At 42.8% G+C, this 121,896-nt stretch overlaps 3 protein-coding genes, 1 non-coding gene and 1 pseudogene across 5 annotated transcripts in view; 4 read left to right on the top strand and 1 right to left on the bottom strand.

Annotated features, from left to right (window-relative positions):
* Positions 1–1,584: 1,584 nt before the first annotated feature.
* On the bottom strand, positions 1,585–42,229 carry Morc2 (MORC family CW-type zinc finger 2). 2 transcript variants are annotated; one of them, XM_052736329.1, is made up of 26 exons: positions 41,213–42,229; positions 33,040–33,093; positions 31,177–31,211; positions 24,278–24,346; positions 23,728–23,818; positions 20,757–20,865; positions 16,710–16,869; positions 16,487–16,598; positions 15,881–16,006; positions 15,312–15,391; positions 14,424–14,506; positions 14,102–14,187; positions 12,461–12,601; positions 12,220–12,374; positions 11,944–12,072; positions 11,303–11,408; positions 10,523–10,655; positions 8,844–8,918; positions 8,376–8,756; positions 7,766–7,897; positions 7,340–7,394; positions 6,708–6,849; positions 6,353–6,577; positions 6,162–6,255; positions 4,029–4,217; positions 1,585–3,197 (listed from the first exon to the last, which is right to left on the bottom strand). In XM_052736329.1, the coding sequence occupies exons 1-26, from the start codon at positions 41,278–41,280 to the stop codon at positions 3,129–3,131; spliced, it is 3,099 nt and encodes a 1,032-aa protein (XP_052592289.1). In that variant the 5' UTR covers positions 41,281–42,229; the 3' UTR covers positions 1,585–3,128. The 2 variants fall into 2 exon arrangements, with proteins under 2 accessions (XP_052592289.1, XP_052592290.1); XM_052736330.1 differs by lacking the exon at positions 41,213–42,229 and adding an exon at positions 40,302–41,198.
* On the top strand, positions 35,416–35,556 carry LOC128109218 (U4 spliceosomal RNA). Its single transcript, XR_008217753.1, has one exon. It is a non-coding gene; the product is annotated as a U4 spliceosomal RNA (small nuclear RNA).
* Positions 41,473–52,039, top strand: Tug1 (taurine up-regulated 1). Its single transcript, XM_052736015.1, has 7 exons — positions 41,473–41,526; positions 42,000–42,072; positions 42,434–42,579; positions 42,671–42,710; positions 42,779–45,166; positions 46,356–47,115; positions 48,769–52,039. Exons 1-5 carry the CDS (start codon positions 41,473–41,475, stop codon positions 43,213–43,215), a joined length of 750 nt encoding a protein of 249 aa, XP_052591975.1. The 3' UTR covers positions 43,216–45,166; positions 46,356–47,115; positions 48,769–52,039.
* Positions 52,040–92,800: 40,761 nt separating this feature from the next.
* On the top strand, positions 92,801–92,978 carry LOC128108834 (metallothionein-2-like; annotated as a pseudogene).
* Positions 92,979–121,628: 28,650 nt separating this feature from the next.
* Positions 121,629–121,896, top strand: part of LOC128109002 (PRAME family member 12-like) — a 4,841-nt gene continuing 4,573 nt past the window's right edge. The window contains exon 1 of the mRNA XM_052736014.1: positions 121,629–121,634. Within this exon, the coding sequence (XP_052591974.1) occupies positions 121,629–121,634 (6 nt within the window). The remainder of the gene's footprint in view (positions 121,635–121,896) is intronic.

Below are 121,896 nucleotides of genomic sequence, written 5' to 3'. Positions count from 1 at the left end.
CAAGAGATTCCCAGCCCCCAATCCAGCTTTAACCCATAGCTCCGGACTTTTGAGAAGCACTGGCTAAATTTCAAGTGGGAACCTGTCCTTGTAGCTTATTAGACTGGAAGATCTGCCATCCAACCCCTTAAGGAAGGAACAAGGAGTCAGGGTAGAGTGACCTGCTTACCTTGCAAGAAGGAAGTTTCTGCTGAAGCCAGCAGTGGCCCGAGTACCTGATAGGTACTGAAAATGGCAAGACTGAAGAATAGGTCTGGCAGCACCATGCCTCTCCATCTGTTGTCATGGAGCAGTGCAGGGGAACTGGCAGTCTGAAGACAGAACCTGTTGGGGCCCTGCCTTCTGGGTCAAGCTGGCCCTGCAGTTGCTCTGAGAAGCCAGTACAGTGTGGCTGTTGCACATGGAGCCTCCTAGGTTCCATCTCCAGGATGCTTCAGGCTCACCCAGCACTGCTAAATGATCTTCCAAATAGGGGTCAAGTAGCCAGTGGAGGCACGAAACACTCAGGCAAAACTTGAGTTCTGTATAAATGGCAAATTTGGAGTCTTCTCAACCTTTACTACTGATCCCTAAAGGTGCTAACTATCAGCCAGCTGCTAACATGGGAAGCATGAGCCTTGTAAAGATAAAAAACAGTATCTCTTAGACAGATGAAAAGAAGAAACCAGAAGTTTCCTCAGCCTGTACTAATTCTTAGAAAGCAGTGTCATGTCCTTGTCTTGATTAGGTAGTAGAGAGCATTTTATTACCAAATGGGGTTGGAAATCCTAAATCTTGCTAAGACATTCTCCTGAGGATTTTGCAAACTCTTGATTTAAAAAAAGATCCTTAGTCCTAGATGCAGAACTACATATACCTACAAGCCAATGAAAATGTTCAATCACATGAAAACAAAATCCCTTTTGGAGATACCCACAATTAATGAGTTGAAACTGAAGCTGCTGGAAGCAGAACGGAAATGTATCTGAACTTACCCTCTATACAAATGTAATGGATAAAGGTACACACATACCACAGCTTTCTTCACAGATGTTAGGAACACAGTGTTTAAGTTTGTTACATGACAACACATTCAAGACAATGAGATGTCCTATGATGGCTCGAACAAAGCAGACTCATACTAGCCTCATTCTGAAACAATGTATGATGTATTACTTGGTGAAAAACCTAAGGAAATCCAAGAGGGCAGATGTGTTGCCATGTGTCCAAGATGAATCCTCTGATCTCCAGAGAGAACTGGGAGACCAGGCAAAAGAAAGCCTTGCTTTTCACGTTCAGCCTTTTGTAGTATTCGGATTCTTATATGTCCACTTGTCATTGAGCATCTTCAACCCCACCATTCTCCTTTAGAGCCCGTGGACGCCTTATCAACCAGTTCCAAGGTCAGCTATTTCATGACATTCCCAGGAAGACCCTCTATTTTATCTTGCCATCACAACAGTAGGACCTCTGCCTGAGGAACAGGCAGCATTCAGAAGAGCTGAGGTTGGATTAGTACATCCAGAAAGTTCAAGCTAAACCATCTAAGAAATGAAGTATTAAGGAAGTGAAGCTAAAAACAAAGACAGTGGAGAAGCAGCAGAATGAAGAGAAAGGTCTTGTATTTCACATAAGAATGCACTCAACTCAGGAATCTCACCAGTAGAAATTTATGGTAACACATTTTGATTACATGTGTAGGTTAAAAAAAAAAAAGTATTTCCTGCCAATAAAAATGCAGGACCAATTTTCTTTTAAACAGTGGGTTTACAGACAAAAATGGATCACACACTGCCTGGATAGGGTCAACAGAAAGTTGGACTGGTGGGCTATGTGCACCAACTCAGGAACCCCATCTATTGGAGAACGTTTCAGAGGACTACTTCTGAATGATACTCCCCCGCAAACAGAGAAGAAAGAGGACTACTTCTGAATGATACTCCCCCACAAACAACCCTGCATCAGGGATTGCCTGACAGGATAGTCTGGGGTAGCCTAGAACCCAAGCAGGCACTTCTAGCCACATGTGCACAGTTCCCTCACCACCACTTCCCCAAATTCTGCAAACACCATGGGACTCGGGTGATAGAGGAAACAAATTCCAGGATGGTTCAGATCGAGAGTACAAAGTCACAGTTCTGTCTTCAGTGGTCTTCAACAGGAGTGAAGAGTTGGTGGGACTGGAACCAGAATTCTCCCAATGGCCATCAGATGAAGCTCTTGCCTTTCTGGCTCTGAGTAACTGTCTGAAGAACATGGTCCCTCCTCCTCCTCCTCCTCACTGTTCCAGAGTACGGGAGGTGCTGGGCTCTCTGGAAGCCCACGGAGAACATAGTAGAAAAGCAGCAGCAGCAAAGGCTCTCCAGGAACTAGCACCACTGAGGAAGCCTCCTCCTCCAGAGAGCTCTTCCACACCTGCACACCCTGAGAATCTTTGGAGTTCAACATTCAGAGTGCTATCCAGCCCAGCAATCTGACCAGTCAGGGCTGTCCACGCTTGAGCTTGGACAGTGTGGTTGACTTGGGAAATGGCTCCTTCAGCAACAAAGTAGGTGGTGCAGGGAAATTTGAGCATCAAGAATTATCTCCAAGCTGTCTGGATACTGCCACAGCCAGGATGACTCTGACAGCTGCTCAGGTAGCCTACAGACCTTCATAGCCCTGACTGGACACCAGGAGATCTGTTACAGGGAGAGTCCTTCTGATACTGGGCCTGCTTTGATCACCCCTTGTGGGTCTTGTAGATCTGAGTCCCTGGGGACATATATTTTTTATATTCCACTGTTGATCCTCTAGGAGAAAAAAAAAAAATCACCCTGCCCCCACAGTCTCTCCAACTTTTCAGGCTGATGCTTGCTTTGTCCTATCTTGAGGTGCCAGGAGCTCAATGGCTCAGACTCTGCCCTTTCCTCAAGAGTCACACAAAAGAAGAATGGTCTCACAGCAGGCATTAACATCTTTTCTTTTAAAAAATAAATATTTATGTAAACTTAGGGAAGAAGATTCAAGGAATCTCCTTCCCAAAGCACAAATGTCCCATATGAGTCAAACCAAGATTAAGTCCACCAACTCACTAATGAAATCCCCCTCCCCAGAAGCTGCTCTGCTGAGGGGCAGGTATGCAGAGGAATCATCTGCCTCCCAGCTCCTCAGTCCCCTTTGGTGATGAGGTCCTCAATGTAGGCATCCAGCTCGTCATCTGTGTTGATGTCTATGTCCTGGAACAAAGTGGGGTGGGGGTCAGCTGGGGCAGGAAAACAGGTTGGGGGGTGGGACTGGGCCCAAACTCCATCCTGTTATCTCTTGCCCAGCTGTCTGTCTCTCCCTCCTGCCCTGCTTCTAAATCTCAGTTATCCTTTGTCATCAGTCATTGTGCATGCCCAGGAAAGTATGAGAACTTTCTTATCAGGTTCTCTGGTTCTAACCTGCATCCCTCCAACTAACTGGAGTGTCTGATATTGAAAATTGGACTATGCTGCAACCCTCCAGTGACTTTCTGCTCTTGTGTTCAAACCGCATACTTGGAGGTCCTGCCTCTCCTACCATCTACCTACCCTACTACAGCTGAGTCAGATCCTAGTCTCAGTGCAAGTATCTCTTCAGAGTCCACTCTGAGCAACCTAGACAAGTGACTTCCCCAAGGATTCGGTCTCTCATTTGTTACTTCACAGTACCACCCCATTTGTAGCTCTAGCTTCTCCACAAGCCTTCCCTCAGAGATCAGGCTCCCAGTCTCTACTGTGTAGAAGAAGGTCACACCAGACCCCCAAGGGACAACGTCTCACTTCTCCACTACTCAACCCCACCTGGGAAACCATTTAGGTAAGTAAGAATTTTGCTTATGCCTTAAAGCGTTCTCAAAGCAAACTGTCTGGTCTGTGGGGTCTGGCTGGCATGCGGCCCAGTCAGCTCTATTACTTCAAGTGCTCTTGTCAGGACTCTGAGCAGCCAGTGTTGGAAACAAAGACTCCTGTGAGTGGCTGGAGTCCTGTGAGAAGTCCAGCCCCACTCCCAGCTGGTCTAGCTTCTACAAGAGCGGCTTGGCTTACCTCCTGTACTTTTTGCAGGAGTGCTACAATGTTGGTCCTCAACTTTTGTAACTTCTCCTCTGTCTCACGAAGCTTTTTCTCGGAGGTGCGCAAGCTCTCCTCTGAGGCTTTTGCCCGCGAGTCAGCACGGCTTTGGTAGGAATGGCACAGATTCTGGAGCCCCACCTCATACTGCTTGAAGTATTCTTTCTGTGGAAGGAAACATGGTAGGGGCCATGAGTTCACAAGTACACTTGGTTTTATTTCAGTACTAGGGGAAAGCAGTCTTCTAGAACCAGGGCAAAGAGGTCTTAGAGGCAGTCCGTTGGGGATACCACAAGAATGAGGACACAATGCACTCAGCCAAGTGCTTAGTAAACTGGAAGGCTGTCTTACCTTTCTACATAGCAAAAAAAGACTGTGGGATCATTCTCCTAACTCAATCACACCTTTCTAACTCCAGAATAGGACTTCTATATCCAACACAGTGTTAGGATCAAAGATCTATCAAGCACCCACCAACAGCAATTATCCCCAGATTTGTATAGTAAATAGTTGTACAGCAACAGAGCCTTTTATTATGAAGTGGCTATAGTAGTTAAAAACAATTTTAAGTCATATCCCAGTATGATCTGCTCAGAAACAGCCACTGAGAAAGAGGAAGTCATTTTCATGGGCAAAACCACCACCACAGGTCCTGGCTGTCCAGGGCAATCTGAACAACTTTAGCACTAATTTGTTTCTGTGAAGGTTGCATGAGCTGCTACATTGAGGGGCTTCTGACTGCTGTTTTGCCTTACAATCTACACTATGATCTCACATCGTGATAGCAAGAGAAACTTCACATTCTACATAAAAAATATCTTGGCCGCAAAAAATAAATTAAGTCAAATGCAAATATCTTGAAGGCAATTATATTAAACTTTTAATTGTGAAATTACTCGAGAACACCATTTACACAGTGATAAGGACAAAAATGAACAAAATTGTAAGTTTGGTTTTAGAAACTACAACCAGAATATCAAAGCTGTGCACTAGTACTGGTAACTACTTTTACAAAAACAAGCTAGATAATATTTTTAGAATCAGACAGTCATACTGATTCTGTTCTGGGCTGAGCGGCAGTGCCTACTGCTAAGGTCCTGCTTTACCCTGGCTTTTGCTTTGAATTTCACAAGTTGATGCCAAAAGTAACAAGTCGAAGATGTTTGTTCTCCTAGGACCTCTGGAGAGCCCAGTCTAAACAAGGGCAAAAGCCAAAGCCTGGGCTGGGCTTACTTCGAGACAATAATGTCACAGGACTCATGCTACTAAAGATGCCCCTATAAAGGCCAGGGCAGCAGACAAATCAACTTGTATGTTTCTGTAAATAAAGCCATATTCCCTGATGGACTGCCTCTAGATACTTCCAGGCTATAATTGCAGAGGTGAGTAGTTATCAAACACCATATAGCCTACAAATCCATTATTATTTGCTAACTGGCCCTGGGCATGGTTCAGGTCAATTCCTTCAGCTCCAATAATTTTCTACATAAAAATGAGGCTAAGACTGATATCCAAAGATGTACCATATCCCCAACCCTTTCAGCCTGTTGCTGCTCACAAAAGCCTCCTGCTCCCCTTTCAGACAGTCCCCTGCTCTTACTGAAGCAGGCATTTATTGAAGCCCTAGTTGTTTTTTATTTGGTTAGGGATTTTTGGTACTTTCCCTCTCTACCAAGCTGCCAAGGCTCTCTGGCCACTGCCACATCATTCATTTCTCTCAGGCTTATGGCCAGCTACCTAGTAGCAGTAACTCCACCTCTAGCAAATCTTAAGATGGCGGAAGCAGAAAGCCAGCAGAGTCCACTGGGCTACATGAGTCCTCATGCTCATCTCCAGACACTACCAGCTTTCCTCTTCCTCTCTCAAGTCTCAAGTTCTAGGTATATTGAGTCTAATCTCATTAATGTTACCTAGGACAGGTTTGAGAAAAAGAAAAGAGATATGTTTGTCCTAAATCTGTCCAGGAGCCTCAAGGGTGAAGCTCACTTCTTTTGGTGCTCCAGGGCTTTCTGCTCCAATCTCCTCTCAGTAAGAAGGGAAGATGATGATACAGTAATAACAAGCATGAGGGGGCAACTGGGTGTAAAAACCAAGGCAGGCCAGACTCACCAGAGGAAAAGATATTAGTTCTTCTGAATTCATAGCACTTAGCTCCTTCTTGGAGATGGGGAAACTTGGAGGCAAGAAATACCGCAAGCAATTCCTAAGTAGGAAAAAAAGGAGGGATGAGAACTCAGAACAGCATGGTAAAAGTGAAGAACTATTGTCAGCCCTAAGGAAAAGGCTTAAGAAACACAAACCGAAGAATCTGGACCAGGAGGTCAATAGTCTCATGGTTGGTACTTGAGGCAGTAGTGTCTGGCTCAATGTTGAAACCGTCAGAGGTAGAGGGCTCTGGCAAGGCCACAGCCTGCTGGGCCACCACAGTCTCCTCCTCCTCACCACCTTCTTGCTGCGTGTCAGGACTCTGATGCTCTGGAGAAGGTGGCTTCATCAGTCGTACATCTTCACTGCCTTTCTCTACCCTGTGGGGGACACAGAACTTACCATGTCTGTCCTAAGCTCCTAATAGGCTGCTAGGAAGGACATGAGGGTACCTCCTCCCTTTACTCTAGCTGACTTCTGCTATTCTGATCTCCCAGAAGAGGGCATTACCAGCGGTCTCTTGGTGTTGTGTCTGTGGGCACGTAATCAAACTTCACTTTCCACCGAACCACATTCTTGCCCATCTCTACAGCTGTGACACGACCTGTATACCATTCTCGGTTCACACGTACCTCTACATGCAGTCCTTTATCTGAGAATTCAAACACAAGTGAGAATCAGAACTACATCAGAGCTCCCAACTCAGCCAGTGCTGTATTGTAAAAGGTAGTCCCCAGGTGGGTCCCTAGGTATGCATCCTGATTTAGCAATGCAGATTCTTCCATCTGTCATAGAACCACGACACAGATGAGTGACTTGCCGAGGGCAAACACCAAAAAATTAGTGTCAAAACAAAACAAACAAAAACCACAAGCCAAGCATGATGGCATATGCCTTTAATCCCAGCACTGGGAGACTGAGCCAGAGGATTACAAGTTCAAGGCCAAACTGGACTATCTAATGAATGTCTGCTCAAAAATCTCAAGCATCACAAATGAAACAAAACATCATGAAGGGATAGCTGGACCAACTGTAGATAGAGACCAAGCCCAGAAAGCTGCTAGCTTAAGGAGGAGGCTGCTGACAGTGAAGGCTCTATTTCCATTTCCACCACAGGCTGACAGGGACCTCCCCAAACTTGCCTTTCTGAGCCTTCTTGAGTTCAGCTGGGTCATCTTCCCCAGCACTGTCTGAAAGCTGCAAGGAGAACAGTCTATTAGAAGCTTCTTCAATGGCCTCTAAAAAGTAGTTTTTTGGCCACCCATGGTCATCGGCTGTTAACACGTCTTCTTATGCTGTCCCAGGTATCTACCCTTTTGCCATCTTTATGAACAGAAGAGCAGGCAAGGGACACATTCAAGTGATTCTAGGCCCCTAGGTGTACACCAGTATATATTGACCTGTAATTAGAACAAGTCTCAAGATCTACCTGGCCCCATGTTTCTAATCATCTGGGTAACAAGAGTCCTTGAGAGGTCAACTAGGCACAAAGTCTCAAGTCATGAAGACCATGGGGACCGGCACAGGCCCAGGGAGACAATCCCTGTGAAGCTCATGTGACCACCCACCTCATTTGCCTCCTTTTTCTCCTCCTTCACAGCAAACTTGCCCCGCTTGCATCTCTCTTTCCTCTTCTCAGCTTCTTCTTCAGCCTCTTCCTCATCAGAGACTACAAGACTCCGCTTCCGACCTGAGGTTGCCTACAGCAGAAGAGTAGGAGTGTGAAGGGACCCTCCCTGTTTAGCCTCTAAAATGTAGGAAGATTTTGTGTAGCCTAAAGAAACTATTCGAAGGAGTTTATGCCAATTCCTACTTGGAATTACTCAATACACACATAAGCAACCTTCTGGCCCTTACACTATGTGGACTTTTGACAGTAGCAGCCACAAGAGAAGCCTCTCAGAGACCTCCTTGACACACAGTGACCACTGCCACAATCTACCAAAACCACCTGTCACCAAGTTAACAAACTATACCTACACTGTAAGAAGCTAGTGGAGGTGACTCAAGTTTGCAGCAGACCAAGGTTGGGTCTGCTGGGTAAAAAACTCACTGTCTAAGTTCTGAGCAAGTCTCTTGTTATGTAGGCTCCTCCTCTTCAAAGGCATCAGAAGAGTTTTAAGATTCAGTGATTCTGGATTTCTCTACTATAACTTTCTTTCAGGCAAAACGTCTCACCACAGAATGTTTAACAGGTGGCTCCGGCTTCTTGACCACTGGAGTCTTGATGGCTTTTTGAGCGGGGACATCCCGAAGGTTCTTAGAGTTAGGGAGTAGAGATGGTGATGGGGGCTGCACAGGAAGGGTGAGTCGGGGTACAGTCTTGATGGGAGGGTTTGTAGGCTTTCGGGGTGCCTCAGCTGGCTGGAGGAGCCTGGAAGTACTAGTTTCTCCTCGGGCTGCTGTAGTAGGCGGCTTTGGGGGACTGCTGGTAACCGAAGCCTTTCGGAGTTGGCTAGTTGGTCTGGGAGTATGAATAGAAGGGGGTCTGCTAGGAGCATTCTTGATCACTGCAGGTAAAGGGGGTGACCGAGGACGCTGAGGTCTCCGCACAGGTTCCTAAAAAAAAGCCCACAGACAGTAGGAACACTGATCCTAGCTTAAGACACCAGAAGAGCCCACCTCCCTTATGCCCCTGGGCTTTACTTCAGTGGAAGGTCTGGTAGTCACTTCTAAGGGCAATTTCTTCAGGTCAGCTTGTGAGCGGATGGGTGTAGTTTTCTGCAAAACAAATGCAATGACAAATTTGTTTGCAATCTTTCTGGACCCTCACTATGTGCCTGGGGCAGTAATCAGTTCTATTTCTGAAAGCTTTCTATTATCACCTGAAAGGCACTAAGTGTGTGTATGCATGTATATATGTATACACTATGTACATATATACATATACATACACATATATATTTATGTATATAAAGGGTATGTAACGGATTCAGCAACTGAGAAACTGGGGAAGTCTTTATAACTTCTAAAAAAGAAACCAAAAAGGTGGGAAAGACTGGTGAGGGAAAGTTGGCATGAGGCCAGAGAAGTAGGTGGGATTCAACATGCTTAAGACATTTCCAGTTAGTGAGTATAGTGTACTGAACAGACACAAGAAGAAAGGAAATTAGTTTTGCAACCAATATGAAGTTGGGGGCTATAGAGATGGCTCATTGGTTAAAAGTGCAGATTGGTCTTGTAGGGCACCAGAGTTCAGGTCCCATCACCCACAACAAGGATCTGATGCTCCCTTCTGAATCCATAGGCACCTGCACACATTCCATGCATATACTTATGCACAGACACAATTTTAAAATAATAAAAATAAATAATTTTTTTAAAAAATGAAATGACATATTGGAAACATTAAGTACACATAAAAATTTGATCAACCTTAAAAATTAATCTTTGTTTATCAAATTTGCAATATAAAGATAATACTTTTCTACATACTGGTAAAAATTGGGGGGGGGGTAACTGGGAGGAAGGAAGGTGGGGAAACTGCAGTTGGGATGTAATATATGAGAGAAGAAATAAATCAATAAAATGAAAAACAATACATCTTCTCTAAGGTTACTTGAGAAAAAATTTTTTTTTTTTTTTTTTTTGTTTTTTCGAGACAGGGTTTCTCTGTGTAGCTTTGCGCCTTTCCTGGATCTCGCTCTGTAGACCAGGCTGGCCTCGAACTCACAGAGATCCGCCTGCCTCTGCCTCCCGAGTGCTGGGATTAAAGGCGTGCGCCACCACCGCCCGGCGAGAAAAATTTTTTTAAAAGCCTTAACATTTTGTAAACTCTTTTCCAATTTCACAAATTATCAAGAAATGATTATGCACTAAAAATAATATATGCATATATTAAATATACACGGGATGGTTCCCTGTGACTACTAAAAATTTTTATGTGTAGGCATTCATGCAAAATTGGAAAGAGCAACTCCAAAGAATCTTAAGTCCAAGACCAGCCTGAACTTAAGCTGAACTCAGTGAGACTTAAAAAAATAAAATAAAAAGCAAGAAAAGGGTTAGAGATATAGCTCAGTAGTTTAGCTTGCCTAACACATACAAAGCCCTAGTTTAATTTCTGATAGGAGGAAGAGGGAAAAAAGTTATAGAACTATTGAGTTAATGGTGATTTCTTCTAAATACATTGGACTGATTTGGATAAAGAAACAAAATAGTTTGTTGTCCAAATAATCAACCGGAAAAGTATTTGGAACTCAGGCTTGGAAAACCTTGGTGGGAACACATGGTGAGTGGAAGGGACAAGAAAGCCACTGAAGGCCTTAGTACTGGACAGACTGCTGACATGGGCTGGTTTTGCCCACTTGCCCATGACCGCATACCTGAAGAGCTTCTAGCTTTTCCTGCTGCTGGCGAATTTTCTCTGTCAGCTGCTTTTGCTTTTCTTCCTGTGTCTTTAGGTCCTTTTTTAATGTCCCCAAGGGAACCTTCTGCTTCTGTTCAGAAGCTTCACAGCTGCAAAGAGAAAAAACTGGTGGCAAAACAAGGTTCCAATAGGACAGAGACTTGCTGTCTTGCAACTACCACTGAGCTTCCAATGCATAAGAATGGTATGTGTTACAGGACACATTTACTCTTCCTTCTTGGGTACATACCATGTGCAGCAGCCAGAGATGTGATGCTATGAAAACACCGACCTCAAGAGATACCCCAAGAGTGGAGGGAACAGTGGGAGGCTTGGTGAATGTTGGTTAGCTTTAACTGTCAACTTGACACAGCCTAGGGTCATCTGAGAAGAAAGCCTGGATTGAATAATTGCCTAGATCAGACTGGCCTGTGGGCATGCCATGTTTGTCAGGGACTACCTTGTTAATTGATGAAGGGGGCCCCAGCCCACTATGGATGGGTAATATCCCAAGGCCTCAGGCTGTGTAAGAAAGCTGGCTAAGCATGAGCCTGAGTCACTGAGTCAGTACACAGTGTTTCTTCTTGGTTCTACTTCAAGTTCCTGCTTGAATTCCTGCCTGACTTCTAAAAATGATGGACTGTACTTGGAAGTATAAGCCAAATTACTTCTGGTCCTGATGTCTACCACAGCAACAGAAAGAAAACTACAACAGGGAGAGAAGAGTAATCACAATCCTTGTTAAAGAAAGGCTCACCGGTCCTGCTCAGGATCAGGGTTCATGGAGCAAACCCAAGTATCAGGATAATCTTTTTCTACTGAACTCAGCTGGAAGGGGAGGGTTCTCCATTTCAGACACAAATCTGCAAAAGAAAAAACACCCCTCCCTACAGGTCAGCCACACCTATCAACAATTACTGGAATCCAGATTCCTCACAGCTAGGCCCCCACCAAAGATGTCCTGGACTTTCAACATTCTTTATCTATTACTACAAAACCAATTCATTTACCTTATGGACAGAGATTGCAGCAAGGACTAAAAATACCATGGAATCTTAAGGCCACCAGCCCTTCCTTCCTCCAGGCTCAGTCATTTATTCATACTAGATACAACATGGTATCAAACCTACTGAGCCTGGCCCATCTGTGGTATGAAATGCCCCCAAGGTAGGATGACTGTCCACCTCATGAAGAGAAACTAGAAGAACTAGTGCAGCCTCAAGACTGTGCTCACAGAGCAACTGCCAAACAGATCCTGTTCCTGGTGGAACTCAAGTTTATGAATATTAGTCAAGTCAGAAGGCCAGCATGAGGCTAAAGAGAAGAAGGCCAGCATGAGGCTAAAGAGAAGAGTATCATGACAGGAGTCTGGAGAAGAGTTCCCACCACTCAACTCACCACACTGGATAGTGGTTGGGATTTCCATAGCCCTCCGGCGTTTGAAACGCAGCTCACTGGACGGAGGTTGGTTCCAGTTGGCAGAAAGGTAGCCAAACTCATCCCAAAACTTGATGATTCCACGCTGGGCTAGAAGGTAAATGCCCATACATTACAATTAGAAGCAAACCTCACCGCACTGTCTTCCTAACTAATAAATTCACACTCACACACCATTAAAGCATCTTAAGGCTCAAGGTAAAAGAGAGGCTGAGACCTGGTGGCCAGCCCCATTACCAATGGCGATGTCCTTCCAATACTGCGCCAAGTGCTCCCCCATTGCTCGAAGTAGATGTCGGTACTCCTTAGCATCAGCGAAGTCTTGCTTGTTATGTGTAGGCTCCAGAACCAAGTAGGGCACATCAACAACCCCAACAACCCCACCACATGCCCTGCAAGGACAAAGAGGTCACAGCTGTCACCAAAACTCTTCTGCCATTCATCCTGGGCTGGAAAACTCTCCTAGAGCAGTACTCACATGCCCCCTTCAAGCTGTGGGCCCACTTTCTCATACATCTTGATCAGGCGGCTACAATTGTAGATAAACATGCCATCTAGGTCCCGGTGTTCAATATTGACCCCAAAAACAAAATTCAGTTCCTTGGGTTCTTTGAGTGCTCTAATAGAGGAGAAAAGGAAAAAAAGAAAAAGAGAAAAAGATCAAGCCTATTAACTCATTAACACAAAAACAATATGGTGATAAAAGTGTGTAAAGCTTTTTGAGACATGTTAAAATTTGCCATCTCCATTCAATGTGTGATGTTAGACTTGATAAGGTTCTGTACTGTTCAGTGGCTGTCTGTATAAACATTGAATTCTGGGTTTTGTCTTTTTTTTAAATGTAGCAAAACAGGAATGGATTTAAATATGTATGTGTTACTGTGATACTGCTACAAATCTCCTCTGCAGAGAGAATTAAATAGTGGAATAAATATAACATTATAATCATATCTTCCTCAAAATTCCAATTATGTAACAGCAATAGTTCAGTTTACTTTGTTTTTCAAGAGAGTCTTGAAACTCACTCTGCAGACCAGGCTGGCCTCGAACTCAGAGAGAGCACCATCTGTCTCTGCCTCCTAAGCACTGGGATTAAAGATGTTCATCAATACACCTGGTTTATTTAACAGTAATAGTTTTAAAGGCAAAAAATTAACAAGAATACGTGAGAGAAGACACTCATAGGACACGACCAGAAAATCTTGGGACAAGTTAGAGTGAAGTGACCTGAAACTTAATGCCTGTGGCAAGGAAGCAACCTGGAGTCTAGCTGGGAATTCATGCCCTAGAGCTTGAGATGCTCTACAGAGAGAGCGCTAAGGTCAGAGACCTGATGATGTAGACCCAAAACAACATATTCTAAATGAAAAGGCACAAAACTCAATCTATAGCTGAATCATTCTACATTTATAACCAGCAGAGAGAATGAATTATGAACTATAAAAAATAAGAACATAGCCAGGTGGTGGTGGCGCATGCCTTTAATCCCAGCGCTAGGGAGGCAGAGCCAGGCAGATCTCTGTGAGTTCGAGGCCAGCCTGGTCTACAGAGCGAGATCCAGGATAGGTACCAAAACTACACGGAGAAACCCTGTCTCGAAAAAACAAAACAAAACAACAACAACAACAACAACAAAAAATAAGAACACATATTTTCAGAAGAATAAGGGAGTTTCATGTTTTTTATTTTAATGTTTTATATTTTTCAAGTTTTACACAATAGGCATTTTGTACAACTTTAACAGAAAAGAATAAGAAATGGACAGCTGTGAGAGTTAAGTGTCAGTTCTGCCTGCCTTCTGCAGGGTCAGAAGTATCTGACCAGCACTGGCTATCGCAGCAGTGATGGTTTTCTCAGAGTAAACTTGGTACCAAATGGCAACCTGTTGGTGCAAATGTCACATCATTTTAAAAGACCAAAGGGTAGCCGGGCGGTGGTGGCGCACGCCTTTAATCCCAGCACTCGGGAGGCAGAGCCAGGCGGATCTCTGTGAGTTCGAGGCCAGCCTGGGCTACCAAGTGAGTTCCAGGAAAAAGGCGCAAAGCTACACAGAGAAACCCTGTCTCGAAAAACCAAAAAAAAAAAAAAAAAAAGACCAAAGGGCTGTGCAAGTACTCACCGCTGCTTGGCATCCTTGATTCTTTTCTTGACATCAGCTTCTCTACGCAGGGTGATGGCTGTATTCTGGACCTGCCGCAACATCACCTGCAAATACACGCCCATCAGGAGAGGGGAGGAGGTGCTCCAGGCTACACTAAGTAATAGGAGATTTGTACACAGATAGCACTGATGCTAAAACACATCTGAAGATTATTTCTTTCTACAGAAAAGTGACCTGACTGGGGACAAACTTAAAAGCTGCATTTCATTTTACTAAGGTCAGGATACTGGATCCCAATGCCACATATGCCAGGAGAGAGAGCCTGAGTCTGAGGACTTACCCTAGAGTCCCGTGTCAGGTCTCCACCCATTCGTACTTCTAATGTCCGAGCTTTGCTCTCTGCCTCCCGGGCCTTCTCTTCAGCTAAACCCAGAAGAAATAAAAAGTACAGAACTCTATCATCCTTCATTGATCTACAGAGCAGTTCCTGCTGTATAAGAAGTGTATGCTAACAAGGAAAAGGCCACCTAGAGGAGCAATGGTCACATGGGGCAGCCTGTGGGCCTGAACTACAGAACTGCTTCAGGGAAAACAAAAAAAAAAGACAACTGACATTCAAAACTGTCATGGACAAGATGGTACATACTTATATATAATTCTAGTACTCTGCAGGCTAAGGCAGGAGGATCACTGAGTTTGAGGCCAACATGGGATAAGTAAGTCTATCTCAAAATCATAAACCCAAGTAAGCATTATTTATACCCCATATTCTTAAGCTTCACAAATAAATTACAATAGTTAAAAAAAAAATTATCCAATGGGAATTCAACCTTCAGCATGAACTGGAGCCTGAAGAATGCTTCAGACAATCACCCCCACCAAACAGCTGAGAAAACTGTGATCATTTCTAGGGAGAAACCTAGAGATTTCTGTCCAACTTAAAGCTATATGCAGGATGAGATTATTTCAACTGGTTTTGAATCTATATCTGGCTTGATATCTGACTTAAATAAGAATCTATAGATTTGTTTTATGCCACTTCAGCCCTGCATAAAGTTCTATAAATAGTGGGAGGAGAGAGTTAAGTCTAGAGAGACAATGCTGATAGGATTAGATATGGGGAGAGTTGGAGAGGAACTGGCTCCAGTAGAACAGCTCTGTCCTAGGCTTTGGATACAAGCAGTGCCCCAAACTCCATCCCTCCTTCTAACACAGGGAGTAGCATTACCAATCCGTGCTACATGCTCTGCCTTCTTCACTTCCTGTTCTGCTCGAGTCTTGAAACGGCTTGATGTATACTTGTACATTCTGAAGAGCAGAAAAAGCAACCTGAGGGCCAAGCAGCAGTGGGCCAGGCAGCCAACTTGAGCAGCTCAAGCAGTACCCTGCCTCCTCCCATGTGGTACTACCCTGGCTTCTTGTGATGAAACAAATCCATGCTCATTTTAACAAAATGATTCAATTCCTTACTCAATTTGTCCCTGGTCTCTTGATGTGTCTTTGGTGTTTAGTAGGGATCACTAATTGCATATCAGGAACAAAACCCAATAATAAGCCATGGCTTTCCCTCTCCTGTAAAGGGTCTATAGGCCCTCTGTGCTACTCTCCACATCTCAGAAGGCACTTCCCTCAACTGGCCTGGCCAAGCAACCCAGCAGCCTGTCTGTCACTTCCATCCTTACCAGGGAAAAGACTCTCTGGTAAACAGGTATACTCAGCAGTGTTAAGAGTCTTCACAGTACACCATCCTAAGATCACCCCATTTCCCAGCCCAGATCATGGTAGCTAGGCTCTTACCTGGGTTTATACAAGCAGCAGGAGAGTCTCTTGGTCTGCACCTTGTGCCCATGAATGAAGATCCTCATCCGCGGATCAATATAGAGCACAGCAGCATAGGCTCGGAAGGAGCGTCGTTCTGGCTTCCTGAAGATAGCAGGAACTGAGGAGTACTGCCTCCACACTACAGTAAGCCCAAAGCTATGGACTGACTTCCTCTCTGCAGTTCCTCACCTTTCATTTCACATCCTGGTTTCTCTTCACACTTTGACCAGAATGGCCCTTTATCATAGGTACTATATACTGCCCTGTCATGTCCCTAGCACAGGTGCCCCACAGACACTTCACCTGGCCCTTAGAGGGAACCCAGTGCAATTTTACCACCACTAGACCCAGGCCTCAGTTTCTTCTGTCAAATGAAAGAGTTGGAACAGGGAATCATTAATCTTTACTTTAGTTTTGCTGAGGAGCCACCGTCCTGCTATTAAGCAGGTAGGAGCTCTCAGCTCTATCAATACTACCACCAAGAGAAAGCCAGGAAAGGGACTCTTCCATTTTTCCCTGAAGTCATCTCCTAAGGGAGTAAAGACCAGTTCCAGGGCCTGCCACCCTGCCAGCCATACTCACGTGCCCTCTGGGGAGGTCTCTGCCATCTGGATATCTTTTGGATTTGAGATTATGTCTAGTTCCGGCTCTCCATTGTCCATGAGCTTGAGATTAAAGATGATCACCAGTGTTCCTAGGGAACAGAAATCCTTTCTCTCTGCCAGCCAACCCAGGTTCACTCCTACACTACCAGAGGCTCTAGGGCTCCCAGATTCTCTGGGCTACATATCCGAAGCCTACTCACCACTATTCCCGGGAATCTTCATGAACTGGGTCATCACTTGCTCCTCATTGTGGAAGGGAGAGTACTTATAGACGAGCTCTGTCTCAATGGCAAACTTCTCCACATTGTCTGTGACAGGTTCCCGTGTTCGAGCATTCCAGGTAGGCAATGGGACTATCACCTTTGTTTTGAGTGAGGACAGATGGACACTGTGATCGGGGCTCCAGAGCCACCTTCCTCCAAACATGCAGCTTTCTTGTCTCTTCAGCTGTGGAGTCTGGCATCAGGTCTTCAGCTTCTGGTCCTTCCTCAAACTCCTATCCCTATGCTAGTCTGTGCCTCAGAGCTCTCTGTGTCTCTCTGGAATGTCTTTGGCCATTTCATTAATCTGGTAAGAATTCTACTTTTACCACTAAGGGAAAACATATTTGCAATTATCTAGTGACTCTAGACGTACACAATACAACCTACAACTCAGTAATTCTATTTCTGGGTAAACACTCCTACAGGAACTTCTGCACATATTTACCAGTATACACATATAGGAATAACCCAAATATTCACTACAGAGTGACTCAACTGAAATATGCTATGGTAATAAAAATGAACAAAGGCACAGCTACAAACATCAACATGGATGGATCTCACAAACACAGTAATATCTGAAAGAGATACAGTGAACTTCTATGTTGTCAGTCCATGTGCACATGTATAAATACATATACACTAGTGACAAACAATGCCTCCCACCTCCCAAAAGGGAAATGATCATCCTAAAAAATTACCAGAAGGTGATTTCCCCCAGGGGCACACTGAGGACTACTAGGTCAGATATTAATAGGGGACTTCTAACTTTGGTTTATAATTATGGTTACATGGGTGTGTGCTTTATTGTAATAATTCCTCAACATATATGGAATTTGATTTTATGTCTAATTAAAAAAAATCCCTTTTCTTTAAAAATCTAGTGGCTTCAGCATCTCCTCATCCCTTGCTCAAAGCCAAAGCCCTTGCAGAGCCCAGCAGGGGGTTGGCTGAAGGAACTCTCTCTGCACAACAAACCAAATGAAGCACCTCATGGGTTCAAGCCAATGGCCCACACGTAAGACAAAGAAATCCAGTGTCTTAGCGCGTGTCTGGGTGATAACTTGTTAGGAGCTTTAACACTGCTGGTTTTCTAAGAAGTCATTCAGCCACAGGGACTGGTTTGGACAGATTCCTTCTGGGCTGAAAATGATCTTATTTTGAAATCTTGGCAGAGTCTGCAGTAGAGTACAATCCAAAACAGTGACCTTCTAGCACCAAGTAAGGAAAAAATTTCATCTAGCTTTTCTACCAAGGGAATCAAGTTCCATTTGCATTCTGTGAACTTGTATCTATACCAGGTGAGGTATTTTTAAGCAGTCCCAGGTGAGGACAGCACCACATTAAATTGTAGGCACTAACTTTCACTACTGCTCTTACTTGGCATTTCTCCTTCAGCTTTTATGTCACCAATCTTCCATTTTCTTCCGAGACTTTCTCCTCACATACACACCTTTTAATGTTGGCCTGTTTAGGTCTCAAATCCTTTTCTTGCTACACTTTCTTTCTTTTTTTTTTTTTTTTTGGTTTTTCGAGACAGGGTTTCTCTGTGTAGCTTTGCGCCTTTCCTGGAACTCACTTGGTAGTCCAGGCTGGCCTCGAACTCACAGAGATCCGCCTGGCTCTGCCTCCCGAGTGCTGGGATTAAAGGCGTGCGCCACCACCGCCCGGCCTACACTTTCTTTCTTAAGTGATCTTACCTGTTACCAACAATCCCAGAGCCTAGGACTGGGGATGCAGCAAAAAGAAAAGAAAAGGAAAGGAAAGGGAAGGAAAGAAGAAAGGAAGGAAGGAAGGAAGGAAGGAAGGAAGGAAGGAAGGAAGGAAGGAAGGAAAAGAGAAAAGAAAAAAAAGAAGAAGAAAAAAAGAAAGAAAAAGGCCTAGATATTGTCCCCAAACTCCAGACAGACTTTACTTTGCATGCCCCAACTAACTTACATTGTCCTCCCTCCATATTCCCTCTCTTCCATTCATTCCCCAGGTAATGGCCCATTATCTCCAACTGCCACAACTGAACCTGCAAGTCTCTTTAACCCTTTCCTTTCCCCCTCCAATAGTCATCAAATACTGTACCAGTGAGTCTCACACTCTAAAAACTGTTTCTTTCATCCCCAGCTTGCTAACCATAGTCTGGACCTCTCAGCTGGTCCACTCTATTATGAACACTGTAAAATAACCACATAGACTTTTCTACAGAGATTCTGATAGTAGGAACTGCTTGATTAAAATCCCATTCACTCAGCCGGGCGGTGGTGGCGCACGCCTTTAATCCCAGCACTCGAGAGGCAGAGCCAGGCGGATCTCTGTGAGTTCGAGGCCAGCCTGGGCTACAGCGCGAGATCCAGGAAAGGCGCAAAGCTACACAGAGAAACCCTGTCTCGAAAAACCAAAAAAAAAAAAAAATCCCATTCACTCAAACAAGTCCTGAGCATTAGCCTAACCTGGCCATGCCCTGTTCTCCAAAGACCACCTCTCTCCCCAGCACCAACCTCAAGAGCTTAAGAAGAATGTCTTCATCTGACTCCAAGACTCCATTACCAGACAATATTTCTGAATAACTCAGCCCAGGTTGTCTTCCTGTCCTATCTTCTAGAAGTTGGCTCTTTATAGCCTCAGTGTATTTTTTTCCAAATATGCTGAATAGGGTAACAAACCACATCTAGCAGGTGAACAAATCAACTGACTGGATAAATAAAAATGGTAGGAAAAGGTACCCGGTTTAACATCAATTAGTTTACCACAAATTTATGCTCAGAACTCAAAAGGACCGGTACAAATTCAATCACTGCTAACCAATAGAGAGGAACAGACTGAAATTTTCAATTGGGCCATCTACTTGAGTGACAGCTATGAATTAATTTCTTTCTATACATCCCAGATACCTCTCAAGCTCTAAGCTCCATTACTCATACCTGAAAAGAAGTTGGCCACCCCGTCCCTACTCCCCTACCAAGAAATAGCTCTTTGACAAGCACAGTGATAAATGCCTTTAATCCCTACAATCAGGAGGCAGAGGCAGGTGGATCTTTGTGAGTTTGAGGCCAGCCTGATCTACATAACAGGTTCCAGCCAATTAGAACTACACAGACTCTGTCTCAAAAAAGAAAAGTTGTTGTTCTTCAGTATTTGAGCCATCAAATCACAAAGAGAATCAGCTAGGCATTTGTAATTAGGTAACTGCCTGCACAAATGATTACAAAAAAATTTTTTTTTAAATATATATGGATGTTTTGCTTGCATGTATGTCTGTGCACTACATGTGTGCCTGGTACCCGCAGAGGCCAGAAGAGGGTATCAGATCCTGTTGAACTGGAGTGGGTGCTGGGAATTGAACCCTGGTCCTCTGGAAGAGCAGCCAGTGCTCTTAACTGCTGAACCATCTTGCCAGCCCCAATATATTCTAAAAGTAAGATTTATTACCTAGGCTGTCTTTCAGGACAGCAATAATCACTGGGGCAAGGAAGCAGCTGCTAGTGAGACCAGGTGGAAGGCCCTATTAACAATGAGGCTCATACTGATACTTACCTGCTTTCACCACCTGCCTGGTTAGGGATCTGATTCATGGTTTCTGATATAAGGTAGAGCAATACATTTCCTCAAAAAGAAAATGTGTTCACAACACACTCCACAAAATAATCATCAGAGGGAAAGACACTGATATCAGGCCCAAAATGCCCGACCTGGTAACACGGAGACACCCTCCACAGAAATGGGGTATCCTGCAGATAAGGAAAAGCTTCAAATCCAACTCTCACTGCTTGTCACTTCACAGTCTCATTCTCTAAAACAGAACAGCTGTTGTCTGAAGTATCTTGAGATTTCACTTCTTCTCACATAAGGTATTATCAGCCTTACCACCCTCCAAACAATGCATCCACTCATCTCATCCCATAAGAGCAGACAAGTGCTCCAATTCTATAACTCCAAGGAGCTCAGAACCACAGATAAACCCACTAAGTGTTAGGCCACAAGGATGAAACCTACTTCATCAATGCCTTCTTCCTCATGAAAGGTACGAGACAGGAAGAGGCAGGTCATGGTGTCTTCCTTCTTAGTGAAGAGGATAAAATCCTTCCCGATGCGCATTGAGCCCCTGAAAGGGAAACAGAAAAGAGATCACTCTCCCAAGGACTCAAAGCTCATCTGAAAAGGGAGAACATCTTCTGGGCATAAGTGAGCATGACCAGAAGGATCTCCTCAAGACAACCAATGGCCCCAGTCCCAGGTGAGTCCCACAGCCCGTGTCCCCTCCCACTCAGCTAGCACTCCTTGATGTGCCTTCCTAAGGGTCTCTGTTCCTTAGACTATAACCTTTAACCTCCTTGAGCAAACTTCTCTTCCATCCAAGGGTTTCTCACTTTCCTTCTAGAATATATCCACTCAGACCACAAGCCCCATGTGAGTTTCCCTTTCTCTCTACTGCCACAACACTAGCAAGTGAACCTGCTTGAGCTCCAGGCTCACGGGGTCCTCTGTGACACCATCAAGTTCAACTCCAGCAGTGGACACCCTGAACACGTCATCTTTTTGGGCAACACCCTGTTCCTATCCTTTCCTCCTTTCACTAACACAGAATCCCCTCCTGTCCACTCATCAAGGGGAACACTGTCAAGAGAACAGTAAAAAGATGAGTCTCACAAGTCTTTGAAAAACCAGCATGAATGCAACATTTATCAAAACACAAAGGCTAACTTTTTTTTAAATCATGCCATCAGGTCCAGATCAAAATTTGATCTTTGGAAATAGTTCAAGGAGGCCTCCATCCATATCCAGTAACTCCAGCCATTCTCAGTCTCAGAAGTGCTTTGGCTACTTTGAGCTCACTCTGATGCAGCCTGGAGTTCGTCTTCTACAAGGCACACAGCAGAGTGGTAGAGCACTTGCCTAACATGTGCAAGGGCCTCGGTTCAATCCCCAGAATCAATGGAGAACAAAACTCATAGTGGAATCAACGGTTTCCTTTCTGTTTGGCCATGTTAATCCTCATGGAACAGGTAGAGACAGGCTTTTCAGGCAGCACAGGGCAGGGCAGCAGTATACAGCAGCAGCAGAACTGTCCACTCAACACTGAGCTGTTTAGCTCCTTTGTTCTAAGCAGCTCCTGGGCTGTATGGCTATTATCTCATTAGTCCTTACAATCTCCCAGGAGAAGACAATGGTAGGAAGCCTCATTAATTTCTATCTACAGTCCAGACTGGCATGCCAGACACACAAATGAACCTCATGTCCCATTTCCCAAGCACTCATGAAAACTCCCAAGATACTGATAGATAGATACCCTGAGTGCTATCAATTCTCCTTTCCCTTAAATCTCATGACTAGTTTTCCTGCAGCTTGTGGACAGCATTGCCCTTACTCAAATTTGGCAAGACTTTCTTAACCCTATTTTTTTCGCTTCTGTTTTTGGTCCTGACTATAGGGTCTGATCATCAGAAACCCCAAAACACCACCTTCTTTGCTAAACCCTATTCTCACCACAAATCACCTCGTATAACTTCTGAACTTTGAACACTAGATGGCTCCAGTTCAATGGGACCTTCATAAAAGCCTCCTAAACATGTTGATAAACCGCATTCTAACTCTGTACACATTTCTTCTCAGTCTTCTAAGTACTTTCTCAGTCATATTTTACTGGCTCCTGAGGAGAGTATCAGAAGTTAGAACCTCATTTTCTCAGTTAGGAAACCATCAGAGGTGAAGCTGCGTTTGCAGAACTGGTAGGACTAGACAGAAGTTGACTATTGGAGACCTCATTTACAGCTCTTAAATTACCTTTTCAGAACCCTCTGGGGAAGGCTCCCACTGTGATCATAGACTAGAGACTCTCAAAGCAATAACAATACGTGATCCTAACTATTTGGTAAGTATGATCAATTTTCAAGAAGCTACAACTTTAGTGACTAACTGGCTGGATTGAGATCTGAACCTCTGACCAAAGTGAAATGGACAGTCTTTCTAATCAGAAAGACCTGGTTCACATATTAACTCTTCACATAAACACTTTATACTCTCAGGCAAGTCACTTCACTCCTATACATCTCAATTTCTTCATTAGGCAATGTTAACAAAACCCACTAAAGTATGGTTTAAATTATATCATCCATACAAAGTTTTTAGCACAGTACCTCCTGGCACATGGGAAATGCTTATTATTAACATTCAGTTCCTTCCCTGAGAAAAAAAATCAAAGAAAGCCCAGGAACCAGGCCCCTGGTTTCTTTGGAAGCACTCCCTTCTCCACACCCAAAGCACAATGCACATGAAGGCCAATCAAGGCTGTTAACAGATCAAACCACCACCCTTTCTCAAATAAAACAACACGTTTCCACAGCAAGACTGGAACATGACTCATAATTTCATTTGCACAAACTCCAATTCCACTAAATCTTATTCCATCCAAAGGTATGTACAGCTGGAAGTGAGCATTTCAGAAATAGAAACCTTTTTCTCAGGGCTTCACTCAAAACCAGAGCAACACATTCTAAGCACTAAACAAGTGGGAACCAAGGCCTGAGGGATCAGTCCCAACAGATGAAAGGTAGAAGATGGGTCTCCTGCTATATGGCCTTACAGGATGCCCACATAGGGTACTCTAGGAGAAATGTGTTTCTTTTGTTCACTCTGGATCCGCAGTGTCTGGCACAAGCATACTGATACATTGTGAACTGACTCCCTTGCCATCTCAGATATGCCCTGGCCCCAGAAGAGAACCACGCACATTCTCAAACACAGGATAAAAATATTACTCAATAAGAGGAGAGAGAGTTCTAGAGAACAATGTTTTAGATTCATACTACTCAATCTACTGAGAAAATTCTGCTAGACAGCTGGTAAACTACCTCCAATCATCAATCCTTTCTGACTCTCCTACCACTCCAAAATTATAGTCTGGGAGAGAAAAAGGGATAGACAGCAAGAGCACATTAGCCCTATGACAGGCTTCCAACATACGTACGATTTTAATCCATTGCCATACTGCCCAATTTGGGTGGACTCAGGAGTTCGTTTGGCTGACTTTCCAAACTGGATCACACTGGCAGCATCACCTCAAGTGGTAGACAAGAGAAAGTAAAAAGTTAGCATTTCTTTCATGGCTCTGTGCCAGCAAAACTTCTCTCCAAGGAAATTCAGTCATGAGACATAAGATCCTTGCCTAGTCCATCAATACCATCACAGTGCTCTCTGTGTTGTTACTAGAACGTGGTAAACAGTCTCAAGGGAAGAAGCCTCAGTAGTTAGGGCTCCAGGATGTTGTGCAAGCTGATAAATACATTGTCAAGAGACAGGTAATCTAACTGATTTCAGGTTGACATTCGTGTTGTCCAAACATTTCCTATGTTAGGACAAGATCCAGCAAACACACAGTGTAATTAAGCCTGAGATGTTGCAACAGGTTTCTCATTCCCCAGGTGGATCTTCTAGCCACAACAGTGAGGTCACAGAAAAGCAACTTTAATAGTAAATTGTTATGCTCCGCAAAAGAAACAGTCATCATAACAACTTACTCGGATCCATTCCTGCTCCATCATCTAAAAAGCAAAGCATAAATCCTCCTCGAAGATCTTCCCGCCTCTCTGTAACAGAAGCAGTTGCCATTACTGGGCTGTTAGCACTTACAGGGTGACAATCTGAGTACAGAAGGTGAACCAAAGTGAAGCCTGGTACAAAAGGTTAGGTCAAATCTAGTTTCTTCTAAGAGTATTATGCTAGGGTGAGTCAAACTTCAGGGCCCTTGAGGATGTGAAGCTTCTCTAGTGCTTTCTAATTCACAAGGCTTCAGAGAATCTATTCGAAGAGACTAGTACTTAACATTTAAGACCGTTGAATATGCATATCTTAGCTTTCTTATATATCATATCTTCCTATTTATCTTTTTATATATCTACATGATTTACATAGGGCCGAACATTTACCAAACACCATGGATCCCAAGTCATTTAAGTAGTCTATTAAGTACTTTATCAACTGTTCAAACTCAACAGGGTACCTTCCTTTGTGATTTAAGGCTGAGGTAACATTCAAATAATGATGTCAGATGTAGTATAAGCACAATCGTGGCAGCTGCCACCTGAAAAAATTACTATGTTTATATATGATCACTTCTAGACTAACTGCAGATTGTGAGCTATCTGTAATCACTCTTATATCCCCTCCTAGATATGGGCCCTTGAAAAGAATCAAAATGACACAAGATGCAGCAAGAGGTTCTTAGTTCTGGGATAGACCTGCCTGGTTAGAATTACAGTCCTCCAGCAGTAAGATCCAGTGCAGCTCTGGTAAAGGCTTCCTAGCCAACAGGAAGGGGACATGACACAGACTGTGACTGCCATTCCAGCAGGTAGATGAATTATCTTAGTAGCTGTCTTATGCAGCACCATATGGCAATTCTTAGCAGGTAGTAACAATAGAGAAAACAGTCTCAAATGAGGAAAAAGGCTATGCGAATTTTCAAGGTGCCTTTTAATTCAATAAAGACTACATAAACAATGGGAAAGCAGAAAATGAATCAGGGACATAAACAAAACATGTAAAGAACCACTAACATCAAACTTCTCAGTATAGACACTGTTCATGGTCCACTGCTCAGCACAAGAATAAAAGTAACATGTCTATTAAAAAGGAGGAAGTCTGTGTAAAATAGTCTAGGGTCAAGTCCAAGGCTACTTTGGAGCCTAGTCTCCAAAGGAGAGTCCAAACTTCAGTTCACTTTGTACAATTATCTATCCTAACAAATCTGTTTTAAATGCTTTTTGTTTTCCTTCAGGGCAAAACTAAGTGAGTCATGACTGCCCTCTGCTAAATAGACAAACTAATATAAATTAAAATACTATTTGAGATGGACCATAAACCACAGAGATTTTTAAGCATCTCTCAATGTTCAGGAGGCTGAACTCTCATTACAAATACCTCTTCAAAGTTATAGAGTGAGGCTCTTCCTGGAAAATCCTAGTAGATGAAAACATTTCTCCCTAAGGCAGTACCTCTTATCAAAATCTAGGTAATCCAAGAGAAATGTGGCAAGCAGGAACAAGGGTTTTCTGTTGTTATTGTTTTTAAAGTATTAAAAGCTTTCCAAGTTTCTGTCTATAAGAAACAGTCCCATGGAAACTCAAACTGGGTGAGGTACATTGCATGATGGCAGCAGTGTCCTAGAACCTGCCCAGAGACATTTGCTGTATACTACGGCATAAAATTATGTGAAGACTGATTTGGGAACTAAAATCTGTTTTGAGCCAAATGCGTTTGAGAAGTCCCCAAAGACCACTGGAATTCCTTGAATAATACTCAAGAAGTCACTTTTCTAATACCCTTTGTGTTAGGGTAATGTTGTCAGGCTATTTCAGCACAGTTATGACTTCAACAGTGGGTTCAAGTTCTCCTAGTTCAAGGATTTACCTCAAAGCATTTTGTTGTTGTTGTTTCTTTTTTAATGGGGCTAGAGAGATGATTCAGTGGTTAAGAGCATATAATGTTCTTGCAAAACCCAGGAACCATAGTGGGTGGCACACAACCATCTGTAACTTCAACTCTAGAGGATCTAATGCTCTCTTCTTGCCTCCATGTGTACCCCCACATGTGGCATATGCATGAGCACGCGGGAGGGGGGGAGGACGGGGGACGACAGAGACAGAGGGAGAAATAATTTTTTAAAAGTTTCTTCGTTCAGTTTACAATATGTAAAACTATAGAGCCCAGGTTGGCCTTGAACTCAAACAGCCGAGATAATTGAACTGATCCTCCTGTCTCTACCTCCCGAGTGTTAGGATTAACAGCATGTACTACAATGTCCAGCTTCTCACTGGATTTTGTAACCATTTGTAGTGTGCCATTTTCTCAATTAGATATTAGGTTCCTAGAGCAAACGCCTCTCTCACCCTCTAGACTTTTCCCAAAGCAAATAAAAAGCACACTGAGCACTCTATTTGTAATCGAACTTTCCTAAATTTCCTTGCTAAAATTTACCCAATGAAGGTGGCAGAAGGGAACAAAGATAATCTTTTCTTTATAACTTCTTTTTTCTAATTTTATTAATTTTTTTTTTTTTTATTTTACATACTAATCATGCTTTCCCCTCCCTTCTCTCCTCCTGTACCCTTCTCTTTGTAACTTCTTACAAAGACTCAACTATGAGGATGTGCTCCTTCAACATCCCTTGAAGGAGGCTCATTTTTCTTTATCCTCTAGGCAATGGTTTGAATAATCATGGTTTCTTTGAAAGGTAACTGTCAGCACTCCTGCATGCACACTCAGCTATGGCATGGAAAGGTGGCACCATCTAGGAGATTTAGTAACCATCACCTTGAAGTCTCTTACAATACTACTTTTTTCTGTTACTTTCCTCTAAGACTACAAAGTTACATAATGTGACCCTGTTTAAAATCCCCCAAAACAACAACAACAACAACAAATTCAAAGTATTTCTACCACTTTGGTAGCCTTTTCAATTGAAGACTTTCAGAATTTTGGCAGGATAGCTGTTTGTAGATGTTATGAATACTTTCTTTTCTTTTCTCCAAAATAATTTACTCTACATACTTTGTCTTATCTAGGGAGTCTTCCAAATACTGTAACACTAAATGTTCTGTGTTTATTCCCATTTATCAAATGATTCCATGAAGAGGATTATCTAGTAACTGTATATTCCACATAAACAAAGACTTTTAAAAGCTAGGCATGGTGCTCAAAATATGACCAAAAATCTTTCAGATTTCAGAAAAGAATATCAATAAAATATATCACATTAGCCAAACTGGGTTTAAGAATGGTCTTCTATTCCATTGTTAAAGTTTTTAGTATAAAAATGACCAAAAAAGGTGTTGCTATAAATATTGAACAGGCAGAAAACAAACCATTTCAAAAGTAAACCAAAGTCAATGACAATAACTAAAAACTCTTTCATTGTTACCACAACTCTAGGACAAAGATGATCTTACAATATTAACAGTAGAGCCAACTAAGCAAAATGTAGAGGCTGCCAGGCTGCCACAGCAGTCAGTCTTAAGGCTAACATTTCAAAGAAATGTTCTGTGATAGCTATTCTTGGTTGTCAACTCGACTACATCAGGAATTAATTGGAATCCAGAAATAGAGGGCAGACCTGTGAGGGATTTTCTGCTTGGTTTGAAGTGGGTGGACTCACTTCTTATCTGGGACTTTGAGGAAAGAAGACAAATGCCTTGATCTGGGTCTTGAGGCAGGAAGACACACCTTTAAAATCTGGGCCACACCTTCTACTGGAAGCCTAAGGACATGGAAGATTGAAGCTTTTGCTCTTTGCTTGCTTGTCCCCGCCTTGCTAGCACATCCATTCCTTCACTACCATTAGAGCCTACCTCTTCGGGATTCCAGCATATACAGAAGACCAGCTGAGACATCCAGCCTTGTGGACTGAACAATTACTGGATTCTTGGACATTCCATTCATAGTCAGCCATTGTTGGATTAACTGGACTGAAGCCTGTAAGTCATTCTAATAAATTCCCTTTCTATGTATAGAGATTCATTCTGTAAGTTCTGTTACTCTAGAGAACTCTGACTAATACAAATTTTAGTACCAAAATTGACTCTAGAACAGCAGGAGTGTAAGATGAATCTTTTAAGCATTCATCTGTAACAGGCTTTTCAATTTGCCAACACCTACAGTTACTGAAGCTTCTCCAGTTATTCCCTCTCCTGGAAGTTCAGAGAATACCGAAAGCCCATGGTGTGAACCATATAGTGAGATAAATACACTGGATTATCCTAATTGAGCAACTGTGAGTGGGAACAGATTTGGTGACCCTGTACGTGAAATAAGGAAAATGATCATGCTGGTTGGTTGCTCAATTTATCTCTAGATAAGTTGACAAAGGATAGGGATGAACTCTGTGATAAAAAACCAACCAACTTCTAGCATCTCAAAATATGGGAAAGGACAACGAAGAACTTAGTGATAAAACTAACTGGCTCCAGACTCCCACAAACAGTCTAAAAGTTTCTAAATGTGTCCTAGAAGAAAATCTTCTCTCCAGCAGCCACAGAGCTCAAGTTGCAGAAAAATCAAACTGAAGCCCTCATATAAGGCTGGCTGAATTACAGAGAAATTTCAAGTCCCAGCCTCAGATGGTATCCAGTTAAAGTAAAGGCATTAGTTGGTAAAGAATGGGATCCTGTAACTTGGTGTAGGAATGTGTGGGAGGAACCTATTGAAGCTGAGAACTTTGAATTCTCAGGTTCTCATGGGTTTTTCTCACCTGAGGAAGTAGTACCCTCAATGTCACCCCTTGAAATATTGCCTTTTGACTGAGGAAATTAACCCTTCATTGTCTGCTAAACAAGCAGTGACTTTCTCTGAAGGAGAAATGGCCAGATGTACAATTGTTCACTGATGCATGGGCTTGAAGCCAATAGACTGCCTAGATGGTTAGGGACTTGGAAAGAACATGATTGGAAAATTGGTGAGAAAGACATCTGGGGAAGAATTATGTGGATAGATGTCTCCAAATGGGAAGAATGTGAAGATACTTGCATCCTACATACATACTCATCAAAAATGACCTGCTGAGAAGCTCAATAATCAAATAGATAGGATGGCCCATCCTGTGGATGGTCAGCCTCCTTCCCCAGCCATTTCTGCCATTGACCAATGGGGAAATAATAAAGTGGCCATGGTGGCAGAGATGGGGGTTATGTATGGGCTCAACATGGATTGCAACTCACCAAGTGACTTGGCTATAGCTACTGCTGAGTGCCAGATCTGCCAGCAGCAGAGACAAACACTGAGCCCCAGATATGGAACCATTCCCCAGGGTGACCAGACAGTAACCTGATGGCAGGTTGACTATACTGGACAATTTCCTCCATAGAAAGAACAACACTTTGTCCTTACTGGAGCAGGTACTTCTTGTTATGGATTTGCCTTTCCTGTGTTTCCTCCTCCAGGAAAAGAACCAAGACCTGCTGAGGTGCTTGCCAAGGATAAAGGAAATACAGGATGGGTAGTAGAGGAGGGGAGTTATAAATACCAGCTAAGGCCATGTGACCAGTAACAGAAACAAGGATTATAGTTGACATGAGTATTGTATTTTGTTAAGAATGTGTTTGTGCAGGCGGTGGTGGTGCACACCTTTAATCCCAGCACTTGGGAGGCAGAGGCAGGCGGATCTCTGTGAGTTCAAGGCCAGCCTAGGCTACAGAGTGAGTGAGTTCCAGGAAAGGCGCAAAGCTACACAGAGAAACCCTGTCTTGAAAAACCAAAAAGAAAAAAAAAAAAAAATGTGTTTGTATAGATATCTGCATTTTCTTTCAATTTCCTTATTATGTGATGTAACATCAATTAAGAGAATACCAATGGTTATCATATTTAAGTTTGAGATACTAAAAGAATGTCCCCCAAGGGACATTGCCACCTATTCTAAATTTATAATGTGTTTCCAGTTATACAAGGGATAGTTATATTATGGTAGGCATAATTATGATCTGATTAAATATATGTGTTTCTAATTATATGTGGGATTATATTATATTTAGGCATTATTATGACCTGGTTATTGTTCTCATTTAGACTAATGACAACATAAAGAGATATGATGTGTGTCAAGTTGACAAAGGGTGGACTGTGATGGCTATTCTTGGTTGTCAACTTGACTACATCTGGAAGTAACCAGAATCCAGAAATGGAGGGTACACCTATGAAGAGATTTTCTGCATGGTTTGAAGTGGGTGGATTCACTTCTTGTCTGGACCTTTAAGGAAGAAGACACATGCCTTGATCTGGATCTCAAGGCAGGAAGATACACCCATAATCTGCGCCACACTTTCTACTGGAAGCCTATATAAGAACATGGAAGATGGAAGCTTTTGCTCTTTGTCTGACTTGCCCCCGCCTTGCTAGCACACTCATTCCTTAACTGGCATTGGAGCCTACCTCTTTGGGATTCCAGCATGTACTGAAGACTAGATGAGATGTTCAGCCTTGTGGACTGAGCAACTACTGGATTCTTGGACATTCCATTCACAGCTAACATTGTTGGATTAGCTGGACTAAGCCTGTAAGTCACTCTAATAAACTGAGAGATTCATTCCAAAAGTTCTGTTATTCTAGACAACCCTGACTAACACATGGTCTCAGCATCTCTTTAAATTACCAGCTATTTTCTACAACTGATATCAACAACTTTCCAGGGTAGAACCTCTGCTACCAGGAGTAGTGAAGGACTAATTCCAAGAAGATCTTGCCTTCCAGAAAGATGACTAATACTGGGTCATTTACCACCCTCTTAAAGCTCCTGAGTTCTAAGACATATGTGATCAGAGCTGCCCCATTTCTACCAATAACATGAAGAAATTCTGCCATCTCCAGGCTCTAGAAACCAGTTATTTCCCCCTCACTTCTTAAGCAATAGAAGGTCTAAAGTCTGGCTTACCAGCATAAATGTCTATTCTGGTGGCATCAGCATCTCTGCAAAATTAAAGGGAAAAAAATCTGAGATACAAATTAGAATATGAAGTATTAATCAGCAAAATGCATAGTATTTTAAGTGCAATGAATATTATTTTGAATTGTTCAAGCTATGAAAAAGAATCAGGAGTTTAAGGTCAACCTTAACTACCCAAGAAGTTTGAAACCAGTCTAGGCTACATGAGACTCTATCTCAAAAAAATTATGTGCCATTGTAGCACACTGTGGTGGCACTAAATTAATAAGCAGTGATTTTAAAAATAATTTTATGCTGGGCAGTGGTGGCGCAAGCCTTTAATCCCAGCACTTGGGAAGCAGAGGCAGGCGGATCTCTGTGAGTTCGAGGCCAGCCTGGGCACAGAATGAGTTCCAAGAATGGCGCAAAGCTACACAGAGAAACCCTGTCTTGAAAAAAAACAAAAAAAAACAAAAAAATTTTTTTTCATTAACTTACATTTTTTTATTTGAATGGGAAAATTATAAACTGATCGAGATTAAAACAAAATGGGAATTTTGTAGTTAAAAAATGTGTTATCTAGTACATTTCAATGAGCAGGTAACAAGCATATATTAACAAAAGCAACAATAAAAGTCAAGTATGATATCACACATCTGTATTGCCAACACTCAAGAGACTGAGGCAGGAGAATCTTGGGCTGTACAGTAAGGTCTGTCTCAAAAACATAAATAAAAAGTACTAACAGTATAAGTCAGCTGTACAGACATTAGAAATTATAAGTAAATTAACTGCGGAAGTTTCAAATTGTACTACCAACTCACCCTCTTCTTCCTCCATTAGTTATCAACACTAGTCAATAAATATCTGAATTTTAGAGTTTACATTCAATAAAACCAAGATAATCCTTAATGTAAGTATAAACAGAATCTTTGTGAACAAACCCAAACTTTTACTTGATCTTACACAGGAATATGTATCTTCCAATGCTAAGAACACAACATGAGAGTGTTGAAACATGATTCCTTCTAAACATTGCTGCTAACAATGGAAGACACTAGACCAAGCATAGTGGCACACGGCACACAGCACACAGCACATGAGAGGCAGAGGTCAGCAGAGCTCTGTAAATTTAACATCAGCCTGGTCTACACAGTGAGTACCAGGCCAGTCAGAGTTATATAGTGAGGTTCTGTCTCAAAATAACAAACAAGGGCCTGGAGAGATGGCTCAGCGGGTAAGAGCACTGGCTGCTCTTCCAGAGGATCTGGGTTCAATTCCCAGCACCCACACAGCAGCTCACAACTGTAACTCTCTGGTTCCAGGGGATCCAACACTCTCATGGGAGACTAATAAAATAAACAAATAATCTTGAAAGATAGTTTAAAATATATTTTAAAAAAATAACAAACAAAAACCCACACTGGAAGATACTGATTAAAGAGTATTCACTTGCAATAAAACATGTATTTGGGAGAAGGTGCAAAAGTCTGACCTAGTTTTAAAGATATTCAGTGGTACAGTGCCTTGGCAGCACCAATTAATATTATAAGCTATGTACCCCATTAGTTTGACTCTTAAGTTCCTATCTTAATTCCCTACTTTTCACAATTATCACACTCTGATACACAAGGGAAGGTGGTGTGGAAGTGGTAAGTTTCCTATTTTTAGGCTGGAATACAAAGAGCAATGAAAGAATTTAAGGTAATCAAGCAAAGTGCCAATTACTGTGATAATAAAAATACTTCTTGCTAACAAGTCTCTTAGGAGTTGCAACAAATACAACAAAAACATCTTTCTCTCCAGATCATCAGGTCATGATGATCCATAAAGTTCCCACTCCAAGCAATTATAGGCTGGAAGACTACGTACCTTGCATTATCAACCAGTTCAGCAAGAGCACCAAACAAGAATTCATGAGTGGTTCTGAAATAATAAATTTTAAGAGTCAACAAAAGAAGTATGAACTGAACTATGAGTCTTAAGGTTATAAATATTTAAAAGGCTTAGAAAACATCTAAAATCCTCATATACATTACTGATTAACTACTAAATGTAAACTTCTCCATAACACAAGTCTTTCTAGAGCTAATTCCCCTCAACTCAAGTCCTGCCATTTACTCAGAAACATTTTTTCTTCCTATTTTTAATTGAAAAACTCACCTTAAAGAATCTTTAAATTTCTACATGTAATATTAAAAGTAGTGATAAGTCTGCCTAGAAAAGAAATGCCTATATTTTATCTTTTCATTAATTTAACCAGCTGTCAGTTTCTATACAAGAGGAATTGTAAACATACATTTTAACAAGTAAATGTCTTGCATTCTCAATAATGACAGGTATGTTCACAAAACCGAAACTTTCAGTAGCTTCCAGGAGATAACCACTGAAGCTCCTACTTAAAAAGTTAATTTTCTCTGGAAACCCAGAAGACCATACCAATTTTTATCCTTCCAAGAGAATTCGATTTAATAATAGACAAAGACCTGGTTTTAGCCAACATCTAAGAAAGTTAAAATTATCTATAATATCTCCCTTTTTGAAAATAAGTAATTTTGTTTATAAGGTGCACAAAAGCCTGAGCTTTTCACTGGTACAGATCACACAGAGGTTTTTATATCTCAAGATGCTAAAAGTATGCTCAATTTATACTTTCTTAATTTATACAATTTCCTTTAACAGTCTTCATTAAATATAAAGTAGGATAGGTCCACATAGAACCATCCAGAAAATCAGCTTGACTTTTAAAGGAAATACTAAGTTACAGACATAAACTATACTCAATTTTCATAAATTATTCTTGCTTTATCAGTTTTAGTCAATAATCAAAATGACATTTCCTAAACATTTAGATTGAAATATAACACCAATACCTAGCATTTAAGATCTCCGACCCCTTATCATATTGTTTTAAACAAAGTGTAAACCATTTGTTTATAAAAACTCCTAACTGAATTCTCCAAGAAAACCAATTGTCCTCAAAGTTACTGTTCAATTTTTTTTTAACTATAAACTTTTAATACGTAAAACTATCTTTTCCTAGAATTTTAGGAAGAAATTTTTTCCCATGAGATCAGTGAATATATCTGTTGCTAATCCAAAGACAGTAGGACCAAGAAATATGCTGCAGCAAGATGTAAACATTTTTTTTTTTAAATCAGCAATTCACTTACGGAATAGAGCTCAAATTCTTCTGGCTAAAATCCAAATGTTAAGAACTTGACATGGAAGACTCAAACTTCTAAAAGAAACCTTGCCTTAAAAAGTCATCTCTTTATTATAAATATTTAAGTGTTCACAGTTATTGTAGCAATGCCTGTAATTCCAGGAGCCTATAATGACATCATTTAAGAGGTAGTAAGATGAACTCAAGGCCTGCCTGGACTATGTAGCAAGATACTGTGAAAAAAATTTTAAGTAAATTTCAAAACTATTACCTTAAATTTGCCAAACTATCAGTTGGATAAAGAATGCCCTGTGTATTCCACTCCATTTTTGTATAGGGAAGTAGTTCTCAACCTGAGGGTTACGACTCCTTTGGTAAGCCTCTATCTCCAAAAATATTTACATTATGATTCATAACAGTAGCAGTTATGAAGTAGCAACAAAAATAATTTTACAGTTCCACAACATGAGGAACTGTATTAAAGAGTTGCAGCATTAGGAAGGTTGAGAACCACTGGTATAGGGAGAGGGCTGAGGACATAGGTCTGTGGCACAGTGTTTGTCTAGCATACACAGGCCTTAGATTTAATTCTCACAGGAGACAGACAGACACAGACAGAGACGTAGACAGAGAGACAGGTTGGAAAATTAAGGTGAATTGTTAAAGACAATGTAAATTAAAAGTCCCAATCTAGGCAGTGGTGGTACACGCCTTTAATCCTAGCACTTGGGAGGCAGAGGCAGGCAGATCTCTGAGTTTGAGGCCAGCCTGGTCTACAAAGTGAGTTTCAAGACAGCCAGAGCTGTAACACAGAGAAACCCTGTCTCAAAAAACAAAAAACAAACAGAACAGTCAATCTAGAGACAGAAGCTGTAGCTCGGTGTCTGAGCACTTGCCTAGCATGCACAAGGCCTAGGTTAGATCCCTAGTACATAAGAAGACAAAAAAGTCAATCTATAGCTAGGCATGATGGCACACAACTGTAATTCCATAAGGCCAAGGGAGGACAATAACAAGTCTTAGGCAAGTCTAGGCTATATAACTAGATCGTCTTCAAGACAAAATTATTAAGAGGGGAATCTAGCTTTGAGTAGTATCATAATCAATCAGGTTTATCTGAGGTGCAATTACTGCTAGTTGAAAACTACCCCAATACCTCACCATGACTTGAAATACAGACAAAATTGGAAAAGTGGAAATTTTTGATAGTCTTTTTGACAGGGTTTCTCTGTGTAGCTTTGCGCCTTTCCTGGATCTCTCTCTGTAGACCAGGCTGGTCTCGAACTCACAGAGATCCGCCTGGCTCTGCCTCCCGAGTGCTGGGATTAAAGGCCTGCACCACCACCGCCCAGCTCTTCCTTTGACTTTTCAAGACAGGGTTTCTCTGTGTAGCCCTGGCTGTCCTGGCTGTCTAGACTGGCCTTGAACTCAGAGATCTACCTGCCTCTGCCCCCCAAGTGCTGGGATTAAAGACATGCACCACCACCACTGCGGGGCTTATGAATATAATTTTTTTTTTTTTTTTGGTTTTTCAAGACAAGGTTTCTCTGTGTAGTTTTTGATGCCTGTCCTGGATCTCGCTCTGTAAATCACAGAGATCCACCTGGCTCTGCCTCCTGAGTGCTGAGATTAAAGGTATGCGCCACAGCCACCCAGCCATGAACATGTTTTTAAAATAAGTTAATGAATCGAAGAAAAAAAATCAGCTCCCAGTTTATGGTAATAAAAGCATACTATATTAAGAACATAAGTATAACTTGTATCAGAATGGTGTATCAATTCACTTATAAAACAGAGCTCAAATTCTTCTGGCTTAAAAAAAAATGTTTCTAGGCTGGGGATGTAACTCAGTTGGTAAGGCTGACTAACATGTATGACATAAAACTAGGTATGGTGGTATAAGCCTATAGTCCCAGAACTCAGGTGAAGGCAAGAGGATCAGAAGTTCAAGGTTATCCTTGGCTACTTAGCAAGTTTAAGGTTAGCCTGGGCTCAAAGACAAGAAAAGGTTTCTGGCCTTCAGTTATGAAAACTATAAATAACAATTATGGGGACAATAACACTCTTTGCCACAAGAACAAAAAAATTATCAAAAGCACTATGCACTTCCAATTGTTTCATATAAAAAAATGAGACACTTAGAATCTATTAAGGGGCTATTAAAAGGGGAAGCACAGCCAGGCGGTGGTGGCGCACGCCTTTAATCCCAGCACTTGGGAGGCAGAGGCAGGTGGATCTCTGTGAGTTTGAAGCAGCCTGGTCTATATAGTGAGTTCCAGGACAGCCAGGCCTACATAGAGAGACCCTGTCTCAAATTTAAAAAAAACAAAAACCTTCTTCACAGACCTAAATATCATTTGCACATCATTCGAAGTCAACTAATCAGTAAAACACAAAGGCTTTTATAAACTCTGATGCTTTCAATTGTGATTTTACCACATGTGACCTAGAAGTTTTAAGCTCAGCATTTCCAGCAACAAAATCACATGTAAATTTGCTCGTTATGTAAAGAAAATGGTTTCTCTATTTAGCCAACTTGAATTTAAACCAAAAAATTGTCCACAAGCTCAGAGCAATGAAAGCTTTGCTGAGTTTTTGAGTATGTTGGCAATAGTTAATTGCCATTATTAGTAGAAAATAAAGCTAGAGGTACATGCCTTTAATCCTAGCACTGGGGAGGCAGAGGCAGGCAGGGATCTCTGTGAGCTCAAGAAAGCTAAGAAATTGTGGAGTCATTTTATATTCAAATAGTGTGTGCACATACAAGCATACATACATACCTACATGAATATACACACACAAATACATGGTCACCCTACATTTCAGCAGGCTTGTAAATCATATGAAACACAAGTCTCTGACTTGATAGGTCCCTGTATATTCCTTTCACATATGAAAAAAAAAAAACACCCAGAAATATCATATGCCAAAGGTAAGTCACGGAATGTTCTGAGAGTAATAGACAAAAAGTCACCTTATACTTAAGCATCACCTGATTACATAAAAGTATAACAAATCAAATGACTTAAGATACACTTCATAATTAAAAAAAGATCTTATGCCAAAGGAACCACCACTATAACAAAAATAGCAGCCACAAAACCAATCACCAAAGAGCTAAAAACTCCTTTAATGTGAAAACCCTAACCTGTATAATCCCATAAAAAGCAACATATACTATTAAAAGAGACTAGATTTTTTTTTTTCAGGCTATCATGAGAATTTGCAAGCCTGCTCCCAGCCTTGATGCAGCTATAACCAAGAATAACCATCATTACTAAGTATCATAGGATCTAATTTTCACAAAAATTAAGACCTGTTTATTCTCTCCAACATACACTTCTGAATGTATCTGCTTAGAGACTGGAGATGGCTCAGTGGTTTAGAGCACATGTTGCTTTTGCAGAGGACTCAGGTTCAGGTCCCAGTTCCTACACGGTAGCTCACAACCATCCCTAACTCCAGTTTCAGGGAATCTGATGTCCTCTTCTGACCTCAGTGGGTATCAGGCATGCACATGGTACATATGCATACATACACTCATACACATAAAAATATTTCTAAAATATGTGTCTAGTGTCTACCACCGATGAGCAGGCTGCATTAGGTTTTAGTCTAGATCAAACAGTATAAAGAAAATAGTAGACACTTGACTGTTATTTGGTATAATCCTCAAACACTATCATATTAGCTCCATCATACAAATGAAGAAACTGAGGCTTGAAAAAGCTGCCCTGTGCACAGGCACAGAAAAGAAGCATTCAAATTTAGGGTTTGTGAATTTCTAAGTACAGGCTTTTCACAAAACCACAAAAATTTCTACCCCTCTAGCCTGGGCTCTGCTTGCAAGTCTACATACTAAGGAAAATAAATAAAATGTTTATTTCACAATTCAAAATATGGTTAATATTGTTGGTGTAACATCTGAAATCTGGCATTTTTAAAATTTAAAAGAACAAAGAAGGTACCATAAGACCAATCAATCTTTCCTTCTCTGAAGTTATTTATTGAACCACTCAATATTCTACTATTACATGTAAAAATTTTTTAGTTTTTTCTTAGAATGAACTTCCAATCAAGTCATAATGACCAAAACAAAACAAAACCTCTTAAAATTAGTTACAAACAAAAAACTTAAGTTGAGGGCCCAGTGTGGTGGCTCACACCAGAAATCCCAGCACTCAAGATGTTTAGGCATGAGGATCAAGGCCACCCTGGGCTACACAATAAAAGCCTAAGTAAAAAAACAACATCCTCATTGTTCGTGGTATTATGCAGTTAATATTTTCTTCTGGTAAGACTAGACACAAAGTAGAATCATTTCAAAGATCAAATTTGTGATCCAAATAAGAAATTCCAGTTTCCTAATGATATGCCAATCCTATGTTCAAACAAGCACAAAATTCCAATTCAACACGGTAAAAGTCACAGAAAATTCTCCAACATCAGCCTTAGTCAAGTAACTCAGTTTACTTCTTTGCTTTGGCATTGTCTACATGCTGTTAATAAAGCATATAATAACAAAAGGAGAAATAATCCATAATCCTCAGAAGCTTAATAAAATAAACCAAAATGGAAGACATAAGCCGGGCGGGTGGCGGCGTCGCACGCCTTTAATCCCAACACTCGGGAGGCAGAGGCAGGCGGATCTTTGTGAGTTCGAGGCCAACCTGGTCTAGAGATCGAGATCCAGGAAAGGCGCAAAGCTACACAGAGAAACCCTGTCTCGAAAAACCAAAAAAAAAAAAAAAAAAAAAAAAAAAATGGAAGACATAAATCGGGAAGTTAGGTCCTCTGCTTTACAGACAAGAAAACAAAACCTTCAAGGTAAGAGTTAGAATTGCATAATGGTTAAAAATACTAAGCACTGTAGTCAAATCTGGGTACCTTTAATCTGTCTCTGCAGCCTTTCTGAAAGCATTTAAACAATTTAATTTCCTAGGGCCTCAGTTTTCTCAAATGTAAAACAAGAGTAACTGTCAACCTATATTTTAAGCAATGAATTGCTGGTACTACTGTTATTGCATAGTGTGGTGATGCTGGAACAAAAAAGACAGAATTTGAAGGCCAGTCTTCAAAGGTCTTCCAAGTTTCTGAAAATTTGTAATTCCAAATTTGCCCATCAGTCCAAAATTCAAATCTGACACACGTACTGACATTTACAGTACTCAGTCAGTCATGCCCTTCACCTGCTTGTTCTTAATATGTAGCTCAAACATAAAGAACACTGAAAGTGTAGCCAAAGGTTGTGCTAGCATTTTTGACTAGTGACCTAGGTTCCAGTTTCACAATCTGTGTCCAAGGTAATCTCTATGGTACCATCTCTAAACTGATCTACTTCAATAAAAAACAAACAAAAAGCACTTCCTAAATAATGCAAAATAAAACCTCTTAGAAGCCGGGCGGTGGTGGCGCACGCCTTTAATCCCAGCACTTGGGAGGCAGAGCCAGGCGGATCTCTGTGAGTTCGAGGCCAGCCTGGGCTACCGAGTGAGTTCCAGGAAAGGCGCAAAGCTACACAGAGAAACCCTGTCTCGAAAAACCAAAAAAAAAAAAAAAAAAAAAAAAAACCTCTTAGAATTAGACAAATCACTGCTCAGAAAAAAAAAACTACTTCCTTTTCAAGTTTTTTTGTTTGTTTGGTTGAGGGTTTGGGAATTTTTTGGTTTTGTTTTGTTTGTTTTGAGACAATTTTCTCTGTGTAGCCCTGGCTAGCCTGAAACTCACAGAGATCTGCCTGTCTCTGCCTCCCAAGAGCTGGGACTAAAGGCATGCACAACCACTACATGGCTCAGAAAACATTTTTTTAAAGTATTATGGAATCACAAAAGGCTAAAAAAATAACTGCACTATTATGGGATAACTGAAGTCTATGCTCTCTAATCTGCAGAGGGTTCTTCCACTAACTGGACCATTTATTCATTTAGGTCTCCATTAACTCCTCATCCAGTACTCTAAGAATACTTACCTTGAGCTCAAAAGTAACAGGTGAATGTTTTTGACTAGTTTTTAGCCCCAAAAGGTAACTTAATGAAGGTGTTTTAAGAACTGACACTAGCTGGGTGTGGTAGAGCACACCTTTAATCCCAGCACTTGAGGGGCAGAGGCAGGTAGATCTCTGAGTTCCAGGCCAACCTCATCTATATAGTCAGTTTCAGGACAGCCAGGGCTATGTAAAGACTCTGTCTTCAAAATAGATAATAAACCCTAAAATATTCCATACTGAATTGTAATGATGTTAATCTCTTCACTTTCTCAAGAACCATGAACACAGCATGCTTCTGTGATTTCACATATTTTGAGGGAAGACTACCTAAATCAAGGGCTTTAAAGAAATCTCCACTCCTGCTTAGCATATACAAACGATATCAGATATACTACTAATTTGCCAAAAAAAATAAAGCCAATTGTTTGCTGAAAAAATAACAGCTTTCTTCTTCCAAGTTGGTCATTCACATGTCATCATCATCATCATCATCATCTTGTTGTTGTTGTTGTTGTTGTTAGAAACACTTGTTATAAACCCAATTGTCTAGGCTGTCATTAAAGATGTGCAACAGTTGATACTGGATGGTCCACATTCTGGTGATCCTTTGTTGGATTCCTATTAAACACTTGGATGAAACAACTCAATACACTGACTCCATATAGTTTGCATTTAGAAAATTGTGATCCAGTAAGTGAAAATCATTTTCTTCTAGATTAGCAACATATATTTCACTGATCTCAGTTCTTCAATAGCGCTCAAGACATCCAGTGATATATCTCACGCCAATGACACATGCCAAGGAATAAAATAGCAAAATTTTCTGAAGTATTTCCATATTAACATCAAGGAGGAGTTACTGGTTACCTCAGTGGCACCTACAGGATACTTACGAATTTGTGTGCAGATATTCAAAGGTTAGTTGAGCTCGGTTGAGACTGCTGTAATTGGTGAAGGCCATGACTGCAATGAGTCTCCAGTCTTTACCCGTTAACAGGGGAAGTACATATGACTGAATAGATTTTCCTAGGGTTCTGTCCAGTAAGGGGTAAATGTGGGCTTCTTAGTGACACATAAAACAAAATTTCCCTAGTATCTATCCAAAATATAGTCAGACATTTGAAACTGCAAGTGATTTAAGTATGTGACGACTATGATGTACTATTTTGGAAAGAACTACATCCTAAACCTACAGTCCTTAAGAGTGGTGAGGGTCAAGCTTCCTCCATGCAATTGCGTTGTGTCAAAAAACGAATGCTTCAGAATGGTCTTCAAAGTTGGCGGTTTATTACTGCTTCATCTTCATGTTCTTCTAGTCCTTTTCTGTTTCCTGAAAAGAATCAGGAAATTGACCGACTTCTGTCAGAAAGTTGACGGTCCACCTACGTCATTACCACCGGAGACTTCGCCACCACCGACGACACCAGGCTCCTCCAACAAGTGTTCTACTGGCCAGTGCGGTGGAGTGGATGCTATTTCCCGCTTCACCGCTTCCCAACTGAAAGGTCCTTGGTGCTGACTGCCGATTTCTTTCCCCAGGCCCCGTCCCAACACAGCTGGCTGGTATGCCCCAATCACCACAGGTGATGGGTGAAACTACTCACAGTGGCCCACAGAAAACACCTCACAGGCCACCCTCCCCGAATCACCTCAGGCGCGCCCTTCCCCCACTCCCCTCAGAAGACAGCCTCGGGCCCTCAGGCCTTCCCGGGCCTGGGTCCTGTGGCCACCTCCTCGCTCCTGACAGAAAGGAGTTAGTCCCAAGATCCAGGGAGGAGAACAGGGGGCAGTGGCGAGCGCACCCCCAGATCCGTTCGGGCGTTGCCTGCAGCTCGCAGATGCCTTTGTCCCTCCCCGCGGAATTGGAACTCAACCACCGCAGCGCGCTCTTGGAACCATGTGCTGCCGCTGCTGCCGCCGCCGCCGCCGCCGCCGCCGCCGCCCGCGCGCGACACGCCGTGCCTGCACAGATGACGACAAGACCAGCGTCACGACATTCAGCGTTCAGGGCTTCTCTGCTGCCGCCGCCGCCGCCGCGGCCGCCGCTGTGGCCGCCGTCGCCGCCGCCGCCGCCGCCCGCACCGCTACCTCCGACACCGCTTTGTCTCCGTCAGCGCACGCAGCGCGAGCCACCTCGCTCTCTCCCGACGGCCTGTGCCTCCAAGGCCTCCGCCGCGCCTTCGACCAATCACGGAGCCGCCAGTCTTCCCGCCCCCGCCCTGAGACCCCGCCTCCGGATTGGCGGGCCGCGCCGGCCCACGTGACCGGATCTGGCCGGGGCCGGCCCGCCCCCATCACGTGAGGGCGCGCGCCGCTCTTCCTGCTTTCCTGACCCTCTCCGCCATTTAAAGAAACAGTACCGGGGGCGGGCCGAGCGACGCAGCCGGGACGGTAGCTGCAGCGCAGAGCGGAGGAGCCATCTTGTCTTGTCGCCGGGGAGTCAGGCCCCTAACTCGAAGGAGCCCTGGCGCGCCCTCCCCCCCTCCCCGGTCTGGTAGGGCGAAGGAGCGGGCGTGCGGTCGATCGAGCGATCGGTTGGCGGCTCTTCCTCCTGCTCTGGCATCCAGCTCTTGGGGCGCAGGCCCGGCCGCCGCGGCGCGCGCCCGGTGGCCGCTGGCGCTCGCGCCGCGTCTTTCTTCTCGTACGCAGAACTCGGGCGGCGGCCTATGCGTTTGCGATTCGACGAGGAGTCGTCCGGGTGGTTGGCGGCGGGGGGCAGCTGCTCCGCCCCGCTCCCGGGGAGGCGGCGGGGGTGGCTGGGGTGGCCGGGGCCGGCCTGGAGGCCTGGCGCCACCCTTCCGGGCCTGCTAGGACCCAGTTGGAGGGACAGGAGGGAGCTGGAGGATGGTTGGTGGTGGGCTTTCTCCTTTGCCTTTTCCTGCTTATGCCACCTTAGTGGGGGGCCGGGAGCTCTGGCGGCAGCTCCGGGGTGGGGATTCGAGCTCCGGAGTCGGAAGATCTGGGTTTGCTTCCGGGCCTAGCCACCCGCTGGCCGAGTGACCTTAGGCAAGTCACTCTGTAATTTGTCCGCGCCTCAGTTTCCTCCTCTGCCTATCAGTGTGTGTATGGGATTGAAAGCGCTTCACACAAGCGTCAGTTTACATAAAGGATGATTATTGTTTGTATTTTTTCTTTGAGTTGCAAGAAGACTTAGCAATTGCTCATTCCCTGAAATTAGGTCCGGGAACCTTTTATTGGAGTTGGAGATCGGCAGGCTCCTTGAATTTGTGTGCAGAAACATGTGGGAGAGTGCATTCTAGGGGAATGAGCGCATCCATCGATAGCAAGTTTTCAAAGGGGGCTAGGACCCAGCAGAGTTTAGAACAATTCATGCCACCAAGGGGAAACTGAGGCCTCCATGTCATTTGGGACCCTTCACAACCAATTTGAAGCCCCCGTTTTAGTCCCTGGTATATGTGAGCTGCTTCTTAATGCATAATGGCTATTTCGGGTAACATCATTTCACTGCTTGGCTTCTATTCTAAGCCCTTTCCTCTCACCGTAGGGTGCCTGAAGGGTGGCTGATACATATGGTACAATGGCACCCAATATAAAGCAGCTACAATTAGGAGTGAATGTGTTCTGTAGTATCAAGAAATGTAATCTTTGGCCCAGCAATTGTTTTTCTGCTGCTTGTACTGGTGCCTGACTACTTTTCTTTCATTGACCATTTTCTACGACCATAATAGACATCCATCGTTTGCTCCTATTTTGTATCCCTGGTTTGCGTGGTTGATAGTGAACAGGCTTATTTTTAAATGGTGCTGCCAAACCCAGCTAATGGTGCAGGTGGATTTTTAGCAAGCGGGCTCCCTGGAAAAGACTGAACCAGGCATTGGATTCCTGAAGATGTTTGGGGTTATTTTTTGGTTTGGTTTGTTTGGTTTGGTTCTTATTATTAATTGAAGGTTAACAGTCTCTGAAAAGTTTTGTTGGACTCTGGCTGAACCACAAAATCAGTATATTTGGAAGTAATCTGAAGCTTAACTTTTTCCTGGCCAGCCTTGTATTCTAATTGCTTGCAAGTGTGAGACTGAAATGGCCAAAATGCCGTGTTTTGTTTTGTTTTTTTTTATTTCTCTGTTAATTGTCAGCTGCTTTTCTTAAATTCCAGGCCATTATCCAGCAAACACTATAAAGATGTTTGAACAGTTGCATTTCAAACATTTTCGTTTTGTGGAGTGGTGCTTATCAAGTGGTACAGCTCTCGAAGCAAGTGAACACAAACATATTTAAGTGTATTTTGTATGATTAGAGGTTACCAATTCTGATATTTTATTCAAATGTCTAAAAAAGTAAGTTGACTATTCCCTTTACCAAAGGGCCAGAGACAAATGATTTCCCTTCAAGAGAAATGACTGTTTTGGAGAAAAATGTGTTGGTCTTAGTTCTTTTGTAATTAAATCTGGATGTACCTCAAAAGACTCTTTAAGACTGTGGTGTTAAAAGGCTTTCCTCTGGAGAAAGGAGAAAAGAAAAAAGAAAAATCAACTGGAACTTAAAAGCTTGAAATTCCGTGACAAAACACAGATGTCCAGGATTGGAGGTTCATGAAGTGTTTGCAGTAGTTGGAGTGGATACACTTTTCAGTGTAGCTGCCACTGTGGACTCCAGGTTTCCAGATTTTCAATCACCTGTGACCCTGAAGAGCTTGTCAAGATGTGGCAGGAACTCTGGAGGTCGATGGTTCGTGTTTTTCAAGTTTGGAACTGTGGATCTTGCTGTGAATAAAGAGGCAACAAGTCACCAAGCACTGCCACCAGCACTGTTACTGGGAATTTGAAGACCCCGGTTTCTGTCCAGACCCTCAGTGCAAACTGACACCACTGCATCCAAAGTGAACTACGGTACTTACCATTTTCCAAACGCCCTTACTTTCGATTTCTGCACTTTCTTCTTACTCCCTTTACTCTGGAAATGCACTTCTGTGGTTCATCACTTGGCACAGCTCTGCCATTTCCTCATTTGCAACTAAAATGCTCTCTTCCTGTGACCCTCTTAACATTAGAAAAAACATCTCTAGCATAACTTTAATCTTTTATGTGCAAAATCTGGTAAAAGTGACTTGTATGCATTTGTTCTTTTTCCATATAGCAGATGCTGAAAGTAAAAACCTTGGTTTTATGTCCCTTTGCCCAAACATGCCACCACGTCTAATGAAGCCTTTTTTAAAGCAGGGAACATAACTAACATTATTCTTGATAAAAAGAATTCGTTAGATAAAAACCACGTTCTTTCATGTTTTATTTCTTAATTCTAGATTCAAAAGAAAACTAGGGAACCATAGACAAAGGAATTGAGAGTCGAATGGGAGTGTTAAAGATAAGCATGTTGGGGGCTAGAGAGATGGCTCAGAGGTTAAGAGCACTGGCTGTTCTTCCAAAGGTCCTGAGTTCAATTCCCAGCAACCACATGGTGGCTGAAAACCATCTGTAATGAGATCTGGTTCCCTCTTTGGGCCTGCAGGGATACATGCAGGCAGAATACTGTATACATAATAAATAAATAAATCTTTAAAAAAAAAAAAAAAAAAAAGCATGTTGACCGACCAAGGCCTTGGTCGAGATAGAGCTTGTTAAAGTGAAGGTTAGGACAGTTTTAAAGGACAGGGGTATAAGGTGGCATTGGGACAGTACTGAGAAAGTAAGGATAAAATTGGTGTGTTACCTAAAATCTCACTTCTTTTTGTACCAGTTGTGAAACCACTTTTATGTCCTATCACCTAATGCCCAGGAGCCTGAAAACAATTAAATTACTGCCCCAAAGTAGGAGTTTTAAGGCATTCCCTTTTTGTTGATCCCTGAGACAGTCAGAAAAATACCTTTGCCAGAGAACTATCAGCATTTGTTCATCCAACCTTTTTTTTTTGCTGACTTTGCCTCTAGCAATTAATATTTCTATCATCATGTAAGCCAGGCTTGTGGATACCCATCAGACAGTTGATATGCTGACAGCAGCTCCCACCCCAGTGTTAGACTCCTGTGTTTATAATTCCATGCGCTTGTTACCTTAACTATTTTTCCCTGCCCCTTCTAGTCCTGTGCCTCCTGATTGCTGAGTGTTCACCTGGAACCTCTGATGACCTTCTGCTAGTCCATCAGCCTGCAGACCTGGTACCTGGATTTTTGTCCACAGTGATTCCTACCACCTTACTACTGAAGAAGACACCATTCCAGTGGACCACTGTGACCCAAGAAGCATTCAACCATCATGATGTGACCTTTACCTCCACTCCTGTTCTACTCTGCCCAGATTCAGCACAGCCCTTTATAGTGCAGTCAAGAGTCTTCAAGCCAAATAACTGAAGCTATTTTATCACAACAAAGGCCAAGTTTATTCCATAAATGTACAGTTCATTTCTGCAGTTAAAAGTCTTCAGAGACACATAGTAAACTTGGACCGGGGGATTTTGTGTTTTGTTTTGTTTTTAAATTGTCAACACTGTCTGAAAATGGCATCATCTCTGAGAACAGCATTGGAACCTACTCCACAATCTCAAATGACTGACATTTGAACGAACTGCCTAGGATCCTGTCAAGGTCACTGGACTCTTGTTTTTTTCCATACTTCAAATCTGTAGCTGTCTACTGAAATGAGAAAGCAGATATTCTGACCCACTGGGATCAAAACCAAGGCATATTGAATTCCTCATAGTATCATCTTTGGGTTACTCAGGAACCAAAATTTTTCACCGATTTAAGAAATTCTACTAAGGAATCCCTTTACCTAACCATCTCACAAGGCTTCAACCCAGATTCCAGAAAAGACCTTGATACATCAAGATAGAACTTATATGGTAATCTCCTTTGTTTATATAGCACTTTACAGGTTCAGAGCACTTTCATATACATTTATGTCAGTTATCAATACAGTCACACCCCTTTTTGAAATGAGGAAACAGAATTTTAAGAATTTAAGCAATTTCCAATGTGACACAGTAAGTGTCCTTCTGACTCCTGGTCCAGTATTAACCTTGGCATTATCTTAGCCTTCACTTTATTCACAGTATTAAAATGCCTGGAGACTGAAAATGTACAAGTTTCCACTTTATATGGTGCCCTTATTAGCATGATGTTTGAAGTTTAATCATGATAACTATATTTAGACCAGAATCCTTAATGATGTCCCTGAGGTATAAGAACAAGCAGTCTCCATGGTGGTTGGTGATTTGGCTTTTTAAAAAAAAAAAATTGTTAGAAAACAAGGCTATTATGCAATATGAAACAAACATTTTTAGATTTCCTTATTCATTTTTATGGTCTTCCCAGGTATAGACCAATGAACTACAGATCTGCACTTATTTTTGTTATTGCTTTAAGTTTTATTAATGTTCCTGGACACAGAAAGCTTACCTATGGTCTGTCCCCAAATTAATAGGTAGAATGGGCCATTTGCTTTTATATATGTATATAATTTATAGTTTTTGTTGTTCAATGAGGTGGTAAAATATGTAATATGTGTCCCCACACAGTGTAGTGTAGCGTATTAGGGTTTTGAGACCTGCAGTAAAGCTTCATATAGCTGTTTAACACATTGTTCAGATTGCTGCAGGGGTTTTTGTTTTTTTCCAATATTCTTTTTAACAGAATGGGAAACCGTTAGAACTGTGTTACCAATGCTTAATTATTGGCAGATTGGCCTGGAGACCCAGTAATAAGTTCACTGTTTGAAACTGCCCTTTCATGTTTTGTCATTAACTACTTGAATTATTATGTTACATCTGAGTGTTACACGTTTGGGTTATTACTTTTTTGTCAAGGGGACCTCTAAAATATGGGAGAATGGAGGGGGAATTGACTTTGGTGTCAGTTGAGTTAGCAATAACTTCACAATAGAGTCATGTAACTTTTAAAGGAATTGCTTCTCAAGTAAGGAGGGAAAAGGAAGAGATAGAATTAGAGTTGTGGCCCAGTCAGATCTTACTGCTTAAGTGAAGTCATCCAACCTTGGACTTCTCAAAAGTAATATTTGCAAATTCCCAGTGCTATTACAACCTAAAACCAATAGTCTTGTTCCCCCGTAGTCATTTTTTTTTTTTTTTTGTTTTTTGTTTTTTGTTTTTTTCTGGAGCTGAGGACCGAACCCAGGGCCTTGAGCTTGCTAGGCAAGCGCTCTACCATTGAGCTAAATCCCCAACCCCATTTTTTAATCAATTATTTTTATCAATTCTTAGGGAATTTTATATAGTGTCCTCCCCTCCACCCACCCACCCCCAGTTTGTGTTGTCCAGGTACTCATGGGGCCACCCACTAGAGCATGATCAACCTTTTTAGTCATTTTAGTCACCAAAAGCTCAACTTTCAAGTAATCAAAATTTACAGTAAACTCAAGCTTTAATTCCATCAGTCAATAACATGGTCCACATTAGGTAATTAGGTCTATTTGTAGTCTTAGCATTGAGTTTGCTTACCCATATTCTGGTTCCCATGACCTTTTTTTTGTATTTCAGCATTTTGTGAACAGCTTATCCTTATCACTGATTTTCCAAAGGCTTTGTGCTCATGAAGTCCTTTGAAGGAAAGCTACATGGAAGTCCAGAGTAAAGTGAAGCCGCTCTGGATGAAGTTATGAAGCAGGAGTAGGGGTCTGCAGCCTGCCACAACTGTCTGTCCTCCTTTACCACCATGGTGACACCTAAAGGGACCTCCTTAAGTAAAATTCTTCAGAAAATACTGCTTGAAACCACTACCCAAGACAACATGTTTGACCTGAATGACATTCTGACCTTTTAGGTACTTTCAACTCTATATAGTTCATATTCAGTTGATGCTGAGCATGTTTGGAGATGGATATGCCTTTGTCCAGAGAACGATCATACAGCGTTGTCAAGTGAAATTTTATTAATAGCATTCCATCCAAGGTGGACTTCCTGGAGTTGGATATAGCCAGAGAGCAATTCATGTGTATCCTACACCGAAGAACCGCATTAACTTTCACAAACCTGTAACTAGTGGTACTGGACGTACGTGACTTGGAAGTCTTGGAACTTGGATATACGAATTTGCCTGAAAGCTGGTTTTGAAGCTGATGCCTCATTGAGGCCATCTTAGACCAAGTTGTTCATTTGATCTCTCCTCATTAACTATGGTATTCCATGTACAAAGGATAACCATTGACTGTGAAGCAAAATCCAAATACAGTTTTTCCTAAAGGGCCTTGCAACCTGGTTATCATTCACTGTCTCAAATTTCAAGTCATGTGACTCAACTACTAGTAATTAAACTGCTCCATGGTTTTCTGTTATTTAATAGCTACTGTTTACAGGGCTTAAAAAAACAAATTCCTCCAACGTGTATTTCTGCCTATTCAAAATTAATTTAACTACTCACCTCTACATGGAACAGATGATCCTGAAGACATACTCTGAACGTCCTTTATCATATATGTGACTTAAAATATAGCTGGAAAATTTTCCTCTACCCAGTGAGATATTCCTTAATGATTATACTCCATGCCTGGTACCATCAGCTGTATGTGATAGGCATAGTTGGACACAGATTCTTTGACTCTAGGCCATGATAACTTGCTAGGCATTTCAAGTAGCATATTGTCAACCTATTTGCTGGAAAAGTAGACTAACTTGGAAAAAAAAAATCTATAAATGGCAGCTAAGGATTTTTTCAGTATTCTTGAGTTTCTGTCCTTGTGGATATTATAATGGAATTTCATCTATATCATACTATCACTTTACACTAGTTCAGAGTGGCTGACTTTATTCCTTACTATGAAGTATTCTTAAGACATTAAGATTGTTTCTCTGTAGAAAGGATAAAATTCCTATAACAAGACTTTAATTTGTGACCTGAGAAAATCTCATTCCTCAACTTCATAGTCAATTTATGGGCCAACTACCAGAGCTACTCTTGAGTGCATTGAGTAAACATTGGAACTGCCTCCTTTATATCCTTGTTTCTATCCCTTAACCATGGTTATGTGATTCTTACACAAATCAGCAAATCAGACTTAGATCTGTTTATTCTAAACTGCTCACAGTCAGCAAATCAAAATCTGGATGACTTCTGCTTGTATATGCAACTATTACTTGTAAAGAAGAAATTACAGATTCACTTTTCTATTACCTCTACATTATTAGTTCTTTTTCTTTTAAATGTATTTGCAGAAGAAAAAAATGAAAAGTCTACACTGCCAGTCATATCCTCTAATCCTGCCATACTCAGTTAAAATGAAGAATCAAGAATCTAATCAGTGATTGGATAAGTAGAAAAAACTAAAACTTAAGGCAAAAGCCTTAATCTTGGGCCTTGTCTACTGTCTTCATGCCTCGGAGCTCATCTAAATCTTAAAACAGTGCCACCCAACCAGTCTGAGGCCTTGACTTGCCTTTAAGATGATTCTTGGAGATGGGCTGTATTACAGAAGGTGAAGACTTGATTACCAAAGAAAGTAGAGCCAACTACGACAAACCTGGCTCTACGGTCCTGTTGCTCCCAGATGTAGCATAGACTTCTAACTAGAACCTCGAGTCTGCATTGAGGATATAGCCTTCTAAGCTGACAGTTCTTGCACAGATGAGCAGGAAAATGAAAGCTGCTATACCCAACTGGCCCTTTAAGATCCAAAAAATTATGTCTGGAGTAAACCCTATGGAGTACCCAGGACAAAAACTAATTTACAGAGCTTCGTTGTTAAACTGCCTGTTCCTTCAGATTATAGCTTAACTGTTGGTATGGCTGGCCCTGCTGAAGTTATTCTTGTCTTTACTTGTCTTCAGCTCCTTAACCTGCCTGTTTTGACATGCTACTGCAATCAGACTAACTGGCCTTGAGAAGACTACAGTCAGTTTCAGCCTCTCTTGTGCCCAGTTCCATCAAGGAATTTTGAACAGAAGGAACCTGTACCTCACCCATCCAGAACTAAGTTCACCTTAACGAGACATAGAGCAACACCAGAACTTTACCACTGAACTTAATTTGCAACTAACTCAAATAGCCTCACAGATCTGTTTGCCAAGTAGAATGGTTTTCCTGCTTCACATCACCAATGTAGTGGGGCACTGATAAATCTGACTTGAATGGAAACCCTATGGTGAATCCTTGAGTATGATGCTAATGAAAATTACTGTTCATTCGAGCGAATTGTAGGCTTCCTGGTGACAGGATAGACATCACTCCTGGTGATTTTTAGAATTCGATTACCAAGGAAGAAATGCCAGCTACTATAAGTCAACTTTATAGGCAAAGATTAAGCTCACTGTACCTGGTCCTTTCCTGGATGTCGTTTTTTTATTTGCCCAGTGTCCATTCCATCTAACTATAACAACTTCTGATGTTTTTTGGAACCATCTCTTCCAATTTTCAGTCCACGTGGTGTAGACAGTTGTTGAATCTTGTGCTGGACAAGTTATTCCAACCTCATCAATCAGCAAAGTCCATCTTGACTCTAGTGATTGGTTCAGGAATGGATGCATGATTCAAGTTTGTCCAATGATAATCAACCCTAGGCGTTTTACTCAGTTGTGGAAATGTTCTCTTTACTTAGATGCTTTAGCTTTGTAGAAGAAAAACTCAAAACCAACAGGGCCTACTATGTTGAATGAGCCAGGCAGAAAATGAAGCCAGTTCAGAGGGAAACAGCCAAAAGAGGGAAAGACTTGAGTTCTGATGACGTTTATGCCCCTGGATCCAACCGTGCCTGAAGCTAGTGATATATCCCCTGGACTTTGCAGTTATGTGAACCAATAAATACCCTTTTTTGTTGAAGTTACTTTGAGTTTGGTTTCTGTTACTTGAAATTTGAGTCCTGACTAATAACAGTATTTACCAGTAATGAAAGAAACTTGACATGTTCAGGTTATTTATTAAGCTAGAGGTTAAGGCCACAACAAAATTATTTTCTTAAAGAAAAACAAACTGAGAATAATATACTACAGAAACATAAAAATTACTGGTAGGAACTTCAAAGATTGGTTGGAATAATCTGATTCAGCCATAAAAGTCTATATAGTTGTTAACATAAATAAGGTACATTTATTGTGAGTAGACATCGAAAAGTGGCCATAAGTTGAAACAAGTTATTGTTAGAAATGTATGGTGTGAACTCATTTCAAAGTGTATGCTTATCTTTGTAAATGCATAGAAAAGTCTTAATACTGACTTTCTTTGAGCAGTGTTGATTACATGAGATTCAACTTTACTATTTTACACTACCACATTACTTTTAAACAGGCGGTGGTGGCGCACGCCTTTAATTCCCGCACTTGGGAGGCAGAGCCAGGAGGATCTCTGTGAGTTCGAGGCCAGCCTGGGCTACCAAGTGAGTTCCAGGAAAGGCACAAAGCTACACAGGGAAACCCTGTCTCAGAAAAAAAAATAAAAAAGAATTTTAAAAGTAAATGCCAGCCGGGCGGTGGTGGCACACGCCTTTAATCCCAGCACTCGGGAGGCAGAGCCAGGCAGATCTCTGAGTTAGAGGCAAGCCTGGTCTACAGAGTGAGATCCAGGAAAGGCGCAAAGCTACACAGAGAGACCCTGTCTCAAAACACACACAAAGTAAATCCCTGCTGTTTGACCTTGGCAAATTACTTAACCCTGAGCCTATATGTCAAATGATTAAAAATACCCCCTGTATATCGAATCTAGCACTTAAATTCTTGCATTATGCAAGCTGGCAGACTGCTATACTTTAGGAAGCTTTGAGTTTGTTAATTGTTCCTTAGTTTTTAAAGCATCCTTTAAAACATCTTGAGTCATCAAAATTACCAGTAGCTTGATAGCTTCACTTTACATGAAAGATTTTTCCAAATTTAAAAGTGATGACTAAACTACTAAATCCTGATTGCATTGCTTACATTAGGCAAAGAGAAGAAAATGAGTCACTTTTTGAAATCCTGTGTCACTGCAATAAAAGTCAGATTGCTGAATCTACTACAGTGTACCTTGATGAAGCACTGATGATAGTGTGACCTTTGCATCCTGGCTACTGGTCCACTGAAGATTCTCTTCTTTGCTAACTATTAGTATAATGGACATCCATTGCTTTGGCCTGCCTCAAATCACTTCTTTCACTGACAGCTCAACTCTTTGAAAAGCTACTCCTTCCCTTTCTGTGTTGTTTTAGTGGAATAGTACATGGCAAGACACTGACCTCGTACTCCTGGCCAAAGTTTGAGCAGTCTAAGTATATCCTATTAAAATTGCTCTCCCACCAGGACTTTGGGTTTTAAAGAGAAACAACAAAGACAAATTGGCAGGAATTTAGTCATTCTGGTGAAAACATCCCAAAGAAACAATATAGGCAATGATACAAAATCCCATAAAGAACCCTCATACCAGTTTTCCAGGTCTGTTACTCAAATTTTCCTTTAATTGCAGACTCCTACATCCTCTTTACAAGTTTACCTTTTGTAAGGAAATAAAAAATGAAATTCCCGGATTGGCAAGATGGCTCAGCAGATAAATGTACTTGCTGTCAAGGCTGACAACCTGTTTTGGGTCCCCAGCACCAACATAGGAGAGAACCAACTCCAGCAAATTATCCTCCGACCATCTACATTTGGCATACATAGAAATAAACGTAATTTCAGAATGAGTTTTATTAGTGGTAGCCAAATGAAGGAACCAGAGAATAAGACAGTAAACTTCAGACCCTCATGAAAACGATTGATTGTTCCATTCAAACTGAATTAGAGGTAGTGGTAACCCACCAAGAAGTCCTGGAAGGCAAGCTCCACCCCGGCCCCTGTTTCCCAGGAGGGAGACTAGTAACAGTATCTTCCCTTGATATTTGGAATCATGTGTAATAAGAGCAAATGTTGGGGATCCAAGACCAAAATGATTAGGCATAGATAGTTAACTTGTTCATTGGTTAACTTAAGTTGAAAAAAACAGTGTCAGTCCAGAGACTTACCTTTTGTCAGGACACTGGTCCTTAGTACTTGAGTCCAAACTAGCACTTGAAGATGAGTTCTCGAATTGCTAAGTTAAAGAGTGAGATAAATTTATAGTATTACTAAAATCTTCTAAAAGTAACATGATTAGCCGAAAGGGAAAGTAATAGATTTCCATAAAACAAGGACCCTAGAAGCCATAAAGAGAACAATAGATGTATTTCTCTATATAAAACAAATCTATAAAAGATATGTTAGACTAAGGAAGGATCTCCAACATGAGTAACACACACAGGATTACTATCCCTGATACATAGGATTCCTGTATGTGACACTAACTGTTGTGTATGTATCGTGACTACAGGCATATCCTGAGAAATGTGTTGTTAGGCAGTTTTGTTATGTGAATGTCAGAGTATACTTAACACAAACCAAAACACCTAGTGCCACTAGGCAGAATCTGTTAAGGCACCACTGTGGTTCATTGTTGATCAAAATGTGGCACATGCACGTAATTGTTAGTCCTTTAGTGCTGTTTTATGTTAGGTATTGTTTCAGGCCTTCAGTCTGCTTTAGAGAGAGGAAATACTCCTGCAAAAGAGACAGCCTTAAAGGAATAAAGTAATTTGCCCATGTCACACAGTGAGTAAGAGAGCTATGACTCCCTCAAGGGGCCTAATTCAGTCTGCTCTAGCCAGCGTGCTCTTCTGCATCTCTGTAAGCAGGAAAGTATCCAAAGCAGTCAGTGAAACATAAACCAGCCACAAAAAGGACTGTTCAAATCAATCAGACGGCAAAATTTTAAAACAGCAGTCACCTACAGTGCTAACAAAAATTAGGACACAATTATTTTTTAACATTCTTGGTGGGAGTGTAGATTGTACCAGTCTTTTGAAAAGGTAACTTGACAAAATTAAAGTTTTTAAATGTATGTTTTTTTAGCCAGTCTTCTTTGAAGACTGACTCAAAAAGCTAAAAATAATAAGACGAAAATATTGGTATAAGAAGTTTACTAACGCTGGGCAGTGGTGGCACACACCTTTAATCCCAACACTTGGGAGGCAGAGGCAGGAGGATCTCTGTGAGTCTGAGGCTAGCCTGTTCTAAAGAGTGAGTTCCAGGGCAGCCAGGACTACATGGAGAAACCCTGTCTGGAAAGTTCAAAAAAAGAAAAGTTAAACATGGAAGTCAGATCTCCTACTCAACTGTGGGGTGTTCATAATGTATTTTTTTAAGCAAAAAAAAAAAAAAAAAAGTACAGAAGAAAGTCGTAACAGCCCACTTTTATGAACACAAGAAAAAATATAATGTGTAAACAAAAATGAAAGAAAAGGAGGCTAGAGAGACGTCGTAGAGGCTAAGAGCGATTACTGGTCTTATAAAGGACCCAGGTTCAGTTCCCAGCACCTCCATGACAATTTACAACCATCCCTGACTCCAGTGGATCTGATGTCTTATTCTGACCTCAAATACCATGTACATACATACAAAATCTAAAATATCAGTTGTCTATAGTGGTAGCAAAAATTAGGATCAATGAGAACTTTTTTACATTATGGTGGGAATGTACATTGTCGCAGTCTTTCTAGAAGGTGATTTGATATCAATTAAAATTAGAAAACACTTGAATGAAACAGTTACTGAAAATTGAGTTTGGTGAAACTCGGTATCTAAAACATTTGTTAGAATGGCTTTGTGGTTATGCAAAGCAGATGCCCTTTATAGCCAAGAAAATTCTGGTTCTAAATGAAATACTTTAAATATAAGTTTAAGAATTGTTACATTGGGGCTGGAGAGATGGCTCAGAGGTTAAGAGCACTGACTGTTCTTCCAGAGGTCCTGAGGTCAATTCCCAGCAACCACATGGTGGCTCACAACTATCTGTAATGAGATCTGGTGCCCTCTTCTGGCCTGTAGACATATATGCAGGCAGAACATTGTATACATAATAAATAAATCTTTAAAAAAAAAATTCTTTAAAAAAAAAAAAGAATTGTTACATTGAACCTGGACTATTTCAAATCAGAATGTACCAATCAAATGGGCACAGCACTGAGGAGGCAGAGGCAGGAAGACAGCCATGTGTTTGAAACAAGCCTGGTACATGGCTAGTTTAGGAGTTTTTAAGAGGGAAAAAAAAAAAAGCAACAAGCTGGGGTTAGTGGTAGAGCACCTGCCTCATAGTAAAGGCTTGGACTGGATCCCCAGCTCTAAAAGAAGAAGGAACAGGAGAAAGATGAAGTCTTTCACAGCTGCCTTTTGAAGATGCTCAACCTTTGGATAGGCCTCTTCCCACAACAAAAAAAGGGCTAACTTTTAGAGTGCCACATTCTGACAGAAGACTGGTTCTCGGCTGGTCATGACCCCCAGAGGGGTCTCCTATCAGATAGTCTGCATATCAGACATTTACAGTTCATAACAGAAGCAAAATTACAGTCATGAACTAGCAATGAAATAATTTCATGGTTCGGGGTCACCACAACATGAGGAACTGTATTAAAGGGTCACAGCATTAGGAAGGTTGAGAACCACTGCATCTGTTCATCAATTAAACACATTTCTCACCCTGTTTGGCAAGTATAACCTCAGTAAATTCAGGTTCTCCAAAAAGGTAAACCCAACAGGATGTATGTATGTATAAGATCCTGGTGTAGATATATGATGGGCACTTATTAGGGAAATTGATTCCACTGTGGAGGCTGATGAATGTCACAATAGGCCAGCCACAAGCTGGGGTGCTGGGAGAACAGTTCAGTCCAGATACAAAGGTCTGACAACTTCCGAGTTTGTGCTATCTGGACTCCACCCACATTGGAAGTAGACTTTCCTCTACTTGGTCCTTACACACAAATCTTGACACTAAAACATATTGCTTTGCTTGGTTTCTTTGTGCTCCCTAACCCAGTACAGATGACACAAAATTAACCATTACTAGGTTAATTACTAGGTTTTTGTAGCCAGAGATGAGCAACTTTTGCAACTTGTCCTTAAAAGCGTGTCCATTCCCTCTTCTTCCACTTGCTAGTTAGAAGATAGAGCCAATGCCTGAGTCTTGAGCCATGCTGCTGCTGGACTATGAGCGAGAAAGACCTCGTGTGAATGCTGGTAGAGCAACAGGGCTGAATTGTTTACCTTCGGGCTTCATTTCTAGAATAAATGTCAGTCCTTTTCACATCATATTTGAGATTTTTCTCTCCCTCAGAGTGAACCTTAATCTGCCCACAAATAGTTTGATGCAAATATTTCTTAGGAACATCTCATTCCATTTCTTCTAATTTTGTACTTACAGAGTCAGCCTGCCCTTAGCTGGACTCACAGGCAAGACAGGGCTGCACCCTAAGTAGATGACCAGCTGAGTCATGAATCAAGCATTTATCTCCCATTGAAAATTCACAAATTGGCCCCTTTGTTTATTGTCTAGATGGCCCTCTTCTATTCCAAGAGATCCCTGCAATGGATATCTGCTGCTTCCATCTGCCCACCATCTTCCCTTCCTTCTTTTAATGAAGACGCATCAGTTGCTTCCGTTATTTCCAATTCTCCACCATCTGAACATATGCTGTCTGTCGCTGGCCCCAGAAATAAGAATAGAGCTCGGACTAACCAAGCACTTGGGAATCTTGGTCAGGATAAATGGATAAGGGGTGAATGTAAGATCTAAACCAGGGGTTGGGGATTTAACTCAGAAGTAGAGTGCTTGCCTAGCACTGACTCAGTCCTGACTCAGTCACCCTCTGTTTCAACTTACTGGCACCTGACATATAGTGATAGGTGTGAGAAATTATATAAAACATGTTCATAAGAGGCAGAAACATGGAGCCCATTCGTTCTAGTAAATTTAGCTAAGGAATTTTCTGCACTAGCAGAGCCGAGGAGGCTGGCAAGCAACTCGGCCTTTCAGAGTCTCTCCAAGTCATTTAAAAAAAACAAAAAGGTAGCAATCCCTCCCTCAAACACTGCCAGGTAGAAAGTAGAAGAGTGAACACACATACCGTGGCTGATGCATAGTAAGCACTCAGCAAATGGCAACTGTTGGTAATGTCTTGAAGGTGACACTCTATAAGACTCAGTATAGCCAGTAGCCATTTCCTTGTGTTCTGTTTAATAGTGTGTGTGTGTGTGTGTGTGTGTGTGTGTGTGTGTGTGTGTGTGTGTGTTTCACCTGCATATATGTATGTGTGCCACATTCATACCTGTTGTTGCAGAGGCCAGAAAAGGGCAACAAGTTTTCTGGAACTGGAATGACATGTGAATCTTGTGGGCACTGGAACTGAACCTAGGTCCTCTGCAAGAGCAGCAAGCACTCTTAAACACTGAGCCATCTCTCTAGTCCCTCCTTGCTCTCTTTTTAACCTCAGCCTTGATCAACCATTAAGACCTCTGACATGCACACACTTTCACATTCAGTATCTTTTAAAAGAAAAATCAACTCCCTACTACCCTCAGGAAAGCTGGTGCCTGTTGGCCTTTTAGCAAATGGGGTAAGAGGCCTTGATTAAGGAGGCTCAAGGCTCTTCTGTATCAGAACAGCCTGGCACACGCCACACAAACAATGGCTCCCCATTTCTCTGACTGCATCAAACAAAAAAGCCACAGGTAGAACCTGCTGCATTGGCACACACCCGCGATCCCAGCTACTTGGGAAACTGAGGCAAGAGGATGGTGAGGGAGATAAGGCTCAAAAATTAAGAGCACTGAAGCCAGGTGGTGGTGGCGCACGCCTTTAATCTCAGCACTCTGGAGGCAGAGCCAGGCGGATCTCTGTGAGTTCAAGGCCAGCCTGGGCTACCAAGTGAGTTCCAGGAAAGGCGCAAAGCTACACAGAGAAACCCTGTCTCGAAAAACAAAAAACAAAAAACAAAAAAAAATTAAGAGCACTGGTTGGTCTTGCTGGGGTTTGGTTCCCAGCACCCATGTAGACCCTCTTTTGAACTCCATGGCACCAGGCACACACATGTGCACACACACACATGTAGGCAAAACAGTCATAGACATAAATCTTGTTTTAAAAAGGTAAAAGAGGATTGTGAGTTAAAAGCCAGCCTAAGCCGGGCAGTGGTGGCGCACGCCTTTAATCCCAGCACTCGGGAGGCAGAGCCAGGGGGATCTCTGTGAGTTCGAGGCCAGCCTGGGCTACCAAGTGAGTTCCAGGAAAGGCACAAAGCTACACAGAGAAACCCTGTCTCGAAAAACCAAAAAAAAAAAAAAAAAAAAAAAAAAAGCCAGCCTAAGGCTGGACAGTGGTGGCGCACGCCTTTAATCCCAGCACTCAGGAGGCAGAGCCAGGCAGATCTCTGTGAATTCAAGGCCAGCCTGGGCTACAGAGTAAGTTCCAGGAAAGGCACAAAGCAACACAGAGAAACCCTGTCTCAAAAAACCAAAACCAAAACAAACGAACAAAAAAGCCAGCCTAAGCAACATATTAAGAACCTGTCTAAAAAAGAAAGAAAGAAAAGAAGAAGAAGAAGTCCTGGCAGGGTGCAGTGGTACACGTTTTTAATCCCAGCACTCAGGAGGCAGAGACAGACAGATCTCTGAGTTCAAGGCCAGCCTGGTTTACAGAGCAAGTTCCAGGACAGCCAGAGCTACACAGAGAAACCTTTTCTTGAAAACAAAGTCCTGAACTTTTACAGCAACAAGAATATTCTTAGTTATAATTCTAAACTATTAGAATAGCCCCCTAGTTGTCATCCTGATCCATCAAGCCTCAAATTCTAGACATAGATCAGTAGGTCTCAGCCTTCCTAATGCTATGTCCTTTTTTTTTTTTTTTGGTTTTTCGAGACAGGGTTTCTCTGTGTAGCTTTGCGCCTTTCCTGGAACTCACTTGGTAGCCCAGGCTGGCCTCGAACTCACAGAGATCCGCCTGACTCTGCCTCCCGAGTGCTGGGATTAAAGGCGTGCGCCACCACCGCCCGGCTGCTATGTCCTTTTAATACAGCTTTTCATGTTGTGGTGACCCCCCCAGCCATAAAATTTTTGTTGCTACTTCATAACTGTAATTTTGCTACTGTTATGAATTGTAAATGTGTCTGAAGATAGCGTTTTTTTTGAAGGGGTCACAATCCACAAGTTGAGAACCACTGCAGTAGATTAATTAATAATTAGATAATTAGATCCAGTCATTGACCCAGGAAATGGGATGATGGCAAACCACTGATCTCATCAAGTGTTGAACATCGAGGGCATAGGGACCCATAGGCTCATGTGCTCCATGCTGAAGCCACAGAAATTGACTTCAGTCCCAAGTACTCGCTGACATGCTCAAAAGATGATGACGGTCTTTAGAACCACATCTGAGGTACACTGAATTAGCATTTAAAATCAGATTGCTTTGTGACTAGCATAATTATACTTCAGCATGTTCTGTGTAGACTCTACAGTATTCATTTTCCAATGTGATCATTTAAGGTGTACTGTATAAACATGCTCATATTTGCATGCACATGTCACACACCACTAATCTAAGACAGCCGTAGGATCAGCTTGGGGTTTTGAAGAAGGCAGCCTGTAGTGAGAGGAAGAGACTATGCACACACTCCAGAGAAAATGGGTCAAGTCACATGACCTCTGTTTGTCCTGGCTCAGAGTGCTCACTCCCACCCCCACCCCCAGCCCCTTTGGGATTCTGCAGCGCATCTAACTGAAGGAAAGTTACGGTGATACAAAATGTGGAAAAGCCTCCCAAAACCTCGTCTGTAAGAGCGGGCCATTTGGCTTCTGCTGAAAAGTAAATTGATACCAAGTTGTTCTTAGCTCCTTGCCAAATGTGCTGCTCTTTCCTCATGCCTGGGGTGTCCGAAAAGGGAACAAGGACTCAGGCTGTGTTTATATCACTGTCTGGAAACTAGAGACTTTTCCCAGTTCCATCGTTTAAGGCAAGCCCCAGTCAAATAGTATTCTGTCCAGCAGCCTCCCGGTGCCTCATCTCACCTATGTGCACCTATTCCATGATAACTGAATACTCTCGCTTCACTTTCAGAGGCAGAGTCTAATGGAGCAGGCCTGTAATCCCAGTGACTATGGAAGCTGAGGCTGGACGATCATGAGTTCAAGGCCAGCATGGGCAGGCAACTTAGGAAGACCCTGTCACAAAATAAAAGTTTTAAAAGGGTAAGGATACAGCTCAGGAGAACCCTTGCCTAGCATGTGTAAGGCTTAGCATATGTGAGAACCTGTGTCTGACACAACCTGTACTTCAAGAAAGAGAAGACAGGGGATGAGGCAGAATCCACCCACCTGTGCTTCTGTGTTAGCTTTCTGTCCCTGTGACAAAATAGGAGAAAAACAATCTAAAGGAAGAAATGTTTGTTTTAGTCTGTGGTCCCTTGACCCCGCCCCACTGAGCCTGAAGCAAAAAGACACCCCCAGTGTCTTTCTGCTCAGCCCCATCTCCTATTAGCCCATTTAGTATAAACTCATCAATGGTGTTGTAATCTTCATGATCCAATCATCTCTCAATAATATCACTAGCCAGGGATCAAGCTTTCAACATGAGCTTTGGGGCATATTTCTGTCCAAACCACAATGCTTACCCCTCTCATTCCCTTACATTTCTTCCACTTAGAAAACTGAAGCTAAGCATCCATGTGCCTCCTACATGGGACAAGAAACCATTTCTATATGTCTATGTACTAGTTCTACACAGAGGGAATATTCCTGTATTGGCTCTGTTCTCAAATCCTGCAGTGCCCAGTGTTTCACACCCATGCTCAGTGAATTTTCATATGAAGGAAAAGCATTCAAGATCCATCGAGACCAAAAGATAGGCTCAGCAGATAAAAGCGCCTGTTTCACAAACTTGAGGCCTGAGATTGATTCCTGGAACCATACAAAAAATCTGAATGCAGTGGTATAGATCTGCAATCCTGGCACTTCAATTGCAGGATGGGAGGCAGAAACAGGGAATCTCTTGGAAACTCTTGCTACTAGCCTGGAATATGAAACACAATAATAACAAGAGAGACCTTGCCTCAACAAGATGGGAGGAGAGACCTGACTCCCAAAAGCTGTCCTCTGACTTCCATACATATGTCTTGGCATTCAAACAACTGTACAAATGCACACACACACACACACACACACACACACACACACACACACACACACACACACACATTAATAAAAGACAAAGGGTTGTAGGAATTTGAAGGATTCACATGCAGATTGCTACTAAGAATTGAAATCAAAATAAGCTATATTCGCCGGGTGGTGGTGGCACATGCCTTTAGTCCCAGCACTCGAGAGGCAGAGGCAGGCAGATCTCTATGAGTTCAAGGCCAGCCTGGTCTACAGAGTGAGTTCCTGGACAGAGAAACCCTGTCTCAAAAAACAAAAAATATAAAATAAATAAGCTATAGTGGACATATCCATAAACTTAGAAGCCCACTGAAAACTTGAGTTCCTTCTTCAAAAATTACTAATTAAGCCAAATGCAAGTAGTTTGTAAACATAAGGCCCTCTGTGTATATGGTCCTGTGCAGCTGTACAGGTCCCATGCCCAGGAATGAACCTAGTTGCATATTTTGCTCTGACACCCCTTGAAGGTTAGCAACTTAAAACACACTTATAAGATCCAGTCTTTTGTTTGTGGCCAGCATTTGGTGTCATAACTACAATATCTAGTGATGAGTCTCATTTATTGAGGCTAGGCAAAGGGCTGTGTGCTAACCTCAAATTATACCGAATACTCTAGAGGAAGAAAATGAGTCCCCAAGTCTCAATGGATACTTCCACAAACCACTCCCTCACCCAAGACTTAGGGAACATTGTGGAAGAGGTGGCAGAAAGACTGTAAAAGCCAGAGGATCAGGAGGTTTTCTGTGAGACTGTGTCTCTTAGTAATGTCAGAAGCTACACCCATAAAGTCGCCAGGCAGTGGTGGCACACGCCTTTAATCCCAGCACTCGGGAGGCAGAGGCAGGTGGATCTCTGTGAGTTCGAGGCCAGCCTGGGCTACAGAGTGAGTTCCAGGACAGGCTCCAAAGCTACACAGAGAAACCCTGTCTCGAAAAACCAAAACAAACAAACAAAACAACAACAACAAAACACCCATAAAGTCTCACCAATATGACAGCCTACCCATGAGCTGAACAACAGTGATTCCAGTAGACATGCCAAAGTGAATGGAGGAAGCCCATGAAGCCTAACCCTATACAAAGAACTCAGCAACTTAGGAATGCTGACAGTAGGAGACATGCTCTTCCTGAGGAAGAGCACACAATTGGTTATCCAGTTCCAAACGCTTATCCCTGAAAACATACATACAGGTACCATTATACATAATGAGCAGACTGTATTTAGGCATATAAGTATATACACATATGTATATAATAATTATTAATGAAAAAAGGACATGAATTTGAAAACGCAAGGAGGAGTATATTGGGAGGGTTTGGAGGGAGGAAATGGAAAGGATAAATTATGTAATTATAATCTCAAAAATAAAAAAGGAAATGAGCCAGGCGGTGGTGGCGCACGCCTTTAATCCCAGCACTCGGGAGGCAGAGCCAGGTGGATCTCTGTGAGTTCGAGGCCAGCCTGGTCTCCAAAGCGAGTTCCAGGAAAGGCGCAAAGCTACACAGAGAAACCCTGTCTCGAAAAACCAAAAAAAAAAAAAAAAAAGGAAATGAAAATAATGTATTGCTGGGGAAAAGAAAGAAAAGGAGTCATTTGACTTGCTTATGTTTTGTCTACTTAGGATCCTACCAAACTTTTCCCAACGAGCCATTGATCTCTTTCAGTTGATGGACCCATCAAGGTGGATGAATAAGAGCAAGGCATTTTAGCCCCTCAGAGTAGGAGATTCTGATAATATGAGCAGCTTCCATTTGTGAAACGTCAATGTAGGCTCTCTGCTCTGCAGTTTTCATGCATCTCATTCTGTGTGTCTCTGGGATGGGTTTTTTTTTCCTTGTCATTGGAAGTTTCTCATACCCTCATATTTATATTTATAGGTCAGAGTCAACTTGTTCACACACCATCCTTCACTCATCCAACTCCAAGCCATGACTGTGATTCTAGACAACTGCCTTGCCATGAGGGCCGCCACATGGAGGCTGCTCTGCATGTTCCTGGACACCATGACTGCTTTTTCATTTTGGTGTCAAAGTTCACTGGCCCCTTCCCTCAGTCTTACAACTGACCTGAGATCTATACCTGGACCCTCATCTTCTCTAGCCATAAAGACAATCATGATCCAGATCTTTTCATATTTAATATCTCCCAGTCTCTGTCCCCTTCTTATTTAAAGCTTTTCCACAGCCCTGAGACACTAAACACTTAAGGACTTGGGCTGGATGGGAGGCAGCAATATTGACCTCCTACTGCTGGGACTGGAAACAGAAGCTGCCAATGCCAGAGGGTGTTTAATTTTTTTTTTTTTTTGAGACATGATCTCACTGTGTAGTCAAGGCTGGTCTGGAGCTAGCTATGTAGACCAGACTGGCCTTGAACTCAAAGAGATCTACTTTCTTCTGCTTCCTGAGTGCTGGAATTAGAAGCATGCACCACCATGCCTGGCTTATATTTTCTTTTAATAACTTTCTGTCATATTAGATAAATTCTTGCTAGAAAAAGGGGATACCGACCTAAAGTCCTCTAGCTAGGAAGTGGCCAAGTTAGGATTCAGATGTGCCTGGTCTAACCAGATACTCCTCACTCATTGGTTGTCAGACACCATTATTGGAATCATTTTAGGAGAATACATTTAACATTTCCTAGGCCCACACTAGCCGACAGAACGATGCAGAGCATCTGTATACTTTAAATATTCTACATGTTACATAGAAGCTTCTAGAATTTCTGTATGGAATTCCAACAACCTCATAATACTGAGTGTTGCAGAAAGGCTCGGTCTCCTCTCCAGTGATCTGTGTCTTCTGTTGTTCATACTTGTCATGGCACAGATTATTCACCCTGGGTGGAATAAACAGAAATTCATTTCTCACATTTCCAAAGCCTGGAATCCTGTGATGATGATGACCAAGCCACTTTGGTTTCTGGTGAAATATTCTTCCTGGCTTGTGGATGAGTGCCATCTCAATGATGTCCTGGTGTGACTTTCCTTGGTATATGTAAATGAAGAAAAACTTGTTTGGCATCTTTTCTTTAAAATGACACTAATCTTATTGGATCAGGATCTCACCCTTACTTCCTCGGTTAACCTTTATTACTTCCTTGAAGCACTATCTTCAAATACAGTCATTCCCGATTAGACCTTCAACATGAATGTTGGGAACCATTCAGTTTACAATATCCTTGTTCTGTTGAAGTGGTATGTTTCAGGATATATGATAACACTGTGAACCCTGAGTTTATGTTTGTGTTAAATAAAATCAACCTTGAGTCAGGAAGTGGAGCTAGCATCTAGTTGACAGGAAGTAATCATAGAGTCAGAGAGTGTCTATAAGTGAGAGATGCACAGAAGTAGTAGGGAGGGACTTTGAGTGTGGCAGTCTTTTTTGGTTTGGTAGAATGGAAGGACGCTCTCTTTGAGACACAGGTAAAGAAGGAAGGTCAGCTAGTTCCTCCTCAACTTCTCTGAGCTAGCAGGTTTTCACCCCAACCTCTGACTCCTGAGTCTTATTGATAAACAGAATGATAAAGATTTAGCTAAAACTACATTTGGCGGCAAGGGCATGAGGTAGATCTGGCAGGACATAAAAGTCCTGCTGAGCCACTACCAAAGAAATGGGCCAGTGACTTTGGCGCTACAATTGCTGGCTAAAACAGCAATAGATTCAGGTGCAGCTGCTGTGCCAGAGATAAAACAACAGTGGTACTTGCCACCACTAGTTTGAACCAATAGTGTCTGGCAAAGGTGATCAGATGTCACCCTATGAGTATGTCAGATTATATAAAGCATTATTATGATATTATATAAACAATATGTTACCACATTCTATTCTATAGTATATCTTACTAGCATGCTTGCTGTAGAAGTTTTCTTTGATGGTTTATTGAAGAAAGGGGCCATGCTGGAAAAGAAATAGGTGGCCTCAACAAGCCTACAGTACCTTCCAAAGGACATCAAGAAACTGGAGCTCTCTCCTATAGCCACAGGGGACTGGATTCTGTCAACAGCATGACTGAACATGGAAGTCAATTCTTCCCCATTTGTCTTAGTCTGTTTCTTAATGCTATAACAAAATACCTGAGACTAGGTAATCTATAAGAAAAAAATAGATTTCTTTCAGTTCTGAAGGCTGTGGAGTCCAAGAGCAGGGTGCCAGCACCTACTTGACATCCAGGGAAAGCTTTGTTGACACATCATAATATGGCAAAGGGTATTACATGGATAGCATACTGTCTCATCTCATAAAATCACCAATACATCATAGGGTCCCCACCTCATATAATTTTAATTACATTATAAAGGCATGATCTCTAAATAACCTGTGATTTAGTAGATTAAATTTCCAATGTGTGAAGTTTGGGGGAGATGAATGAAAACTTTATTAGTCAGTGTTCTATTGCTGTGAAGAGAGACACCATGACCATGACAACTCTTATAAAGGAAAGCATTTAATGGGAGCAGGCTTACAGTTTCAGAGGTTTTTAGTACATTATCGTCATGGCAACAAGCATGGCCGAACACAGGCAGACATGGTGCTGGAAAGGAACTGAGAGTTCTACATCCAGATCTGCAGGCAACAGGAAGAGAGCGACACTGGGCCTGGCTTGAGCATCTGAAAGCTCAAAGCCTACTCCCAGTGACTCACTTCCTCCTACAAGGCCACACCTAATCCACACTGTTACATGTACTCCAACATGGTCATGCTTCCTAATCTCTCTCAAGTAGTGTCACTCCCTAATGACTAAGCATTCAAATATATGAGCCTATGGAGGCCATTATTTTTATTTATTTATTTATTTATTTTATGTGCATTAGTGTTTTGCCATGGGTGTTGAGTCCCCTGGAGCTGGAGTTACAGACAGTTGTAAGCTGCCATGTGGGTGCTGGGAATTGAGCCCAGGTCCTCTGGAAGAGCAGTCGGTGTTCATAACTGCTGAGCCATCTCTCCAGCCCCCATATGGGGGCCATTCTTACTCAAACCACCACATTCTACCATATTACATATTATAAACCATATTACAATGCAAAATATATTTAGTCTAACTTCAAAAGTCCCCATAGGCTTTCACAGTCTCAAGACTTCTTAAAAGTCCAAAGTTCAAATTCTCTTCTGAGCATCAAGGCACTCTCTTAATTGTAACCCCCTGAAAAATCAAAATAAACAGATCACATACTTCAACATACAATGGCACAGTGTAGTGGTATTTGCTCCACCCATGACCTTGGGCTATATAGCCCAAAGGAGGTGATGCTCCTGCCTTTGTGACCTCTTATAAGGAGTTGGAGAAGGGTCACATGACCCTTCTCCCTGCTCCTGCCTGTGAGGTGGATTTGCTCCCAGTCAGATCAGAGGATGACTTCCCCTGTCTACTCCGTTCTGTACTCATGAATGTATTTCCTCAATTTATATCTTAATAAATTCTGTTACCCAATAGACTCACATGGATTGATCATAATAGCACAGGGTATACATTACCATTCCAAAGGGGAGAAAAGTGAGCACAGTGAGGAAATACTAGACAGACACAAGATTGAAAACCAGCTGGGCAAACTCAAATTTTGAATCTCCATGTCTGATGTCAAAGCACTCTTCAGATCTCCAACTCCTTTCAGCTCTATTGACTACAACACATTTCTCTCTCTTTGGCTGGTTCCACAACTTGTCTATAGCTCTTCTTAGCAGGTTTCCCATGGCTTAGGTACCTGCAACATCTTGGGGTCTCTACTGAAATCCAAGCTTCACCTTCACAGCTTCACACAATGGCCTCTCTAGGCATCCATGTAGGGACACCCCTGACACACATCTGGCCTCAGTGGCTTTCCTTAGCCACAGAGAAAGATTCCACAACTCCTTTCTCGGATACTTGATTCTAAAGCCAGAACCATGTGGTCGAAGCAACGAAGTTCTGCTGCTTGCTGAGACTGGAACTTGGCCCCCTCGTTCAAATACATTTTCATCAGCTTTCTGTCTTTGATGGTTTCCCTCACTGCTTAAGCTTTTCTTTCATTCCTTTTCATAAATTGGAAGCTTAGCTGGGTGGGGTCTGCCCTGAGATCACCCACTCCCTTTATTCCATTTAGCATCAGGCTTTCCTTTAATCTTTTTATCTCCTTGAGCATGGTATTTAGCTCCTTTACACTTCCTACTGCTCCTTTTCTCCTCAAACTGAACATTTTATATTTTTCCTTGGCTCAGCTTGCTCCTTTTCATTATAGATCTGCATAACAGTGACCACTAATAACCACATGACATTGTCAATACTAGGCTGTTTTGAAATCTCCTCTGCCAATGCCGTTAATCCAAAACTCTTCAATTTAGCCTCAGGCAGATTTTTTTTAGACAGTGGCAAAAGGCAGGCCACATTCTTTGCTAAAATATCACAAGAATGGTTCCTAGAACACTTACTAACGTCTTGAGCTGGGCCATCATACTATTGCTCCCAGAACTGTCTTCAACACTCTTAGTATGGTCCATTAAACCCCACTTAAAATATTCAACTGCTCTCTTAACCCAAAGTCTCAAAGTCCACATTCTGCCACAAGTAGTATGGTTACTACTATCACAGCAATACCCCATTGCTGGTACCAACTTCTGTTTTAGTCACTGTTCTATTACTGTGAAAGCACCATGACCACAGCAACTCTTATAAAAGAAAGCATTTAGTGGGGACTTACTTATAGTTTCAGAGGTTTACTCCATTATCATCATGGCAGGGGGCATGGCGGCACAAAGGCAGATACAGTGCTGGAGTAGCAGCTGAGAGTTCTACATCTTGATCTGCAGGCTGCAGGAAGAAAGAAACACTGGGCCTGGCTTAGGCTTTTGAAACCTCAAAGCCTGCCCCCAGTGACATGCATACTCCAACAAGGCCATACCGCCTAATCCTTCTCAAGTAGTGCCACTCACTTCTGATGACATATATTCAAATATATGAGGCTATGGGGGCCATTCTTATTCAAAACACCACAGAAACCAAAACACTATTAGAACTCCAGAAGTGAATAGATTCTGGCCAACACCTTGATATCCCCTGTATGATTCTGGTCAGAAGATGCAGCTAAGCCTATGAGATAATGTGCGCTGATTTAAGCTAATAAGTTATGATTTGTTCTACAACCCCACAGCCTCCATTTACAGAACTGCATGGATGAGTTCTCATTTTTAAACTATCTAGAAATAACTTACATGCTTACCAAGCGTGACAAGGGGCATGTGTCAAACTGCCTGCTTTTAAAAAGGGTTTCTTCATTTCTTGCTCATAAAAAGTAATAGATGTTCATTGTAGAAAATTTGGAAACACACCAGAAAGAAAATTAAAATTACTGGGAATAATTTCTTCCTGCCCCCTCAGATAACCACAGATAACGTATTGGCAAACAGCCTTCCCCAACATGGTTCCATGCAGAGAGGCAGGATAAGGTTACACACTGGGAACACTCTGTACAGACTGTTTTGTAACTTGCTCTTTCCATAATGTCAGCCCACATTTTCTAAAGAATTTAAAGCGTTGGGGAAGGGGGTGCATTCACTTCTGACATTTTCAGGCATTGCCAGACCTCATTTTTGATGACCTCAGGTTTTCCCACTTCAGGCTTCGGCTGAAGAGATTCATAAGGACTCTGAGCAGAGAAGGGAGGACATGCCCAAGGCTAGATAACATGTTGGCACCCAGAGATTTCTCCCTCCCCAAATTCTTCCTAATATTGCAACTTACCTGCTATTTTCCCAAAGCCCACACAGTGCCCTGAAGCTCTTAACCTTGGAGTTATTCTCAGAGTTTGGTTTTTTATAAAACCACAGCCTTACATCAGTCGAGGGACTTGAGGTCAGAGGAAGCCAGTGCCCTTTTGCCTGAGACCTGCCCAGCCCTCCATCCACGAGGCCCTGTTCTCCCTGACCTTCAGAGAAGTAGGAGTTTGCTGATGTATAGCATCACACCAGCACTTTTAGGGTTGAAATATGAATAGATAATCAGGGAAGAGAGGGAAGAAAGGAAGCAGGAATAATTTATTCAATACATTTTTCACTAAGCCTATGAACAGTTATGCTATTTAAGGGAGCTACAGCAAAAGATAAGCAGGGCATGCTGGCTCCCACCTATGATTCTAGCACTCTGAGGCTGAGGCAGGAGGTTTGTCATGGGTTCAAGGCTACTGTGGGCTATGGGGTGGGATGAGAGAGACAGACCCACGGGGGGTGGGGGTGGGTCGAGGGGAGGGGAAGAGAAAAAGGATTCTGGGTGGTGATGACATACACCTCTAACTCCAGGACTCAGGAGGCAGGCAGATCTCTGAGTTTAAGGGTACAGAGCGAATTCCAGAACATCCAGGGCAACACAGAAATAATCTTGTCTCAGGCAGTCCAAACAGTCAAACAATACATCTATGCTGAATGAGACACAATATACAGATGTTATTTTTGCAATGAAAAATGTCTAGCAAAGACGTTTAAAAGATGTTTGAGGGCTGGAGAGATGGCTCAGAAGGTAAAAGGGTTTTTACACCCAAGTTCAATCCCCAGTACCTATGGTAAAAGGAGAGAACCAATTCCCAAAAATTGTCCTCTGAGCTCCATATACAACACTGCAGTATATATGCATGCATGTGTGCATATGCAGGCACATGCTAATAAATAACAAATTTAAAATAAAAATTTTTTAAAGATGTTTGAGTTAAACACTTATTAACTGTGTGTATGTTGCAATTGTTGACTGCTCCATAAAAAGCTACTCCAGCCGGGCGGTGGTGGCACACACCTTTAATCCCAGCACTCGGGAGGCAGAGCCAGGCGGATCTCTGTGAGTTCGAGGCCAGCCTGGTCTCCAAAGCGAGTTCCAGGAAAGGCACAAAGCTACACAGAGAAACCCTGTCTCGAAAAAACCAAAAAAAAAAAAAAAAAAAAAAAAAAAGCTACTCCAAAAACTTAGCATAAAGTAACAACCATTTAATGTACCGTGGAAGCGTTACTGTAACAGATACCCACGATAAATCACCTTTAAACACAGGAAAGGTTCTGTTTGGCTCACCATTCTGAAGCTTTCAGTCCATGGCTGAATGGTTCTGTTGCTTGGGTCTGTGGTGGCATAGTGCACCATGGCAAGAGCAGCGGGCAGTAGAGGACTGTTCACCTCATAGAAGTGAATCAGAAATAGCAGAGGGACTAGAGTCCCATTGTCCACTTCTAGGACATATCCCCCAGTTGACCTGAGATCTCTCACTAGACCCCATCTCTTAAGGATTTTCACCACTCCCAGTGTTGCCTTGTTAGGTACTAAGCCTTTGACACAAGCCTTTGGATGACAGTCAAGATATAAACTATAGCATATACTTATGATTCCGTGAGTCAGACATTGGTTAGAGCACAGTGTGGATTACTCAGCCCCGTGCTTAGACAAATAAGACATCAACTAGAGTGATTTTGGGGCTGCCACTGGAGCCATACATCTTGTCAATAGGAATCCTGGGCCAGAATGGCCAAGATAATTCCCTCACTGCTTTGTCTGGCACCTTGTCTCTGAATGGTTGGATAGTTGGATACTGTTGGTTCCAGATGCAGGTTGAGCTTGTCTGATTGTGTCTCTCCACATGGCTGGCTTGGGCTTCCTAGGAACACGGTAGCCTTGAAAAAGTCAGACTTTGGGGCTAGAGAGACGGCTCAGTGTTTGAGTCTGTGTTGCTCTTACAGAGGACCTGAGCTTGGTTCCCAGCACCCACACTGTACAGCTCATAGCCAACTCTAGCTCCAGCTCTAGAAGATCCAACGCCCTCTTCTGGCCCCCACAGCAACTGCACTCCAGGGCCCATACCCATGCTTGTGCACACACAATTATTTTGTTTTTAAGTTGAAAATAAAAAGTCAGACTTCTATATGACACTGTCCCTCAAAGCAATCGTCCCCAGAAAGAGAAAATAGAAACCATCAGACTTCTTGTCTTCGGGTTAGTACTGCTGTGATGAAACACCATGACCAAAGCAAATTGGTATGGAAAGGGTTTATTCAGCTTATGCTTCTACAACACAGTTCATCACCAAAGAAAATTAGGACAAGAACTCAAGCAAGGCAGGTATCTGGGGGCAGGAGCTGATACAGAGGTCATGGAAGGGTGCTGCTTACTGGCTTGTTCCCCATGGCTTGCTCAGTCTGCTTTCTTACAGAATGCAGGACCCCCAGCCCAGGATGGCACCACCCAAAATAGCTGAACCCTCCCCTCTCAATAACTAATTAAGAAAATGTCCTACAAGCCTGGCTGTAGTGTTACATGCCTTTAATCCCAGCACTTAGGAGGATCCTGTGAGTTCCAGGCCAGCCTGGTCTACAGAGTGAGTTCTAGGACAGCCAGAAATTCTGTCTCAAAAAACAAACAAACAAATAAAGAGTTTAGTCTTTTAAAAATATCCAAGCGCTAAAAAATCCAAAATCTCTTTTAAAAGTTCAAAGCTCTCTTCTGTGGGCTCCTGTAAAAAATCAAAATTAACTTCAATGCTTCCTTACTTCAAGAGGAGAGAACCAACATATAGTCACAATCTGAACACAGCAAAGCCAAAGTTCAACAGTGTGAAGAACTCAATGTCCAGTACCAGGGGCTCACGCACAATCTTCTGGGCTCCTCCAAAGCATCACTTCTCTGGCACTGCCCTGTGCAGCACATACACCTCATCTTCTAAGCTGGGTAGATTCCTCTCCACTGCTGCTGCTGTTCTTGGTGGTCATCCCATGGCACTGGCATCTCCAAAATCCTGGGGGCTTCTGCTGCAACTGGGCTGCACTTTCACCAATAGCCTCTCCTGGACTCTCTTCATGGTGCCACGCTTCAACTTCTCTTCCTGTCCCCTTCAATTCTGGGCCCTCAACTGCCACTGAGGCTGCACCTTCACCAATGGCATCTCCTGGCCTCTCACAGTGCCAAGCATCAGTTGCTCTCCATGAACCCTTAATGCCTTCAAAACCATTACCATCTGGGTGACTCTTACCCTGACCAAGTTCAGCTGCCAGCATGAGGTACAGCCTTGGCTTCCTCTGAAATACAACTTCTCTGTGCTCTCAGGAAACACTTCCCAAAAGATTTCACCTCAACAATACTAGTCTTCTTAATCACTGCTAATTTCTCAGCTTCACAGTGTCTGTCCGGAGCTTTGTGAAATTGTCTTTAGCTCTGTCTTTTTTTTTTTTTTTTTTTTTTTTTTTTGGTTTTTCGAGACAGGGTTTCTCTGTGTAGCTTTGCGCCTGTCCTGGAACTCACTTGGTAGCCCAGGCTGGCCTCGAACTCACAGAGATCCGCCTGGCTCTGCCTCCCGAGTGCTGGGATTAAAGGCGTGTGCCACCACCGCCCGGCTAGCTCTGTCTTAATACCCTAATTATATCATACTCTGACCTACCCCCTGTCCACCTGCCCCACAAGTCTTTGGAATTCCCACTTGGCTAGTATCTCTAGACAGAAACTGATAACTATGATCAGCATCAAGTAACCCAGCAAAGCAAAGGTTTCACTTTAGTGGTGTTGGTCTCTTGTTAATCACAGCTGATTCTTCAGCCTCAGCTGACCAGAACCACAGAATCTTAATTCAGAATAAAATGGTCCCTATTTTAAGTTTCCTTCTGAAACTTCATAAGCCAGGCCTACATCATTTGCATTGCCCTCAACAGTGGCATCCTTCAAACTCCTACAGAACAGCCCACTGAGAGCTCAACACTCAATGGCTTTTCTAGCCCAAAGTTCCAGAGACCTTCCAAAATCCTCCCCAAAACACAAGGTCAGGTCTATCACAGCAATACCCCTCTCCTGGTACCAACTTGTCTTAGTTAGGGTTTCTATTGCTGTGATGAAATACCATGACCAAAGCAACTTGGAGAGGAAAGGGTTTATTCAGCTTATGTTTCCACATCACAGTTCATCATCAAAGGAAGTCCGGACAGGAACTCAAACAGGGCAAGAACCTGGAGGTGGGAGCTGATGCAGAGGCCATGAAGGGGTGCTGCTTACTGGTTTGCTTCGCATGGCTTGCTCAGGCTGCTTTCTTATAGAACCTAGGACCACCAGCCCAGGGATGGCCCCACCCACAATGGGCTGGACCCTACCCCATCAATCACTAAGAAAATGCCTTACAGGCTTGCCTGCAGCCGGATCTTTTTTTTTTTTCTATCATCAGCTTGATACAATACAAATTCTTTTCTTTTTTTTTTACATTTATTTATTTATTATGTATACACTGTTCTGCCTACATGTATACCAACAGGCCAGAAGAGGGCATCAGATCTCATTACTGTGGTTGCGAGCTACCTTGTGGGTGCTGGGAATTGAACCTGGGTCCTCTGGAAAAGCAGCCAGTGCTCTTAACCGCTGAACCACCTCTCCAGCCCCAACAAATTCTTATCCTAATAGTGAAATGTTTCACTGAAACATTTTTTCAGTTTGCCCAGTGATTGAGTAAAACCAAAACTTTTTTTTTTTTTTAAGTTTTTTTTTTTTTTTTTTTTTTTTTTTTGGTTTTTCGAGACGGGGTTTCTCTGTGTAGCTTTGCGCCTTTCCTGGAACTCACTTTGGAGAAACCAAAACTTTTTATAAGCCACAGTCATCCTAGGGTCCCCCCTGCTATGTAGCCTCCCTGGTTCTGTGGGTTGCAGTCTGATTGTTCTTTGCTTTATATCTAGTATCAACTTATGAGTGAGTACATACCATGTTTGTCTTTCTGGGTCTGGGTTACCTCACTCAGGATGATATTTTCTAGTTCCATCCATTTGCCTGCAAATTTCATGCTGTCACTGTTTTTCTCTGCTGAGTAGTACTCCATTGTATATATGTACCACATTTTCTTAATCCATTCTTCAGTTAATGGGCATCTAGGTTGTTTCCAGGTTCTGGCTATTACGAATAATGCCTGCAGCCAGATCTTCTGGAAGCGTTTTCTTAATTGAGGTCCCCCCCCCTCCCCGTCTCAGATGACTCTAGTTTCTGTCAAGTTGACATAAAACTAGCAGGTATACTTGTTAAAGGCAACCAAGAGGGAAATCATGGTACCTTTGTATGACCTAGTCCCCAAAGTCACACAGTATTACTTCTGCTTTCTTCTGTTCATTAGAAATAGGTCACTAAGGGGCTGGAGAGATGGCTTGGTGGTTAAGAGCATTGGCTGTCCTCCCAGAGGATCTGGGTTCAATTCCCAGCACCCACATGGCAATTCACACCTGTCTGTAACTCAGTTGCAGGGAATCTGACACCCTCACACCAATGCACATAAAATAAAGTTAAATAAATTATTTAAAAAAATAGGTCATTAAGTCTGCCCCGTGTTCAAGAGAATGAGGAATTAAGCTCTAATGTGAAGAGTAGTTTTAGAGAATTTGGGAACTTTTTTTTTTCTAAAACAACATAATCTACTTCTTGTGGAACATTAGCTATCCCTCCAGTCCTCTGCTCCTTCAAAACTATACAATTCCCCATACGTCTTTTGTCCCCTCCCTGCCCTTCTGCCCATGAGAGCAAATCCATGCATTTCCCTCATCGTTTAGACAAGTGTAGTTTTGACCAGTCACATGAACTTTTGTACAGACAAAATGAGTTTGAACTAAAATTCCATCTCCAGACACACTGCCAAGCAACTATGGGGCAAAAGAAGACATTTGGAGGTAAACAGGGTCCCTAGAACAGTCTCTCTGCATCTTCTCTAACAAAAGCGGGAGGTGTGTGTACCCCAACAAACTGATAAAAGCAGCCAGGAAAAAGATGTGGGGAATACGAAGCATCAAAACTGTATCAGGGGAGGGTGAGGATAGATGGCACAGTAGTGTCTGCCCATAACCTCGGGAATCTGGGAGCGGAGAGGTGAGAGGTTTGGGAGCTCACGGCTGACCTGGCCAAGATAGTAAGACCCTTTGTTAACAAAGATACTGACAGTGGTACAGCAGACAGACGCAGGACAAAATCTATCCAGACTGCAACTGGAAATTAGAAGGGTCTAGGACAAAAACTGCAAGGAAGTAAATAGGATTAATCAAATTCCGTTGACATCCAGCAATTCTTTAAATGTACATAAAAATGGAACTTTTACTACCAGAAAAGAGCAAAGTTGGAAACTCTGGGGGAGAAAATTTTGATAGAAATTCAAGGCCAAGTGCACGCGCACATGATTTGAGCGAGACAGCTGGGGCGAAGAAGCAAAGATAACCACACAGCTATTTCAACAAAGCTGACGGCGCTATCTTCTTGGCAAGAGCTGTGTCCGGACAAGAGTTAAAGTCAGTAGATAAAGGCTGATGGAAGCAGCAAAGAATATACCAAGCAAGGCACGGCCTGATTGTGGTGCCTGGGGGAGTTCCAAGCATAGTTTCTGATTCTGTCTCTCACGCCAGGAGCCTGACTCCAGTGAGTCCACGATGAGTTCTAAAGAACCCGCCAGGCCTCGGGTCACCAGCAGAAGTGATGGAGTGTCCCTGGCTCAAAGCTTTCAGGGGTTTTCTTGATGTTTGAACAAATATGAGATGGTGCCCTGTCCCTAGTGCACCAAAAAAATTTTAAAAGGAAGACCATTATTATTCTAAATTTGTGATTAATTTCACTAAATTTATACAAAAAATAGGTTTGTTTTCTTAGGATCTTTTTCTCTCCTATAAGCAATCTGCCGGTTTGTGGGACGTTTGTATTGGCGAACCGCCTTTTTCTATCACTTTCCCCTGGAGAAAGTGGAACCAGGTGTTGGCCTTTGGGGCTTGGTTTGGTTTATTTCATTTTTTGGTTTTGTGAAGGGGAGATTGAAACCAGGGCCTCACACATGCAGGGCAAGCATTCCGCCTCTGAGCCCATCACCAGCCCTCAAACTCTTTTCAGTGATAAAATGTATCTGTGTGAACGTGTGTGTACATGAGTGTGTGTGGGTGTATGAGTGTGTGTGAGTGTGTGTATGAGTGTGCACGAGTGTATATGTGACTGTATGAATGTGTTTATATGAGTATGTATGCACAACTATGTGTGTATGAGTGTGTGAGTATGAGTTGTGTGTGCATGAGTGTGTGTGAGTGTGTATGTATATGACTATTTGAATGAGTGTGTGTGAGTGTGTGGGTATGAGTGTGTGAGTATGTGTATGAGTATGTGAGTGTGTGTGAGTATGTGTTTGAGTGTGTGAGTGTATATGAGTATGTGAATATGTATAACTGTGTGTATGAGTGTGTGTGCTGTCTGGTTTTTTTTAATTTTTTTTTTAGTTTTTTTTTTTTTTTTTTTTTGGTTTTTCAAGACAGGGTTTCTCTGTGTAGCTTTGCGCCTTTACTGGAACTCACTTGGTAGCCCAGGCTGGCCTCGAACTCACAGAGATCCGCCTGGCTCTGCCCGGCTGTGTTGTCTGGTTTTTATGTCTTCTGACTTTCATTTGGCAGGTGATAAAATTTTATTAAATGAAAATTTAATTATATACTAATTACAAAAAAAGTAATATTTCTACTAATTCACAATTTCTTTTTAAATTTTGAAAAATTGGGGCTGTTCTATTTGATCCAGAGAGTGATTTTTTTTTGTTTTGTTTTTGTTTTTCAAGACAAGGTTTCTCTTTGTAACCCTAGCTGTCCTGGAATTCACTCTTTAGAGCAGGTTGGCCTCAAACTCACAGAGATTTGCCTACCTCTGCCTCCTGAGTGCTGGGATTAAAGGCATGCACCAGCACCGCCCGGCCAGAGAGTGATTTATAATAGCCACACTTTGGGGGTAAATTCGTGAGCTTATTAAGTATATGACAAGCTAAACTAAAAGAATAAGCAGCAAGTGATAGGTGGGATAGATGATAGAGCAAATCATCCTCTAATTGAGGCTTACTAGCATCCTGGAGGTAGACTAGGAAAGCCGTTTAAGGCAGTCAGTGGAGGTTCCAGGCAGAGCAGCGTCCCCTAGGGTGAGGCTTCCAAATGAAAGAAACCACTGCAGAAAGATTACGTCATCAAAGCTGGAATTTACAAGCAGAAACCAACTGGGGAATCTGAGGCGATGAGCTAGAGTCCCCAGATGAGCTTTCCCTGCATGGCCGACCTCCCAGCCTGTCTGTGGCAGTTTTATACCGTGGCTGTTGGAGATGCTAACTTTCGACTGTTCTCGGGGTGCAATGCTTTTACTCTCAGCCTGTTCCGTCCTCTCTGTTCCCTAAAGGGCACTTTAAGACCAACATGCTTAGGTCTGAAATGGAGGGCTGCTTCCAGAGCCAGGTTCTCGAGCTCCAACAGCACATGTCAGTTTACCAACATACTGTACTGTACCTGGGGCAGGACACCGGAAATAAGTGACTGCTTTTCTTCCTCGTCTACAGAGTTTTCCTCGTCAAATACTTTTAGGTGCTTCGCTTCGCTTGGTTGGGTTTTTTTTTTTTTTTTTTTTTTGGTTTTTTTTTTTCGAGACAGGGTTTCTCTGTGTAGCTTTGCGCCTTTCCTGGAACTCACTTGGTAGCCCAGGCTGGCCTCGAACTCACAGAGATCCGCCTGGCTCTGCCTCCCGAGTGCTGGGATTAAAGGCGTGCGCCACCACCGCCCGGCTGCTTGGTTGGGTTTTAAGACAGGATTTCAAGTAGCCTAGGCAGGCCCCAAACTTGCTGTGTAACCAAGGCTGATTTTGAACCCCTCATCCTCCTACCTCCATCTCCTGAGTGCGGGACTGCAGGCAGGCACGGGCCTAGCCACCGTTTCTTTTCTTTAGTTCCAGCTCCAAGTGGAGGAAAAGAAACTACATGCAACGTTTCATTCATCAAGATATAGTTCTTCCTACCTCCTTTTTATTTGTTTATTCATTCATTTATTTGAGGCAGTATCTCATGTAGGCTACACTAACCTCAAATGCATTCTGTAGCCATTTGCTGGCTTCCTGACTCCTGAGCCTAATCTTACTGTGTCTTAGGGTTTCTGTTACTGTGAAGGGACACCATGACCATGGCAACTCTTTTTATTTTTGTTTTTTGTTTTTCCCGAGACCGAGTTTCTCTGTGTAGTTTCGGTGCCTCTCCTGGATCTCACTCTGTAGCCCAGGCTGGCCTCGAACTCACAGAGATCCGCCTGGCTCTGCCTCCCGAGTGCTGGGATTAAAGGCGTGTGCCACCACTGCCCGACTCATGGCAACTCCTATAAAGGAAAACATTTCATTGTGGTGGTGGCTTACAGTTTCAGAGGTTTAGTCCATTATCATCATGGCGAGTAACATGTCAGCGTGCAGGCATATACGATGCTGGAGGAGTAGCTGAGAGTCCTACATCTTGCAGGCAACAGGAAGTCAAGTGAGACACTGGGTAGCATCCTGAACATAGGAAACCTCAAAGCTCGCCCCCACAGTGACACACTTCCTCCAACGAAGCCACACCTACTAATAGTGCCATTCCCTGTGAGCTCATAGGGGCCAGTTACATTCAAACTACCACATTCTGCTTCAGCCTCAAGTGCTGGCATTACAGGCATATGTCACTTTGATTTACTTCCTTCCTTTCATGCCCGAGTACTGGGAATTGAACCCAGGGTCTCATGAATACTAGGCAAGTGCCCTACCACTAAGCTATAATTCAATGTAGCTGTTGAAAAGAATATGCCAGACTTAACTGAAGGAACTTGAAAAAAATTAAGGAAAGATTTTCTGGGTAAATATTTTTATTTAATATAATAAAGTTTTATTTAATGTAATAAAGTTTTCAGGAAAATATTTTCTCATTTTAATAAGAAAAAAAGTTTAAATTTCTCAAATTCATTTAAAAGGCTGGGAATTGTTTTAAGTCATAGGTGAGATATAGACATATTTGTAATTGTGTATATATATATTACAATTTAATTCCTGAATGAAAATTAATGCTTAGCTGGGGGGAAAAACTTGTTTTCTGACATAGGAAAATTGATTTAGCTTGCTAAAGAAGGTGCATATATTTAAGAGAGATATATAAGCTATCATGTATATGATATAGAACGTCATACAATGCAATGTACCTTAAAAGTCATTCTGAGAGGTTCAGTCCGATCCCAGCAGTGAGTGCAGAGGCTCAGTTCTGTGACCCTCCTGATCTCCCTTTCAGTTCACACCAGAAACAAGTGTGGTGGTCTCTGATGGTGTCACCAAGGTGTTTGATGATGCACAAAGCATCAGTGCCCAGGGAAGTATGAAAATACAGAAGGATCAGTGCTCTTCTGCTTGAGTGAAGACAGGAAGAACACCCCCTTGGGGGATGGCACGGAGATCCTGGAAGGTGACATAGGCCACACTATAGACTCCTAAATCACTTTTGTCAAAATACTGCCAGGTCTGGGCTGCCACTGTTCTCTCCATGATGCAACCTGCAAGACCAAGGAGAGCGAGAAGGAGGTCAGGTGTTCCTCTCCTGGGCCCCAAGAGTGCACATGTTAAGAGCAGGCCAATCTACGCAGCTCCAGGAGTGCCGTCTTAATTAGGGTTTTAGTGCTGTGAAGAGACACACCAGGCCCCCAGCCACATTTAAAGGAAAACATTTAATTTGAGCTGGCTTACAATTCAGAAGTTTAGTCCATTGTTGTCAAGGCAGGAAGCATGGTAGCATGCAGGCAGATGTGGAGTTGGAGAGTAGCTAAGAGTTCTACATCTGGATCAGCACGCAGCAGGAAGACAGAGAGCCACTGGGCCTGGCTAGGGTATTTGAAACCCCAAAGCCCACCCTCAAGGACACACCTACTCTAACAAGGACACACCTCCTACTGCCACTCCCTAAGCATTCAAATAGGAGTCTATGGGGGCCATTCTTATTCAAGAAGTGCTGCGGGCCGCAGGAATATATTATAAGAACTCAGCTGGTTATGGCAAAGTCACTACCTGGAGGGATCAGGGAATTCCTCCAGAGGAAGCCAAATCCCAAGGAGTTTTTGGTGTTACTTGGCTTCTTATATATCAGCTATATTCTGTTATGAAAGTCATGTGTGCCTTCATAGTTTTCCCAATTGACTTTTCCCCAAGAAGGGCTAACAGTGTGGACTGATCACTCTCTGGACATACACATTCCAGGTATTTGGAGAACAGCCTCAGGAAAGGCTTTCTCTGGAATCAGATAGCTCCCTTGGCCACTTTCAAGGACTAGCAGTAATAACAGTCCACATGCAAGTCTCCTGATTGAAGGTAAATTCCACAAGGAGACACCACCTAGGTCAGATGGATGTTAAATAATAGCTTTACACAATTCAGCTCGGACCCTCCTTTCTTACAGCCTTACTAACTTTATAGACCTCCAGCTCCTTACCTAACCACTTCTAGGAATATTTAGATAACCTTCTGCGCTGACAGCTATACTCAGCCAGAACCCCAGTTCAAGCCTCCCTGTAATTATCATGATTAGCAGCATCCGGCCAGGTCCATCCCCAGATGGAGGAGAGTACTTTATCAGAGATACCTCTGTATTCTCTAAGAACAGACTTAACCATCCAGGCTACCTGTTTGAGAAGGCCTGGCGGATGTGCCAATTAAGCCTTACTTCCTCCTTTCCCAAACCTTACCTCCAGTTCCAGATCTCCCTTTAACTATCACCAGAGGCATCTAGCTGTACACAGGTTGCCTAGCAACTGAGCACACTTTCCCCCACCCTGCAGAAAAACGGCAGATAGCTTGGACAGATAGGAGCCACAGGAAAAAAGAAGACAGTTTTATTTTCTCCCATTGACCTAGCAACTTATAGATTCTTAACATTTTCTACCAATCATGTTTAAGATTATAGTTGAGCACATAAGATCCCTCTTCTTAGATATTACCCGAATTTAGCCTTTAGTTAACTCATTTCCCCATTGGTCACTTCCCTTTGGGGTTGCAAATGATAATTAACAGTTAGTGCCTCTCAATGTGATTCTTATCACCCCTCCGTTTGACCCTGGAAGCCTGGCTTTATATACCAGGACTTCCAGGGCACGGGGAGACGGAGAAGAGAAAAGAGAATGGAAGAACTAGATGGGTAAGAACTTGAGAGGAACAAACTGAGATGGGGAAGAACTAGATTGAAGGGCTAGAAGAGAGTACTAGAGGAACAAGATGGAAGATGAGGAAGAGTCAGATGGGGAAGTACTAGCTGGGTAAGAACAAGATGAAAAGGACCTAGATGAGGCAGAGTTAAGACAAGAGAATTTAGAACTTAGAGGAAGCAGTTGATAAATATAGAGAGAAATCAGACAAGAAAGGAGCTAGACATGAGAACAGAACTGAAGCTGGGTGTAAAGGATGTTATGCCAGAGGAATTAAAGCAAGTGGACTATAGAGCTCGGTGTGCTGAGATTCTATTTCCTGAAAATAGTCCTCGCCGTTAGTAGTTCTCTCTCCTGAGCCCCTGGGATGTATAATATTAAGGCTGGTCCCTCTAATTTATACAAGAAAGAAGCAGCTGACAGGATGAAGTGTGAATTACCGCTGACACGGACAGAAAAACTAGGTGGCAACAGGGTCAGGGCCACAGAGGGCAAGGCTTTGTGAGCCATCTCCAGCTCCCTGCCTGGAGCATCTGGAAGCCCCAGACCTATGCTTAGGTATTGCAGGCTGCCCCTTTCTTGTCAGACCAGAGGGGCTGAAGGGATCTCAGCAAGGGGAAGGCAATCCCTTCATTCCAGTTGCCAACCATCCCTCCGCTTCATGGACTGTCCCCATCCCTCCATCCGTGCCCAGTTAGGACTTCCCAAGCTGCTTTTTATCTTCTGATTCCTCTTGGGTTAAAGCAGAACAAGCGTCCCCAGACCCCTGTTGAGCTGGTTCTTCTTACATCCAAGGACAATGCCCATCAAGACACAGGATATTTACATTTAAGGAGGATGCCCATCAAGACACAGGATATTTACCAGGGAGGTCAAACAGCAGGATGTCTAAAGGGAGATGAAACATTCCATCTTGCAGGAAAGCTCCTTAAGCTCCGGAAACAAACAACTTAAAACAGCTTCAGAAAGTCCCTAAAACTGACCAGATTCACCAGGTCCCTCCCTCACCAAGCTGAGTGGCCTGGAAAAAGAAAAGAGTAGCCTAGAAGAAACGAAGACCACCTGAGCTGCCTGGAAGAGGCTCAGACCAACTGAACTACCTGCTCTTTGGTTACTCTCCAACCTGTGGAGCTGTGTACAGGCTGTACATTGTGCTCCGGGCTTCCAGCCTTTATGAGCTGTCACCCATCTGTGGGTGGGCTTTAGTGATGTAACTGTCTTTGAGTCATTTCTGCTCATGTAAATAACCACTCATTCATAGTCCCGTAAGTAATCCCAATAAAACTCACTGATTCACCAAGTTGGACTTCAGTGGTACCCATACTTGGGTCTGTCATCAGTTCTGTATCTGGGGTGAACAGATGTTTGTTTATGGTTCCCCAGGAACAGTGTCACACATAATTGGCTCCCAAACAGAGACCAACAGAACCAAAGATGAGTGGAGATGTGTAATTTCATGGTCCTGGTTATGGGTATGTTGTACCCGTTTCTTTTATTATTTTTTTATTTTTTTATTTTTTTGGTTTTTCGAGACAGAGTTTCTCTGTGTAGCTTTGCGCCTTTCCTGGAACTCACTTGGTAGCCCAGGCTGGCCTCGAACTCACAGAGATCCGCCTGGCTCTGCCTCCCGAGTGCTGGGATTAAAGGCGTGCGCCACCACCGCCCGGCCCGTTTCTTAAAACCCCCAGAGACCACGAAGGAGCTGTTTTCCGATGCAAGCACATAGAGGTCCTTTTATTCAGGGTCAACCTGAGCCACGGCATGGCAGATGGGAAGAAAAGTGGCATCGGCCACAAGCCCGGGTGTAGAGAGCTTTTATAGGGAAAAACCACAAGCTGGGAATTGGCAACTTGGGATTGGGTAGAAGAGATACAGGGCAAGGTGATTTTTTTTTAACTATTGGTCTAGACTTTGGGTACAAAACCACATTTGAAACCATTAGGTTAGACTTTTGGCGGGGAACCACAACCCGCTGAACAGGATTATCTGGACTGCTCAGCAGGATTGTCTAGATATCTTCAAGGGCCAGAAACCGCAGACAGGATGTCTGCAGGATACCGCTCTGTATCCATTCGAGTTGTCATGGCACATTCCTGAGGTCCTTCCTGGAACTGAGTACAGCAGGTGGTCTGAGATGGTGGCCCTTTCCCTAAGATGGAGCCTGTAAAGTCAAGTCTAGGCCTTTACAGGTACAGTACCCAAGGCATGCAACTAAGGGTGAAGCATGCACAGGAAGAATCATGAAATGGCTACCTTTCCTATGTGCTATGGGATGGGCAGTCTGCCTTCTCGCTACATCAGCATCTGTGTGCCCCCCCCCACCCTTACAGAGAGTGCTAAAACATGCAATGAAGGCTGAATGCTTTACCCAGGGGGTGGGGGAGGAGCAGGGGAGATTCCAGTGTGGCTGTCTTCCTCTGTGGTGTAGGGGGACATGCCCACTTGATGATTGTGGTCCAGGGTGTGTCTAGTGACAACACTCTTTAAATGACTGGAGGCTGGGAGCTGGAGAGATGGCTCAGAGGTTAAGAGCACTGGCTGCTCTTCCAGAGGTCCTGAGTTCAATTCCCAGCAACCACGTGGTGGCTCACAACCATCTACAATAAGCTTTGGGGCCCTCTACTGTCATGCAGGAATACATGCAGATGGAGCACTCATCAACATAAAACACATAAATCTTTGTTTTAAAAAGGCTGGAGGTTAGGACAGATTCTGTGGCCTGTGAGAGTAACACGGAGAAAAAAGGAGAGTATTAGCAAGTTGCCATAGTTTCCATAGCCACTGTTATGCATAATAAGAATATGGTTTAGGGTGAGATGGCTGTTGAGTGGGAATTTGCCTGTGAAAGAGAGCATGAGATGAAGGCGATGGCTTGCTGGTTTTTATAGTTGGTAGAATACAGGGAAACAAGAGTAGATTCTGCTGAGGAGCTTCCTAGGATCTAAAACATGGGAACCCATGGGAAGAGCTGGATAGTAAATAAAAATAAGATAAAAGGAATAGTCAAAATGTTAAAGAGGGCCGGGCGGTGGTGGCGCACGCCTTTAATCCCAGCACTCGGGAGGCAGAGCCAGGTGGATCTCTGTGAGTTCGAGGCCAGCCTGGGCTACCAAGAGAGTTCCAGGAAAGGCGCAAAGCTACACAGAGAAACCCTGTCTCGAAAAACAAAAAAACAAAAAAACCCAAAATGTTAAAGAGATTTAAGATCAATGTTTGATGCCCAGTTCACTGGGTCAGATGAAACCCTGCTCTTTCAAGAGTTGAGGAAAAGAGGGGGGCTGGAGAGATGGCTCAGCAGTTAAGATCACTGGCTGCTCTTCTGGAAGACCTGGGTTCAATTCCCAGCACCCAGATAGCCCCTTACAACTGTCTTAACTCCAAGATCTGACATCCTCACACAGACATACATGCAGGCAAAATACCAATGTATATAAAATAAAAATAAATATCAAAGAGCATTCTCTAACCTCAGGACTGGGACTTAGTGACTTTGGTGTGTCCTGTCACGGTGGGACATAATCTTCGTAAAGCAAGAGAGATTTTTTATGAAGAAAAAATGTCCTAGACCGAAAGGTAAACTGGGTCCTGTCTGAGTTACGTGAAAACAAATATGGGTAGATTTACATTAAGCCGGAGTCCCTGGGGGAAAGTTGAAAGAAGATCAGATGCAGTGCTGGTGATACTTTAGAAGGTAAGGACTCACTAACAGTTCAACACAAAGGTTAAAAACCAGCAGGGAGAGCCGGGTGGTGATGGCACACACCTTTAATCCCAGCACTTGGGAGTCTGAGGCAGGCAGAGTTCGAGGCCAGCCTAGTCTACGTAACGAGCTCCAGGACAGCCATGATTGTTACACAGAGAAGCCCTGTCTCCAAAACAAAACAAAACAAACAAACAAAAAAGTACAAGAGAGAAAGAGAGAGATGATTAATCCCTGGGGCCTTGGGGAGAAAGGAGGTGGTCCTCAGAGATGGGAACCTCCTTAGCATCTTCCCCAACCTAACCTGTCAGCTAATGCTGTAGTGGCACAAGTGGTTATGGACAAAGCCAGCTTCCCAGTTATACTGAAGTCTCACTCCACAGAGGTCACAGTAGAAACTGAGAACTTAAACAAAACCTGTGACGAAGGAAGCCACGAGCCCTAGTGGGGGGGAGGGGAGAGAGCTATTACTTTGGTAAATGATGTGCTGAGTAATATGTGTCTCAAACACTGGTATTTATGACCACAGGGCTTACTCCTGTCAGTGTCCATTTGGATGGTTTTTGTTTGTTTGTTTGTTTCTCATTTTCTGCCTTTTCCTCAGTAGTGTTTTATAGCAAAAGAAATACAACTAAGACTCGTCACTGGCTGAACTCTGGAAACAGAGAGATAAAAAGACACAAAGGTTTTTTTTTTTTTTTGGTTTTTTTTTTTTTTTTTTTTTTTTTTTTTGGTTTTTCGAGACAGGGTTTCTCTGTGTAGCTTTGCGCCTTTCCTGGAACTCGCTTTGGAGACCAGGCTGGCCTCGAACTCACAGAGATCCGCCTGGCTCTGCCTCCCGAGGACACAAAGGTTTTTGATGCCCCACTAAAGTCCATAGTCATACTTCGATGTCACCCCTTCCAAGGCGCTATTGTGGAAGAGTGGGTGGAAAGAACGTAAGAGGCAGAGGAAGGGGTAGAGTGTTGTGCTGCAGTTTCCTTAAAGATTAAAACCTTCCGTCTAAGGGTGAAGCTCATTAAGACACTGAATGTTTCTGATGTTTATGGAGAGGTGGAATGATGGGATGCTCTAAGGGGAGGTGAAACATTTGATCTGGTAAGGACGCCCATTCATCTTGAGAAGTAAGTAATTCAATGCCTTCAGGAAGTTCCTGAAACTGGCCAGCCTAACCACGCCTCTGTGCTGGATAGTTTTATGTCAACTTGACACAAGCTAAAGTCATCTGAGAGAAGGGAACCTAAGTTAAGAAAATGGCTCCATAAAATCAGGCTATATGCAAGCCTGTAGGGCATTTTCTTAGTGATCAATGTGGGAGAGAGCCCAGCCCATTGTGGGTGGTGCCATCCCTGGTCCTAGGTTCTGTAAGAAAACAAGTTAAGCATCCATGAAGAACAAGCCAGTCAGCAGCACCCCTCCATGGCCTCTGCATCAGCTCCTGCCTCCAGGTTCCTGTTCTGCTTGAGTTACTGTCCTGACATCCATTGGTGATCAACTGTGATGTAGAATCATAAGCCAAATTAAAAACCCTCTCCTCCCCAACATGCTTTTGGTCATGATGTTTCACCACAGCAATAGTAACCCTGACTGTGGCAAGTAGGTACCAGAAGTAAGGTGTTGCTGTGAGATACCTGACCCTGTGTTTTGGGAAGGATTGTAGAAGGACTTTGGAACTCCAAACTAGAAAATCCATTGAATGCTGTGAGCTCAGTGAGCTGTTCTGTGGGAGCTTGAAAGATAAGAATGCTGAGGGCAGTGCAGAAAATGGAGGTCTGGCTTGTGAAGTTTCAGAGGGAAGTTTAAAGACTCTTATCAAGGCCATTTGTTACTTTGAACTAAGATTCTGTGGTTCTGGTTAGCTGCGGCTGAAGAATCAGCTGTGATTAACAAGATACAAGAACTACTGAAGTAAAGCCTTTGCTTTGCTGGGGCAGTTGATGATGGTCAGCTGGGGCTGAGAAATTAGTGATGATTGAGAAGAGAGCAGCCCCACTGAGGTGAAGTCTTCTGGAAAGGGCTTCCTCAGGATCAGCACACAGGAGCTGTGGTCTACAAATGGCCAAGGCTGGATCTCCTGCCGGCAGTTGAAGTTGGGAGTATAACAGTCACCCAGGTAGCACTGGTTTTGAAGGCATGAAGAGGTCATTGAAAGCACCTGAGGCTTAGCACTGTATGGCACGGTTGGAGATGCTAAAGAGGAAGCCCAGGAGAGGCTATTGGTGAAAGTGCAGTACAGTTGCAACAAAGGACCCCAACTATTTTGGAGATGCCACTACCATGGAATGGGCAACAAGAACAGCAGCAGCTGTGGAGTGGAGCCAGCCAAAGGCTAGAAGACAGGCCATGTGCTGCAGAGAGTGGGTGACCCAAGCCCTTTGAAAAAGTCAAGAAGATCGTGAGTGAATCCTAGACATTGGACACTGTGTTATTTACACTGTTGGGAATTTGGTTTTGCTTTGATCTGATTGTGACTGTGTCCTGGTTCTTCCCTCTTCAAGTAAGAAAGCATTTCAGTTAATTTTGACTTTTACAGGAGCCCACAGTTGAGAGATTTCAAACCTTTAAAAGAGATTTGGGATTCATAAAGAGACTGTATATTTTAAAGGGACTAAACTTTTAATGGGTTTGAATTTGTAAAGACTGTGGGACTTTTAAGGTTATTTATGTTTTTATGTGAGATCTTGGGGATGAATGAATACAAAAGGAAAGGTTGTAACTTAGTGGTGATGTGTTTGTGTGTCAAGTTGACAAGGGGTCAATTGTCCTGGATAGTTTTATGTCAACTTGATACAAGCTAAAGTCATCTGAGAGGAGGGAAGCTCAACTGAGAAAATGCCTCCATAAGGCTGAGCTGTAGGGAACCATATTTTCTTAATTAGTGATCAATGTGGGAGCGAGCCCAGCCCATTGTGGGTGGTGCCATCCCTGGGCTGGTGGTTCTGTGTTCTATTAAAAAAAAAAACAACAAATTGAGCAAGCCAGTAAGCAGCACTCCTCCATGGTCTCAATAGCTCCTGCTCCAGGTTCCTGCCCTGCTTGAGCTTCTGTTCTGACTTCCTTTGATGAACAGTGATGTGGAAGAAGAGTAAGACAAACAAATCTTCTCCTCCCTAACTTGGTTTTAGTCATGGTGGTTCATCACAGTATTAAAAACCCTAACAAAGACAGCCCCTCCACTCCCCACATATCTCCTCTCTCTCTCTCTCTCTCTCTCTCTCTCTCTCTCTCTCTCTCTCTCTCTCTCCCTCTCTCTCTCTCTCTCTCTCTCCCTCTCTCTCCCTCTCTTCCCATGTCTATATAAGCAATGAGGACTGCTAAGAGTCAGTCTTAGACAGTCTGAGCTGCCTGGAAAAAGTAGAGGCCAGCCAAAGAGCCTGAAAGAAGCAGAGACCAGCTGAATGGCATAGAAGAAACAGACCAGTGGAGCTGCCTGAAGGAGACTCAGACCAGCTGGACCACCCACAAAGGACACTCTCCAACCTGTGGAACTGCCTGCAGGCTTCAGAGTGTGCTCCTGGTAGGGTCCTGGAGAAGTCCCAAAAAAGACCACCATACATGTATGCAATCAACAAGAACCTTTATTTATTTATTTATTTATTTATTTTGTTTTTTTTTTTTTTTTTTTTTTGGTTTTTTTTCGAGACAGGGTTTCTCTGTGTAGCTTTGCGCCTTTACTGGAACTCGCTTTGGAGACCGCCGCCGCCACCACCACCACCTGGCAACAAGAACCTTTATTATTCCAGCATGCTGGGGCCTGCCATCCCACACAAAGGCAAGATGGTGAAGACCTCAAGAGGGAAGTGAGGGCTCCTTTTAACCCTAGTTAAGGGGAGTGTTCAAGGAAGTTAGCTCCTCTTAAATATGATTGACTTATGCGAGTGGCATCATGTTAGTAACATCTAATTGGCTAGGGTTAGTTGGGGTTTTGTCAGGGCTACAGTTCCCACATCTGGGCAGGCCCAGGCAAGTCCCAAGCTTTGTCCTTGAGCTGCTGTGGAGGCTGGCTGGCTTAGCATGTACTGACTGTAGGTGCTGGCTCAGTGGTCCAGGCATGGTGCGTCCTATCTCCCTTGTCCCTGTTGACAGAGGCGTTGGAGATTGATTGTCCTTTGTTGGTGACTCTTTTAGAAACTGATTATTCAGCTGGGTGGTGGTGGCACACACCTTTAATCCCAGCACTCAGGAGGCAGAGGCAGGCGGATCTTTGTGAGTTCGAGGCCAGCCTGGTCTCCAAAGCGAGTTCCAGGAAAGGCACCAAAACTACACAGAGAAACCCTGTCTTGAAAAAACCAAAAAAAAGAAACTGAATAATCAGTCTCAGGAAACTGAAATTGAGGCCTGATCTTTGAGAGAAGACTAAGCAGCCTGTTACGGTGTCTGCTCAGTCCTCTCAGTCCAGGCTTCTAACTTTTATGAACTGCCACCCATCTGGGAGTGAGCTTTGGTGATGCAGCTGAGTTATTTTTGCTCTTGCAAGTAACCCCTCACCCATATTCCTGTCATGTTACCCCAGTAAGACTCATCGGTTCACTAAGTTGGACTTTGGTGGCACCCATACTTGGATCTGTCATCAGTTCTCTATCTGGGGTGAATAGATGTTTATTTACGGTTCCTCAGGAACAGTGTCACACAACATGCCTGGTTTGGGTTTGGGAATGTATGGTTTTGTTTTTTGGTTTTTGGTTTTGTTTTGTTTTTTGCTTTGTTTTGGTTCTTTTTTTTCCTTTTTTTTATTATTAAGTAATTTTCTATTCATTTTACATAACAACCACAGATTCCCCCCTCCCTCTTCCTGCCCCCCAGCCTTCCCCCGCAACACACCCACCATTCCCACCTCCTCTGAGTCAAGGTCTCGCACGGGGAGTCAGCAGAGCCTGGTACATTTAGTTGAGGCAGATCCAAACCCCTCCCCCCTACACTAAGGCTATTCGAGATGTCACACCTTAGGCACTGTGTTTTGGTTCTTTAAGACAGGGTCTTACTATGTAGCACCTACTTTTGCTTCTGGAGTGCTGAGATTAAAGGCATGTAACACCATACCTGCTTGTGTTCTTTTTTTTTTTTTTTTTTTTGGTTTTTTCGAGACAGGGTTTCTCTGTGTAGCTTTGCGCCTTTTCCTGGAACTCACTTGGTAGCCCAGGCTGGCCTCGAACTCACAGAGATCCGCCTGGCTCTGCCTCCCGAGTGCTGGGATTAAAGTCGTGCGCCACTACCGCCCGGCTGTGTTCTTTTTTTAATGATACCTCTACTCTCTCTCTGTCCCTCCTGTTCCATGCTGACAACTACTAGCTAAAATTGTGGCTGTGTGTGTGTGTGTGTGTGTGTGTGTGTGTGCGCGTTCTGTGTGTAAAGGGCATGTTGTGGAAATGACCCTCCCTTTGCCATCCCCTCACTTTCCCCTTTGTATTGGCCACTCATGGAAACAGGTCCAATAAGGGACTTTAATTAAAAAAAAAAAAATTAAAAAGGCTAATTACCAATAAAAAGGTAATTTGGACAAAAAATAAAAGTTTTTGTTATGAACTAACTTTAGGAGCCACAACCTTACAGCTACGTAAGCCACTACTTTACTGTCCAATGGTAGAAGTTCTAAAATAGAGACCTCTGTCAATAGCACTGAGGAACAGTCAGTAGTTTAATAGTTGCCTGCATACCATTCCATACGATTTGATTTTCTAAATTTATGGCATAATTTATAATTTTTTCAATTAAAAAAAGTATGTCTATATTCCTATTGCTATCCTTTGTGGTTTTATTGGGGGGGTTGTTTTGTTGGAAGCAGGATCTTATTGTGTGCCCCAGACTAGCCTGGAACCAAGGTGGTCTCTAAGCTGCAACAGTCCTCAGCCTCAGAGTCCAGCTGGGGAGGCCAGAGGCACCAGCTCCCCTGGAGATGGTTGTGAGCCACCTGACATGGGTGCTGGGAACTGAACTCCGTCCTCTACGGGAGCAGTACACTCTCCTAACAGGAAATCATCTCTCCAGCCCCGCTGGCACAAACCTATTTTAATAGCTCCAGAAAGCTGCAAATTTACAGGGATTTTCCACCAATTTTTTATAATTATAAACATTTTGGGGGTTTTGCCCTGTTTTGTTATTTGTTTTTTGGTGTTTGTTTATTTGGTTAGTTGAGGTTTTTGTTTTGTTTTTTGTATTTGCTTTTGTTTTTTTGAGACAGGGTTTCTGTGTAGCCCTGGCTGCCCTGGAACTCACTCGGGAGACCAGGTTAGCCTTGAACTCACAGAGATCCACTTGCCTCTGCCTCCCAAGTACTGGAATTAAGGCATGTGCCACCACACCCAGCTAATTATAGACATTTTTGTACATGCACTTTATTTTTTTTCTCATGGGTGGTGGTGGCAGCAGCGGAGGCGGCGCACACCTTTAATTGAGATTGAGGCGGGTGGATCTTTACGTTTGAGGCCAGCCTGGTCTACAGAGTGAGTTCCAGGACAGCCAGGGCTAGCTACATGGAACAACCCTGTCTTGAAAAACTAAAAAAAAAAAAAAGAAAGAAAGAAAAAAAATTGTTTCTCATTCTTATCACAATTTATCCTAAGAGTGAAAGATAGATATGCACTACATAACAGTATCTTGGATGGTGAGGTATCTCATCAGGTAAAGACACTTGCCCCCGATCAACAGCCTTGGTGTTTGATCAGAGTTTGGAGTTTGGTCACAGAGACTCACATGGTGGAAGGAGAGAACCACCTCCCACAAGTTGTCCTCAGACCTCCACACACCCACTGTGGCATCCTCGTGTCCCCCCCCACCACCACCACCACCACACACACACACACACACACACACACACACACACACTAAAATAAATAAAAATAAATTTTGGAAAATGTTTTTAAAACAAAATAAAGGATCACACCTCCTCCTAGCACTTCAATTCGGGCTTGTCAACGGTCTTCAGCCGCCGCCTCCACTCGCCATGGACCCTAACTGCTCCAGGTGGATCCTGCTCCTGCTCAGGGTCTTGCAAATGCAAAGAGTGCAAATGTACTTCCTGCAAGAAAAGCTGCTCCTCCTGTTGCCCGGTGGGCTGTGCGAAGTGCCCCCAGGGAGGCATCTGCAAAGAGGCTTCGGACAAGTGCAGCTGCTGGGCCTGAAGTGGGATCCCCTCAGCCGCGCATAAATACAGCAGTGTGTAGAAACGTCTTTTTTTTTTTTCACAACCCTAGCCTATTCGCCACACCTTTCTGTGAAAGCATGTAACTGATCATAAAAAGTGATGACTTCATTAACTCAAAAAAAAAAAGAAAAAGAAAAAAAGAACAGTTAAAAAAAAAAAGAATGAAATAAAAGTTAAGATTTGTAAAGAAACTCCCTGAGCCAGACGCAGTGATACATGCCTGTAATTTGAGCACTCAGAAAGCTGAGGCAAGAGGATAGAGAGTTCAAGGCCAGCCTGGACTAACAAGAGACTTTGTCTTTAAAAAAAAAAAAAAAAAACACCAGGTATGGTGGCACACACCTTTAATCCTAGAATTTGAGAGGCAGAAACAGGTGACTTTCTGTGAGTTCAAGGCCAACCTGTTCCACATAATGAAACCCTGTCTCAAGCTGGGCAGTAGTGGGGTGGGACTCTGGTCCAAAGCCAGCCTGGTCTACAGTGAGTTCCAGGACAGCCAGGGCTACACAGAGAAACCCTGTCTCTAAAAACCAAAAAAAAGGAAAACAAACAAACAAAACCACGAAAGGAATGAAAGAAAGCAGATACTAAACTGAAGAAAACCATGACTGAGGGGGAGGGGTAAAGGAAAAGAGAGGAGGGTTTTCCTTCTGTGACTTTTCTCCTTGTCCTTGCTTGCCCTTAGCCCCAGGACTGAGGGACGGACGGACGGACGCTGGGGTGGAACAAACACCTGAACTCTGTTCTGCCTTTTGCATGCACCTGGATCCTGACCTCAGGGACAGGCTAGAGCACACTGACGTGAAGCACAAAGCAGCTCTGCTCACATTATAGTTAAAAGACGTCCCAAAGGTGAACTGCACAGGAATCCCCTGGGGGAGCTTTTAAAATGAAGGTCTGGAGCCCAGCGACACACCCCATAATCCCAGCACCCAGGAGGTACAGGCAGGAGGATCAAGGGTTCAAAGTCAGGCTCAGCTACACAGTGAGTTCAAGTTCAGCCTGGACTACATGAGACCCTGTTCTAATTAAGGGTTAATTAATAAAATGCAGATACTGATGTGATGAGTCTGACGTGGAGCTGGAGAGTCTGCATTCCTATCAGCTTCGAGATGGCGGGCCACACTTTGAGTAGCAAGAGTGTAGACCAAAGTGAGCAAAACTCTACAGATGGCTTTGAACTTCCAGGTGATAGATCTTAATTTACTAGGTAGTTAATGAGAGGAGGGGCAGAGAAACGGCTTCTACGAAGATCCAGAAACATGAGACCACCTGATATGTCTGAAGCACCAACCTCAAAGAGCAAGACTGGAGACTTTTCCTAAGGAGCATCTGTGGTAATGGGTAGAAAAGGTGGAGAATGTAGGTGAATCCAGACCATGTGACTGACTTGATGTAGAAGGATGGACATGGCATCGTGGCCCTCGGCAAACAAGTAAATAAAGGATGTAGTGCTGGGGTTGGGGAGCTAGCTCCATGGTTAAAAGCATGAACTGTTGAGGTAATGCTAGGGAATCTGATGCCCTCTTCTGGTATGTGTAGGCACTACACTCAAGTGCACAAACCTACACTCAGGATACATCTGCATATAAAAAAGGAATCTAGGTCTGAGGAGAGAATGAGCTCAGAGTTGGAAGAAAAGGAATAATAATCGGGGAGTGTGGTGGTCTGACTAACAATGGTCTCCACAGGCTCATATATTTGAATGCTTAATCATTAGGGAATGGCACTTGAAAAGAATTAGGAGGTGTGGCCTTGCTGGAGGAAGTGTGTCAGTAGGGGTGGGCTTTGAGGCTTCAAAAGTCCATGCCAGGCCCAGTGTCTGTCATCCCACTTGCTGATCAGGATGTAGCTCTCAATTACTTCTTCAGCACCATGTCTGCCTGCATGGTGCCATGCTCCCCACCATGATGATAATGGACTGAACCTCTGAAACTGTAAGAAAGCCCCAATAAAATGTTTTCTTTTAAGAGTTACCCTGGAGCCGGGCGGTGGTGGTGCACGCCTTTAATCCCAGCACTCGGGAGACAGAGCCAGGCGGATCTCCATGAGTTCGAGGCCAGCCTGGGCTACATAGTGAGTTCCAGGAAAGGTGCAAAGTTACACAGAGAAACCCTGTCTCGAAAAACAAAAAACAAACAAACAAACACAACAAAAGGAGTTACCCTGGACATGGTGACTCTTCACAGCAACAGAACAGTGACTAAGACCATGGGACATCAGGTGAGATGCCAATGCGGTGCTCTAAGGAAGGCTTGAACAAGGAAAGTTGTTGGTGTGTTGGGCATCAAAGGCATGGGTGGGAAACTGAGGAAGGCATCGGTTGTTGTTTGATTTCTGTTGCTGTGATGGACACCATGACTAAAATCAATTTCAGGGGGCAAGGATTCATTTCCTCCTGCCACTTATAGTTCACCATGAAGGGAAGTCAGGGCAGGAACCTGAGGCAGAAACTGAAGCAGAGGCCGGGGGAGAATGCTGCTTACTGACTTGCTTTCCATGGCTTGTCACCTGTTTTCTTACACAGCCCAAGAGCACTTGGGTGGCACCACCTACAGTAGGGTGTGCCCTCCCACATCAATCCTTAATCAAGAAATTGCCCCACAGGCTTGCCCACAGGCCGTCTGGTGGAGGCATTTTCTTGATTGAGGGTCTCTCTTCCCAGATGACTCTAGTTTGTGTCAAACTGGCAAAAAACTGTCACCGCATCTCTGAGCCAGAGGACAGCCTCTCCGTGAACCTCATTGTAAAATTGAAAGCACGGCATGGCGGCACACCTGAAATCCCAGCGCTTTTGAGATTGAAGCAGGAGGAGCTCAGAGAGGCAGAGTCTCACAATGTAGCCTGAGCCTCAGACCATCAAAGACAAACAAAAAGCCTAGAAGCCTGTGAGAGATGCTTCTTACACACGGATGAACAAGCAGACCATCAGTGCATAAGACCAAGCCCCCAGGCCTGGCCACACACCTCACACCAAAACCTGTAGGCCAGTGCTCATAGCGGCTTCATCTATCATTGTCAAAGCTCAGAAGTAACCTAGCTGAGTCTGAATAAGAGAACAAAGAGGGCAGAACCAAACAGTAGACTATCATTTAGCAATATAAAAAATTAGTCCATAATAAGAAAAGGAAGAAGCTGAAAGTCTTGTTGCTAAGTAAGAAGCCAATGCAAAATAAATAAATAAACACAAATTCTACTCTCTACTCTAGAGACAGTAGAATAGCTAATAGATGCCAGGGATTCAAGAGGAGGGATGAAACACAGGAGATTTGTAAAGCAGCAAAAGTATTCTGTGTGATACTGTGATGGTGAATAACTTTTATTATTGCACTTGTTGGAACTCATAAAGCTATACCAGGAGTCAACCTTAATCACATACAAAAATTTCAAGAATCATCTAGAAGTTGGGGGATCCTATGAAGGGACTCAAGTAGCAACAAGAGAATTTTTATGAATGTGTACAACCACTTCACTGAAGGGGACTGGGGTGAGGGCAGGGTGCTGACCAAAGGAAAAATTATTTTTGAATGAGTAGACACTGGGGAGGCTAGATGAAATACACAGCCCACTGGAAGTGACGGAATTGTTTGCTATGTGGGTACAGACACAGCTATGTATGTATAATGGAGTAGAATACTTGTGTGGCATGTGTGGGAGTGAGCTTTCTCACTGTGGGAGTTCACAGTTGCCAAGGTGACAAGGTTGAGATGAGCCGTGGAATGGACTGGAGTTGATGAATCAGTATGGACCAGGGCTAGCGCATTTCTAGCTAATGCAGGTATAAATGGTTACACGGAGAAATGTTTTCAGATACATATGTGTAGGGGCTAGGGAAATGTGTAATTTTCATTTGTAAACTGAGAGGGCTTTAAAAAAAAATCATCCCAGTAGCCATGACAGTTCTTAGTGGAAAGAAAAAAGAAAAACAGAACTTGGAGTGTTGGCTCAGTGGTTAAGAACATTCACTGTTCTTATAGAAGACCCAGGTTCAATTCTCAATATCCACAGGGCAGTATGTAACTGCCTGTAATTTCACTTCAAGAGGATCTAATGTCCTCTTCTGACCTCTAAGAGCACTAGGCACATACATGGCACACAGATATACATGTAAGCAAAACACTTATAAATAAAGTTAAAGAAATAAATCTTTAAAAACTTTTTTAAAACTCATGAGCTGGTCATGGTGGCTTGGTCATTTGAAAGAAAATGGCCCCCATGGGCTCACAGGGAGTGAATGACATTACTAGGTGTGGTGTTGTTGGAAGAGGTATGTCACTAGGCGCAGAGAGCTTTGAGGTTTCAGATACTTAAGCTAGGACCCACTGTAGCCACAGTCTCTTCCTGCTTCCTGTTGATCCGGGTGTAGAACTCTCAGCTACCTCTCCAGCACCATGTCTGCCCCCATGCTGCCAAGCTTCCTGTCATGATGATAATGGACTAAACCTCTGAACAGTAAGCAAAGCTCCAATTAAGTGGTTTTCTTATAAGAGTTTCCATGGTCAGGCGGGCGGTGGTGGCACACGCCTTTAATCCCAGCACTCGGGAGGCAGAGCCAGGAGGATCTTTGTGAGTTCGAGGCCAGCCTGGTCTACAGAGCAAGATCCAGGAAAGGTGCAAAGCTGCACAGAGAAACCCTGTCTCAAAAAACCAAAAAATAAAAAATTAAACAATAAGAGTTTCCATGGTCATGGTTTCTCTTCACAGCAATAGAAACCCTAAGACAGTGACATACATACCTACAATCCAGCACTTTGGAGGCTAAGTCCAAAGGCTCCTAGGTTATATAACAACTTCTGCAGCTAGTCTGAGCTACATAGCAAGACTCTATCTGACAATAAAGAATAAAATAAAAGAATTTAAAAATTTATGAAAGTATGGGGCTGGAGAGATGGCTCAGTGGTTAAGAGCACTGGCTGCTCTTTCAGAGGACCTGGGTTCAATTCCCAGCACCCACATGGCAGCTCGCAACTGTCTGTAACTCCCGTTCCAGGGGAATCTGACACCTTCACACCAATGCACATAAAATAAATAAATTTTAAAAAAATATGAAAGTATGTCACAAGATCCAGCAGAAAAGATTCCCGATATTTAAAAACAGAAAGAATTTGAACAACAAAAAGTAATCAAGTAGTGCCAGAGGTATATAGCTCAGTGGTAGAGCACTTATTCAGCATATTAGAAGCTCCATCTAGCTGGGCGGTGGTGGCGCACACCTTTAACCCCATCACTCAGGAGACAGAGCTAGGTGAATCTCTGTGAATTCAAGGTCAGCCTGGTCTACAGGTCTACAGAGTGAGATCCAGGACAGGCACCAAAACTACACAGAGAAACCCTGTCTCAAAAAGCAAAAAAAAAAAAAAAAAAAAAAAGAGGCTCCATCTAATTCCCAGAACCTAAAGAAGTGTTGACTATAAGCCAAAGCCTAAGATAAAATATATTCGTGAGTAATGATTATAAACGAATAGAGAACAGACAAATCACTCAGGTAGAATAGAGAGGGCTGAATCCTCTATCCTAAATTCATACCCACCCAGTCTTTGGAAGTGTGGTTAGTAAGAGTCTTAAGATACCAAACTGGACTTAGAATGGGCCATTTATGATTGGTGTTATTGTAGAGAGAGGAGGATGCTGGGAAACAACCCTTTTCCACCCTACGAATACGTATTACTCTCATTTGCTAAAAAAAAAGCTGATTAGCCAATAGCTGGGTAGGAAGAGATTGAGCACGAGATCCAGACTAGGAGAATTCTGGAAGGGGAAGGGTGGAGTCAGAGAGTCGCCAGCAAATGCAGAGAAGCAAGATGAGAATGCCGTACTGTGAAAAGGTACCAAGCCACATGGCTAAACATAGATAAGAATTATGGGTTAATTGAAGTATAAGAGCTAGTTAATAATAAGCCTGAGCTATTAGCCAAGCTTTATAATTAATATAAGCCTCTGTGTGGTAATTTGGAAAGCGGCTGCCGGGTATTTGGGAATAGGTGGTCAGGATAGGAAACATCCATCTACATACAGAGTTTCAATGTGGGACTGGAATTTCCACATAAAACCTGACAAAAGCTTAAAAAGTGATTCTAGCCGGTTGGTGGTGGCGGCGCATGCCTTTAATCCCAGCACTCGGGAGGCAGAGGCAGGTGGATCTCTGTGAGTTCGAGGCCAGCCTGGTCTCCAAAGCGAATTCCAGGAAAGGTGCAAAGCTACACAGAGAAACCCTGTCTCGAAAAAAGCAAAAAAAAAAAAAAAGTGATTCTAAAGTTGGGGCGCTAAACATGGCTCCCAAAGCTGGTGGTAAATGTACCTCTGCCATAAGACTAGACTCTCAGGGAATCAAGAGGGAGGAGCCAGCACCAGCATGCCATGATCTAAGTTACACAGCAGTTCTTTTGCTCATGCAGACAGAAAAGGTTACAAATGCACAGTAAGGACAGATTCAGACAAAAAGAGCCTCTAAACGGGTCACAGTGTGTTTAAAAAATATGCATAGGCTTGGAAAGAAAAATAAAAAGGAATATATACAGTCTTAGATTAAACAATATAGTTTTAAAATAAAATCCTTAAAAAAGGAATAGAGTAATAAAAATATAATAAGCCACTTAAAGATGGAAAATACACAGAGTCTGAATACTGTATGTTATTGTGTTGTATTTAAAATTTTTTTTTTTTTTTTTTGTTTTTCAAGACAGGGTTTCTCTGTGTAGCTTTGTGCCTTTCCTGGAACTCACTTGGTAGCCCAGGCTGGCCTCAAACTCACAGAGATCCGCCTGCCTCTGCCTCCCAAGTGCTGGAATTAAAGGCGTGTGCCACCACCGCCCGGCGTATTTAAATTTTTGACTGCTAATGAACAAACAATAACTGCTGAAAGATATTTGATTGTGAAAGCTGCTAGATTAAACCAACCTATATATCTTAAAAATATCTTGACTTCAAAATTTAAGTTAAATGATATGTTACTTTGGGAAAGAAGTTCTGCTTTTATTTCCATAGGAAATGAGAGGCTGTAGATTCATTCTGGGTTAAGAAAAATCAGGTTTGATCAAGGAAGACCCCCTGAAAAATCTCAAATGGGAATGGTTAGCCCAGATGATCCAACATTTCAGAGCACCTCTATTGCAGTTTCTTCTGAGTTCTTCATCCAGAACAGCTTCAAGGCTGCTGGCTGAGATGATCCATTCTCACAGAATACTCCAGTCAGGACTCTACCATAATCCTAAATTTTCTCAGGGTCCCCCCAAGATTACTGGCACCCCCAATCAATAGAAAGTAGTCTAGAGAACTATGCCCACATTCCCAAAAATAAATTATGAATGTTTGTCATTGTTTAGAGGGTTTGGTTACAAGTTATTATGGATAATGGTCAGGAAAAAAAGCTAAACAAAGGAGATTAGATTCAGAGATCTTGTTCTGAGAAGAAAAAGGGGGATATAGAAATGATAGGATAAAAGGGTAGATTATTGAATCCCCTTTAATCCAAAAAACAACTATTAATCTTACATATTTTACATTGGTATGGATTTTGGTTTATTTATACAAGTTTAAAGTTAATTTTGTTATACTGTATGTATATTCTACTCTTGTTTAGGGTATTATGTTTATGCAACTCATTTAAAATGTAATATATAATTAAGAAATACAGATTAATGTCATCTATAATACCAAACTTATAGTCATGTTAGGTATATTTTCAAGGTCATACAGAAATATATTTCAGACAGATAAGCAATCTTCAAACACTTCAAAGATCTACAGAATATGGCATTTAAAATGTTTTAAGAACTTAGACTTTTTTCGCTGGGCTGTGGTGGTGCACACCTTTAATCCCAGCACTTGGGAGGCAGAGGCAGGCGGATCTCTGTGAGTTCGAGGCCAGCCTGGTCTACAGAGTGAGATCCAGGAAAGGCGCAAAGCTACACAGAGAAAAACCAAAAAAAAAAAAAAAAGAACTCAGACTTTTCTTAACAGTGAGATCTCTTTGTTCCTGGCAGTACCAATTACTTCAAAGAGGATGATGGGCATCAAAGAAACTTCATATGGAGTTTGTTTTCTTTATGACAAAAGCTAGCCATGTGGGCAAATAAACTGCCCTTTCTTCAGTTGCTGGCATTATACTGTCCGAACTGGACCAGCAGGACATAAGAAAGGCTACTGCTAAACTTTGCCAAGATAAGGTAGGGCAATCCTTCAAAATTCCCTGTTTCACAAGAAAGTCTATCGAATATGCTAGACCTGTAGGCCAGAGCTGGATGCCTCAACATTTCAGAGGAACTTTGGGTGACTGTCCAGGCAGCCTGGTGTCCCTGTAATTAGGAAACATTTCATCCTTCTGGGGTCTTTGATGGATTTGAAGACTAGATAGTTATAGTTTTCCTTAGTTATAATAAAAAGTAAATTAGACATAAAACCTTAGACTCACCAAGATAAGATAGGTAATTAAGTATTTTCCCAAGTACAAATGGATTGTTACTGTAATTTTTTTTTAAAGATTTATTTATTTATTATGTATACAGCATGTGTGCCTGCAGGCCGGAAGAGGGCATCAGATCTCATTACAGATGGTTGTGAGCCACCATGTGGTTGCTGGGAATTGAACTCAGGACCCCTGGAAGAGCAATCAGTGCTCTTAACCGCTGAGCCATCTCTCCAGCCCGGATTGTTACTGTAATTTTTAATAACTGGTTTTTTTGTATATAGTTTTATGCAGAGAAGCAAGATGAGAATGTTGTACTGAGAAAAGGCATCAGACCATGTGGCTAAACACAGATAAGAGTTATGGGTTAATTTAAGTGTAAGAGCTAGTTAGTAATAAGCCTGAGCTATCGGCTCAGTATTTATTCCTTTTTTTTTAAAGATTTATTTATTTATTATGTATACAGCATGTCTGCCTGCAGGCCAGAAGAGGGTACCAGATTTCATTACAGATGGTTGTGAGCCACCATGTGGTTGCTAGGAATTGAACTCAGGACCTCTGGAAGAGCAGCCAGTGCTCTTAACCTCTGAGTCATCTCTCCAGCCCCGGCCCAGCATTTATAATTAATATAAGCCTCTATGTGGTAATTTGGGAAGCAGCTGCTGGGTATTTGGGGATAGGCAGTCAGGACAGGCAACATCCATTTACAGGAGGACATAAAATAAAGCCAACAGCCATATGAAGATGGAGTTACACTGTCACAAGCCAGGGGACAACTAGGGCCATGACAGCTGGCTGGAAAGAGTGATGGAGGATTCCTGCTCAACTGCAGAGCTTCCAAAGCTGTCATAGGATGAATTCTGATGTTTCAAGTCTCTTTCCAGTTTGTCACAGTTGTCCCAGGGAAGGATCAATCACCAAAAGAAGTCTAAAAGGGTTATGAAAATACAGTGATCTTCTCTCTGAGAAGGGAGCATAATGCCTGGTTCAGTAGTGTAGATGGTGCATGGTGGCTTCCTTCCAAAGTGTGCAATAGGGAAAATGAAAGGAAATGAGGAAGTTTACCACAGAGACCCTGATAAACTCTACGTCAACCTTACAGCTGGGATATGAACTGTTGCCTCAAAAGGAGCATGTGCTAAGGGCTCAGTTCACAATGGATGGTATTACTTTGAGATGTTCTGGAAACTTTAGGAGGCAAAACTAGCTGAGGAAATAATCACTGTGTGTGTGTCCATGGGGACTATATCTTATCTCAGGGACCTCTCTTTACTTCCTGTCAGTCATGAAGTGAGTAGATTCCCACATTTTCCCACTGCCATGATGTTCTGCCTTGATTCTGGCCAAGAGTCTTTGGACCAGACTGTGGACCTTCAAAGCCACGAACCAGAGCAAATCTGCCTCCACTTATTGATTGTTTTGCTCAGGTGTTTTATCCAAGTGGCCACAAATATGACTGGCATGGCCAGGTGTTCAAGGCCAATCAATGTCAATAGTCAAAATCATGGTAATAGCTGAGGATGTTGCTTGTGAGCAGATCACTTACCTGGCTTGTGCAAAACCCTTGGTTCAAACTGCAGTACTGGAAACACAGACACACACACACACACACACACACACACACACACACACACACAGACACACACACACACACACACACACACACACACACACACACACAGAGAGAGAGAGAGAGAGAGAGAAAGAGAGAGAGAGAGAGAGAGAGAGAGAGAGAGAGAGAATTTGTAGTCTACTCTACTCATTCCTAGATCTAGATACATCTAGATCTAGATCTTAACCTCTGAGTCATCTCTCCAGCCCCGGCCCAGCATTTATAATTAATATAAGCCTCTATGTGGTAATTTGGGAATTCACAGGATGTGGGCTCTGGAGAAGGAATCTACTCTCTGCTTAGTCTTCCTGTGAGTAGAGTGCTTATGATCCATTTCATGGATATAAAGAAAACCAAAGCCCAGAGTTTGAATATTTTACCCAAACTCATACAGTATTTAACTTGCAACATAAAACTTGAATAGAGATCTACTTGATTCTAGATTCATGTTTTTGTTATTTGGTTGGTTGTTCAATCTTCTGGTTGTTGTTGTGGGGAGTATGTATGTAGGCAGAGTTTTTTGTCAGGATCACCAGCTCCCATATAACCAAACGGAGACTTATTATTAATTATAAACACTCAAGTGATAGCTTAGGCTAATTTTTAGCTAACTTTTATAACTAAAAGTAACCCATCTCTATTCATCTATGTGCTGCCCTGAGGCTCATTTACCTCATCTACATTCTTCCCATTCTGCAAGCCACTTGGGCAAGAAACTGCCCTTTCAACTGCTGACAGTATGCTGTCCAAACTGGACAAAGCGGACACAAAAGAAAGTGACTGCTGAACTTTGCCAAGACAAAGTAAGAAAGTCTTTCAAAATTCCTGCTTCACAGAAACATCTGTCAGATTATTCTAGGCCAGCAGGCCAAAGATGGATGCCCCAACATTACAGAGGAACCTTGAGGTGATTGTCCAGGTAGCTAAAGATCTCTGCTGTTAGTTTTGGAAGTTGTTTACTCTGCACTTCCTATTTAATCAGGTAATATTATATCCTTCTTGGGTCTTGGATGGGGTTAAAGACTAGATAGTTATAGTTACAGTTTTCCTTGTTACCAAATTCAGAAAAGAAACTCACAAAAGAGGTGTAAAGTATGTAAGGTTGATAGACATAAAAACTTTAGTTGTTTATTTAAGAAAATGTTTTGAGGTCTAAAAAGATAGTTTTGGGTTGGTGATATAAGTTAGGATAGAAAGTAAATTAGGTAGGAAACTTTTGACTCATCAAGATAGGCTAGATAATGGAATATTTTCTCTGAATTTGCCAAATACAGATAGATTGGACATTGTATATAATTCTTACCTGAAAATAGTTCTTTTTTTTTCCCAGAGCTGAGGACCGAACCCAGGGCCTTGCACTTGCTAGGCAAGCGCTCTACCACTGAGCTAAATCCCCAACCCTTGAAATGGTTCTTATTGTATATAGTTTTACTGTAGAGTTAAAACCTTTCCTTTTTATTTAGACAAAAGGGGGGAAATGTTGTGGGATATTAGTAGACTGTGTGAAGATATATTGCTGTGATTGATTAATAAAGTGCTAAATGGCCAATAGCTAGGCAGGAGGTATAGGCAAGACTTCCAAGAACAGAGAGGACTCTGGGAAGAAGAAAGGCAGAGACACCAGGAGAAACAGAGCAAGCAGGATGTAGAGGAGGTAATAGCCACAAGCCACGTGGCAGAACATAGATTAATATAAATGGGTTAAATTAAGATGTAAGAGCTAGTTAGGAACAAGCCTAAGCTATAGGCTGATCTTTCATAATTAATAAGAAGTCTCTGTGTCATTATTTGGGAGCTGGCTGGCAGGGCAGAAAAAGACTTGTTACATCTCTCCCTCTTTTCTTCCCCCCTCCTTACCTCTCTTCCTCCTGTTCTCTCCCTCTGTCCCACCCTCTTTTCTTCTCTCTGTCCCTTCCCCATCTTTGCCCTTCTGTCATTTTGGAAACAGCAGAAAAGCCTTCACAAGATGCTTTCATCTTGACCTTGGAACTCCCAGAATTGTGAGCAATAAATTCCAGTCCATACCGCTTCTGAGTATTTTATTATAGAGGCACAAAATGGACTGAGCCTCCCTAATCAAAGCCACAGCTAACATTCCATTTGCCCATTGCTTAATCTTTTTATTATTGAGTGCCTTTATAAAATGTATATATACGCTGGGCGGTGGTGGTGCACGCCTTTAATCCCAGCATCCGGGAGGCAGAGCCAGGCAGATCTCTGTGAGTTTGAGGCCAGCCTGGTCTACAGAGTGAGACCCAGGACAGGCACCAACACTACACAGAGAAACCCTGTCTTGAGGAAAAAAAATGTATATATACATTATATATAAATTATATGTTTATATAATATTTTCTCTCTGTGGGTTATTATTTCAATTTCTTAACAGTATTGAGTTATTTGTTTGTTTGTTTGTTTGTTTGTTTTAAAACAGGGTCTCATTATGTAGCCTTGGTTAGCCTGGAATTCACTATGTAGACCAGGCTGGCCTTGAACTCAGACATCCACCTGTCTCTGCCTCCGGTGTACTTGCCTCTCTGAGCTCTATTTTGCTTTTAGATGCTAAGTGGGCACCTCTTGTTCTTAGGATCCCGACTCCCACAGGTATTTGCTGTCCTTATAGTTATGCAGAAGGAAGGATAATGGCACTCTGCCTTGGCCCCAGAATGCCGGTGCTATCGTCTTGTAATCTGCAAGCTCCTCCTGGTGATTGCTTTTGGTGAGAAGCTTGGCTCTAGCACCCTGGAGCCTGACTTAACACTGAGCAGTCACAAAGGCTCTGAAGGGATGCCAAGGCCTGTATGTCCAGAGCAGGGGGTCTGCAAATGTCTCTGGATTCTGAGCCGTTCTCTAGGGAGCAAGACATGGCTGCTGGCCAGGCTGCCACCCCAACTGCCCTTTCCTTCCTCTCATGGCTCCTTAAATATATGAAGGAGGGGGCTATAGAGATGGCTTAGGGGTTAAGAGCACTGGCTGCTCTTCTAGAGGACCAGAGTTCGAGTCCCAGCACTCTCATGGTAGCTCACAGCTATATGTAACTCCAGTTCCAGGGGTATCTAATGCCCTCTTCTGGCCTCTTTGGACACTGCACACATATAGTGCACAGACACACGTGCAAGCAAAACACACATACACATAAAAAATACAATTTAAAAAAAAATGTGAAGGAGAAAGCCAGGCCAGCTTGTAGGACTACCTGTTCCCTAAAACACAAGAATGGAGGCACCTTGGTGATAAGCTATGTCAGAGGCAATTATGTGTGTGTGTGTATGTGTGTGTGTGTGTGTGTGTGTGTGTGTGTGCAGTCTGTGTGTGTTCTTGAGAATCAAATGTGTGAGGTAAATTCTCTCCCACTCAGTTGTATCCCCAGCCTTTTGCACTATCTGTCCAGGCCTACTTGGGCACACACATTCTCAGTTAGCTCAGACTTGCCCTCCTGACTACATCTGTGCCCAACTCTGGAATCCTGGATGACCTTGCATCTCTGTCCCACTTCAGGTGACTACCAGCCAGTTGCCTCACCAGGACCACCCAGCAAATTTAGGGCCTTGTCTCAACCGTAAATGAAGCAAACAGTTCCACCCAAAGGAAAGTCCATGCTCCTTCAGTCTATAAGTCTGCTTCATAATGCACCTGCCCAAAGATGAAGAAACTGAGGCAAGAAATTGTCTAAAGCCACACAGCGTATAACTAACGGAAGCAGGGTTTAAGTCAGAATCCCAGGCCCTGTACCCTTTCTCTCCATTCAGTGACAGCTGTTTGCATTACAACCCTCACAATGTTCGTTCATCTCGGTCTGTTACTGTTCACATAATAGTTCTTTAAATGAACTCATGCTTTTTTAAAAATTGTTTTTAAATAATTAAAGACTTGTGGGAAGGTAAAAAGAGATGCATAGACGTTCCCATTTGTTCTTGAAGAGCTTCCCCCAATGTTAGCACCCTGCAAAATGGAACTGCAATAACAAAACCAGACAACTGACATCACTGCAATCCATGGCTGATTCCAGGCCTGGAGAGACAGATCAGCGGTTAAGAGCCCTTTTGTGCAATGGAGAGGCTCAGAGCTCAGTATCTCAGCACCCATGGAAGAAGCCAGGTATCTTAGTGAGGGTTTCTATTGCTGTGAAGAGACACTATGACCATAGCAACTCTTATAAAGGAAAACATTTAATTGAGGCTGGCTTAGAGTTCAGAGGTTTAGTCTATTGTCACCAAGACAGGAAGCATGGCAGCATGCAGGCAGACATGGTGCTGGAGAGGAGCTGAGAGTTCTACATCCGAATCAGCAGGCGACAGGAAGAGAGAGCGACACTGGGCCTGGTTTGAGCATCAGAAACGTCAAACCCGCCCCTAGTAACACACTTCCTCCAACAAAGCCACAACTACACCAACAAGGACACACCTCCTCACAGTGCCACCCCCTGTGAACCTATGGGAGCCGTTTTCTTTCAAACCACCACACCAGGCAACCAGTGCACATCTGTAATTCTAGTTCCAAGGGAGGAGGGGACAGGTGGATCACAAGGGCTTGCTAGCTTCCCGCCTAGCCCAGACAACAGGAATATGCCAGTGTGGTGGTTTGAATGAGAAATGTCCCCCATGGGCTCAGGCATTTGAACACTTGGTCCCCAGTTGGTGGCACTGTTTGGAGAGGTTTGGGGGAGGTGTAGCCTTGCTGGAATAAGCATATCATTGGGGTGGGCTTTTTGAGTTAAAAGCCTCACCTCACTTTGGGTTCACTCTCTGCTTCATGGCTCTAATTAAGATGAACTCTCTCAGGTTCCTGCATCTGTCACCGTGCCTGCCACTTGATGTCACACTTCCCCACCACGATGGATTATCTCCCTAGAACCATAAGCCAAAATAAACTCCTTCTGTAAGTTGCTTTGGGCCACGGAGTTTTATCACAGTGAAAGAACACCCAGGTTCGGGGAGACATCTTGCTTCAAAGGACTAGGGAGAGAGTGATGAAGGGCATGCAGCACCCTCTTCTGACCTACACAGGTACCCACAACTCCTGCATTCACAGACATCTGTGTACACACACACACACACACACACACACACACACACACACACACACACACACACACACGTAAACAAACAAATAAACCTTAAAAAAAGATTTTGGGTTTTTTTTTTTTCAGACAGGGTTTCTTTGTGTAGCCCTGGCTGTCCTGGAACTATCTCTATAGACCAGGCTGGCCTCAGACTCACAGAAATCCACCTGCCTCTGCCTCCCGAGTGCTAAAACGTATTTTTATGTATGTGTACATATGTGTGTGCCACATGTGTACAGGTGGTCTTGGAGGCCAGAAGAAAGTGTCAGATCCCCCCGAGCTAGAGTTACAGGTGATGCTGAGCCAAACTTTGTCCTCTAGAGGAGCAGTGAGTGCTCTTAACCACTGAGCCATTTCTCCACATTCTAAATAAATCTCTTTTAAAAGAAAATGTTGAGCCGGGTGCGGTAGCGCACAACTTTAGCCCCTGCACTCAGGATGCAGACTCTGTGAGTTCGAGGCCAGCCAAGGCTACACAGCGAGATCCTGTCTCAAAAAAAAAAAAAGTGAGGGGAGGAATGATTCAAATTTCTCTATTTTCACGTTCACTTGTACGCAACTGTGCGTGTGCTCACTCATATGGCTCTATGCAATTTTATGACACGTGTAGCTTCATGTAACTTCAGTCAGTATACTTAACTATAGACCACAAAGCACTCCTGTGTTACTCTTTGTAGCCACACCTACCCTACCTCCATCCCTAAGCTCTGGCAACCAATAATTTTCCTTCCACCTCTGTAATTACAAAAGTCACATAAATAGACATGCATACTTTTGAAGTTGACCTTTTTTTTTTTTTTTTTCACTCAGCATACCTTTTCTAAGGCTCATCCAAATCACTGACTAGGGTTTGCTGTGGGATAGTCTTTCTGCATGCTGTGAATATGTGTTGCTACCATTGGTTAATAAGGAAGCTGCCTTGGCCTATGGCAAGATAGGTTATAGCCAGGTGGGAAATCCAAGCAAAAATACAGGAAGAAGAGAGGCAGAGTCAGGGGAGACGCCGTGAGCTGCCAAGGGGAACAAGATGTAATAGAACACAGGTAAAGCCATAAAACATGTGGCAATACATAGATTAATAGAAATGGGTTAATTTAATATGAGTGAGCTAGTTAGTAATAAGCCTGGGCCGGAGACCAAACAGCTTGTAATTAATATTAAGCCTCTGACTGGTTATTCAGGAACTAGCAAGCAGGAGAGATTCGTCCATCTACAAGGACTGGGGTTTTTGTTGTTTGGGGTTTTGGGGGGCTATATGAGTACTACTTCATGGTGTACAGTGTACATTGGAGGGGTTTCCAGTTTGGGTCTGTTACACATAAAGATGCTACGAATTTCTGCTGATATATTTCTGTAAGAAAAGAAATTTTAATTTTTCTAAGCTATATGCCTATGATTACAATTTCTGGGTCATAGAGCTAACTCTATTTTTAGCTTTAAAAGAAACTGTTTTTGCAGAAGGGCTGGACCCTTTTACATTCTCGCTAGCAATACTGGAGTCCTTTTCTCTACATCCTCAACACCATTTAGTGTTATCACTACTGTATTAGCCATTCTCATCCACACACAGTATTAAAATTGTAGTCCTCATTTGATTTTCTCTAGTGGTGGTGACCTTGAACACCCTCTCAATACCTGCTTGCCTCTGTGTGCACCCTTTGGGTAAAATACTTGCAAACGTCTTTTGCCTGTTATCTCTTATATTGTTTGGTTTTAAATACTCGGTTGGGCCGGGCGGTGGTGGCGCACGCCTTTAATCCCAGCACTCGGGAGGCAGAGGCAGGCGGATCTCTGTGAGTTCGAGGCCAGCCTGGTCTACAGCGCGAGATCCAGGAAAGGCGCAAAGCTACACAGAGAAACCCTGTCTCGAAAAACCAAAAAAAAAAAAAAAAATACTCAGTTGGTTTTTGTTTGTTTGCTTGCTTGCTGTTTTTTTATTATGTGTATTTGTGTGCAGGGAATGGAGGTGTGTGTGCATGAATGCAGGTGCTCAGAGAGGCCAGCAGAGGACATCAGGTCCCCTGGAGCTGGAGTTACAGGTGATGTGGTGCTGAGAACTGAACTATGGAAAAGTCCTCTGGAAAAGCAATTTGTGCTCTTAACTGCTGAGCCATCTCTCCAGCCCTTTAAATGGACAGTTCTGAAAATTCAGGGTTTTCATTTTTTTTTACTTGTCTTGGAGGGGGCTGCCCTGGTGCATGAATGTGGAGGTCAGAGGAGAAAGCCTGGTTTATCACACACCCTTAGTCCCTTGAGATAGGGTTTCTCACTTGACCTAAAGCCTTTTCCACTAAGCCGTCAGCAGCAAGGAACTCCAAGAAACAGCCTGTGTCTGCCCACCAGTGCTGGGGTACAGGCAGGTGCAAAGCTAGGCCCAGATAGTCACACCTGTGTGCTGGAGACTAATGCAGGCCCTCATCTGGCAGAGATGCGCTCTTACCCCTGAGCCACATCCCAACCCCTGAAAACTATATACTATAGAAACCACACCTCTGTCAGATATGTGACTTACAAATCATTTCCTTGAGTCCATAATTTTTCCTTTTCATCCCTCATCAGTCATACACACAGAATTTTTTTTTCTTTAATTCTAGTGATTCAACCTATCGGTGTCTCCTTGTATGGGCCACACACACTCTTGGTGTCACACCTAGTCACTCATCACCAAGTCCTCTTCCCAAGAAGTCCTCCCGCATTTCCCCAGAGGTTTCATGGTTTTGCTCTGCACATAAAAGCCCATGATCCTTTTAAAGATAATTTTATGAGCTCTTAAGTTTAGGGTCTGGCTCTTTCTTCCTTTTTGTTTTGTTTGGCAACATTTCTTGAAAAAAAAAAAATCTCTCCACTGCGGGCTTGATTTTGCTCCTTTGTTAAAAAACAAACTGGTGACCCAAAAGCTGGAGAGGTGGCCGAGTGGGTAAAGCACTTACTATGCAAACCTGAGAACCTGGGTTCAAACCCTGGAGCCTACATAAAGACGGAAGGCGAGAACTGACTTCATGGAGTTGTCTTCTGATCTCCATACTTGCGCCATGGCATACATCTCACACACCTCATACACCTCACACACCTCATACACCACACACACACACACACGCACACGCACACGCACACGCGCACACACACACACACAATGGTGGAATACTTGCCTTGCATGCACAAGTCCTGCATTTTATCCCTAGTAGCACCAAAGAGGAGGGGGACAGCAGCTGGTGTGGGGCTCAGTATAAAGTGCATGATTGACTTAAGTCCCAAGAACACAAGGGCTTTCTGTTGTAGAATATTATTTTAACTATGCAAAGATGTGTTGCATTTGTTTTAACTGTGTAAAGGTGTGTTACTTTTGTTTATACTGTATTTGTTTAGTTATGTAAAGAGGTGTTGCATTTGTTTCACCTTGCCTGCCGAAGGCACCTGATTGGTCTAATTAAGTGCTAAATGGCCAATAGCTAGGCAGAGAAAGGATAGGTGGGGCTGTTGTAGAATACTATTTTAAGGTGTGTTGTATTTTTTCCTACTGCTTTTGTTAACAATGCAAAGATGTGTGATATTTGTTTGATTAGATAAAATTAACCTGCGGTCAGTAAATTGGTGCTACCAGGAGCAGACGTGTCTTACTGTCATGAAAAGCCTATGTCATTAAAACATTTAAAATGCCATATTCTGTAGGTCTTTGAAGTGTTTAAAGACCATCTATCTATCTAAAATATATTTCTGTATGACCATGAAAACATACCTAACATGACTACAAGTTTCATTGTTATAGTTGACTAACTACTACCCTGCATTTCTTAATTATCCTGAATGGTTTATAATAATAGCTTTAAAGACGAGAACTTTACATTACATTTTTTAATGAGCTGTATGGGTACAATACCTTAAACAAGAGTAGAAACATATATACAGCATAACAAAAATAACCTTAAATTTGTATCAATATATAAAAATATCTTACGAGTAGAAACATATACAGTATGTTATGACAAAAATAATCTTAAATTTGTATCAATATGCAAAAATGCATGCCAATGTAAAATATTTTAGATTAATAGTTGCTTTTTAGTTTAAAGTAGATTCAATAATCTACCTTTTTATCCTATCATTCCTATATTGCTTGGGAAGAGATTCACAATAAGACAGATTCAGATGTAATAGTTTAGAATGTGTGTAAAATATACGTAGGCTTGAAAGAGACAAAAAAGGTGATATATACAGTTATAGAAACAAATACATAGTTTTAAAAAATAAAGTCTTTAAAGAGACAGTAAAATTAATATAAAAAATAAGCCACGTGAAGATGAATATTACACAGAGAATCTGGATTGTGTTGTTTTTGGGATTTTTAACTGCAGAAAAACATTTGATTGTAAAAGCTGTTGAGTTATGCCAAAATGTATATTTTAAAGGTACCTTGACTTCAAAATTTGGATGTAAGGATATGTTGCTTTGGAAAGGAGACTCTGCTTTTGTTCCCACAGAAAGCCAGAGGCTATGGATTTGTTCCAGATTAAGACACATCAGGTTTGACCAGCCAAGACCCCCTGAAAGGTCTCCGATGACACCATGGCCCAGATGATCCAACATCCAGAATGATTTGAAGGCAACTGGCTCAGACAATACCCCCTCATGGACTATTCCATAATTCTAAAATTTTCTTTGTATCCCCAGAAGATACAGCGCCCCCCTCCAGCAGGAAGTAGTAAGAGAAGCTACGCCCAAATTCCCAAATATACCAAGCTGACTTTGGAGATGTGTAAAGGTTAAAACCTTCCTTTTTAAGAAAAGAAAAGGGGAGGTGCTGTGGGATGGTCTGTATGTCAAATGTGTTGCTGATTGGTCAATGAATAAATCACTGATTGGCAGTGGCCAGCCAGGAAGTATAGGCGGGACTAACAGAGAGGAAAATGGAGAGAACAAAAAACAAGAGGAGAGAGACACTGCCAGCCGCCATGAGGACAAGGAAGATGTAAAGTACCGGTAAGCCACAAGCCACGTGGCAAGGTATAGATTAATAGAAATGGATTAATTTAAGCTGTAAGAACAGTTAGCAAGAAGCCTGCCACGGCCATACAGTTTGAAACCAATATAAGTCTCTGTGTTTATTTGATCGGGTTTGAGCGGCTTGGGACTGGCGGGTGAGAGAGATTTGTCCTGACTGTGGGCCAGGCAGGAAAACTCCAGCTAGAAGAGAGAGATTTGTCCTGACTGTGGGCCAGGCAGGAAAACTCTAGCAACACTATATCCCCCTTTTCTTTGCAGAATGAGATCCCTGAATCTAATCTCCTTTGTTCAGCTTTCTTCCTGACCATGACCAACAACAACTTGTAAACAACCCCCTAAATGAGGATAAGCATCCATAATTCACCAAATGGCCAAAAACCACTGACCTCAACTCTTGGGAATATGGACATAGTGTTTTCTAGACTGCTTCCTGTTGTCTGGGGACAGGAGCATCTTTAGGGAACCCTGAGAAAATTGGGATAATGGTCAAGTTCTAGGAGAGCTAGTTGTATTACTTTTTTGTTTAGTCTCTGTATGATGGGAAAGTGTGGAGTTTATCTGAAGTCTTGCCTGGATAGTCTATGAAGCTGGACCATCTAAGCTGGAAGCTTTGAAATTGTTCTGGAAGCAGAATTTTGAGGAAACTGCAACAGAGGCATTCTGGGAGTCTGGATCACCTGGGTTGCTTATGTTCATTTGTGTCTGGTTCTTTTTTTCTGAAAATATAAGACTTTAAAGGTAACATACATATCTACATTAACACAAGTATGAAATGTGTGGTGTGCACAGGTCAACTAATGATGAATTTTTGTTGTGTTTGGGCAGGTAAAAGGCATCTGTCAACTTTATAATCAAATCTCCATCCATGTCATATGAAAGGATAGCATGTAATAATAAGTCATGAGGATTCTGTAGCCAACAAGATTTATCATGTTTTATCCAGTCTCAGAGCTGTTCCCATGTCAAGGGATCAGCATATATGTAACCTGTCCTATAGTCTTTCTTGGTTTCTTTCTTCATGTCTGTAGTCAAGATTTTCAGGATGTCTCCCCCAATCAAATCTGATCTTCATTAATTTTAAAGAGAACCATAACTTTTTTTTCCTGGAAAGAAAAGCATAACCTCTTCCCCAATGCAACATATTTTTTTACTTCCATTCTGAAGTGAAGAAATTCTTAAAATATATAGGTTGAATGCTGGGTGGTGGTGGGGCACACCTTTAATCCCAGCACTTGAGAGGTAGAGGCAGGCAGATCTCTGTGAATTCGACACCAGCCTGGTCTACAGAGAGGATTTCAGGACAGCCAGGACTGTTATATAGAGAAACCTTGTCTCAGAAAACCAACACACACACACACACATTTATATGCACACATGTGTGTGTGTGTGTGTGTGTGTGTGTGTGTGTGTGTGTGTGTGTTGGTTTAATTTAGCAGTTTCCATAATCCAATGTCTCTCAGCAAGTATTTTTTTTGTACATTAGCACTAAAAAATTCAAAGTCAGCAAAGCACCATACAGAACCCAGACACCCTGTGTATTTCCCATACTGTGCAGCTTATTCTTTTTATATTATTTTATTCTTTCTTTTTTATTTTTTATTTTATGTGCATTGTTTTTTTCCATGGATGTCAAGCCCCCTCGAACTGGAATTACAGACAGTTATGAGCTGCCATGTGGGTGCTGGGAATTGAACCCGGGACCTCTGGAGGAGCAGTCAGCACTCTTAACTACTGAGCCATCTCTCCAGCCCCTCTTTTTTTTTTTTTTAATTTTTCAAGACAGGATTTCTCTGTATAACTGTCCTGCCTGTCCTAGAACTTACTTTGTAGATCACTGGCTACAAACTCACAGAGATCCGCCTGCCTCTGCTTCCTGAGTGCTGGGATTAAAGGCGTGCACCACCACCACCCTGCTACTTTTTCTTTAAAGACTTTATTATTTTTAAACTATTTATTTTTCTATGACTATCTAAAACTATTTATTTTTCTATGACTGTCTGTACCCATTTTCTTTTTCTTTATTTAGCATCAAAGTACATTTTTAAACACATTGTAGCCTGTTCAGAGGTTTTGTCAGCCTGGACCCGGCTTTCTTTTTTTTTTTTTCCATGTCTGCAGTCTCCTCTGACCATAGGAGCCAAACCTTAAACTGTTAAGGGGTGGCTAGGCCCTCTGCTGTGTGACTCTGCTTAGTACATGGCCTAGTGGCTGGTTACACCTGCTTCAGGTCAGAGAGTGGAGCCGAACTTTCTGCCTCAGCTCCAATAGGCATTTCTACCTAGTCTCCCACCACTGAGTAGCATGCTGCCCATTGATCATAAACTCCATTCAAGTGCTCAGTAGCAGGGCCTCTTAAAAGAGCCACACCTCTGTCTGTGCAAGCACTGAGCCTACTCAGAACCTTTTGTTTGTTTCAGCTTTCTCGGGACCTATGTGGATTTGTATGCCATACATTGGACACTCGATGTAACGAGTCTTTTTCTGTCCCACCAGCCAACTCCCAAATAATGACACGGAGACTTCTTATTAATTATGAAAGCTCAGCTTATAGCTTAGACTTCTTCTGCTCTTATAACTTAAATTAACCCATTTACATTAATCTACATTCTATCACATGACATTACCTCTCTTCTATCTTGCACCCGCTGTTTCCTCTCTGTGTTTCCTGGCAACTCCCATGTGCCTAGATTCTTCCTGCTCTTCTTTTCTCTCCCTGGAAATCCTGCCTATACCTTCTGCCTAGTTATTGGCCGTTCAGCTTTTTTTTTTTTTACACCAATCACAGTATTACACCTTTGCACAGTGTACAAATATCCCACAACATTTGGGTGTTACAGGGAGCCCACCAGACATGACCACTCAGACACAGTTTTATAGTCTATTGAAAGTCTTTTATTCCAGCTGTCTGGGACTACACTTGGGTATTCAGACCTAAGTGTAGTACTGAGTATCCAGAGCACAGGATTTTTGAAGGCAGAAACCATGTCCTGGCATCTCTCTCTCAGCAGCTACAGGATAAAGGTAGGGGCAATTTAACAGAGACTAAAGTAAGTGGTTAGCTGGAGGGGCTTCAGTTTAACAGAAGCTGGGATGCCTTGGCCTCGGGTTCCTGGAATAGGGTTGAGTAATTTTCCATGGGATTCTCCATCAAGGAGATCAAATTCTAGTTAAACTTGAAATAGCCTTAGCAAGAATACAAGATGGAGGAACTCTGCACTGTTTTTTTCCCATCACATTCCCCACTGGTTTTATGAACATGAGTCAAATTGTTCACTTGTCCTGTTCTACGGAGCATAGTTGGTCCTAAGGACCAGCAGCTTAACTGAGGTTATTCTGTTTGATGTAGTTGGCCATGCAGTTGAGGATGCAGGGTTCCACCATTAGCCTGATGAGACTAAGAATCAGCTGTCGGGCTAACACTGACAGTAAGGGGCATCCGTGAGGACCAGGTAATCAGAGACTGGTCTATGTCTCCTTTCTTCCCTTTCTTTGAGATTTCCCCTAACGACCACTGATTGATTGGCAAGTTTCTCCTAAGGCCATGCAAAGTCCTCCCTATTTAATAAAAAGGAGTCCTGGCCTCCTTCAGTTCTGCAGGACTATCTCTGTGAGGAAGTCAACTTGGCTTTCCAGCCCAGAAATAAAATTCTCCAAATGGTCTTGGTCTGTCTATCTGGGAATTGAGTTCCCTAAAGTTTCGGTTCCTAACCATCAAGGCTGAAGGTCTATGGCAGTTGCACCAGCTACTCCTGTCCCTACTAGGATCAGGACTAGAATCGGAGCCCCTTTGACCTTGAGTCAAGGCCAGTATGAGCACTCCCCTATTTTCCATTATAGGCACATACCTGGTGTTAACACAGAGCAGTATACATAGAGTGGGAGTATGACTTTACAGTAAGCCAGAGGAGGCACACTTAGTCAAGCTTTTAGTGCAGGTCAGGTAATCTGAGGACATGATGCAGGTACCTTGTCCATAGCAGAGCATTGCTGTGGGATGGTCTGTATGTCAAATTGCTCTGATTGGTCAATAAATAAAACACTGATTCGCCAGTGGTCAGGCAGGAAGTATAGGCGGGACTAACAGAGAGGAGAATTGAGAGAATTCTGGGAAGCGGAAGCCTGAGGAGGGAGACACTGCCAGCCGCCGCCATGACAAGCAGCATGTGAAGATGCCGGTAAGCCACGAGTCACATGGCAAGGTATAGATTTATAGAAATGGGTTAATTTAAGATATAAGAACTAGATAGCTAGAAGCCTGAGCCATTAGGCCAAACAGTTTAAATAATATAAGCATCTGTGTGTTTATTTTATAAGTGGGCTGTCGGACTGCTGGGGATTGGCAGGACCCGGAGAGAAAACTCTAGCTACAGAGCATGCATGAAATTGTAATCCCTGAAGGCCAGTCTTCTCCACAGCCTGGTTTACTGACTCCTCTCCCTCCCCTAGATGTATATCGTTCCACTGCTGGAAGGGACATAAGAGAGCAGAGGTCCACCCCAAAGATGGAGTGAGACTGTCAAGAACAGTTCATGTCCTAAAGTTGATTTGTCAGCTTCTTTTTTTTTTTTTTTTTTTTTTTTTCTTTTTTCGAGACAGGGTTTCTCTGTGTAGCTTTGCGCCTTTCCTGGAACTCGCTTTGGAGACCAGGCTGGCCTCGAACTCACAGAGATCCGCCTGGCTCTGCCTCCCAAGTGCTGGGATTAAAGGCGTGCGCCACCACCGCCCGGCTTGTCAGCTTCTTTTACCAGGAGGGGAATGGAAGCTATGGCCCTTATACGTGCCAATCATCTGGTAATGACCATGTCACATCTCTTGAACAGATATGCCACCTGTCTTTTCCAGGGTCCCAGAGTTTGCATGAGGACCCCTTAGGTAATGCCTCTGGCCTCATCCACATACAAGTGGAATGACATAGTAATGTCTGGGAGAGCCAGGACTGGGACAGATACCAGGGCCTTTTTCAAGGCTTTGAAGGCCCTCCACTCAGTCTCTGTCCATTCCAAAGGCTGCATACTCCCAGTGCTAGCACAGGCAGATTTGGCTATCAGAGCAAATCCCATTATCCTTAGCCAGCAGTATCCAACTGCCTCCAGGAATTCCTGTACTTTGTTTTTGTTTTTGTTTTTTGATGAGGAAGCAGGATGTGCTGGATAGTTTTATGTGAACTTGACACACGCTAAAGTCATCTCAGAGAAGGGAGCCTCAATTAAGAAAATGCCTCCATAAGATCAGGCTGTAAGCAAGCCTGTAAGGCATTTTCTTAATTAGTGATTGATGAGCAAGGGCCCAGCCCATTGTGGTGGTACCATCCCTGGGCTGGTGGCCCTGGTTTTATAAGAAAGCAGGCTGTGCCAGGTGGTGGTGGTGGTGCATACCTTTAATCCCAGCACTCAGGAGGCAGAGGCAGGCAGATCTCTCTGAGTTCCAGGCCAGCCTGGTCTACAGAGCGAGATCCAGGACAGGCACCAAAACAACATAGAGAAACCCTGTCTTGAAAAAAAACAAAACCAAAAAAAAAAAAAAAAAAAAAAAAAAAAAGGGCAGGCTGAGCAAGCCATGGGAAGCAGCTCCCCTCCATAGCCTCTGCATCAGCTCCTGCCTCCAGAAGGTTCCTTCACTGGTACTTCCTTTGATGATGAACCGTGATGTGGAAACATAAGCTGAATAAACCCGTTCCTCCTCAGGTTCCTTTGGTCATGGTGATTCAGCACATCAAATGTAACCCTAACAAAGACAAGTGGGGTATTGCTGTGACAGACCTGACCGTGTTTGGGGAAGGCTTGTGGAAGAACTTTGGAACATAGGGCTAGTAAAGCCACTGAGTGTTGAGAGCTCAGTGAGCTGTTCTGTGGGGAGCTTGAAAGATACAAATGTTGAGAGCAGTGCAGAAGATGGAGACCTGGCTTGTAAAGTTTCAGACGGAAGTTTGAAGACTCTTCCAGGGCCATTTGCTATTTCCAATTAAGAGTTGGTTGTTCCAGTCAGCTGGGGCTGAAGAGAGCTGTCCTTCTGGTCAGCCGTGATTACCAAGAGGCCAGCGCCACTGAAGTGAAACCTTTGCATTACTGGGACAGTTGATGCTGGCCGTCTAGAGCTAAGAAATTCCTGGTGATTAGAAGAGACCAGCATCACTGAGATGAAGTCTTCTGGAAAGGGTTTCCCCAGGACCAGTACTTAGAAGCTGTGTTCCAGAAGCAGCCATGGTTGTACCTCCTGTGGGCAGCTGAACTTGGTAGTGTAAGAGTCACCCAGGTGGTACTGGTATTGAAGGCATGAAGGGGTCATGGAGAGTAGCTGAGGCTTGGCACTGGGTAGCAGGGCTGGCGTCCCTGAAAGGAGCCCAGGAGAGGCTCTTGGTGAGATGCCAGTATCATAGGATGACCACCAAGATAAGCAGCAGTTGGGCTGGAGGGATGGCTCAGAGGTTAAGAGCACTGACTGCTCTTCCAGAGGTCCTGAGTTCAATTCCCAGCAACCACATGGTGGCTCACAACCATCTGTAATAAGGTCTGGTGCCCTCTTCTGGTCATACATGCTGTATACATAATAAATAAGTAAATCTTAAAAAAAAAAAAAAAAACTTAAAAAAAAACTTAAAAAAAAATAAATAAATAAATAAATAAATAAATAAATAAATAAATAAATAAATAAAAGAACAGCAGCAGCAGTGGAGTAAAGCCATCCGGAGACTAGAAGACGAGCTGTGTGTGCTGCAGAGGGCGGGGCTGGAGAAGTGACCCAGGCCCCTTGGAGGCGCCCAGAAGATCGTGAGTGAATCCCAGACGTTGGACATTGAATTATTTACACTGTTGAGTTTGGTTTTGGTTGGTTCCAATTGTGACAGTGCCCTGGTTCTTCCCTGTTGGAGAAAGTATTTAATTTAATTTTGATTTTTTTTTTTTAACAGAGGCCCATAGCTGAAAGGCTTTGAACTTTTTTTTTTAATTAAGAAATTTTCTGTGACAGGCGGTAGTGGCGCACGCCTTTATTCTCAGCACTTGGGAGGCAGAAGCAGGCAGATCTCTGTGAGTTCGAGGACAGCCTGGGCTACAGAGTGAGTTCCAGGAAAGGCGCAAAGCTACACAGAGAAACCCTGTCTCAAAAAACAAAAAACAAAAAAAAAAAAAAGAAAAAGAAAAAAGAAAGAAAGAAAAAGAAATTTTCTATTCATTTTATATACCAACCACAGATTCCCCCTCCCCTCCTCCTACCCCCCTGCCTTCCCCCTCAACCCACCCAGCTTTGAACTTTTAAAAGAGATTTGGATTTTTTTTTTTTAATTTTATTTATTTATTTATTTCTCAGAGCTGAGGACCGAACCCAGGGCCTTGTGTTTGCTAGGCAAGCGCTCTACCACTGAGCTAAATCCCCAACCCCAGATTTTTTTTTAAAAAGATTGAATATTTTAAAGACACTGATTTGTTTGTTTGTTTGTTTGTTTTGTTTTGTCTTTTGAGGTAGTGTTTCTCTGTGTAGCCCTGGCTGTCCTGGAACTGGATCTGTAGACCAGAGTGGCTTCACAGACATCTGCCTCTGCCTCCTGAGTGCTGGGATTAAAGGTGCTGAGACTGAATTTTTAATATGTTTGAATTTGTAAAGACTGTGGGCCTTTTAAAAGTTATTTCTGTTTTTAATGTGAGATCTTGGAGAAACTGAAGTCATCTGAGAGGAGGGAACCTCAGTTGCCTCCATAAGACTAGGCTGCAGCAAGTCTGTAGGGTATTTTTCTTTTCTTTTCTTTTCCTTTTTTTTTTTTGTGGTGTTTTTTGAGACAGGGTTTTTCTGTGTGACAGCCTTGGCTGTCCTGGAACCTATGAGGAAGGCCCAGCCCACTGTGGTGGTGCCATCCCTGGGCTGGTGGTCCTGGTTCAAATCCTGGGGAGCAAGCCAGTAAGCAGCACTCCTCCGTGGCCTCTGTCCCAGCTCCTGCCTCCAGGTTCCTGCCCTGCTTGAGTTCCTGTTCTGACTTCCTTAATGATGTGGACGTGTACATCAAATAAACCCTTTCCTCCCCAAGCTGCTTTGGTCATGGTGTTTTGTCTCAGCAATGGTAATACCAACACCTGGAGGATTTGCAGGATGACGGAAATATGGTTGTGGGACAGGACTGGCTTTCCTTCCTCCAGGTTGTAGCCAAGGTGTGTGATCTGAGGGCCACACAGTGGAGAGACTTCTTGGCTGAGACTCTGTACTCCAGGGATTGGAAGCATTCTAAAAGGCCTTCTATTGCCTGTCCACATTCCTCCTCAGTGGGAGAAGCTATGAGGAGGCTATCTATACCCTGAAGCAGGGTGCTTTGTGGTTATTTTTGTCTACTTTTTTTTTTTAAGATTTATTTATTAATTATGTATACAATGTTCTGCCTGCGTGTACGCCTGCAGGCCAGAAGAGGGCACCAGATCTCATTACAGATGGTTGTGAGCCACCATGTGGTTGCTGGGAATTGAACTCAGGACCTCTGGAAGAACAGCCAGTGCTCTTAACCGCTGAGCCATCTCTCCAGCCCCATTTTTGTCTACTTTTAACACAGCACTCAGGGCCCCACCAAACGATGCTGGTGAGTCCCTGAACCCCCTCTCCTGGTCTCTTTCCCTCATTTCCTCTCTTGTCTGTTTCCCCAAGGGCAGAGATCACAGCGTGGGAGAATTTCCTTCCCTGTCTGTCTTCAACTGGATCTCAGTTATAAACTTTCTGAGCAGTTTTCAAAAGTTGAGACCTATTCATCTCTTTACATCCCTCTAATTTCTGGAGATTTCAACTTATGCCTGGGGTCAACTGCATGACAAAGGCAATATGAGTGGCTGTCGGGGCCTCTGAGA

Source organism: Peromyscus californicus, unplaced genomic scaffold (genome assembly GCF_007827085.1).
Source record: "Peromyscus californicus insignis strain IS unplaced genomic scaffold, ASM782708v3 Scaffold_13__1_contigs__length_99412109, whole genome shotgun sequence".
Lineage (NCBI taxonomy): Eukaryota > Metazoa > Chordata > Mammalia > Rodentia > Cricetidae > Peromyscus > Peromyscus californicus.
Note: the sequence above shows the minus strand (reverse complement) of the source record. Positions and strands in the feature narration are given on the sequence as shown.

Excerpts from the sequence above, each read along its gene's own strand:
- Morc2 (XM_052736329.1), bottom strand. The coding sequence starts at position 41,280 with ATGGCCTTCACCAATTACAGCAGTCTCAACCGAGCTCAACTAACCTTT. Across the intron at positions 8,919-10,522 it reads AAAAGCTAGAAGCTCTTCAG|AAAACTACACCCATCCGCTC; the intron begins GTATGCGGTCAT and ends TTTGTTTTGCAG. Across the intron at positions 6,578-6,707 it reads ACAACACCAAGAGACCGCTG|GGTAGAGAAAGGCAGTGAAG; the intron begins GTAATGCCCTCT and ends TGTCCCCCACAG.
- Tug1 (XM_052736015.1), top strand. The coding sequence starts at position 41,473 with ATGATGTACTATTTTGGAAAGAACTACATCCTAAACCTACAGTCCTTA. Across the intron at positions 42,580-42,670 it reads GGCGGGCCGCGCCGGCCCAC|AAACAGTACCGGGGGCGGGC; the intron begins GTGACCGGATCT and ends CGCCATTTAAAG. Across the intron at positions 42,711-42,778 it reads CGAGCGACGCAGCCGGGACG|GAGCCCTGGCGCGCCCTCCC; the intron begins GTAGCTGCAGCG and ends CCTAACTCGAAG.